This window comes from Ipomoea nil, unplaced genomic scaffold (assembly GCF_001879475.1).
Source record: "Ipomoea nil cultivar Tokyo-kokei standard unplaced genomic scaffold, Asagao_1.1 scaffold3169, whole genome shotgun sequence".
Taxonomy (NCBI): domain Eukaryota; kingdom Viridiplantae; phylum Streptophyta; class Magnoliopsida; order Solanales; family Convolvulaceae; genus Ipomoea; species Ipomoea nil.
In genome coordinates, this window is record NW_017619597.1 from 3,109,527 (window position 1) to 3,253,705 (window position 144,179).

The following is a 144,179-nucleotide window of genomic DNA, read 5'->3' on the forward strand; positions in this document are numbered from 1 at the left end:
GTGACGTTTCCCGGCCAACAGCTAGTGGCATGACCTCGTCGGAGAGAGACGAGATCAGGAGAGACAAGATCAGTTGATCTTGTTGGACCCATGCTGTATGCTCCGGATTGTCGACAGCCGAGCCAGTCGCGGTGACGCCGGAGGAGCCTGGCTGTGCCGCCGCTGGGAGGGTCGCCGTGGGCACACATGGCTGCCATCGATATATCCCAACAACCCTTGTCCGCGCAAAAATGGAACAATTTGAGTGCGCCAAAAAAGAAAATTGCGGTTGGTTAATTTGATAGATACGAAGTGGTGTGCGGCATTTAGGGAGTTCCCGGTTGTATGAGAAGGAGGGGTGGTGGTTACAGTACGTTCCGATGAGTTTGTCGACATGATACGGTGGTGGAGGAAAAAGAGGGAGGATGCCTAGCCTAACGCTAACTGATACCAGATGAACAAACTCAATTCTCATTCAATCAGGATAGAGACCTATAGGGAAGCTACCACTAAAAGCTCCTATACAATAGATTTAGACTAGTCAAATAAACAACAGTCATAGACAAATAAACTATATAATATATTATTACTAACACAAAGAAATTACTGAAATAAGAATTCAATTGTTTGGTTGGGTTTGAAATGGTAATGAATTATATATAAAAGCTAACATAAAATATATATTTTAAATAATTAGAATTAAAATGGTAAAATTTATAAATATCCAAGGTTAGCAACGATGGTTGTGCGAGTTTTGTGCGCCAGTAGCACATAGCATGCATGTTTAATCATTTTGAATTTTCTTTTCTTTTCTTCTATTTTTTTTTGCGTCTGTTTTGTACGCTTAGCTGAAAGCTAAAAAGCTGTTAGTAGCTAATTAATTTAAATTTAAATTTTTAATAAAATTAATTGTTGAATTAATTAATAAGTATAAGAAAACATAAAAGTATAAACTAAGCTATTAGAATTTTGATTAATGAAGGGTAAATGATGTCATTTTTTTAAATTAATTTAAAAAATAAAAGTTAAAAAGGTAGGAGCTTATTTTAAATACTACCTAAGTTGACAATTCAAAATAGACTAATATTTTAAACTCTCTATACTTTATCAAACAAAACTAATTTGTAACTTAAAATAATCTGTAAGTTCTCAACTAAATTGAGTCTTTCTCACATTTTATCTCCACTCTCTCTTGCACTTCATTAAAAAAAAAAAAAAAAAAAAAAAAAAAGGTGCTGATGTTGCTCTTAGTAAAATAATTTTTTGACACAATAGACGGTTTGCTCGAATTATGTTTGATCTTGAGAAAATTTTTATTTAAACATTAATTTGGGCATCATCATCATCATCTATGAAGGATTGTTGGTTGGTCTAGATAGTTTTATTTCTCCTGGTCTGTTTGAAAATTAGAAAAAAGGACTTCTGTCAAATATTTTTTGAAAAATGTGTCATTTTCTCAGAAAATATTTTTCGTTTTCGTGTTTGGTTGCACAGAAGAAAATTTTCTTGGTGTGTTTGGTTCATTTTCTATAAAATGAATAGAATTGTATAATTATACATTTTAAATATTTTATTTAGAATATAAAATATTTATAATAATAATATTAAAATAATATTATTTATAAAAAATTTAAGAAAAAACTAGTTTCTGGCGGAAACCAGACTTATTGTTTCCGTCGAAAATCTTGTTTTGAGTGTGGTGGAAAATGACTTCCGTCAAATTTTGATGAAAATCATTTTCCGTCAAAATGACTAGATTTTTTCCAGTCAATGGAATTTTTCCGTTGATTGAATTTTTCAATTGTATCCAAATATTGAGAATCCAAAAAATGATTTTCACAAATCATTTTTAGTTTCCAAACACAGCCAGGTTTCTCCCATGTTGCTTAATGGTTTTTTTTTCTTAATATTCTTCCAAAAGGTTGAACCTCAACCCTAAGTGCCCCCACATCCTGACGGACAGAACATTTGGGAGGATGTAAATCATGGTAACTCAACTCAACATGAATCTAGACCTTTGCTTACTGCGCATAAGGAACCTCTCACTTTAAAAGGTTGCTCCCACACTGCCGCTGGTGTTTTTTTTTTCTTAATATTTATTTTACGATGAAGGGTTTACAGAATTCAAGATACTACGAATTTAATTAGTAAGTGAAAAGTCACATAAAAAAAATTAGTCGATCAAATAATATGTAGTAGTCTATCAGGGTATCTCAATGTTAATAATATATTATTAATAGCTAAAATAGAACAATAAAAGTATAAAATGGAGGAAATTCGACAAAGATACAATGTATAAGCTTTCTACCAATAATATAGTTCTCTTGAATTAAAAGACTTTATGCTCAACCAACATAATTGTGGCTCTCTCAAATAGAAAATCACAGATTTGAAACTAAAGGAGGCATTGACTATTTGTGCTTCAATAGGCTAATAGAGTCAATAGTATTAAAAAAAAAAAAAAGTTCTCTTGAAAAAGATGTAGTGACCTACTCTATATGCGGTGCATTAGATGCTAGTTAATGTTCTTTGACATGCATGCTTAGCAAATTTGAGTTTTTTTTTTTAGTAGTGAGTTACTACATCGATCAAATCTCAATTAACTTTGTCTATAAAAGGTGAAATCTCTCTCTCTCTCTGCAAGGCTCCTATACTCCACAGTCCACACAACAGAATTATGAAAAATTTAAACCATAATTATTTAGCAGTCCATAGATAGAACGACCATCAGTTAACTAATTGATTAATGGGATGAAAATTCATTTCAACAAAGTTAACTTATCATTGACAAAAGTTCAAAATAAGATAGGATAAAAAAATAATGGAAAGGTCTAAAAAATCATATAATTGAGGATGATCCAACATAGGAAGTATGAAAAAGGTGGACCATATATCTTCTTGCCCTGACTGTGTGGCTTCACAAGCGCTGCCTATGTATATGTAACGTTACTAGGCCATATAGATAGCAGCAGCACAAAAAAGGCAAATATACATACAACTTCAGTACGTTCTCCATTTTAAATTATACTATACGTACATGCCTACCTACTCCATTAAAACGATACCACTTTCCACCAATATATATATACACACACACATATAATGTGAGAACATGACTACATGAGGACTAATGAGACTAATCTAGATCATTAAATCACAATGAAGCACAACTAAGATTAAAAGGAACATGCTCGCATGTGCAGCTCAACTGGTCATAAAGGTGAAAGTTTGAAAGAATGACCACGGATCGAGTCTCACCAGCGACAATGTGGGAGCAATCTCTCAAAGTGAGGGGGCTCCTTGTGCGCAGTGAGCAAAGGTATTAGAAATTGTGCATTGGGTTTCACGATGGACACGTCTCACCAACCTACGAATGCACAACTCTTGGGTTGCACAACCAGCACACCTGAATGAACAACCGTATTATCCAGACATGTATGCGTATACACCAACATCCAAATATAGGAAATATATTATACTCAAAAGAACGAACAAAAAAAATAAAAATAATGATTATTTTCTATGGATGAACACTCGATCGATTATGAAGAAATCGTGACTCCAAATCACAACGGTGATGATCCAAGAAAATAAAAAACAAATTTGATCAAGGATTACACGTCTTCACACTTAAAAAATAGAAAAAGACACTATTACCTTCACTTTAACAAAAAAAAAAAAAGAAGCAATCCATATCATCTTAGGAAATCAAATATGGGTCATCCAAATAAAAAAACAAATGTACAATATTAGTTATAACATTCTCACATTAAGGGTGCATTGATTCTCATTGTACTGAGACTAATCTTGTTCATACCGAGTAGGATCTCAAAAACGGACAAATCCCCTCTTCATAAGTTTTAAAATAGATGCATTTTTTAGAGTTGGAACCCGAAACATATGGTTAACCTTAAAGAGTCCTATGTAATGTCATCCCTACTATATATATATATATATATATATATATATATATATATATATATATATATATATATATATTTTGGTTCCTGTAAAGACAGGTCTTTCCGTGCGATCAGTGAGGCATACCATTAGGTATGCATAAATGCACCATACAGTGTTCGAGAATACACCATAATGAAATGCCAAAAAATGCACCACAAAAAAAAAAAAAAATACACCACACATAGTGATGTATTTTCGAACACTGTGTGGTACATTTATGCATACCTAATGGTGTATGCCGCACTGACCGCACGGAAAGACCTATTTTCACAGGAACCTGACCCTATATATATATATATATAGGGAAGGGATCAGGTGCATTTGTTGCTTCCCGTGCGGTTGTGCGGTTGATTAATGTGCGTGAGGTTTATACTTAATGTGCGTGAGTGTTGTGCTTACTGTGCCTGAGATTTGTACTTAATGTGCGTGATGTTAATATGCGTGAGTTTTGTACTTAATGTGCCTGAATATTGTGTTTAATGTGCGTGAGATTTGTGCTTAATGTGCGTGAGTATTTCAGAATTACGAGCTCAGAAGGAAGCAGAACAGAAACTCACGCACATTAACGCCCAAACTTCTTGTTACTTCTTCCTTCAATTTGGGCATGGATTCTGGATTATCAGCTACCTTCAGTGCAGTTGAATATTTATATAAATGATGCACTCACAATGAAATTTGCACAGCAGCATCATCATAATTCTTAACCACAATAGCCGCCTCCGCATCATCATCATCTGGGAGGGGCATCATCATCATCGGGGAGGGAGCAATGGCTACTGGGGATGGGGAAGAAGCTGAAATCCATATTTTCTGTTGCATTTTACACATTCACGCACATTAAGTACAAATCTCAGGCACATTAGACACAACACTCACGCACATTGAGTACAAATCTCACGCACATTAATAACCGCACGGGAACCTTTCAATATATATATATATATATATATATATATATATATATATATGAGTTAATACCATTTGAGGTCCTCCGAGTATAGTGGTTTTGCCATATTTAGTCTTAAACTTTCAAATTGACCATATGTGGTCCTTTGACTTTCAAATTTAACCATTTGTGGTCCAAGTTAACCACCCATGGTTCTTGAACTATTAAATTTTAACCAATCATGGTCCTTTCAAAAGGACTATAACTGGTTAAATATTGAAACTTGAAGGACCATGGGTGGTTAACTCGGACTACGAATGGTTAAATTTGAAAGTTGAAGGACCACAAATGGTCAATTTGAAAATTTAGGACTAAACGTAACAAAATCATTATACTCGGAGGACCTCAAACGGTATTAAACGTTATATCATCGGCTTGCATGTTTATAATTCATACGTGAACTAGGTAACTCTATTCTACCATCACAAAATACCCTAAACCCGATTAGGTGACGTTGAACTGGTGTTTTCTTAATATGACATTAAAATTAGGAAAAAGAGACATGTTTATGGTCCTTTCAAAAGGACTATAACTGGTTAAATATTGAAACTTGAAGGACCATGGGTGGTTAACTCGGACTACGAATGGTTAAATTTGAAAGTTGAAGGACCACAAATGGTCAATTTGAAAATTTAGGACTAAACGTAACAAAATCATTATACTCGGAGGACCTCAAACGGTATTAAACGTTATATCATCGGCTTGCATGTTTATAATTCATACGTGAACTAGGTAACTCTATTCTACCATCACAAAATACCCTAAACCCGATTAGGTGACGTTGAACTGGTGTTTTCTTAATATGACATTAAAATTAGGAAAAAGAGACATGTATGTTGAATGGAGGAAATGGAGCCAATCAAGTGTTATGCTAACACTACTCTATAATGAAGCTGTATGTATTTTAATTTATGTCTCTAACAAGGTGACATTGTGTTCTCTCCTAATCATTGGGCATGTCACTATTATTATTATTTAAAAAAAAAATCAATCTTTGATTAAAAAAAGAAGAAGAAGAAGAAGAAGAAGTTAAGCTAATAAATATTTTGATTTTTTTGAAAGTGGTGATTGAGGTGATGACAGATGATGTTGGAGATAATGAACCACAATCGATTTAATATTCCAAAAATAATATTTATATATACACACACAAGTATATAAAATATTATTGGATATTTACCCGATATATATATATATACACACACAAATATATATAAACGGATCCGAAGGTTATATATACATGTATATCTACAAAAAAGATATACCAATATATATTAACCAAAATTGAAACTAATAATCCTCGGATTATAAGTCCAATCCAACTAATATATCAAAAGAGAGAAAACGGATTTTTGCTTAAAAGCATAATCCAAACGAGAAAGAAGGAGAAGGAAGAAAGAAATGTACGAGTTAGGCGAGTGCCTTTCTTTCCTTAAAACCTTATTTGCCACCTCCCAAAAGTGCTAGGAGCGTTGTGGCCTAGGCTTCCCAGGATAAAACGTACAACGGTTCGACGTTTGAGCACCCAAACGAACGAACCCGGCGAACAAGAGCATGGGACGAACACAGCTACAAGAAGGGAGTAGGAGTAGAGATTTTGGAGCTGGGAAAATAGAATTTCAGTGTTGTGTGTGTTGTTTTCAGTCTGTGTAGAAACACTGCTGCTACACCCCTTCTTATATAGGAGGTGAGGAATCAATAGCATTTAGTTTAGCATTTAATCCACGATTTGTAACACCTGAAACAGCCACCATTATTGAGATTTAACTCAAAAATTCAAAAGGTGGAATTAATACAAGATTAATCCTGTAACAGTCCAGAACCAACAAATGGTCCGCGCTGTTTCAGCTCAGTTACTTTCGGGATGCACGAAAGTTCGTGCTTCACTGCACACGAGACTGAACTCTCGTGTTTGCTCACAACACGAGAGTCAAACGAGGTGTAGAACTCTCGTGTAACCTCATGACAACGCACGATTGATCAAGTCTTGATCTCGGGTGATCTCTTGTGGTGTGGCCATATAGTGTTGGAAAACTGTACAGAAATTGGCATAACTTAGCCCGCAAGGCCAGCCAATTTCCGGACGACATTCGTGCCCCCAGCCTTTTTCAATCTCGTCTAGTTGGAATTTGATTTGCACCCCCCCCCCCCCCGCGCGAGAGAGCCTCTATGCTATACAATTCTACAAGCTCTAAAAAAGCTCTTATATAAAAGGGGGGTGAAATCCTCTTTCCAAATCAATGTGGGACAAAGCTCACTTTTCCCTTACATTTTTCCAACTCAATGGGTCTACTTTGAGAATCAATATCTCATTCACCCATTATCCGTTTTGAGCGTATAATATATCAATCTCTTCGTCTCACTACGAAGAACCCGAATCCACTTTGACCCGACCCAAATCGGAAGTGAACCCCACTGATAATTGTACCACAAAATAGCCACTTAATGTGTCATTTTATGCCATTTTAATGCTATTTTTCCAACACATGATTCACATAACACAACATTACTAATTCAAATTTTGTCAGCATTTTTCTCTATGGAACTTGTCACATAGAGTCTTCATATTGTGATTATCTATCTTGTATGGTTATGAAATTTATTTAATGCACATTCTCATGTAGTGGTTGCGATAGTGAAAGTTGTTTAAAAGTGGTGGTTGTGGTCGAATGGAGTGAAGTGTGAGAAGGAATCCTCACACGGGATATCGTCTCAAGCTAAGGAGTCGACCAGAAATGAGTTAAATAGTAGGTGATTAAGCACATAAGCTTAGAGGGTTTGGAAGCTAGTTAAAGGGTAATTTGCAATAGATCACGGAACAACTATATGCAAAGTGAAATGGCAAAGCAATTAGCAATCAAAAGTAAAAACAAAAGACTTAGACTAGGCCACTCTTGAATAGATGTTATAGTGTGTCCTTAGTTAAATTAAAACTCATGTAATGCCTTGACAATGGAACTATAGAGTGTTGGTACCGTTGGTAGAAAACACAAATAATAATAAAAAATAAGATTATTATTTTCTGGAAAGAAGGGAAGAAAAGATGAAGAAAAGTGGCTAGTGTTTGGTGTTGGGTTTTTGCAAGAGTCAAGTGAGCACTCTTTCCTTAAAACCTTATTTGCCACCTCCCAAAGATGCTAGGAGCGTTGTGGCCTAGGCTTCCCAGGATAAAACTTGCTAATGATTCAATGTTTGAGCATTCAAACAAAGAATCCGGCGAGCAAGACGTGGTTATGAACACAGTATGGCTAAGAAGAGGAGTAGAAGCAGAATTTTGAGGCTGGAAAAACAATGTTTCGTGCAGTGTTCTTGCTGTTCTCACAGTGTGTAAAACTCTACTGCCCCTACCCTCTCTTATATAGGGTTGAAGGAGCCAATAGCCTTTATTATGGCAATTAAAAATGACATTAAAGCTGTCTTCCAACAGCTATAACAGCAGGCCACTACCTGGGAATTGAATTCAGAATTCAAAATTGGAATTAAAAGACAATTAATTCCGTAACAGATGAATTCAATCCAGTTTCGGCCCTTGCACCTCTCGTGGACTCTGTTGCACGAGAGTTGGGAATTGAATTCAGAATTCAAAATTGGAATTAATAGACAATTAATTCCGTAACAGATGAATTCAATCCAGTTTCGGCCCTTGCACCTCTTGTGGACTCTGTTGCACGAAAGTTGTGCTCTCGGTGCACCACTACACGAGAGTAGGTGGCGGCGCACACGAGCTCGGGCTTGAATCAAGCCTTTTTCAAGCTCTGCTAGTTGGAATTTGATTTGCACCCCCCCCCCCCCCCCCGCGCGAGAGAGCCTCTATGCTATACAATTCTACAAGCTTCAAAAGAGCTCTTGTATATAAGGAGGGAAAATCTTCATTCCAAAGCAATGTGGGACAAAAAGCTCACTTTTTCCCTTCATTTTCCAACTCAAATGGGTCTACTTTGAGAATCAATATCTCATTCACCCATTATCCGTTTTGAGCGTACAATATATCGATCTCTTCGTCTCACTACGAAGAATCCGAATCCACTTTAACCCGGCCCAAATCGGAAGTGGACCTCACTGATAATTGTACCACAAAATAGCCACTTAACATGCCATTTATGCCATTTTAAGCTATTTTTTCCAACATAGAGACACTACTAGGTGCCAATGCCAATTGTGTGGACATCAAATTCTCAATTAGTTTGCATCATATTCGCATGGTAATTGAAGCAATTAGTCAAAACACTTGGTGTTCATGTCTCTCTCCTAATCCATTTCTCAAAGCGAAGTTGGACTAGTGAGAGGTGTAACCATGGTGTTGCTCTATTCTCATAGGGGAAACACCTTATACAAGTACTTCTTGCAGAATTGTGGCCATAATCATACAAGAGTCAACAAAAACCACCAAGTTCACAATTAGAACCATCATCAAGTCATTACACTATCTCATAGCACAATTCAATAACATAACATCAATCACAAAAGAAGACTGAATTCAATCTCTAATTGAATCTAGCTGAGCATGGTTTGAAATGGAAGATATTTGCAATAACAATTGAAAGCAATAAAATGCAAAGAAAGTAACAAGAAAGACTAAGCTTTGATTAAGAGCTATGCAAGATGAAATATAAAAATTGAGATTAGAATTGATTACAAGCTACTGAATTGATCTTCAAATATTCAACAATGTAGATTGGTTACAAAAGATAGATTTTTGGGAAAGTTTTCTCTTTAAGAAATTAAAATTGTGGGGAGAGAGTAAAAAGTGAAAAGTTCCTTAAAAATAATAGCCTTTAATCTATTTATTACCTCAATTTGGGCCAAATATAACGATGAGCGCCGGCGACTTGCTCAAACTTATCCCTTCAACTTGCGCTATGCCTTTGTGCCTTCATCTCATGCTTTCTTGGCTCCTTTTCACCTACAAATTGCCTTTGTTCCTTGCCCAATCTCTTGCTTGTCCACTCTTCATTAACTAAAATCAAAATCAATGCAAATAGAAGTGATTTTCCTCTCAAATAAATTAAGATACACGTCAAATGCAATTAAATAAAGCACACCGCAAAATCAAATTATCACTTATTAAACCTCTCTACACTTAGATCTTGCCAGCCATTTCCTCAAGCAAGAACTAGATATCACCCTTAGGATATGGAACATCATACAACAATCACTTAAGAGGACCAAATGCAATGCAAGATCTCAACTACATGCGCTCACATTCCCCATGGATTTCATGAAGAGGAGGATTATGTACTAATAGAACCTCCCTAATTAGAACAAAACTACCAGAACACAAAGCTTAGTATCATTTATGAACTTTGGTACATTTACTTGATTAAGATACAAGGTTTCTACGAGGTGGCCTCACCCTCTTCTTTTTCCTCTCAAAGCATTAATAGCTTAGATTTTTTTTAGCTTTATAAAATTGTCTTTTTTTTTTTTTTTTTTTTGCATCCTTACAATTCTCATACATTTTTTCTAGGGAGAATGAGTCACACACTCACTAAAAACGAAACTCTCATTTTGTGGTATATCATACCAAAAAAAAAAAAAAAAAAAAAAAAAAATCAATGCTAGGTCATACCAATTTACAATCCACTAACCATTAAGTAATAGTATATAACATTTAAATCCGATTTTTTATAACATTAAGTTTAGTATTAGTATATAAAAGTTACATATTTAGAAACTAAATTAAGGGGTCTTTGGTTGGATAGAACACTTTTTTTTTTTTTTTTTTTTTTTTTGAAAATCGAACACTTTTCTTTAAATTTGAAGAAAATTTGAGATTTTCCCGTTTTAATTAAAAACTTTCTCCACACAGGAAAAAGTTTTTGCGCCACACTTTCTCACGCTTCCACTGAGGCTTGAACTCATAATCTTTTAAATAAAAGTCCAACCCGGGTACCATTAGACCACATAGTCCTGATGGAAAAAGTTTTCTTTAGTTTCAAGGAAAAAGTTTTCCAACACGGGGGAGTAATATTTTATTTTTCATGGAACTTGAAAACAAAAAGTAAGCTGACACAATTATTTTGCCCTTGTGATTCTTTTTTTTTTTTTTTTTTTTTTTTTTTTTTTGAAATACTTATGATTCTTTATAAGGTATTATCTGCTCTGTTCTATACTTTCTCAAACATTTTCATAACAAAAAATTTAAGCCCCCAATCATCCATTTGAAATGATAACCGGGATGCCATCACATTACATGGTAGTTGACATTCTTATTTTTATTATATCATTATTATTGTGTAGGTGCATATATGTCTTTGTACTTATTAATTATTATTCCTTACAAATTCCAAATTCTACCAAACAATAAAATCAATATTATCGCTAAATATTTTTTTTCCAATAACCAACAATAAAATCAATCTTCCTAGTAATTGTTTTTTCATAAAACTTCAATTTTATTTTTCTTAAATGTTTTGTGCGAATCATATTGGTCCTAAAACATTATAAAACACAAAATTTAAATTTAAAAATAAGTAAAAATTATTAGTAAAACTAAGTAAAGAAAAAAATATAATTTGAGAGATGAATAGTTAACCAGTCATATAAAATGAGTCATAATGAATTTTTAGAGTTTGGAGTTGTAAAATTTGATGGAGAAGATATATTTTATGGTTTAAAAAAAAAAAAGAAAAGAAGAGAAAGAAGGAATATGGAGAAGTGTGCAAAAGAAGGTAGGGGAGGGCCCAGACACAGATCCACACAAATACAGGGAAAGTGGGGCCCGGGGAGAGTGAGTGAAATGTGCGAGTCTGAATAATTGGGTACGGATATGCTGTGGGCTGTGGGTGTCATATCTAGAGCCCTGTGTTTGTCTTCACGTGGGCCCGGGTTGACTAAACTACATCCCCTCCTTTCTTGTCTCCCCCTCTTTTTTTTCTTTCTTATTTATTTATTTATAAACCTTATTACTTTTTATTTATTTATTTATTTTAATTAGCAATATTTTAAAAAGAAATAACCAAATATTGAAATGAGATAAATAAAAGACATTGTACACTTTGTTGGCATCTATTTGTAATCCTTATTAAAGTATCATGTTATTCTTAATGCTAAAAATTAGTCAATTAAAAAAAAAATCTTAATCCTTCTTGTCATGAATGGCATTTCTCATTTCATAGAGTGATTCCTTCATTAATGAAGTATTTCAAGCACTTATTTACCCACAACAAGCAAAAAACATCACACAACATTTGTTCCATCCACTGCAAACATGTGACATCTTGATTTTCCCTCCATTCTTTAGTCATTCCTTAGAGTCTAGCAAAAGAGTGGAAGCATAGTATTCCAACGCAATATCACCGTAATGACATTCACAATTGTTTTTGAATCAAGTTATACATCCACGTTTTTTTTTTAATTTTTAGAATAAGGTTCAAATTGGCCACTGAACGTAACCTGAAAATGCAATTAGGTCACTAAACGAAAAAAATGTGTAATTAGGCCACTGAACACTCCAAAAAGTGCAATTAGACCACTGACACTCTAACGGGGCGTTTGGTTGGAAGGAAGGAATTAGGGGGGAAAGGAATTGTAATTCGGTGGGAAAAAATAAAGTGGGAATTTAAATTACATTGTTTGGTAGGAAAAAATAGAGTGATGAGGAATTGAGAGGGAAGAAGTAAATAAATACTAAAATGCCCTTATATAATATTAATATAATAATGCTAATGAGGGTAAATTGATAATTTTTAATGAGATTGCAATTCCACAAAGCATGGAATTGCAATTCCTAGGGTGGAGGCATGAATTGTAATTCAGCAAAAGGAGGGAATTGCAATTCAGCGGAATTGCAATTCCCTCCAATCAAACAATGTAATTTCAGCTTTCATTGAATTTCAATTCTTTTACAACCAAACTACATTGTACCAAACAGGCCAGAAATGTATGCAATTTCACCATATGACAGGTTACCATCAATTTTAGCAGGTTACTTACTTACGTGGCAGCTGAGTTGGCATTTTTAATAAATTTTAAATAATTTTTAATAAATTTTAATAATAAATTTTAAAAATTTTGAAAAAATATAAAACGACCGGCCACCCCGTAGTTTTTTTTTTTTTAAATTATTATTAAAAATTATTTAAAAATTATTAAAAATGCCAACTCAGCTGCCATGTAAGCAGGTAACCTGCTAAAATTGATGGTAACCTGCTATCAGGTGAAATTGCATATTTTTGGAGTGCTCAATGGTCTAATTACACTTTTTTTTCATTCAGTGATTTAATTGTATTTTCAAGTTACGTTCAGTGGCCAATTTGAACCTTATTCCTTTATTTTTTTTAAATCAACGTCAAACGCCCTATCCTATTCAGACGTTATGCCATGGAACCGTGTTCACCATTCATGGTGAACACGGTTCTAACGGTGTTAGTACATCGTTATCTTCTTTTTTTTTTTTTTTTTTTTTAATTAATTGCGTGACTTTTCTTCTTTATTTTCACATTTTGCGGTTTCACTTTAATTTGAGGTGAACAAAGATTTCGGACATTCATAAATTATGAATTCATGCCTGCACATTCACTTTGGAACCATGCCTACACATTCCCGTCCGAAATCACGGACATTCATAAATTATGAATCCATGGCTGCACATTCACTTTTGAACCATGCCTACACATTCACTTTGGAACCATGAGATTATGAATTTTCTGTTATGAGATTATGAATTTTCAGTTATGAGATTATGAATTTTCTGTTATGCGATTATGAATTTTCTGTTATGAGATTATGAATTTTCATTACATTCATAATTTCGGACATTCATAAATTATGAATTCATGCCTGCACATTCACTTTGAAACCATGCCTACATATTCCCGTCCGAAATCACGGACATTCATAAATTATGAATCCATGGCTGCACATTCACTTTGGAACCATGCCTACACATTCACTTTGGAACCATGAGATTATGAATTTTCTGTTATAAGATTATGAATTTTCTGTTATGAGATTATGAATTTTCAGTCGTGAGATTATGAATTTTCTGTTATGCGATTATGAATTTTCTGTTATGAGATTATGAACTTTCATAAAATTCATAATCTCATAACAGAAAATTCATAATTTGATCAAACGCGCGCCGTTAACTCCACATCCGCGAATTTTTTTTTTTTTTTTTTGGCCTAAAAACGACGTCGTTTTGCCTTGTGTTCACCATTCTCGGTGAACACGATTCCATGGCATAATTTGCTCTATCCTATAGCTCCGCCGTGAAGTTATCTTTTAGCCCAATTTATGAAAATAGGAAGATAACGTGGAGTGATACCAATAACCATAGGGTAACAGTACAAAAAAATAAAAACAAGCAAACAAACAACTGATGATTGAATTATATGTAATAAGCATAGAGAGAGAGCATTAAGTTTTTTTTTTTTTTTTTTTTTTTTTTTGGATCGAGAGGACGGGATAGACCTGGGGGAGACGCGAGACGCTAATTGGCCTCCCTAACTCTACGAGCACTCGTAACACGGGCAATGTCATGAAGGTACGCCTCTTCACTTATAATGGGACAAGAGCTAAACGCTGAGCAGGCATCATTCTGCAAAGCACCAAACTGAGCTAACGCATCTGCAACCTGATTTTGCTCCCTAAAGACAGCACAAATGGAGATTCTCCAGTTTTAGAGAGAGCATTAAGTTATAAGTAGATAGAGGAGTATGGGAGTTTGATAGAAATATTAAGGCTCTGTTTGGCAGAGCTTATTTAGGAACTTATAGCTTATTTTAAGCTACTAATAAGTTATAAGTTCTATTTGGTAATGTTTCCAAAATAAGCTTCGTATCTTAAAATAAGAGCTTATTTTGGAACTCCAGGTAGCGTTTCAAAATAAGCTAGGAGCTTCCTAAATTTTTTTTCTCATTTTTTTCCTTATTATTTTAAAGAAATGCCATCCTTTTACCTTCCCAATTGAAATTATTTTCTCTTCTCCTTTATCCGCAACTTTCACCACAATTATTATTATTATTATTATTATTATTATTATTATTATTATTATTATTATTAGATGAAGGGGGTTCGCAACAATATTGCTACTTCATTATGGGATGCTAGATCATGATAATGCTAATAATTTTATTTCAAAATGTTAATTTTTTTTAAATGACAAAATGTTAAATTTTAATATGTAAACAAACTAATTTAAATTTTATGAAGATATCCTTTTTTTTTTTTTTGTCTTTTTACATTTATCAACTTATCAAAAAGCTAATTTTACCAAATACTTTCGAGCATAACAGCTAGCTTAACAGCTCTTCAGTTTTCAGCTCTTAGCTTATAACTTTTCATCTTTCAGCTTCTTTTAAGATTTCGGCTACCTTTTCAGCTAGGTTTGCCAAACATAGCCTAAGGCTCGAGCTTATAGCTTATTTTAAACTCTTAATAAGCTATAAGCTCTGTTTGGTAATGTTTTAAATATAAGCTCGTAGCTTAAAGTATGAGCTTATTTTTAAACGCTATCTTAGATAGCGTTTCAAAATAAGCTAGTAGCTTCCTAATTTTTTTTCCATCTTTGTCCTTATTATTTTAAATAAATGACATTCTTTTAACTTTCCCCATTAAAATCCTTTTCTCTTCTCCTTTATCCGCAACTTTCACCGCAATTATTATTATTATTATTATTATTATTATTATTATTATTATTATTGTTGTTGTTGTTGTTGTTGTTGTTGTTGTTATTAGTAGTAGTAGTAGTAGTAGTAGTAGTAGATTCGCAACAATATTGCTATTTCATTATGGAATGCTAGATCATGATTATGTTAATAATTTTATTTTATAATGTTAATTTTAAAAAAAATAAAATGTTAAATTTTAATATGTAAACAAACTAATTTAAATTTTATTAAGATGTTCTTTTTTGTCTTTTTACATTTATCAGCTTATCAAAAAGCTAATTTTATCAAACACTTTCAAGCATAACAGCTAGCCTAACAGCTTATAACTTTTCAGCTCCTAACTTATAACTTTTTAGCTTTCAGCTCTCTTTAAACTTTTAGCTACCTTTTCAGTTAGGTTTGCCAAACATAGTCTAAATGATATTGTATACAAAAGCAATGTAAATGTATTTCATACTAAAAAAAAAGTTGGCTCCACATTCCCTATTAAGAGATGTAAAACTTCAATTACAGTGATATTGTTGAATTTAAGGTGTACTAAATAATCACCATTTAAGTACAAGATTTCAAAAAGTAGGGAATCTTTCAATTCATCCTAGTCTACCAAACATTATATTGTTACAATCTCTGGAAGTAGTGTTGAGATCTAGTTGAGACAGACTTTAGTTTAGTTTTTAGTGGATGGGAGTTTGGCATACTTAGGCCGTCAAAGTGAAGAATGAAAAAGACTAAACTGGGGAGAGATGAGATGAGAGTATGGCAGATAGGATGGAGACATGGCAGCACAATTTGAGGTGGTTTAATTTGTATTGAAGAAGGAGTGATCTGATCTTAGTCAGTCAGTGTCAAACACATGCACAATTGGGAGAGTTGATGTTACATACTTTGGATGGGCAAAGTCAAAAGTTGTGGCAAAAAAGGGTTTTTTTTTTTTTTTTTTTTTTTTTAATTAGGTGGCCAGGAAATATGCTGGTCTCCAACCCACAATTCAGTCAATCAAATTCTTACCAGCAGGCCACTATCAATTATTTACTACTTGGCAGCATAATATCTCTTTCAAAATTCAACAACATTGAATTGAATTGAATCTCAGATCAAGTGATGGGGTAGTGGGTATATAAGTATATATATATTTTTTTCTTTGGCTCTAAGTTTAGACTCAATTCCATTCAAATTCCTTTGAAACTTTGGATCTTGTCAACTCAGAATTATTATTAGATATGATTTGTGGAACTATTTGATCACATGCATGGATATTGACTCTCACCAAATACTTGCTTTATGTGCCAACAATTTTATTATCCTCGAATATATCAATCAACAATTAAGTTGCTATTACATACTAATATATATACATACAAGATATTTATGTATACCAAAAAAAAAATCCAAAATAATTTAATGTACTGATGAAGATAGAATCGATCTTTTGTAATGGTATGATTCATGTAACGCAGAGTTAATTCCATTTTTGGTCCTAGACTTATTGGGGTGTCGACAGTTTTCATCCTCCATAATAAAAATTGCCAATTTATAGCCACACTTATTGGTCGTTGGACAATTTTAATCCTCCGTCAATGAAGCCGTCTGTTGACCGTGAAATAGAAGGGTAAAGCTGTCTTTTTATGTGTTCTTCTTCTAATCGTATTAGTCAATGCTCGTTTTACCCTTCATTTTCATAAGAAGATCAATCTGCTGAATCAATTGGTGTTCAAGCGAAACAATAAACTACACCACTCTATTTTTTCAAGAATCAAGAACAAGAACCAGATGGCCTAAACCAGTGTTGCTTAATAAACTGAATCCCTTTAGCTTAGCAGAAAAAACAATAAACTACAGCAGACTCCGAGATCGCAGCCCACCGCCATCAAAGCCCTCGCCTCCATCGCCTCCTACGCCGCGCCGTCACTCTCCTCCGAGACGCCGGCATTCTCCCTCCTCCATGACTCCGAGATCGCAACCCAAATCTCCGACTTCCTCCGCCAGCCGACTCCAACACCGGCGACAACAACCTCTGCCGCTGGCTCTACGACACCTTCCACTCCTCCGAGCCCGATCTCCACCTCGTTGTCCTCCACCTCCACAAGCCCCTAGCCGGCTTCGAAGCCATCCTGTTAGTCCTTTCAACCAGTCTTCTTCTTCAGACTTTATTTTGAGATAGAATTCATCAATTCATACCTTACAATTTGAGGATATAATCTTCTAAAATTCCCAATCGATTCACAGCTACTTACAATAGTACAATACTTGACAACTTGTTGAGCTAATCTGCTTAGGATTTCTTTGATTAATCTGTTTTCCCTTCATTTCCTCTCAACGGAGATGTGGTGGTGGCGGCAACGCTTTCCTCTCTTTTAGATATCTGCACAGAGGCGCAAGGCGTGGGCACTTCGCAAATCTCTGTTGCCTCCCCCCCCCCCCCCTGGTGTCCACTTCGCAAACCAAAAATTGCTTTCCATCCACCATTGCTTGACTTTGCAGCCGAACCCTCCAACCTGCAATTCCCCTTCTAAAGTAGGCCTAGAATCTAGAGAGAATCGCAAGAGAACACTTCTATGATTCAGAGATCCAACCTGCAATTCCCCTTCTAGACGTAGCACCGATTGTAGCTCCGCCCTAAGAAATTCCAGAGGCACTGCAATTCGCACGATCGGACGATTCTTTGACCGATCACAAACATATGGCTGATCGCAATCCAATCTGGGTTGTTGGGGTCTACGAACTGCTGAGATCTTCGAGGTCATCATCGATTACCGCCTTCATCGCCACTGAGATCTTCGAGGTCATCGCTAAACCCTTTTGGACGAGCGTCCCGACGATTTCATTTGAACAGCCCATCGAACGACTAGGAACAGATGGTTGCGTCGTCGTCTTTGCCTTTGCTTCGATTCCACTCTCGCTTCTCAACCTCTTCATCAGTGATCGATTCCACTCTCGCTTCTCAACCTCTTCATCAGTGAGCGACCAACAAAACAACGTCTTTTAGGCATATGATTAAAAGAATAAGTTGAATTGACAGAAATACCCCTCATTTAGACGGTCAACAGACGGCTTCATTGACGGAGGACTAAAATTGTCCAAGGACCAATAAGTGTGGCTACAAATTGACAATTTTTATTATGGAGGATGAAAACTGTCGACACCCCAATAAGTCTAGGACCAAAAATGGAATTAACTCTGTAACGCATGAATAACGATTTAGATGAATTCACGAGTAAGTCTTTCGTTTTGAGTGATTAGGATATGTTTTTTACCGTTAGGACATGCGCACTAGTGAAATAATTAATATACTTACTTAGAAAAATCGTATCTTTCAATCACTTATAAGTGGTTGAAACTCTAGGGTTTCCAATTAGAAATGACATTTTCAACTTCAATTCATTGCAAATATGAAAAATTATGGTCAGTGTCACTAATCATCCGTCAAAAGTGATGTAAACTTAATTATTTAAATATTAAATGTCGGTCTTGGTTTCTAGTAAAAGATTTTTGCTTGGAAGTTGAAACCTGTTGAAATTTTCATCGACTAAGAGTGGAGAAATAATGTTTTAAACAAAAAATTACAAAGTTTTTTGGACACCAATCAAATTCAATCGGAAATACCAATAACCATTTATGGTGGTAAAAAAATGCCCTAGAATTTTGCCTTTTAAAATGTGAGTTTTTCACTGATATGTGTGAAGAATTCGACTAGAAAGGTGTTGAGAATAATCAAATTTATGATTTTTAGATATAAGAAATATGTTGACCAAACTTTTTCATCATAACTGCGGGAGGGGGGGGGGGGGGGTGTGCTAATATGCGTATTTGAATGTTGTAGTTTCTTCTTTAGGACCCAAAAATAAAAAATTAAAACAAGTGCAGGAATAAATGTGTGCGGCTATTTTGGTACGACAATGACTTAACTAGTTGAGCCTTCACGTCCTTTTCCACTACCAGAATAAAGAGACTGAAAAAAATTATACAACTGCTAGATTGTCATATACCCAAAACAAAAATGAAGAAAAATGAAAAATTAAATTACAACTTTAATGCCCACAATGCTGACTAACAAATTAAAAGTTTTATGCTTTGAAATGAGATCGAATGGGTGAAACATGATTTTTATACTTAAAAATCATGAGTTCAATTATTACGAACACACTGTGATCTTTCGAAAAAGCCCATTACTCTGAAAACTCGTAGACACTTGCCCGCTTTATAACCTTAACATGCAAAGGGCCACAATAAGATAAATTAACATAAGTTGTCAATAGTTGATCACCTCAAACTAAAAAGGTCAAAATGTACATGATGTTAGTTTTGTTTACGTGTATAGTATATATTATTATGAATTTAATTTAATGAGCTTCAAATTACACATAATATATAAGTAACATATTCTGATGTGATAATGTGAAATCATTGTACGAATTATTAAAAAAAACACACACACACACACATATAAATATTTATTAATTAACCTAAAAAGTAAGCATGGTGTAAAATATTGTAACATAACATTATTGTAATAATCATGCATTCATTTGGACCTTAACAAGTTCATACAATAAATAATCATAACAGCTTTCAATCATCTTCTATATCATGAATGAGCTTAACTCGCATGGATTTAGTTCAATAGTTCACTAATCAGTATTTGGGAGAAGATATCAAAATTCAAACCTCGACCACAACATTGTGGAGATTATATTCATAAAGTAGATTAGTGGACAGATCCTTACCACAACAGTGTGGAGATTATGTTCAAAGTAGACTAGTGGACAGATCCCTTCCTCTGTCTGCTCGTGATTTATATCCTCCCAAATGTGCTGTCAGGTCAAGCTGAATCTTTTGGGGAAGCTTAATAAGTTTAGATTTCCAAAGTATTTAAGATTCTATAATTTAGAATGTGTTTATTTGAGAAATAAAAAATTAGGGAAAATGAAAAATAAAGAATTCATCAACTAATACATATTTTTTAAAAGATTTAAAAAGCATACAAAGTAACAAAACTGTAAGCAATATATTAGGAGCTATTGGTTCATGTGTTTTAAATGATACTATTGGATTCAAATCTTATTACTTTTTTTTTCATATAAAAAAAAAAAACTACTTTTTTGTGTCTTAAAGTTTGATTCAAGTTACAAATTTATTTATTGGAATGAAAAATGTAAAAATAAATAAATAAATAAATAAAAAGTTGCTGCCACACACATATTGATTCCGGTTTTGAATCTCATTCACTACCAAATGAAAAGTTATTTTTTAAATACTAAAATTCGCTCCAATTAACAAATATTTAATTCTTTTTTTTTTTTTTTTGAAAACCATAAAATATTTGATTCTAATTCATTATGATTCCGATATTTCGACCAGTGACCTTACTATGTAGCAAAGTAGCATAAGATTATTGCCTTCATCTTTCTCCCTATATAGGGAGAGGAAGAAATGTTTGTTTGTATAGAAAGGTAATGATGATTGAAGATACACCCACCATTTTTACCATTGTCATGTATAGACAATTAGTGTCATTTTGTCTTTATTTATTTATTTATTTATTTATTTATTTATTGTGCATATAGTACAAAGTAATTTATTTCTGCTTGCTATTATTTACTATTGTTTTAGTTTTTAGCTAATTCTTATGATATTGACATGCATTTACTCATTTACTGTTTCCTGCCAAACTTGTTAAACTCAACATTAAGATTTAAGAATTCAAAGCAACATATGATATGTCCAAACTTTATATTATACGGAGTAATTCACTACTGAAAATTATGGAATTTCCGACCACCTGAAAGTGATATTAAATCAAGTCAAAAGTCTTGTTCCGATCATTTTTGGTATTCGGAAAAACCTTTGTTGCTATTTCAGACCACTTTTTACTTTTAACTAGATTTAAGATCACTTTCAGGTGGTCGGAAATTTCATAATTTCCAGTAGTGATTAATTATAAACATTGACTGAAAAAGGCGAAAATCGCAACATTTCAATAAATAAATAACTAAATAGGACCTCAATTTAATTATTGTACGTAATAGATCGGCAATTACGGAGTAATTAATAACTTCTTTAATTTAAGGTTGTCAGTATAGTAACTGTTTTATTTTTAAAGTGCGCTTTGAGTAAAATCCATTTTGTAACCTTAGCCATTAAATTAATGAATATAATAAGTAAGTTATGTTCTTAGCCAGTAAAGGATTACAAGAAAATACTGACTCAAATTAAGAATGTCAATAGACAGCTTTTACAGATAGTCAAATTTAAAATTTTTAGATTTACTAAATTAAGTAGGTATACGACGAGACTAGAGTTACCGTAAATTACCAACTACTTAATTAAATAAGTGGCAGAAGTGTGCACTCAAAAAGCTTGACAAGGACCACGTACTGTGCATATAGCAGACCATCCAAAGCGTCAAACTTATGCTATCTTCTTACTTAGTGACGTCGTCGTCGTTCTATGTATGCTTTTGTACTAACAATTTGGTTACACGAGTTTCTTGAAATCACATATTTTAACATTTTTGTAACACTGGCTAGTTTGTAGTCTCAATCAGTTATCTCCATTTGTGACGTTGATTTCTATATATATGTTTTATGTGATTAATTCGTGATGAAGTATTGTAAATTGATTAGTTAATTAACGTGCATTGAATTTATATAATGGCTTTTAAAATTTATTACTCTGTATAATATAGTCACAATCTTTATTAATCGAGTAAAAATGTAATGATGAAGTTAATGGGGGTCATTACTCCTCTCCTCCATCCCATCCTCACCCCATGGGCAGATCCAGAGCAAGAAGTACAATTAGCAAGTTTTAAACTATAGATCTCTAAGAATAACAATGTGCCACTACCAGCTAATTAAGCTACATTAATTTTTAGTAATTTGCATATATATTATTTATTTCTAACCAAACAGTTAGTACACACCAAAGGTGGGCTAATTGACAATTTATTTTATTTTATTTAAACTTAGGTGGTCACACATTTGCCGGATTAATCCTAAGCCCACAGAACTCCTCCCCTAAAGTCAGTGTAAATGTCGTAAATCGTGAGTCGTGCAATCAATTCACATTGTTAGACTCTAATTTGCACAAAGAATCCAATCAATATATTTCATTATCTTGTGCCTTATTAGCTTTTTTTTTTTTTTTTTTTATTTTATTAATATTCTAGTAAAATTTGAAATTTACCTTTAGTCTTGAATTCAGAAATTTTCTTATATATTCTTGGAAGAGAGAACCATTGATGTGAGCTTAATTGTACATGTTTCTCGTGTTAGTTTGAATCTATTTTTGAATTTAAGTTCATTCAATCGTTACTCTTAATGCTTATTCCTTTGCTTTCTCATGAAATGGTTTCATGCTTGTTTTGAATGTTTTACGGTGTTTGTTAGTGTTGGAACCATTGTAGGTTAATTGCAAAGGAAAGGGGAGGTCTTAAAGCATGTTTGGAGTCAATACAGAGTTGGAGTGCTGAAACAGAGGATTCGACACATCGAGAATCAAACTCGACGCATCCAAAATTTTCAGTAGCCGAGCTATCGAAGTCACAGAAGACTCGACGCGTCGAGAAGTTTCAGCCGAGGAATCTGAGAATCGACGCCCAACTCGACGCTTCGAGTCACTTCTTGACACGTCGAGAAAATCCAATAGGTTTCGGCTTGGGACGGTAAAAGACTCGATGCGTCAAGAATTCTGGGCACTATTTTGGAAAGTGGCGCGGAAATTTCCTAATCTATTCCTTTCGAGCTTCCACTATAAAAAACGCATCTCACCTCAACCCTAGATCATTAAGGTGCGTTTTGGAGACCAAAAAAAAAAAAAAAAAGAGGATATCAAGAGTTACAAGTCATCTTTGGAGTAGAAGAAAAGCTAAGAAGATTCGGGATAATTTCTTTACCTTTTCTTTCACTTTTTTTGTTGCTTGTAAACTCTTTTATATTATTGCTATGAATATTTTAGCCATTCTTGGCTAAATCCCCTTAGAGATTTCTGGGTAAAGTGTTTATGAGCCTATGTGCCTAGTCCTCAATAATATCTATATTTGGGGTTTATAACTTGTGTTCTATTTTGTTGATGCTTGTAATTAGTGGTCATAATTACTCGTTTCATAGCTATATTTATGTCTTAATGGGAGTTAGGGTATAATTAAGAGCACCACAATTGCACCTTGGGAGATAACATATTTGTTAAGGAAGTTAACTCTTAACTTTTGCACATTGGGAGATGGATATTAGTTGAGAATTTGTTATGAATGCTTGTTCTTACATTGTTGAGTGTTTATATCACGGGAATAAATATTCACTTGTATTGTTTTAGGTTGGAGATTACGGGAGTAACTCTTTCCCTTGCACTCTCACACTTGTTTAAACCCAGATTTAATATTGCACTTTAGATTGACACTAAATGATTAAACTCTTATTCCTAGGAATCTCACACTCTCTCTATTGTTTTCACAAACCTGCTACATTATTCTTTAAATTAGTTTTATAATTAATCAATCATTCATGATTTTTGTTAGAATTAGTTTCACGAGAATAAATTACTAACTAGTGTTTGATACGTCCTGCTTCACTGTGAATCGATAACACGATACTCTAAGTAATTATTTGTTTGAGAAATATATTGCAATCAACCATCTTAGCTAATATGTCATTGGTATTTGTTAGGGTTGAATATGTTAATTGAAAAGAATGCAAGTAAAAATCATAGAAATGGGTGAAATGAAAAGAAAGGTGAAAAAAAAAAAAGGTGAAAATATATATTGGGATTGGAGGGATGGGGGGAATGGCTATCACTTTCAAGTTCGCAGCGATTAGACAGAAAAAGCATAATTAGGGTCCAATAAAAGTAGTGTTTGGGGGAAAGTGATTCACCGGCCACACTTTATAACTTACCTCTTTGATTATTTTAGTATGATTAATATGCCACACAAAGCATCTTTTACTGCTTAATGCTGCTTCTTAATCACCTCCCCTTTTACCACCTATCTCTCAACTTTAATTAACATACTTGAATCCCATGCAACTTTTACTGGTTTTCCCAGTTATCATCATGAATATGTTGAAATTTTTTTGGTGACATTATTACTATTGTTAGGTAAAGTACAAACGTAGTGGCAAGTTGGAGAGACTAAAACAACTGGTAATAAAACGTCAAATTATTTATTTAGTAGAATTAAATGGGTTAATTAATTTTCATTGGAATGTTTGGATATGACGACATGTCGTACATTATATTTATCAAGAACATAATAAAGTAGTCAATCATTTTTACAAGAATCTTAATATTGTATGAACGCGATTAAAATTGTTGGATGAGCCTTTGGCAATTTGGTTTCTGAGTATGGTGATTATATTGCTAGACGTTATGGGGTTATCCCCTCCTTGCTCATAAAAAAAATATACTACGTATAATACTATTACACGAGCAATATATTTCACGTGAAATGTGAATAAATTCTAGTCATAAATGTAATGGTTAAAAAACAATTAGAAATAAGGGGGAAAGGAGAAAAATGGTTAGGTCAATTTTATAAACATTACAAACTCGACAAGTTTGTAATATTTCTAAAATAATTTAAATTTTATAAAATGGACGGTTCAAATTAGTTCACACTTCTCACAACAAGTCTTATTTATATTTGATTTGGTCTTGATTTTGTACGCGTGTATACATATATATATATATATATATATATATATATATATATATATATATATATATATATAGAGAGAGAGAGAGAGAGAGGGGTTCAAATAAGAACTTTTGTTAACATTTGAACTTATGTACCATTGTGCACCGTCGATCTTACTTGATTTTGTGGTTTATAATGATTTTGACTTTGTAAAAATACATCACTGCACCATTGCACCACTACACCAGTCCTCAAATATCTACTGTCAAATCTCACATCTTAAGAGTGTATAAGAGTTCAGTTCACGCCTAAACAGTGGTATATATATATATATATATATATATATATATATATATATATATATGAGATCATATGAATACCAACCTCCTCATGAGTCCATGAGAACTAATCTCGTCCACTAAAATAATAGACCACGTGTGTGCATATTAAGCATTAAGATGTGTGCATATTAACCATGTCCCTATGTTGTACAAAATAAATGCTTAATATGCACAAGTGTGTTTTTAATCTCATCCATATATTTTTTAATAGATGAGATTGATTCTCATAAACTCATTGGGAGGTTGGTTCTCATAGGAACCTCACCCGAATATATATTGGAATGTGAGATCGAAAGAATTATTTATGGTGAGATTGTGAGTGATAAAGAGTAAAATACAATACCTATATTACGAGTTGGGTTGTAATGAATAACTTGATTTTGGTGATTATAAGTTTTAATTTCTATAAGCCCGAGTTTATGTAAAGTTACATAATTTTGATATACAAACCAGTCATTTAAACATATCTAATACTTATATTTGGACATGAATCTTTACTTTATAAACAAAACCAATCTATTTGGTACACAACTTTTTTGAAATATTTATTCATATCTTTGAGTGAATCAGGAAATGATTGTGTGTGTTTATTGTATACATAGAGGCATGCATTGTGTGAATAATTGAAATTGAAGCAATTGGATGTCCAACTCACCCTACATGACATGACTGATGTTTTTGTATGAAACTGTGATATGGTGTTTGGGAAATTGGAAATTAAGGGCAGGGGGGAATGAAGAAGAAGATGATGAATTACAATTCCCCTAGGAGGGGAATTGTAATTCAGCATTTGGAGGGAATTGCAATTCCCTCCAACCAAACGGCGTAATTGTGGTTTCCGTGAAATTGCAATTCAACTACACTTAATTTACCTCCAACTAAACAGCCCGTGAATATTTAGGGGAAGCTAAGGGGGAGTCAAGTTCTATTCTTGAAAAAAGCATACTCCGAATCATGCTACTTAAGACAAAACTGGATTTTCAACACTGTTTTGATTGATGTCTTTGAATTTAACCATCTTTTTTTTTTTTTAATATATGACAATTTTTTTACGACATTTTATTAATTGGCTTGATAACCCTAAGTTCAAAATTCGACAGGCCTTCATATGCTGATTTATCTAACTCCTTGCGGTCTTTAGCACGTCTTGAATGAATTTCGTTTAAACAAGTCAAAATCCTTGCACCTGAATAGTTAAGTCTCAATTGAGTTTCGCTCGGGACAACTCTTTCAATCTCATATTTAAACGAATCAAAACCTTTATTCCCACCTAAAAAAAAAAAAAGTTCTCGTTATGACAACACTATATATTTTAAGAGGATGGGCTCTTGTTCATCCCCATCAACATCACACAATTGGCTATATATGAATTGAAACAAATCTATCACTATTATTATTATTGTGCAAATCTTGCTCCCCATCAGATCATACTTAGCACCCAATACCACCAAAACCCCAAACATCAGATTTCCATCTTTTTCACTTTTCTCCCCATTGCTCATCGGTCCACAACACAACTAACCTAGATTCATGTATATATAATATATTAACCGTACCAAAAACACCAAACCCAGAATCCAAGTTTGCGTGCGCTGCAATAACAGATCGAAACGTAATAATCTACATATCATATCCGATCCAAGGACCAATCTAATCATCCCAACTAAGAATACTTTAATTTGTTGAAGTGTTTGGTCCCAATGTTTTGCGGTAGCCTCCACACACTTCCATTCATGACAACAAAGTGATGTTTGCCATTATATAAGCAACCTGGGATTTTCCAAACCATTTTATTTTATGTAGGAATAAGGGTCAAATAGGCCATCGAACTGCACACAATACAACAATTAGGCCACTGAACCTAAAAAACCAACAATTAGGTCCCTAAACTAATCAATTTCAAACAATTCTTTCCATTGGAAGGTTTCCAACAGGTCATCTCCCAAATTAATAATTTTTTTAAAAAAATTAAAAATTAATTATTTTTAAATTTAAAAAAAAAAAAAAAAAAAAAAAAAAAACTGGAATCCTGCCGGAGACGGTCGTCTCCGGCAGGAACTAGTTTTTTTTTTTTTTTTTTTTTTTTTTTTTTTTAAATAATTAATTTTTAAAATTTAAAATTTAAAAAATAATTAATTTGAAAGGATGACCTGTTGACCTGTTGGAAACCTTCAAATTGGAAGAATTGTTTGAATTTGATTAGTTCAGGGACCTAATTGTTGGTTTTTAAAGTTCAGTGGCCTAATTGTTTTATTGTGTGCAGTTCGATGGCCTATTTGACCCTTATTCCTTTTATGTATATAATCTTCACAAACCCATTACTTAATTGCCCAAAAAGATAGAAGCAATATTTAATTGATTTGAAGGCATTTCTTTTACTGAGGAATGCAGAACATGTGAAATGATTAGAGGCAGGTTTGTTGCAACTTTGGAGAGCAGTGTAAGCAACATAGGCCCAGACAAATGAACCGGCCTAGCTATGGTCTATAGTTTTTTTTTTTTTTTTTTTTCTTTTTTTTTTTTTTTTTTTTTTTTTAAAGAAACTCTGGATATAATGTTCTAGTGGTCTAGTGGTTGAGAGTGTTACACTTTAGACTTAAATAATCGTACTTTATATAATTCGTGCACCACGACAATGGTCTAGTGGTTGAGAGTATTACACTTTAGACTTAAATAATCGTACTTTATATAATTCGTGCACCACGACAATGGTCTAGTGGTTGAGAGTATTACACTTTAGACTTACTTCTAGTAATAAGATAAAAGATTGGAAATCCAACCATAAACAATTTAAAGTTGGACTGATGTTGGGGCTGAACTTTTTGTGTAAAAATATACACTCGAGTATGGACCCTAACACTAAAAAGACTCAATTTATCTCCTCGTTAACATAGAGGCAAATTATAAAGTTTAAGATATAATTTGACGAAGTTAAAAAATCTAAATTATCTAATAAAATTTATTCAAAATATTATATAGTACTCATCATTGTAATAGTGATTATAATTTCTTTCATTATTTAAAAGATAAAAATAAAAATAAAATATTCAAAGTGGCCCGTGCCCCGTTGCCGTCCATATCGCAAGTAAATCCTTCATTACTGACCCGTTGGACAGTACATCTTTTTGTCACCTAGCTTCCATATTGAGGGGCCTCCATATCATTGCCACCATTCTTAAAAAGAAAATATAGGGATAATTTTCAAAGAAATTACTGTTCTAAAAATTTTAAATAATTTCTGTCTTGAGTTATATGGGCGTTTGACAATTAACATAATGAATTGTGTTAAATGATGAATTAATTGTTTTGTTTTAACTGAAAACGTGTAAAACGACTTAGAAAAGTACAAATATTTTGTTTTATTTACTTATTTATTCTTAAAACTTTTTATAACAAAGATATACATTTTATAATAATTTAATTATAATTACTCAGTATTATATAAATAAAAATTAATAGTGTAAATTAGTGGACAAAATAGTTTTCTAAACTATATAAATATACTCTACTCATCCCATAGTTACTATTTTTAGTGTCACTAGCAATTATATACGGACTACTGAGAATCTAAGATTAATCTTGTTCATGCGGGTTTTAAGATAGTGATTAAGAGGGAAGAGACTCGCGCTATATCACCTACACCTCCATGGGTAATATCTCATTAAACTTATTATACTTTGTTAGATAGAGTCCAAATATCCCGTCGTCAAAATGTTATGCTGACTGTTATACTCAAACATAAGGAAATGAAGTTATAAATTTGTTACTAGGTATAAATTTTGACATAGTAATAAGTATTTAGTCCTATATTTACAACTAGCTTTAATTAATTATGTAGTGGTAAGCCGTCAATCCTGTTTTTTTTTTTTTTTTTTTTTTTTAAGAATATAATGTTATAAAGTACGATTATTTAAGACACCATATTCTTATCTTGTTCAAACTTATATTGATTAAAAATTTAGGTAACATGATGGTATGTATGCATTAAGAGATATTGGACATTAATTAATATTATCATGCACTGACTTTTTTTTCTTTTGGGTTTACCTTAAAAAATGCAAACTTGACTGGTGCAGTAGACAGTGCATATATACTAGAAGTAGAACTATCATCTAACTGGATTTGGCAGATCTGGAAATTGAGTTTCAGATGAGAGAAGGCCGGTCGTAGGTTGATTGTACGATGTTATTAGAACAGAACATTTCTGGAGTGACCAATGTTTTTGGATTGGTCAAAACATGTGTGCTTTTAACGTTTATGAGCCAGCAAACATACACTACTGACCATACCACTCACATGAAGAGTAGAGGAGGATTAGGCTGCCTAATTTCATGGAATCATTCTCGGACTTGATCGAACCAGGTCGCAAATTAGTGCCTCATATTTGCAGTTTCATTGACAGATCCAGAGACCTCGTCAAGTGAAGTAACTTGAATTCAAAAGGAATGATAATGTATATAAAACGAATTTTACACTAATAACAAATTATTTATGTCGTAAAAAGAATTGATAAATTTATGGAGTTGTTAAACTAGTCCAATGATTCAAATAGTAGGTTTGATGGATCGAATCCACGAGATTATTTTAAAGTAGTATCTCGACAAGAAATATTTATAAAATTTTTCAATTAGGTTCACATTATGTTACATAAATCAAATTAGACCAATCTATGCTTGTCACATTGCAAAACTAGCCCGGTGAGCTATATGGCACTAGCTATTGATCATTAATATAAATAGAACTATCCACATGTCTCCCAAATTATATTGCATCTTTTACTTACTTATTATCATGGTAAATTGATTGGAGATGTCCGACCATCCTTAGTTTACCAAGTTCCTGATCGCTTTATACTTGACCAATTATATGAAACTCTTATTCTCCATAATGTTAGGTAGGATAAAAACATACCCTTAACCTCCATAGTTATTGCGTGGACCGTGATCCACACAGCTGTGTGGACCACGGTCCAAAAATGACGTCGTTTCGCGTAATTTTTTTTTTTTACACGACCCACTGCAATATATATTTTTATAATGTATAATGTACATTATTCTAACTCATAAAGTACATTATCTTATCTCAGAAGTTTCATTATTCTAACACATAATGTACATTATTCTAACATATAAAGTACATTATTTTAACACATAAAGTACATTATTCTAATTCATAAAATTCAACAATATCATTTTGGACTGTGGTCCAGATAATAATTTGCCATCGAAGTTACGCTATCAAATATTAAACTGAAGGATGAACAAAGTCTAATCCCACTAAACATGCTGTAAGAGTCCATTAGAGAGTTGGGCTCTTCTACTACTGTTGGTTTGGACTTCTGATCTTTCAAATGCCTGCAACAATAATATTTAAACCCAAAATAATAACAATGCACCAAGACACGCATAGCATTATACGCCCCACGCCTCTCAAAACGACGTCATTTTGGTAAGTTATGTAGGGAGTTGACGTGATTATGTGTATTTGTTTATAAATTATGTGTATTTGTTTATATAATTATGTACATTTTTTATACAATCATGTACATCTTTTTTATACAATTATGTATATCCAAATCAGAAAATTTATGTGTATTATGTTAAGAATTGATGTTTATTATGTTAAAAATTTATGTATATTATGTGTTATGTTAGATTATATGTATTATCTTTAAAAAAAAAATATGTGTATTTTGTTATACAATTATGTATATTCATGTATACAATTATCTGTATTCTAGTATAAAATTATGTACATTTTTGAACATAAATTCTTTTTAAAAGAAAATTAACCGCCAACACAGGGTAGCGAAAATTTAAAAAAAAAAAAAAAAAAAAAAAAAAAAAACTGAAACGACGTTGTTTTGCATCAGGGCGCACAATGCAATGCGCACCCTGGTGCAGGATATAAATTGCCAAAAAATAATAATAATAATAATAATTCTCTTACTTCCCTAGGCCTGGGGTTGTGGATCTTGATAAAGTCCAAGTTGGAAACATTCTTTGCTGTTCAATATAAATCAAGTGTTAAGTGTTGATATAGAATCAAAAAAAAGAAGAAGAAAAAAAGAATAAGGAGAAAACAAATCAAAACCATGCCCCTAGGAAAGGGACGTAGCAGCAGAAGATCAGGCACCTCAACCCCTGTGGTCACAACAGTAGCCTTTGTAGCATTGTGTGTTCTGGCAGTTTGGTTGCTTGCCTCCACTCCGGTTGCTCCTCCTAAATCCACCACTAAACCCGCCACCTCCTCTACCGTCATCAACCTCCCTAGGGCCACCGTTTCTGATGCTGCAATAAAACCCACTGCTACGCCTTTTGAGGACCTGCATGGGGACCTCCCAGAAGAGGGCGCATCATCAGACATTTCAAATGATTCCCAGACTACAACAACAACTGAGGATGATTCTTCTGCAAAAGAAACGGCGGATCAAGAAAGTGCTAGTGTTAAGAATCAAGAATCATCGCTGCTGCATGGGAAGGAGGAGCAAGAGAAGCAGAAAGAACCCGACATTCAAGTGTCTGAGGAAAGTATAATAACTCAACAACAAAAAGAGATTGAAACAGTTAAACAAAATGCAGAATTAGCAGGCAGCAAAGATGATGTTTCTGCAGCGGAGAAAAGGGAAGAAAGCAGTGATACTCAGAAAGGTGGCAATGAAGATAATCTCAAGGGTGCCAATGAAGAGACGAAGGTTCAAGATTCACAACTCAAGATCCAAGAAATTTCAGAGGAGAACAAGAATTTGATATCAGATGAAGATCAACAGAAACGGCTGGAGCATCATCAGCAACAGGAAGACGATCACATACAACAAAAGCAACCCCAAAACGAGATTGCCCAGACAACCACGGATCCGAATAAGATTATCCAGACAACCAGGGATCCGAATAAGGCCTGGGTGACGACAAGGGATCCGAATAAGGCCTGGTTGACAACACAAGCTGATCAATCTGTGAACCAGAAAGAGAGGAAGGAAGGAGCAGTTGATCAAGAAATCACTATCACGGGGCAATGGCAGCTGTGCAATGTAACAGCAGGTGCAGATTACATACCTTGTTTGGACAATGAGAAAGCATTAGCAAAGATAAGAGGCAGGCAGCATTTTGAGCATCGCGAAAGGCATTGCCCCACAGATCCTCCTGTCTGCCTTGTGCCCATGCCAGTAGGGTACAAGAAATCAATTCAATGGCCTCAAAGCAGGGATAAGGCATGACGCACCATATTCTGTGACTGTCAATTATAGATATATATATATATGTAGGATTGATATTCAATCTTTTCTTTGTGCAGATATGGTATCCCAATGTGCCTCACACATTATTGGCAGAGGTGAAGGGGCACCAAAATTGGGTTAAAGTTTCCGGAGAATTCATTACTTTTCCAGGTGGTGGAACTCAGTTTATCCATGGAGCATTGCATTACATTGATTTTATCCAAAAAGTAAGCTTACCCATCTCTTAACCCGACTAGAAGTCCAAAACAATTGATAAAGTTGCTATATTAACAGGCAAAATTAAGATGCTTTCAGTTTTTTATCCAAAACTTCTTTTGCTACAATGAAAAAGTAACAAAAGTTAAGAAAAAAAGATTACCATATAGTAACATCCACAGGCTACTTCTGCTTTTGTCATATGGCTGGTTGTAGGCAGTTCCTGGTATTGCATGGGGAAAGCATACTCGAGTAGTGTTGGATGTAGGATGTGGAGTTGCTAGCTTCGGAGGCTATATATTCGAGAGAGATGTTATCACAATGTCCTTTGCACCTAAAGACGAACACGAGGCTCAAGTTCAATTTGCACTTGAAAGGGGAATACCTGCAATATCTGCTGTTATGGGAACTCAGCGCCTCCCATTTCCTAGCGGAGTCTTTGATGCTGTACACTGCGCACGCTGCAGAGTCCCTTGGCACATAGAAGGTTTCTCTGTTGTGTGCTTTTAGACTTTGTCTTAGCCCCCTCCACACAAGACAGCTTGCTAACTAGTTGAATCTGAAATTAAGGTGGGAATCTTCTTCTGGAACTGAATCGAGTGCTTCGTCCAGGAGGCCACTTTATCTGGTCTGCAACTCCCGTGTACCAGAAGCTTGAAGAAGATGTGCAGATATGGAGAGGTAGGAGGAGGAGGACTTCAATCTTTCCTTTCCTTTCCTTGACTCTCTGTCCAGCAAAATTGATTGATATATGCAGGTCTGTCACCTCTTTCTTCCCAGAAATGACTGCTCTAACAGTGTCCATGTGTTGGGAGCTAGTAACCATCAAGAAAGACAAATTGAACTCCATCGGAGCTGCTATCTATCATAAACCAGACACAAACGGCTGCTATGAACAAAGAAAACGCAAGAAACCTCCCATGTGTAATAAGGATGATGATCCTAGTGCAGCATGGTAAGCTCCCAATGAAAAGAAAAAACAAGTATTAATTGCATCTGAAACTGCACCATGAACAAGTTAGGACACTGCAACAAAAGTCATTGTTTTGGTGCAGAAAATTCTAATACTTGACTTCATTTTTCAGGTATGTGCCCTTGGAACCATGCATGCATAGAGTCCCAAGTGACGAAAAGGAGAGAGGATCAAAATGGCCTGAAGAATGGCCGGCCCGACTTCACACCCCTCCATATTGGCTTGACAGAGCTAAGAAGGGAATATATGGACGGCCAGCACCAGATGACTTTGAATCTGATTATAAGCACTGGAAAAACGTGGTGAGAAAGACATATTTGAGTGGTTTGGGCATCAGATGGTATGATGTGAGAAACATCATGGACATGAGAGCAGTTTATGGAGGGTAAACGCTACATTAGAGATACATTTCCACTCACGTTAAACAGTAACAATGATGATGCCAAACAGGTAATCAATGTACTGAAAGAATATTAATGGCTACTTACAGGTTTGCAGCAGCACTAAAGGACCTTAAAGTGTGGGTGATGAATGTGGTGAACGTAGATTCCCCAGATACACTTCCCATCATTTATGAGCGTGGCCTTTTCGGCATGTACCATGACTGGTGTGAATCCTTCAGTACATATCCAAGAACATATGACCTCCTGCACGCTGATCACCTCTTCTCCAGGCTAAAAAAGAGGTAGGGTAGGTACAAACAATTGAAAACCACATCATCATTGTATCAGATTGTAAATCAAGTTTATTATCTGCAGGTGTGACATTAGAGGGGTGATAGTGGAGGTTGACAGAATAGTTCGACCTGGAGGTAAACTGATAGTTCAAGATGAGGCAGGCATTGTTAGGGAAATAGAAGACTTACTGAAATCACTGCATTGGGAGGTTCGGATGACCTTCTCTCAGAACCAAGATGGGATGCTCAGTGCCCAGAAGACGTTCTGGCGGCCGGAAACTTACGAAGCCGCCATCTGATTGCAAGGAGACAGCCTGTTGTACAGCCTTTCTTCATAGCTTACGTCATCTCATCGGACATATTTACCAAATCAAAATTGCTTCAATAGGAAGTGCTGATTGCTTTGACAGCTTCCTTAATTGTAGTATTCTCAAAGGTTTATATTCAATACAAATTAGAAAAATGCACCATCTTTAATGACCATTAACTCAGCTAAGTTGATCGGATAGTTTCAGTCAATTTATAGATTTTGAGAGACAAAAATTTCGTTCTTTCTTAGAGCAGGTAATTTTTTATTCAATTCATGTTGTTAATTGAAATTGAAATGCATAGAATACAAATTGCAACTAAATCCCAGGAGCTTGAAAAAGAGATTATAATATTCTTTCAGGAAGAGAAATCAAACTACGCAACAATCTAATGAAACCTATGAGAAATGCCCAGAAGCTGGGAAACAGATGTGTTTTCAAGAATAATAAATTAGTTGTCTAAATAACAAATACTTGAAGAAGGTTTAAGAATCTGGAGTGGTCTTGTAAAGCTTGTTGTACTCCTCCAGCTCGTCGTAGTATAGATCCCAAACGCACCTAACGCATCCGCTGCCGCAGCAATCGTCCGGCAACGGCTTCTCTGGCGGCGGAGGAATGGATTCCATTGGCTTTTCCGGTTTCTTCTCAGCCTCCTCTTTCTTATGATTGGTTGCCGAATCTGCGGTGATTTTGCTTTTCGCTTCGTCCGCCATCGCGTTCTTCAAGGCTACAACGCTTTTGTTGCAGAATAGGTTTGGATGATGGAATCTGATGCGTCGAAGAGTCAGATCTCTTATAGGCATGGCCGGTACAGCTGCGCCTCGAACATGATGTGGCACTTGTCGGCGGCGATTGGTCGTGGGTGGCTGCGGTTGGTGCTGCGGCGTTACGGGATGAAGAAATTGGAGATGCAGATGATGCACGCCCAATTCCATATAACCAATCCTCCGCCCATCTACAATGGCGTCTACGCGGGCTTTCTGACCAGTCGCCTGTGGACCAACTTTCGGAGGAAATCCAATAAAAAATCATCCACTTACACACTTACACGTGTCGACGTGCCAAAAACTTTTTTCATATATTCATACGTACTTAAAAATAAATAATACAAAAATTTTACAATCTTATACATAATACAGTGTTGCAAAAATCGCACGCCTAGGCACCGATTAGGTGCTAGGCGGCCCCCGACCGCCGCAAGAAAGATCGGAATCGATATCCTTCGCGACCGCCTAGCCAGCCAAATCGCCGATTTTTTTTATTTTTTTTTTTTAGAATTTTGGGTTTAAAACTTTGTCGGAGCACAACTTTTGACTCGATTGTACGTTTTGAACAATTTTTTTTTTAAATAGTGTATTTTTTCGAGTTCTACCCACCATAAATGATCAAAGACGATTTGGCCCACTAATTTCTCAAAAAAAAATACTTCTTTAGCTCTTAGTTTTAGTTTTTTTATGTATTTAGATGATTTAAACAATCTTTTGAACAATTTTACAACCACTTATGTAAATAGTTTTTAAGAAATAACTATGGAACCTTATGTTTTATTAATGAATTTTGATAATTTTTAATTTTTAATTTTTTTAATTAAAAATAAAAATAAAAAATAAAAAATCGACGCCTAGGCGCCTAACGTGTTTTGCAACATTGCATAATACAATCAATATTGTTCGGCTAACAAGATAAAATTTTGTTATATCAGCTTTGCAAAGCTCAAAATGTCTCAAACAATGAGACAAGTAGTAATATGTAAGTAATGCATTATTGTAGCACAAGGACATAAAGAATAACTAACTTCTGTTTGCACATGCAACAGCTTCTTCATGCAAACTGCTATAAAATGAGCTCAACTTAGTTATAGCAAGTGCATTTCCAAAGAGCGATGCTCTCGTGGATTTTGTAATGTCCACTTCAACATAATCGCCTACTTTGGGATTCCGCTTCCCATTATTGTCAACGTTGTCTGGGATAGGTAGGTTAGTGAAGGAAACCCGGTGGCCTCTATCGCTCTTGCCAATGAGCTCTGTGTCGGGAGCTCTTCTATTGGGGCCTTCAACTAACACAAGTTGGACAGTGCCAACTTTGGAGTCGTAGCACTGACCTGTACTCTCCCGGAAAGTTTCAATGAGTTCTGTGAGCCTTCTCTGCTTTACATCATCAGGAACATCGTCCACGTATTTTCTATGGGCATGTGTTTTCTCCCTCATGCTGTAGGCAAACATATATGCCATGTCATAGCCAACCGCCTTTATGAGGCTAACTGTGTCTCTGTGTTCCTCCTCTGTCTCTCCACAAAACCCTGTGCAAAGAAGGTAAAAGTAAAAGCAAAATTAGAAATTGTCAGAGCCTTACACTGGGTTTCAAAAGGAAATGGAGGTGAATGAAGACACACAAGGAGATCAATGAAGGTACATCCTATGCATGAAGAGCTTTGGGCAATTATGACAATGTAACACCTCCACCAAGAAGACCATACATATCTTGTGTTTTAAGTGAAAATCTTACCACATATGAAAAGCAATGTTGTGCAAAAATCTTACCACATATGAAATCACTGCTTATGCCCATGTCAGGAATAATATCCCTTATCTTTTGCACAAGATCTAGGTATGCTTCACGGGTATATCCCCGTCGCATCCTTTCAAGTACTATGCTGTTCCCCGATTGTGCCGGCAAATGAATGCTCTTGCAGATATTGTATCTATCTCGCATAACATACAGTAACTCATCTGGAAAATCTTTTGGGTGTGGAGACGTGTATCTAAACCGCATCTCAGGGAACTCTACTGCAAGTCTATCCAGAAGATCAGCAAAACGTAAACCAACATATTTTACTTTACATGTGCTGGAAAATCCTTCACTAAGCTTCCAGTTGGGTCCCAGTTCAACCTCCTCTTCAATCCCAGATGTGTCATTATAGCTATTTACATTTTGACCAAGAAGTGTTACCTCTTTTACACCTTCTTTCCAAAGCTCTCCAACTTCTTTCACAATTGATTCCACAGGACGAGATCGCTCTCTACCTCTCGTGAAAGGTACAATACAAAATGAGCACATATTATTGCAACCTCTCATGACAGAGACAAAAGCACTGATCGAATTTTTAGAAATGCGCACAGGAGTAATATCAGCATAAGTTTCTTCAAGTGAAAGGAGAGTGTTGATCCCCTTCTGACCATAATCAACCTCTTCTAACAGTCGAGGCAGATCCCTATAAGCATCAGGTCCACAAACTACATCAACCATCTTTTCTGCATCTAATATTTTGTCCTTCAACCTCTCAGCCATACAACCCAGAACAACTATTTTTGGAGGATGCAAGGACTGTGACCTTCCAATGGAAACATTCCTCTTCCACTGCCTCTTCAGAAACCAAAAATAGTTAAGCCTCTGCCAAACCTTTTGCTCTGCATTGTCCCTTATAGCACAAGTATTTATAAATATAATCTCCGCATTCTCTGGAATATCCACAACTTCACCATATCCAGCTTTCTTCATTATAGATAAAACTATCTCCATATCGTTTACATTCATTTGGCAGCCATAAGTTTCATGGAATATCCGACCTCTTGGAAGAGCTTCTGATGTTGTCTCAGGACTGAGAAAGGAAACAAAAATTGGTAGTTTGAGTTGTAATTGCATTGGAATCTTATTTAGAATAAAGACAGAGTTCTTAACTATTCACACCAATTTGGAAGCCAAACAAAAACATAATTTTCACAACATTATACTTGGAAATATTGATGATAGTTTTGGGTGGTTCTCTCTTCAGTTTTCAACACAAACTATCTATTGCTAACTTTGAACTACAAACAGTACTTTCTATAATGATTTACTTTTAACATCTATTCTCACAATCTCACTTGCAAGGAGCTGATTTCTCAAGACAAAGATCAAATACTAGGATAACAGGTTAGTAAATTTGGCAGAAGAAATGAATTATGCTGCTAATACTGAACACATACTATCAGAATGAAATAGCTTAAGTTTCTGAAGTAACGTGATTTCCCAATGGCTTCCAAATTATTATGCATTATAAATAGAAGCTAAGTAACAGTAAAATTCGTATTCTGAAATAACAAAAGAAGGTGAGAAAGGAGACAACTTACTCCCCTTGAATATCGGAAGCATGGATAGTATCAGTGACGGCGGTGGGGGCGGCTTTGGGAATGAAGTGGTGGAGGCTCGGGATTTGCTCCCTGTTAGGAAGAGAAGACCGAGAGTGACATTGAGAGAAGCTTCTGGAGAATTCTAGAGAGAGCGCCGAGCTCCTTGCGGGCGGCGGCGGGTAAAGCCAGTAGACGGCGGAGGATTGAGCACGGAGGGGCTTGGAGAAAAAGAGCCTGAACTTGAAGGATGAGGAGCATCGTTTCGGCAGCCTGATGCGCAGGCTGCAGTGCGGCTGGCTCAGTATTAGCGAGAGAGAAGACGCCATTAGAGATAGAGAGGAGGTTTCGGGCTTCCCGGCACCGCCGGAGTATGTGTGGAGATATCGGTTTGTGGATGTGGCTTTGTTCAAGGGCCCGAAGTTACTTATTTGGGCTTCTGTAGTTATTTGGAAAATTGGACCGGGTAAATTTTACTTTTTGGATTCAATATTTTAAATTATGGTAAATTTAATTTTTTTTTATATACAAAATAAAATACGCAGTATTAAAATTTTATCTATATTTATTCCGAAATTCGCCAAGAACTTTGTGATCTAATGACAGATTGTAAGTTTGAACCTTTTTGTATAGACTAGTAGATTGAGAAAATAGTTATGAACACATACTAGAGTATAACATAATCAATAGTAGTAGTTATTATGAAAATATACTACATTAAATTTACAAAAATAACAGCCATTTTTGAAATATTCTTTACATATTTGTAAATTTCTCATCACCGAATATGTTTACAAACGAATGTGTTTGGTAAATAACTATTTTAGCTAATTAAATTAGGAAGAGGATTGGGGATGGAAAAATAACTTTAATATGGGGTCATCCATGATTACCTGATGACCCAGATCCAACCGTACAAACTAATATGCCCCAGGAATTGGCTGGTTCAAAAGTGGTGGGTTTGATTGACCAGGACACTGGAACATGGGATCCTCATATACTCAGGGACTTGTTTACGGATGATGATGCGAGGCGAATAAACCGGATACCTATATGCCCGGATTACCCAGATATGTGGTATTAGCAGGGAGACCCCAATGGAAATTACACGGTAAAAGGGGGATACAGGCTTGTTGTTGGAAATTATGAGCACAGGGATGGGGTTTTTTGTGATTGGCTACGTATGTGGAAGATGAAAGTGCCGCCCCGATGGAAATTATTTTTGTGGAAAGCTTTAAGTGATATTCTCCCCACCACAACTAATCTAATTACGAAAAGAGTGGAAGTTGATCCAATGTGTTCTATGTGCACTAATTATCCTGAGTGTACAATGCATGCTCTAGAATTTTGTGTCTTCTCGCAGGCAGTGTGGCGAGAATCTGCATTACCTATTATGCATGTTATGGACTTATGGCTGATTCCTTTGAGACATGGTTTCTTGAGATTATGAAAATACTCACCCCAAATCAATTTGTTATGGCAGGTGCGATTCTCTATTATATATGGCGGGCGAGGAACCAAGCAGTATGGGAACATGTTTTACCATTGCCCAAGCGGGTTTTGAGTGCTGCATCAGCTGCGTGGCAGGCATGGTCCGCGATTCACGGAGGAATGCCGGCGGCCACACCCACTGTTGCTACTGTTGCCGATCAAGGCGGGCTGCCGAAGGTTTTTGTCGACGCCGGTCATCATGCGGATGGAAGGGCAACGGCGGGAGCTATAGTGCTCTCAAACGAAGGAGAATTTATGGCATGTTTCAATATGCAGCTACCAGATTGTCTATCCCCGTTAATGGCAGAGGCGTTAGCATGTAAAGAGGCACTATCATGGTTGAAGGACAAAGGAATACTCTCAGTACAACTACATACTGATTGCCGCAATTTACAACACCATTTAACATCACAAGCCACACGGATGCGATCATATATTGGCTATATTATTGATGGATGCAGGACTATTATGTCAACCTTTAATTTATGCTCTGTTGTTTTCATTCCTAGATTAGAAAATCTTATGGCGCATTCTTTAGCGTCACATGCTTTTACTCAGACTTATTCGATGTATTGGGATTCAATCCCACCAGACTATATTGCAGCCTATCTCTAATATAATCACCTTTATGGGTGGCCTTTAAAAAAAAATTAGTAGATTTGACTAGTTGATAGCTAATTGGATTAGTATATTTGACTAGTTGATAGCATTAGCTGATTGTAAAAAAAATATTTGGTAAATTAACTATTAACTCATAACTAATTCATACAAAATGACTTTATCAAAAAACTGATCGATAAACATTTTTTTAAATTTTAGTGTTTTGGATCAATAAACTGTTACCAAAAACTTAACTAATTAAAATTCATATTGATTATTTAACCAAGTCAAACAACTAATAATGATCAAACAAGCCTGATTGATAAGCTAATTATTTTACCAAACAGGGCTATATCTCCCCTCCAATCTTCCCATCTTAAAGTGACATTATCTCATTGGATTATAGGAATGGAAGACGAGAGAAGAAAAAACATTTCCGATAACAAAATTCCAAAGTTAAGGTTTACATTATTTCCTCAAGGCATCTATAATTTTCCCGTAGAGTTCCAGCCGTGCAAAGTATACAACCCTAACGCTAAAAAAAATGGTCAGAAGAATACCAGGAGAATAAGGTTAATTATCTAATCTCTCCTTGCTAATTTCAGCATATTCAGAACATTTTCATAAACTATGAAGGTCACTGAAGCAGCAGGTACATTTTTCAGCAGGTTTGCTGTGATACCCCGGTAGAAACCTCGTACCCCCTCAAACCTGTCATCCAAACAAAAAATTCACTATTTTGTCACAAGAAGAAACTTTCAGAAGCTATAACATAGCCTGATGAAACATCCTAGTACAGAATGACAAGCTAGCACTAGTCTGTTACTCATTTGATAAAAGTTTGCATTTTGCACTATGGGATCTGCAAAATTGTAAATAGTGATTCGCTGCTACTATGAAGACCTTCAAGGCCATTGTTAACACTGCGCTAGTTCAATTCGCACATACCGGAGCTGATGATTATTTGCAAGATATTTAACTACGAAGCAGAATATAGAGTTTAATGCTGATGATAATAATTCAAGGGTGATAATGCAAAAATGCTGATTCACTATTTTGTCACAAGAAGAAACTTTCAGAAGCTATAACATAGCCTGATGAAACATCCTAGTACAGAATGACAAGCTAGCACTACTCTGTTACTCATTTGATAAAAGTTTGCATTTTGCACTATGGGATCTGCAAAATTGTAAATAGTGATTCCCTGCTACTATGAAGACCTTCAAGGCCATTGTTAACACTGCGCTAGTTCAATTTGCACATACCGGAGCTGATGATTATTTGCAAGATATTTAACTACGAAGCAGAATATAGAGTTTAATGCTGATGATAATAATTCAAGGGTGATAGCACATAAAACTTTAAAGTCTTTAAATCTTCCTCACCTTGCCGATTCCTTAACAACATGCCAGCTATCTACATATCTTGGTATTCCGGCAGTACTTGGTCGTTGCTGCAGAGGTACAGCGGTTTAGCTACTAAAGAAAAAGATGGACTAGAAGACCTAGAGAAAGGGTAGCATAACTATGTAATATTTTGCTAGTCTCAACCAAAAGAAGTAGTGTACCTGCAGACGAGCTCGTATGACCTTAAAATGTGCCACCCAACCACATTTATTGCAAAATATGGAAATAGAAAGTGGTCAATCAATAGACAATATTTAAAAAGTAATATATTACATTTAAAACAGAAGGGACTAAAAGGCAAAGGTTATAATTACAAAACTAGGTTTTTACCAATACATACCTGAAATGGGTATGTCAAAAGAATGGCAGCTAGTTTAGAAGAAGCTCCTAATATTGCATAATCAAAGGAATCCTATACAGAAAAATACAACAGAACCATAGATTAGAGCTTATGTTTCTCATAGACATTTATAGGCAGACAACCTATTCTAAATCTCAGAAAGAAAGGGCAAAACTAAACACCGATGTTGTTTTCCATGACAAAACATCCAATTTCATAAGCTAGTCAAAGAAATGATATTTAGCCAATCAAAGATTTTCCCTTACTAATGCATATTAATAGGAATAAAAGATATGCATATAGTAGCAATTCTACATCCAAAGAAACAAACAGGGATAACTTTTCAGACACACCAAGTTGTCAACAGTGCCAGATGTTCTTTCATTTTCATCAGACCTCCAGTTTACCACAACCTTACGAAGTTCCTCATATGCAGTGAACTGAATAGCACCATGGGTTACCTGCTGAAGCAAACCAGAAAGGTTTGTGAATGAAGAGGATATATCTACATTTATGTTCTAGACTGTTCACACAAAATCTGTAATAATTTCAACCATAACTTTTAGCTTTCTCATAAACACTAATGTAAAAGTAGGTCAAAACTTAAAGCAAATGTGAAGAACATAGGGGCATATCTATGGCAATGAATAAACAACAAATAGCAAAAGAAAGAAATTTCTAACCAGAAAGAGACCTGGCACAAGGCCCTTGTAAAGTGCCCTCCACCCTTCTTCTTTCATTATGGTTATTAAAGCATCTGAAATTACCAACGGAGAACAATGAACTAATAGAAGGGAGATACCAACATATATTTATACATATGTCTGTACCTCAGGGCATATGAGAGAGAGAGTTCATTTAAATAAAGGTTTTATGAAATCCTATTAATTTGTTAACTAAGAGTAGAGCCGTCAAAACGGACTTAGCCCGCCGGGTAAGCCCGCCCCGCCCCGCGAAAAGGGCGGGGCGGGCTTTGATATTCTCAACCCATATTTTGGCGGGCTTTTTTACCCGACCCGTCCAACCCGCGGGCTTTGGCGGGGGCCCGCCAAGCCCGCCAACTGTTTAATAATAAAATTATTATAATATATAAATACTATAATATATATATATATATATATATATATATATATATATAAAATATAGTAATTGAGTTTTTGGTTACAGTGAACTGTAACCAAAACAAAATATATTCATATACTCATTTTGTTTTGGTTACAGTTCACTGTAACCAAAAAAAAATTTAATTAATATATATATATATATATATATATATATATATATATAAAATCAAGTTTAAAAAAATTATTACATAGTATAAAAGATTCGTTATTGATTTATAGATTAACACATTATGTATTTGATTATTTGTTAATTATTTTTGTATTTAAAAAAATTAAAAATGCATTAACATATGTTTAAACTATCCAAATTATTTTAATATACACTTATTATATTTTTTACATTAATATAATTTTTATTTAATATTAAAATTTTTAAGATTTGGTGGGCCCCCGCCAAGGCCTGCGGGCTTAAGGCGGGGCGGGGCGGGCCGACCTCCCCTAGGCCCGTATTTTGGCGGGCTTTTTAGCCCGCCCCCGCCATATGGCGGGCCTTGGCGGGCCCCGCCCCGCCGGCCCGTTTCGACAGCTCTAACTAAGAGTCTAAATTCTAAAACCTTCCATTAATAACATCTGCTGAGTCAAAATATAGTGCAAGAATACTAAATCATACCCTGTAGCCCCACCATCTTATGTTATAGATTACCTCATTACCATCCACTAAAACATCAACCAAGTGTGAATATGATGCAAGAATACCAAATTATAAGCCTTGGAATCCATTGTATTTTACAGTCTCGCTTATGTACTTTTTATTTTACAAGCAAGGCTTGTGTTAATGGGCACCAAGCCACCAAGGTGATGCTACTTGTTCTTATGTATTCTTTTAATTTTACCAAAACTATTATGGAGTATTAATTTCATTATCCAAATGTTTGGATTAAAAGTTCATGTATAAGTCACATAGAGAAAAAATCATATTATTATTTATTAATATTATAACAAAGTTTAATTTAACGCCTATCATTCAGCCATACAGGTGAGTGTGTTAGTGTGTATGACAATTTGGGACATCCAAGAAAAAAAAAATATAACAAAATAGGGTGGACCCAGATAGTAGCAATTAGAAATCAGATATACATGGTAATAGGAACACCTTCACAGAGTAGAAAAGGCTAAATCATGGTAAACATAAAACAAACCATGAAACCCAGAGTAAGGACGACTCTGATGCAGAGGAGACTGCAGTTGCAATCTTGTCTTCACAAGCCAGATAGGATTGGTGCAAAAGCATACCTGTAAAGTCAACAGAGTAATACTCTAAAAATGATTGAAATTGCATATTGAGGACATCAACCAAAGACTGCCCAATACATTGAGATAACAATCAATTAACCAGCAGTATCAATTACAGAACTAAATCTCTGCAGGGCAAGTAGGTAACCCTTTTACTACCCCAGGCAGACAAAAAAACTGCAAAACTGTAGTATGACACCAATTTATGATATATGATGCTTGCCTAATCTCCTCTTCCTCCTCCCTCTTTCTTTCTCTTGATAAGCACATTATTAACATAGAAAACAATGACTTCCACAAAATTTCCCCAAATCAAAGTATCAAGTTCATTACTAACCAAAGCTCCTGCTTCTGCAGCTGAAGCAAGATGAAGGCCTGGGGTCAACTCCTTCCTGTCTTTCATATATCTTTGCTTTGCTTTGCTATAGCTATAAAAGAGATGATCCATTGATCAGTTATGTTAACTGTCCATGATAAGCAGCCTAACTAGCTGTCTTTCCTGAAACAACACTTGAGGCAAGCACGTGGAATACTAGCTATTTAAAGTACAAGAGCATGCTAATAACTTGAAGATAATTTAGTGATTGTAAGGATTTTACAGTAAAGAGAAAATCTACAACTGGTTTCCATGTTAGAGTAGATGCTGGGAGTACATGATTAGACAGAATAACTGCCCAGACTAATAAAGACCATTTAAGGTGAACTGAATTGCACAAGCTTGCTAGTATAAGTTCAAAAATATGAACTACATAATCTTAAAATGGTGCCAAATACTTTTATTTACGCACATGCATATACAATGACGAAGTTCATAAAAAGGTGTTCCAAATGTACATTGTTTTGTCCAAGGAGTTGTGGCATTTAGAATCTTCAAACATTTTAAATTTGTGAGGAGACTGCCTAAGATAGAACTTACAAGTAGAAATATAAGCTCCATGAAATAGTTGACCCAAGAACAGCGGGGTAAAAACCTGCATAAAGCCCTCTTATGCCCTGTAGCAAAATCGAATAAGTAACAAAGGTGTAACATCAAAATGCAAAGAAGTATGCACAGGACATAGAGGAAATTATTCCTTTAGCACAAAGTTGATAGTGATAGCAATAAAGTATTAGAAAGGAATTCACCAAATCATATAATGTGTTCCTGAAGCAAGTATACTTCTACGCCTAAACTCAATAATCAATGACAACCGCTTGCTCACTGTTGCAAACAAAGGACCTCAAACACCTTCGTACAAGTCTAAGGCATTGAAAAGGAAAAACAAAGATTCAACTCATCAAACTCTCTGTATCAACTATTCTCATTCCTAAACTTGACATCTTTCACAATTTCCTAATGTATTTTGCACATTTGTTGCATAATTAAATAATTAATACTGACCCTGCATACTAATTGCAAATATTAAATTTAATTAATCTTTTTAGCAGAAAGCAGCCAACCTCCAAGCGAGTGATGGTATATAGAGCATGAGGAGTGTTCCTGTATGCGGGAAGGATCGATGTTCGCCCGTCGTTTACTGTGATTCCATTTCACTCGGATCAAACTCAAAAATGTACAATACGAGCTCATATAATTATGCAAGATATAAATTGATGAATATGTATACAAGGAAAGAGATGCAGAATGAATCATACCTTGGAACCTGGTACGGACGACATCAAGGGGATGAGAAAATGTGGCGGTGGCGAGCCCCGCGACGGCGCCGGCTGTGGCGTTCTCCCACTGCCAGTCAACCGACCGCAAAGCAGGCATTTTTGAATTAGTAGTATGCTCCGTCAGCAGCTTTCCCCATTAACTCTATCAAGTTTCGAATCAAAATTGACGAGAAGAAGACGTCTACGACATCGTATCAAGCTACCAATTAAACCAGCACGCAACGATTTATGGATTTACTCTATAATTTCATCGTTATCAGAGATTATTATTAATAATTTATTTCACTAATTTTCAGGATTTTTCAAGGAAAAAATTATTACTCTGTTATTATTTTTCATTAATGATGATTATAATACTGCAAACTGCAAAGTACCTGGTTTATATATGCAAAAAAAGAAACAAGAAGAAACAAAATAAGCTAAATTAATCACTTTTTTTTTAACCAGCTAAATTGATCACTTTGTAATCATCAAAACAAAATTTCTTAAATCTTAACATTCTCCTTTTTGTAATTTTAATGAAGGATAGAGACGGTGAGATCCATCTTTTGAAAACATGCTATAAGATATAAACTAATTGGTGACATGTTAATTTGTGTTTAGGCATTTTTGAATATAGAAATTGCAACCAAATTTTATTTGTTGACATGATGAGTAAGGATGACTACAATTTGATTTGAATTGAATCGGACACTGTAATAACCGATCCAAAATTAGAACCGTAGGGACAATTCCAATTATGATTTAGAATCAAAAACCAAAAGGTTTCGATTTTGGTTTCGGTTCTGGTTCGAGACTAGTCAGTTCCGATTCCGAACTAGAAAAATAAATAAATAAAAAATTATTATTATTGAATTTGGATTATTTTAAAAATAGAAAACAGAATTTACTAAAAAAAAAAAAATCAAATCGGAACCTTTCTAAAAGGTTATGGTTTCGGTTTATCATTTTCTAAAACTATGAATCCGCGGTTTGGAATTGAATCCAAAGCATGGTTATATCTAGTGACGAGGGATTATACGAGACCCTAGCTGACAATTGAACATAAAGAGGTAAAAGTCAATAGATTGTTTTCACTATGAACCAAACATAAAAAAATTGTAATTTTAGATGGGATTGCTCTTAGGCCATCTCCAACCCATAACACCAAATTTTATTTCTTATAAATTAAGAATTTATATTATCTTTAAATATTTTAATATAAAATATAATATAATTATAATGCAAATATTATATTAATTTTGTTTAAAGTAATTTTAGATTTAATTTACTTTAATTTTATTAAATTTATGTTTTATATAGTTTCATTTTTAATTATTCAATGTTGAATATTAGTCTTGTTTTAAGTGTGTTGATGGAATTTTCCAAATGATATAATTTATCTTTAATAATATAAAATTTATAAATAAAAACAAAGTGAGTTTGTGAATAAAAAACAACACCAATTTGGTGTGAGATGAACAGTGCAGTGCCAAATTTGGTGTTGCACGGTTCATCTCACACCAAATATTTGGTGGGATGCCGTGTCTTTTGGAGTTCATTTGTTCTATTTTTTTACCATTTTAGTGATTTGGTGTGTCCCTTAGAGATGGTCTTTAATGCCCTATTTTGATAGTGTATTTTGCTGCAACAAATATTCTTTGAAATTAAATGAATTTCAACACCTTCCCATCATGCACAAAATAGTTGTACCCTATAGTTCCTGGTGCAAGATGAGGGATACAGATAGACAGGAATGCTTAAAAAGAAGATGAAAATTGATAAATACACAAATTTTTGTGTTGTTCACAAAGAAGATTTGGTCATATCAGTAATGGTTGATCTTCCTGCAATTCTTCCGGATTTCTCCACTGAAGCCAGTAAGAGGAGAGATGTTTCCCATCTTAACCATGGACTTGGCAAAGTGCTGGAAGAAAAGCTCACTGTTCTCAGCATAAGCTTTCACCAATTGCAGTGATGCTGCACTCTTGGTCACCAGAACCTGGTCAGAGTTCAGCAGCCCTTTGTATGCCAACAAGTTCTTGAAGTAGGAATTGTCAAATCTTGTGGGGGTGACAAAATCCAGGTGGAACAGGGTTTGGTCTCCCCCAGATTTTGGGCACCTTGTGCGCAGCTCAGCAGCATATGATTGGTCCAGGGTGTAGTCTGGCAAGCTGTTTCCTGTTTGGTTGTATAGCCTCTGCCTGAAGCTTACACACCTTGCATTCCCAATTGTGTGACTCCCTGCACAACAATTTGTATACGTTAGGTTCGGTTTTCGTTTTTGAGTGATGGAGATTGACTGGCTCAAACAAAAAAGACTGAGGGGGTCGATCTTGAATTGTAACCTTACTGTTACTGAGTCAACAACCTGATTAACTGGGTTGGGTTATTAATTACCTCTTTAACTTCCGTTTCTAGTAACAGTTGATGAAAATTTAGTTAATATTATTACCAGATAATGCAACAAGATCAACAAGATCAAGGCCTTGAAGTTTGAATTTTGTGAGGATGGTTTGGAATGTGTTGTTTGGAGCTGGAATGTTGTTGTTAGAGCCACTCAAGCTGTTCCCTCTGGAGTCTCTCCTGCCTAATGGAACCTCCCAGTTTGGTCCACCAGCCTATTTAAACAACCAAAAATACGCGATCACCTTGTAGGCCAGTGACATAACTACGAGAGTCTTTATAAGGGATCTCGAGATTGTTACCAGAACCGTGGAATCCCGGGCAGCAAGTGCTAGGATGTCAGCACAAGAAACAGTGTGAGGGCATTCCGCCTCCAGTGCCGCTTTAATCTCATCAATGACTTCAAATCCACGAGCAGAGTTTCTGTTCGGGTTAGATCTCTTCTCACTGCTTATGCTCCCACTGCTGTCCAGCAGTATAGATGCATCACACCCCTGCGTTACATAAATGTGCAGTCTAACTATTAGCTTAGATTTTTAGTTAAAACGGAACCTGTCAAGAATAACTGGCTCGCACACGTGAGGGGGCTCATTGAACATATAAAGAGGACATGCTTCAATTTGGCAGACAATGAAAGCTGAGAAGTGTGCATGTGACAGGTAAACCGACACAAGAACTAGTAAGTTTAGTACCTTGACAAAGCAATCGTGGAAATGGAGCCTCAACAAAGAAGCGGCCATTCGGGGCTCTTTAGCGACAGCCTTGGCAACGACGGACTCAACAATTTCTTGTGCCCTTGGGCACGACCGGTCGTAAAATTGAGGATATAGATAACCACCATAGCTCTTGCTGCACAGACACAATTGTGCAGAGTAAAGCAAGGCAATGGCCATGAAGAAACAGCTGACAAACTTAGCCATTGTTAAAGCTGTTGTGCTGAGGATTAGTGTGTTTGATGGAAATGAGAGATGGGTTGAGACAGTATATATAGAGTTGAATTAGAAGAGGGCCTACACAGAATAAATGAATAATGGAGTTGGTAGCGGTTTTAGTTATGGTAAAGTAGCTTTCCAAATTCCAATCATAATGTTAACATATTGTTTTCAGTTTCCATGCTGATTGCTAGATTCTCCATTCACTGTAAAGTATAACAATTATATATGTTATTACTATTCCCAAAATGTTGAATCCCAACCCGACAAAGTATATGGGAGGATGTAAATCTCCCCTTATACTCCCTCACTTTGAGAGGTTGCTCCCGCACTAGACTCGATCACGGGTCATTATTTTTAAACTGGAAAATCTCCTTCCATTGCCTCTGAGCAACGCACTCGGTCAGGCATACCAGCCCGACCGCCTTTGCGAGACAGGCAGCCTAGCCTACACACCCTACCCCGGCAAGGGGTCTGGTTACTGTCCCTCCAACTTACTGGATAACGCAGTCACTCTGCAGACTCCGAGTATTAGAGCATAATCCTGACTGGGTACCCTAGACGGGATATCTATCAATATTAATTAGACATGGGATATTGTATTATCATAATCAAATTAGTGGAAGTGGAGTTTGGTTGGATCAACCACATTTTGTTATTGCTTTGTGTTTAAGCTACTGCTGGAAATGGACAAACATGCAGGTTTGCAGATAAGAAGAAGTAGAAACAAAAATAGTATTCTAGGGGTAGAAATCACATGCTTTGTTGACAAAGGATTCATATTGTAGTAAATATAAGTATGTTTAAATTACTAACTTTAAGATGCCAACGTGGAAAGTTAGTATTTTTTTTTATATAACTACAAATTTACTAGACAGTTAACTACCACTTCACATAGAAACCAATTCTGTCAAATAATATTATAAATTTTTTCAACCAGTCAACCAGGACTACACATGAAAATTAATCTTATCGAATAGAGTCACTGATTTTTTTTAACCAATTAACTAGAACTACATAGGGATAACTAATACTGTGAGATAAGATCTCAAAGAGTGACAAAGTTACCAAAATAAATAAATAAACTTTAAATTGCCTCCAAAAGTTAAAAGCTTATTTTGGCAAACTTAAATATTAATAAGTTAAAGTTTATTTATAATTGCTTCGGAAAGGGTGATCCGAATGGGTGGAGCATGATTTTCGTACTTTGAAGATTACGAGTTTGATTCTTGTCAACATCTTCTTGATCAAGTCAGTTGCATGTGATATTAGTAGCTGTTGGTTTTCCTCGTCCCAAAAAAAAAATCCCATATAGCAGTTATACCAGATACTCCGTATCCGTATAATACACCTAAACCACAGTTTGTGACAATAAATAATAATTATTAAATTGGGTGCATGCCTGTTATTTAGCCGTGGCATGTACAGAAATCACATTAGATTAGAGTGGATCGGATAACAGAATATTAGGTGAATCTTATTGGTCGTCCAATGAATATATAGATCAAATACGGATAGGGGTAGGAGAACTGCTCCTCTAATTACACAAGAAAAGCACAACCTTTGTCTTCACGCTTCATCTGATGATTCAAAATTCCCAGAATGTTTTTTAGGACAACAACCATGCACGTCGTTACGCGATTGACGCGGCTTTAACTATATATGCTGTTGAATTTGAAGTTCTGTCACTTTTGATTGCTTAATGTTCACACAAATGGCTTCTGGGTAATTCCGTGTTTGCGTCAACTCTGCAGATTTCTGGATATGCTAAGTTGACTATAGCCATGCACAAAGGTTGAACCATTCTTACAGTATAGTTTTAGCTTTTTTATGATGACAAAAAACATGCAACGACTATTCAAGGTATGTACTAAAATATACATCACTTGGTTTGTTTTTTTTGCACAATATTTAAGAAGCTAAGTAGGAGAGAGACGAGGGAAAAAGAAGAAGAAAAAAAATTGAAAAAGCTGACGCCTAAAAAGAAAAAGACAAACATAACACGAGTGCACACGCCCCTCTGGGCGTTTGTTGTGCAAGCATAGCTACTGTTGTTTTCTGATGTGCCTCTCTCTTAGTGGGCCCCACAAAAAACTTCACTTGCAAGGCATACCCAAATTTCTCTCTCTTAACTTCTCTTTCCTCCACATAATAAAAGACCCCGCAAAAAAACAAGCCATAGATGGGGATGGCCTAAGTAAATACTGCATTGTGACCTTAGCCAGCAAAGGACGATCACAAGGGGTAAATCAAACTCAAAGCAATAAAATCAGTAGGCTACTCCTATTGAGAGTCGAACGTGAAACCTTGTGGTTATTAAGCCAACAATCCAACAAATTTTGTTGGGGTTGTCCCATATAATTTTAGCTTTTGCCTTGGTGTAATTTGACTCTTGGGTGTGAAATCTAATGTATGTGTCAAGATTCTTTGAAACTGGGAAGAGTAAAAGTGCATTGACCAGAGTTTAAACCCCTTTCCACACATGAATGGTTTGGAACACTGCAATCTTGTAAGTCACAAAAAGATTAGGCTCGATTCATTCTTCCCAAACTTCACATTGTGACCAACTAAGCTGCCCATGCGGGCTATTAGGCTCGATTCAAATTGACCCGTATGTTGTTCCAGTAGTTGTCCAGGTTCCTCGAGCAGCAGGACATGAAACTTGGTTCACAAGAGGACCGTTGGCATCCTCTGGTCCTCTGTATCTGTGGTATCCTCCACTCAACTGCACAGTTTTGAGTTCAAGAATTGAGTACTGCAATAAAACGTGCATATATGCTAGAGGTGGTCACGGGGCGATTCAGGACCAAACCAGCTTGAGCTAGGCCCGGGAAATGGGCACCTCTAGACTGCATGTTCTGTTAATATACATGAAGATGCAGAATGAGATTTGCGAGAAAGAGTGTTAGTTTACTTACGCTTTCCAGACATGTAGATAAAATCGTCATTCCAGGCAAGGCATCGCGTCCATACTGCACACAATGTATAAATAACTAAAAAAGTGCACAAAAAGGATATCCAAATACCAAATTAATGCAAAAGTTATAAGCTTTAGGAAGGAGTGTTTTATGGCAGAAATGTGTAACATAACCAACCTGATTCTGAACTCGCGTCTTGTAAATAAACCCTCCACAGCAGCATAGCGTCGAGGAAACAATGAACCTTAAGCAATATAGACAATAAAACATTCACTCAAACGTTTCATGTATTCAGATATACTGTGTTATAGAAGAGTTTAAGTAGACTGGAGATCTCCACATACACGCAAGATATCACTCCAAATGTTGCCCATCCCCTCGAAGCATCTCCGCTTTCACTCTCACTACTTTCTGCATAAACACCAGATCGAGATAGAGCAAGTTAGATGGAAAAAAATCCACTTTACTCTTAGTTATCGTTTTGCTGTATTACGTTTGAGGATGCCCCGAGATACAGTCTGAAGCATCAACCTATGAGGATTGATAAGATCTTAGAGGCCACGGGATTACAGACATCTTTACTCCACGAAATGGATAGGATGAATAGTGTGAAGTAGCTTACCACACATTTTTGAAAGGGTAAATTGAACGGGGTCGTAGTTTGTTATTGGAATGGTAACCTCTACTTCATATGGGGTATCACGAGCAGTTTCACCTGAAGACGAAGATCAGAAATTTAGGTTATTTTCCTTTATGGAAACCAGCAAAGAAAAATGCCATGCAACCACACATACACAAAAAGAGAGGAAAAAAAATAGCAATTATATATAGGTCATTATACATCTCCAGTCGATGGCTAAGATTGTTGGAGACAAAGTCGTTGGTGATACTCCATTTGCTGTGGATTCTGACAACGTAACCTTTAAACCTTGCTCTGGATACACCTGGAAGATGGGGTGGGACGAACCATAACTTCGTAAACAAATACCATTAAAAAAACATAGGAAATATATATGTAGAATGCAAACTCAATTACCTTAACCGATGCTTTTTGCACTAAATTGGAAAGTGAGGCAACTGCAGTCGCATAAAGGTCTACATGAGTTTGTTCAGTGCTGAAGCTGAAAAGTTCGTAAATAATTATCAATTGGGACTAATATATATATATATGTTAAAACAGGTTATTTAGATAAAGAGGTTATATTGACATACCTGAATTCCTTGTAAGCTTTTTCAAACCCGAATTGAGTCATGCCATTGCGTACCTATAAGTTCAATAATATAAGCAGGGAACGAACAACTTTGAAGTATCATCTCGAGAAAAAAAAAATTAAAATTCCTTACAATTTCCCATGTTCTTGGTAAAAAACCAACTGTGAAACCTTCAAATACTCGCTCACGCGGTTCCTCACATGGAATGGCAAGTTCTACCACAACTCTAGTCCAAAAGGAAAGAATAGCAACATAACTCGAGAATATGAAAGGTTCAAGTTTAACTTTGGCTAAAAACCATTTATAATAAGATACGAAAAAAATGGCATGGCTACTAGCACTTTGATGTTTAGAATACCTGCAGGTAGACTCATAAGAGACGCTGCATACACATCCAACTCCACCTGTATTTCGCAAAGCAAAGACGTGACAAGAATAGCATTCTGGCAAAGATAAAAAAAAAAAAAAAAAAAAAAGACGACAAGAATTGAAGGGATACTCATATTGCAAAACTTACCTTTGCATTGTGTATTTGTGCAGTTTCCGCATATGATGTTCACCTCAAGAAAACATCATATGATTACAAAGAGTAAGCGGGAATCCATAAGAAAACGAGAGAGAGAGAAAGCCAGAGAGACAGAGAATACCTGAGCTGTACGGCCCATCTTATCAAAAGTCATCTCGCAATTCAACAAGTCGCCATTGAAATATTCCTAGGTACATACAACCATACAATATGACGAGAAAATAAAATACAATAGTACAGTAGTCACCAAAGAAGCATTGTGGCTTACTTGCACAAAGCTGACATTTCCCGATCCAGCAACGAAATAGTTGAACTTATCATATCTACCAAAATCCACATACCCCTGCGGTTTTGTAAATTTGAAATTAAACTAAATGCAACTGAGACTTTCAGACTTATATAGCTAGAAAGAATCTCTGGACCTTAAGAAGCACATAGTAAGTGAAAAGAAGATTTAAACTTTTCCCACACATTCTTCAAAAACAATTCAAGAAAAGAAATACGAATATCCAATTAGTAATTAAAGTAAATGAGATTAGAGAATGTATAGCACCTTTTGAGATCTAGATTGCACGTCTTTACAAAACCGTACCACAGTGTCAGTATTCTACATTAAGACCACCATCAGTATATACACTTCATTAATTTATAGTCTTTGATCATACAGTTTTGCATTCTAATATAGCTTTGATGACCAGGAACAAGTAGTTCTCGTATACTGGACAAAGTAATTAATTACCACTCCATCGTATTCAAAAGGGCGTCCAATCCATCTACTCTGTGAAGCATCTAAGGAAGAACAATAATGCTCAATGGGTATTGCAAATACAAGTACCAGGTTACGATCTACCATTCAAGAGGCAATAACACAATTAAGAAGATATCAACTATAACTTGGTATTTTGATCTCTAACATTGCTTCCGTTGTTATGTTAGCTAATAGCTATAGCCCCTAGGCCCTACTCATGTGGTGCTGGACTTGGCCCTTTACTGGTCTCCACTCAACAATCTCCCTAGCCACGGACTTGGCCCTTACTGGCCTCTGTCCTACAATCTCTCCCCCAGCACTAGCTAGTCTTAATTGCTCTTGCCTAGCTAGTTGAAAACGCAACTTTATTTCCTTTTACTGTCACACGTTTTTGAAAGACGGGTGCCGGATTACTGGCTTCCGCCCAACAATTATCCTAGCCAGACTTGGCCCTTATTGGCCTCCGCCCAACATGTTAGATTATATTTATATATAATAGACATGACATAGGATACAAAATCATAAAGATAACTGGAATTGTCAAGAACATAGCAGCCTGTAGTTGGCACAACAACAGAAGCAGCTCCGAGCGGTCGCAACAGAAGAGCTGCAAACTCATAAATTAGATCAAAATCGGAGGCAGGAGAGCAAACTACAGACCAAATGCTGCTCTACAGGAATCAGGAGGTACCTGCAACTATCGAAATTATCATATGGGACATTGAAAAATGAAATAATCTGGTACGAACAAAAACAATTATCTCCCACTACAAACTGCCTCTGTTTCCTAGTACAAGTGCAGAACTACGCATATATGAGGAAACGGAAATGTTTTCTTTGGCAGCGGAAACATCAATGAGAAATGGTGAACTGGACGACAAGAACAAGAAGAAGAAGAAGAAGAAGAAGAAAAATGTAGCAGAATTGGTTCAGCGGTCAGCTGGTCATGCACTATGGTCTACGGGCTATGGAGGACTGAGCTCTCGGCTGAATTGAACCGTAATACATAAATATGTAAATACTTTTCTCTCTTGAATTGCCTTGTCCTGCACTTCCAGTGGAGCAGACCGCGACTCTAATAGGTGACTCAAGACTCAAGACTCAAGATTACCGGGAATCAACGGTAACAACCAGCTCTGAGCGAAAAAGACGGCAAATTATTATGTGGATCATGGTCCACATAATTTATGTGTACCATAAATATTAGGTGCATTTTTAATATATTAAAAGTACATTATTTTTATACTAAAAGTATATTATTTTTGTACTAATATATATTATATAAAATAATAACATAATGTACTTTTAATATATTAAAAATGTACTTTTAGAAAATGCATAAATAATGTACCCTTAATATATAAAAAATGTAAAAAGACATGGTGAATAATGTCAAATTATACTGTCCATTATCCATGCAATAATGATGGGTGGATAATGAATAGAGTAAATACTCAAAATAGTCCCTCGACTATAGCTAAATTCACAAATTGGTCCTCGACTTTTAATTTCAACCAATTAAGTCTTTAAATTTGTAATTTTAACATAATTTGGTCCTCCGTCTATTTGACCATGATCTTTGAGGATATACATGTAATTTCATGTGCAAGCTCAAGAGAACGCTCTTGGAGGTGATGATGCCATTTCGGAGGGGGAAATGCTTTTCCGCTTACTGCTTGGGGATCACGAGCCAGTTCATTTTGCCGACGTCGCTTGGAGTCATGGCTTTCTCAAAGAACCACTCCAGGGACTTCGCCGATCTGTCTATCAAAAGCTATAATTTCTCCCACATGGGGTGCAGCACCGGCCTGATCTCGATTGATCTTGCACGTGACCTCCTGTATTGCACCCCAACTCTAACGCCCTGGTGGTTAGCAAGGAGATTATTATGTCCAACTATTACAAAGGATCGGAGAGAGCTATGCTCCTCCCTAACTGCCTCTTCAGAATGGGCGACGCCGCGATTCTTGTGTCCAACAAGAAGCGCGATTCGAGTCAGGCTAAGTACCAACTCATGCACGTTGTTCGCACGCACAAGGGTGTCGACGACAAAGCCAACCGCTGCGTTTACAAGCAAGAAGATCCGCAAGGGAAAGTCACAATCAACCTCTCAAAAGACCTAATGGTGATCGCCGGCAAAGTCCTCGAATCCAACATAACCACAATCGCCCTGCTCGTTCTCCCGGCGTCGGAGTAGCTCCTCTTCCTCTTCACCCTAATCGCCCAGAAAATCTTCAATCCCAAATGAAAACCCTACATTCCTGACTTCAAACAGGCCTTCGAACACTTCTGCATTTACGCCGGCGGTCGCACCGTCATCGACGATCTCCAGAAGAACTTGCATCTCTCGTCGGGGCACGTGGAGGCTTCCAAGATGACGTTGCACCGGTTCGGAAACACCTCATCTTCTTCGCTCTGAAACGAGCTCAACTACATTGAATCCAAAGGGAGGATGAAGAAAGGCGACAGGATTTGGAAAATTACTTTCGACAGTGCGGTCTAGAAATGCAACCGGAACCTAAAAAATCGATAATGGATCATGAAATTACATATATATCCTCAAAAATCACAGTCAACAAACGGTCAAATAGACATGGGACCAAATCGTGTTAAAATTGTAAAATTAAAGACTTAATTGGTTAAAATTGAAAGTTGATGACCAATTTATAAATTTAACTATAGTCGAGAAACCATTTTAAGGATTTACTCTAATGGATATAAACCAAATGTGTTGTGGTCCAAGTAGATTGACCCAAATTAAATTATTGGGCTCAACCCATTAAGGCAGCGAGTCAAGTCCAATAGCCAACATTGGCAAATTATTCGGTCCACACAGGTTTGTGAACTACAATCCAAAATAATATCGTTGAATATTATGAGTAAAAATAATGTACATTATGTATTAGAATAATGTACATTATGTGTTAAATAATATATATTACATGTTAGAATAATAAAATTTGTATGATAATATAATGTACATTATGTTTTAGAATAATGTACATTATGAGTTATAAAAATGTATATTGCATCTGGTCGCATGAAAAAAATTACACAAAATGTATGTTGCATCCTGCTATTCCTTCTCCTGGATGCCAATACAAGACACAAAGTGCTGCAAGTTTTTGAGCCATTTCTCGTTGATTTAGTAGAGCTCAGAGCCAACAGAGGAAGATCAAAGCTAGGAGATCAGATTGCAAAGTTTCTCTTGCAAGACTACGCCAAGATTAAGGTTGGGAAATCGAGACAACTAAAAAGGAAATTAAACCAGGAAATTTAACATTTTAAATTGAAATTAAATCAGGAAAGTTAACATTTTAAATTGAAATTTATCCAGAAAATTTCGCATTTTCTAGAAGAGGCTTGAGAGTTGAAGGTGTGAAGAAGAAAATGAGATGAATTAATGTCTGAAGGGGAATTTAGGTAGAGGAGAGTAGTGGTTTCCATGCTGAAGAAAGAAGGGAACCAGAAATTCTGGACAGGGAAAGTTGCAGAAGCGGCGGTGATGTACAAGAAAGCTATGGATTTGTGTCCATTGAAGTTGAGAAAAGAGATGGTCGTTCTTCATAGTAACAAAGCTCAGTGTTTCTTGATCCAAGGAGAAGCAGAATCCGCTTTTAGTAACACAACGAGATCTCTGTGCATATGTTACGTACTCAAATTTAGTACGCAACTGAAGAAACCTTTCGAGCAGGCTTCTGACTCCTAACCGTATTCGAGTCACGGCAAACTCCAATTTCACACTTCGAGCGTGTGTGGGCTCCAAGAAGAATAAATTAGAATAGTAGAATAATAATATATTTCCTCTGAATGGTTCCCCGTATTCATATACAATGGACCTATTTATACTAAATTACTAACACATATAATAATTAAGTTACTACAATTATTCTAACTATACAAGGTAATAATATATTCTAATATACATAATTTCCTTATACTAATATTTAGTCAATTATCCTCTAATTACATATATTCATTCTTTGTAGACCATCCCCTAATTAAACCATTAATTATTTCTTTCCTTTGTTGCGTATCACTCTCCACCCCTTCAAAAAACACCTTGTCCTCAAGGTGTAGAGAGGAATAGAATAAACACATATTTGTTGAAGCAGTCCATGCAACTTTGGACGGGGGCTAGTTGACAAAATAAATTGAAATGGTTCATGAGCTTGATCGTGACACATAAATGGTCTCCTCCCCTTTTGACTTGCACCGTCTAAAAATATCTCTTGCTCTCCAACATTGAGTTCCAATTCTAAGGTAGTAGGACTCACAAGTCTTGTCTCAAGATAATCCTCAAGAGACTCTAAGTTGTTGAAATTGTGAATGTTGCTTTCATCATGAGTAGTTGGGAGATCTGTTGCTATTGATGATTTTTAGACTCTGGGTTACTTGGTTCTTCTTGAGAAATTGGATTAGAATAATTAGGAGTGTGGCATTCCAAAGTATCATCTTGGTCTGTCTGTAATTCTCCACACATAGCCATCAACAGCTCCAAATTAGGATATTTAATGTCTAAGACACAACAGTTATCGTAAATATTTTGGCCATGAAGAGCTTGTTTGGCCATGAATGCATCTAAGACAAAATCAAACCATACCAAAGCTTGGAAGGTGTAACTTTCATCCTTCAAAATATGAATATATTGTACAGATCCTTTTGTAGAAAAGATCGAATACAATACAAAATCATCAATTGAATACCATACATGGTGTACAGAAACCAATAAGCACCGGTGAGTAATATTTTCCATAAAAAATAATTCTCTACTTTTTTTTTTTGTATTTTTTTCTTTTCTCTCGTTTTTTTTTTTTTTGAATTTTCAAAAGGGTGCTATAAAAAATGAGATAAAAACAAAAAATAAAATAAAATAACAAAAGGATATGAGATACTCTCACCAATACTCTCAATGAAAGCACCAATTGTTACGTGATGCATCCACAAATCCTCTCAACGAGAGCACCAATGTTACGTACTCAAATTTAGTACGCAACTGAAGAAACCTTTCGAGCAGGCTTCTGGCTCCTAACCGTATTCGAGTCACGGCAAACTCCAATTTCACACTTCGAGCGTGTGTGGGCTCCAAGAAGAATAGACTAGAATAGTAGAATAACAATATATTTCCTCTGAATGGTTCCCCGTATTCATATACAATGGACCTATTTATACTAAATTACTAACACATATAATAATTAAGTTACTACAATTATTCTAACTATACAAGGTAATAATATATTCTAATATACATAATTTCCTTATACTAATATTTAGTCAATTATCCTCTAATTACATATATTCATTCCTTGTAGACCATCCCCTAATTAAACCACCAATTATTTCTTTCCTTTGTTGCGTATCAGCATATCAGGGCAAGCGAATCCCCACCTTTTCGCATAACATAGAAAGACCATGTTGCTCTTGTTATTAAACAAAATCAAGTCAATTAATCTTTTTACCGATCATTTAACCGACATTTGGGTCAGAGTGACAAAAAATGAATAGTTAATGTATTAAATTGACAATTTTAAAATTTATGTACTGTAATCAACAAAACTTCATTAGTCATAGGACTAAATTTGAAATTTTATCTATTTTAAATTTAAATTGTATTCTGTAACAATTAATAATGCAATAGGTGATATGTAATCGTGCAATACATTGTTACGTATTAGCCATTGCACTTATAGTTTTGAGTGCACATACATTATATATTAACAATTACATTTATAATTATTACGTGATATACGATCACAATTTTCACGAAAAACATACTTCTCACTTAAATGTGCTTACAAACACACATACACACACATATATATATAAACTTGAATGAGCCTAAGTTCAAATTCAATTGGACTTTTTTGCATCCCTAATGCAAACTATGTCCCTGTGTGAACGTATATGAATTCCTTATTAGTAGTCATGATTAGGGGTGGACATAATTCGGTGAAAATCAGTTAATCAACTAAATCGACAAAATTCAGTTATCTATTTTTAACAAAAATATTTCTATTTGATTAATGATTTTAAATTTGGTTACGGTTAATCCAATTTGAAAGTGTAGGTTAACCAAATTACATGTGTATTTATATTTTAAATTTTTTTTATAATTCAAAAATAATACTATTATATTAGTTTTTTATTTTTTTCAAAACAGATCATTTATATAGTACATGACTATTTTGTGGTATGAAATTATAAATTTACAAATTTTATATATATATATATATATATATATATATATATATATATTAAATTGGACTAAAATATTTCGGTAATGGTTAAATTGAAAAATTAAAATTCAATTATCTTAATTTGAAAATAGAAATTTTAGTTCAATTAATAATTAAAACATTTATAATGATTATTTTAGTTCGAGTATTAACTAAATTAACAGAATGAACACAATACCATCTACTTGGATTATTTTGGAGTGTTTGGCAATTAGTATTAGTATTAGAGTTTACATAAAATTTGCACTTGAATTTGCTGAAATTCTCCATTTCCCGCTCCATAGCAAGATTTGGAAGCTGATTTGAGTTATTCAGTATGTAATGGCTTCAATCATCCGAAAGCTGCTTATACCCAGGACGACGATACCCATACCCAAACGCTACGACCTAAGAAGTCCAGAAGCCGAGCCGGAGAGGCCATTCATCCCGTTTTCAAAGCTTCAAGAGCGGAAGCTCTTGGAAACCCATTTAGTTTCGCTTCTGGATGTGTGCAACAGTTTGTTCCAGATCAAGCAAGTCCACGCGCACGTCATCCGGCGAGGTGTAGAGCAGTGCTGCTATGTTCTTACTAAGCTCATTCGCACACTCGCCAAAATCGATGTCCCCGTGGAGCCCTACCCGCGCATGGTGTTTGACAGGGTGGGAGACCGGAACCCCTTTCTGTGGACCGCCATCATTCGCGGCTACGCCATGCAAGGGCCGTTTGGAGAGTCGGTGAGGCTGTACGGGTTGATGAGGAGGGAAGGGTTTTCGCCCGTTTCGTTCACGTTCACGGCGTTGTTGAAGGCTTGTAGTGATAGGTTTGAGGTGGATTTAGGGCGGCAAATTCATGGACAGTGTGTGAGGATTGGTGGGCTCTGTTGTGATTTGTATCTGGGGAATACTTTGATTGATATGTACGTGAAATGTGGGTGGGTAGAATGTGGGAGAAAGGTGTTCGATGAAATGCCTCTGAGAGATGTTATCTCGTGGACGTCGTTGATCTTTGCTTATGCCAAGAGTGGGGATATGGAAGACGCAGTGGAGCTGTTTGAGAAAATGCCTTTTAAGGATATGGTGGCGTGGACCACAGTGGTCACTGGTTTAGCTCAAAATGGGAAACCCATGGAAGCCATAGAGTTCTTCCGTAGGATGCAGAATGCTGGTGTGCAGACAGATGAAGTGATATTGTCTGGAGTTATATCAGCTTGTGCGCAATTGGGTTCCAGTAAGCACGCAGATTGGGTGAGAGGTGTTGCTGAGAGATCAGGATTCGGGCCTGCTGATCATGTCGTAGTCGGCTCAGCATTGATTGATATGTACTCCAAATGTGGAAGCGTGGAGGATGCCTACGATGTGTTCGAGAAAATGCGCGAGAAGAATGTGTTCTCATATAGCTCCATGATTCTTGGGTTTGCTATGCACGGCCATGCAAATTCTGCACTAAACTTGTTTGAACAGATGCTGAGAACAAACGTAAAGCCAAACGATGTAACTTTTCTTGGCGTCTTGTTAGCTTGCAGCTATTCAGGCTTGGTAGAACAAGCAAAACGGTACTTTGATTTGATGGAGAAAAAGTATGGCATTGAACCAGCTGTAAATCACTATTCTTGCATGGTGGATGTTCTTGGCAGGGCTGGGGAACTAGAGCAAGCCCTTGAACTCATCAGGAACATGCCGATAAAGCCGAATGGTGGTGTCTGGGGAGCCCTGTTAGGAGCTTGCCGCATCCATGGCAACCCAGATGTTGCAGAGGTTGCAGCAAACCATCTGTTTGAGCTTGAACCAGATGGTATTGGGAACTATGTCTTGCTCTCCAACATATATGCTTCTGCAGGGAGGTGGGAGGATGTGTTGAGGGTGAGGAAGATGATAAGATCAAGATCACTGAAAAAGAACCCTTCAAGAAGCTGGATTGAAGGGAAAGATGGCGCGATTCATGAGTTCTATGCAGGGGATTCGACCCACCCGATGTCTGGTTCGATTAAAGAAGCTGTGATGGATCTTATTGAGCAACTCAGGCTGCGGTGTGGATATGAACCAAACCTGAGCTGTGTGCCTTACGATTTGAACGATGAGGATAAGAAGAGGATTCTGATGATGCATAGTGAGAAGCTTGCCTTGGCGTATGGGCTGCTGGCTACTGATGCTGATTCTGCCATTAAAATCATGAAGAATCTGAGAATATGTGAAGACTGTCATTCGTTCATGTGCGGTGCCTCTGGTGTGAGTGGCAGGGAGATTATCATCAGGGATAATAACAGGTTCCACCATTTTCGTAATGGGGTGTGCTCTTGTGCCAACTTTTGGTGATGCTTCAATTCAAAGGAAACCAACCCATTTTTGGATTTTATTAGGTTTTATCAATTCAATTAAATGAGTTAACTCGAGATCCTCCGAATGTAGTAAATTTGTCACGTTTAATCTTAAATTGTTAAATTGATTATCTGTAATCTTTCGACTTGCAAATTTAATCATTCATGGTCCAAGTTAACCACCTACAATCTTTTAACTTTCAAAATTTAACCAACCTGGTCCTCTTGAAAGGGCCATGATTAGTTAAAATTTAATAGTTGAAGGACCATGGCTGATTAACTTGACCACGGATATTAATAATTTAAAAGTCGAAATATCGTAATTAATTTGAAAGTGTAGGACTAAACGTAACAAAATCATTATACTCGAAGACCTCAAATAGTTCAACTCTCAATTAAATTATAAGTAGCAATCCTTTCTTGTCTGATACAACCTAATTTACACATCAAAACAACCATGTAACCATGTTGTTTGGGCGATTCACAATTTACCTCAGTTAAAACTGTTGGGAATAACATTCAAGAGGTGAATGGGCGGTCAGAATTATTCTTGTGGACAAGAATTAATCTAGTGCGTTAGTGGGCACATCTGAACGCAACTTGCGTTCCCTCTCCTCTTTTTTCTCTTTTTTTTTTTGTGGCTGGTACAGGGGAGACAGGTATTCTCACTACTATAAATACCTGTCTTCCCAGACCTATTTCTTTACACTTGAAAAAAAACTCTCAAGCTCTATAAATACTCTGAGTACGTATCTCTATAAGTGCAACTGAGTTACGTGAGTACTTCTGTGTGAGCCAGTCGAAAGCTCCCGGGTTAAGACCGCTCAGTCTCCGGATATAAGCTTTTAGGGCAGTGTCTTGCACACGTCACAGAAACTATCCTAAACATATCCCAGCCTATATCAATCGTAATCCATATAAACCTACGACATTTTTATAAAAACCACAACAATTAAAAGCTTATATATAAAATGAAGATGTCGTCCCTCCTTTCCAAGCCCGCCACTGAACTCTCGAAGATCGAGCCGTTGAACGGTATAAATTACCGAAGGTGGGCTGTGAAGATGATGGTGCATTTCGAGACGCACGAGGTTGACTACGTGCTCACCAGCTGTCCTTTCGGTCAAACCACTGCAGCAACGACTCCAACAACACCAACACCAGTCGGAGATGAGATCGAGATTGCTTCGACCGAAGACACAATTCCAGATCTGGTGACACCAGATCCAAAGACGTCTGCGCCCGCAAAATCGTCTGCAACAAGTCAAGACGTTCGAAACAAGTTCGAACGTGATAATAAAATGGTAAGAGGCATACTGCTTCAATACATGTCTGATTCTCTTCTGGATATTTATGCACCTCACAAGTCCGCGAAGGCAATCTGGGATTTGCTACAAAAGAAATACGGGTCAGATGATGCAGGCCGGAAAAAGTATGCTGTTGCAAGTTGGTTAAACTACAAAATGGTTGACGGTAAGCCTATTATTGATCAAGTTCATGAGTTCGAAAATTTAATTGGGGATTTAATAACCGAAGGGATTCCGGTAAGCGACACATTGCAAACTTATGCTTTGGTTGAAAAATTACCTGAATCGTGGTCTGAATTTCAAAATAAAATGAAACATGAACCAAAGTTAAGTACATGGGAAGAAATGGTGAATCACATAAACATCGAAGAGGCGTTTCGCCTAAGACAAAGGTCAGTTTCCTCTCCTGAAAATTTAAAGGCTAACGTTATAGAAACAAGTGACAGGTCAAAAAGTGCAAACAATGGTAAAAATAAAGGTTGGCAGAAAGGCATGAAAGCAAACAACTCTAAAAACTTCAAGGCGAACAGAAACCAAAAATCAGGGAAAGGAGGTGGCTGTTATGTCTGCAGCAAACATGGCCATCGTGCAGCGCAGTGCTACCACAAGAAATGTGGATTTGATCAAAAAGGGAACCAAGGAGGACCAAAAAGCCAAGCAAATGTGGTGGAAGATTCTGAAGTTGTAGCAGCCGTTATAACACTAGAAGCCAACGTTATAGAAGACTCCGAAGAATGGATCGTGGACACTGGAGCGTCACGCCATTTCTGTTCAAACAAGAGTCTTTTCAAGAATTTTCAAGCAATTGCTCGAGAGCAAGGTGAACAAGTTTTTATGGGCAATGATAGCGTGGCCGAGGTAAGAGGTAGTGGTACCATAGAAATAAAACTATGTTCAGGAAAAAAATTGTTTTTAAACAATGTAATGTATGTTCCCTCTCTGCGAAGGAACTTAGTCTCGGGGCCTTTATTAGTGAGGGCCGGGATTAAGTTAGTGTTTGAATCTGACAGAATGATAATGACTCGTAGGGGGGATTATCTGGGGAAAGGTTACATGCGTGGGGGGCTTTTTGTGTTACCTTTCATTTCAAACAAAAACAATGCAATCAACATGAATAATGTGGCCAGTGGCACTGGCAGTTCTGCTTATATTGCTGTTTCGTTTGACATGTGGCATGCTAGATTAGGACACATTGGTGTTAAATGCATGAATAGACTAAAGAACATGAAAACTTGCTAGCTAATGTAACAAATGACACTATAACATAATGTGAGACTTGTGCTGAAGCAAAGTTCATTAAGAAACCGTTTACTTTAGTTAAGCATAAAACAACATGTGCTTTAGAGTTAATTCATTCTGACTTAGCAGACTTTAGAAACACGGAATCTAAAGGTGGAAAAAGGTATTACATATCCTTTATTGATGATTTTACTCGCTTTTTTAAAATATATCTGCTAAGAACTAAGGATGAAGCCGAAGATAAATTTGTTATTTTCAAAAATGAAGTTGAAAATCAACTAAGTATGAAAATAAAAAGATTGCGTTCAGATAGGGGGGGTGAATATGAATCTGCATCCTTTAAGTCGTTATGTGAAAAACATGGAATTATCCATGAAGTGACTGCCCCTTACACCCCTCAACAGAATGGCGTAGCCGAGAGAAAAAACCGAACTCTCAAAGAAATGATAAACGCCTTTTTGTTAAGTTCGGGAGCTCCCAATACACTTTGGGGAGAAGCCGCGCTTACAGCGAATCATATCCTTAATAGAATACCCCACAAGGGGTACGATAACACACCTTATGAGATGTGGAAAGGATACTCCCCAAATCTGAAATACTTCAGAGTGTGGGGGTGCCTAGCGAAAGTTGGGCTTCCCTCGTTCAAAAGACCTAACCTTGGGTCTAAGACTGTGGATGCAGTCTTTGTTGGGTATGCAGAAAAGAGTGCAGCCTACCGGTTCATGCTATTAGAAAATCGGTCCATATGTGAAGCCAGGGAAGCTGAGTTCTTTGAAACCATCTTCCCCTTGAAAACCCCTAATAGGACCGAATCGCTTTCGGTTCCATACTCACAAATTGAGAGTGAGCCTGAACAACTCAGGAGAAGCAAGAGACAACGCACTGAAACTACCTTTGGTTCAGACTTTATAACATATATATCTGAGCTAGAAGACTTAAATGAACTTTCTGAGCAGTTCGTGTGTCAACTAGTCTTAGAGGACGAACCAAAGACTTTCGATGCGGCTATGCGCTCAGTTGATGCGGTGTTCTGGAAAGAAGCCGTTCAAAGTGAACTAGACTCAATAAAGTCTAATCGCACGTGGGAAATAGTAGAAATTCCCAAAGGGGCCAAGCCTATTGGGTGCAAGTGGATATTCAAAAGAAAACTTAGACCCGATGGGTCAATAGAAAGATTTAAAGCGAGGTTAGTAGCCAAAGGCTATAGACAGAAGTTTGGGGAAGACTACTTCTGTACTTACTCGCCTGTGACAAAAATAGCAACAATAAGAGTGTTATTTGCATTAGCCGCAGCACACAAGTGGACAGTCCATCAAATGGATGTCAAAACGGCCTTCCTAAATGGAGACCTAGAGGAAGAAATCTACATGGACCAACCTCCTGGGTGTGTAGAACCCGGACAAGAAGGGAAGGTCTGTAGACTAGTGAAGTCCCTATATGGGCTAAAACAAGCTCCAAAACAGTGGTATGAAAAATTTTACAAAACACTGTTGGATCTGGGTTACGCAGTAAACAGATTAGATGCTTGTCTATACTCAAAAGAAGTTGAGTCAAGCATAGTACTCATCTGCATCTATGTAGATGACATGCTAATCTTTAGTCCTAATGTTGAAGCAATAATAGAGACCAAAAGGTCTCTTTCTGAAAGATTTGACATGAAGGACTTGGGGAAGGCGGATGTGATACTTGGAGTGAAAGTCATTCAAAGTGAAAATGACTACAAGTTGTCACAAAGCCACTATACAGAAAAACTGTTAAGGAAGTTTGACAGTTATGAAGTGACCCCGGCTCCAACTCCGTATGATTCTAGTGTCAAACTGAAAAAACACACTGGAGCAGGAGTGGCGCAAGAGGACTATGCGAAATTAATAGGGAGTCTGATGTTCCTAATGAACTATACCAGACCCGACATCGCTCTTGCAGTCAACAGACTCAGTCGGTACACTCATAATCCAAGTGAGGTCCACTGGCATGCATTAAAACGTGTACTACGTTATCTGAGAGGCACCATCGAGTGGGGCCTGCAGTACACTGGTTTTCCAAATATCTTAGAGGGATATTGCGATGCAAACTGGGTCAATGACAGTGGTGATGTAAGCTCCACCAGTGGGTATGTATTTACCATGGGCGGAGCAGCTGTGTCGTGGAAATCCACGAAACAATCATGCATAGCCAGATCAACAATGGAGGCTGAGTTCATAGCTCTTGATCTGGCTGGGCAAGAAGCTGAATGGCTGAGAAACCTACTGGCAGACGTGCCGTTGTGGGGGAATTCTGCTCCATCAGTGCCCATTCATTGTGACTCACAAACTGCCATATGTGTAGCAAAAAATAGTTCCTACAATGGAAAAAGAAGACACATAAGAGTCAGACACGAGTCTGTAAGGCAGTTAATTGTGAACGGAGTACTCACATTAGAGTATGTGAAGTCCGAGAGGAATATTGCAGATCCTCTAACAAAAGGACTGAATCGGAAAGCTATCCTTGATACGTCAAAGGAAATGGGCTTAAAATGAGAGGTAAAGAATTCAAGGTGGACACCACTGTAGTGGTCAAACGAAGCCATGAAAAGACTTACGTAAGAAAGTTGAAGGGTATGCTAAAGTACTGATATGTGAACCAGAGTTCAAAACTACCCACTTCTCAAAGAGTTCAAGACTTAGTTCACTCCTGAGAGGTAAGTTACTCAGGTCACTACGTGCCAGTTCAAGGTTACACACTGGCATTAAGGTCAGTCTAGGTGGTATACTCAAACGCCCTGTTACCACACCCCTTGAATGTGTGGGGGATTGTTGGGAATAACATTCAAGAGGTGAATGGGCGGTCAGAATTATTCTTGTGGACAAGAATTAATCTAGTGCGTTAGTGGGCACATCTGAACGCAACTTGCGTTCCCTCTCCCCTTTTTTCTCTTTTTTTTTTGTGGCTGGTACAGGGGAGACAGGTATTCTCACTACTATAAATACCTGTCTTCCCAGACCTATTTCTTTACACTTGAAAAAAAGCTCTCAAGCTCTATAAATACTCTGAGTACGTATCTCTATAAGTGCAACTGAGTTACGTGAGTACTTCTGTGTGAGCCAGTCGAAAGCTCCCGGGTTAAGACCGCTCAGTCTCCGGATATAAGCTTTTAGGGCAGTGTCCTGCACACGTCACAGAAACTATCCTAAACATATCCCAGCCTATATCAATCGTAGTCCATATAAACCTACGGCATTTTTATAAAAACCACAACAAAAACTACATTTTCTAACAACTTTTAAATTAAAATTCTAAAACTATTTTTAGGTTGAAAATTTAGAAGCTTAATCAAAATTCTACCTCTTCTAACAACTTTTAACTTTTGAGATAATCGTAAAATATGCCTGATAGACTAAATTCATTCTAATGTAAAAAAGATGATGATAAACTAATGAATGAAGATGATAGGAACTCCAGAATTGGTTTCAAAGAGCCTTTAGTATTGAATATTATAAAGAGAGAGAGAGAGAGAGAGTAAAGGGGTGTGGCTAAGTCGTCATTACTGTATTTGTTTTGAGAGGATTACTGCATTTGTATGCACAAATATATGAAGAAGAAGATACCGATTGGCCTGAGGTAGCCTTTTCTTATTAGGCCCTATTTGGTAAAATGGCTGTTAACTGATAGCTGTTAGCTGATTGTGTTAATTTGAGGGTATAAATAGTCGATAACATTAACTGATTGTAAAAAAGTGTTTGGAAATTAGCTGTTAGTTTATAGCTGTTTGGTATAATTTCTTTTCTCAAAAAGCTAATTGAAAAAGTTGTTTGGAGTAACTTTTTGAATTTTAGCATTTTGGAGTTGCAAAAAGCTAATTAACAAAACATTTATATTGATATTTTAACTAAATCAAACAATTAATAGTGGTCAAATACGTCAAAATTGGCCTATAGGCCAATTTTTTTACCAAACAGTGACATTGATATTTTAACTAAATCAAACAATTAATAGTGGTCACATAAGTCCGCAAATTATGCCGTGGAAACGTGTTCACCATGCTTGGTGAACACGCTTCCAAACGACGTCGTTTTTGGCGTCTTTTTAAAAAAAAAAAAAAAAAAAACACTGTTCTATTAACGGCGTTAGGAAGGCAATTCTGATCCGACAACTCTTTGCGTTTGATTCTTTCCTATTCGCAATTCTCTGAAGGCAGTTGTGATCCGACATTCGCGTTTCTTTCCTATTCGCGATGGAGGAGACGACGGTTCGAGGAGAAGATTCCACCGATATGATTTCTGCGATTCCAGGTTGCGTTCGATTTTATGCGTTTGATTTCGTTTGATTTATGAGATCATGAATTGTTGAATGTTTAGTTATTTTTATTGGTATTTGTTCAGTATATATGCAGTTTGAATGTTCATAATGTTGTAATTGTGTATTAGTACCATGTCTCTGTTATGAATTTTACAATATGAGATTATGTATTTTCTGTTACGCAATTATGAATTTTGATACTCTGTTCATGCATGTGATATGAATATTCATAATGTAATAGTACTATGTTCATAACATATTAACTGGTATGTTACACTGTTTGCATATACTCAGTGAATGAAGACTTTGTTGGTGATTCAATAAGCAATGAGCAAGCAGACTTAAACATTGACATTGATGGCTCGTCTTCAAGTCCAGGTTCTTTTTATTAGTTTTGTGTATCATGAATGTTGTTTCTGATAGGTGTAGGTACTGATTCATGGTGATTATATGCAAATTGAATGTTGTGATTGGTATTAATACTCTGTTATGAATTTACATTTTGAGGTTATGAATTTTCCGTTATGTTATTATGAATTTTCTATATGAGATTATGAATTTTTTATATGAGATTATGAATTTTATGTTATGAGTTTATGTGTATCTGTTATTGATGGAGAATATGTTCTTCTTATGTAGAGCATGGCTGGATTTATTCGGCATTCCCCGTACCCCCTCTACGTAAATGAAGAATATATTTCTATCAAATCTGTAATGAACTGCAAATGCATATTTTAGTAGTTGGTATAGGTGTGGTTATATTTTTGTTGCAATTGCAGTTGATGAAGACTTGGTTGGTGTTGTAGTAAGCAATGTTGACGAAGCTTTTGAGTTATATAATGGATATGCATACAGAGTTGGTTTTAGTGTGAGGAAAGGCCAACAACGTTATAAGGCATCTACTAAGTCAATTCAGATGAAGAGGTTCTTCTGTGCTAAGACTGGGTATAAGCAGAAACCAAACAGTGGTGTTAAGCTTTATTCAACGATTGATATGAGGACTGGCTGTGGTGCATTTGTTCAGTTTGATGTGGGGGGTGATGGGATGTGGACAGTTACAAAACATTTGAAAGAGCACAATCATGAGTTATGTTCATTTGGCAAGAGTCATCTGCTCCGGTCGCATAGAAGAGTGGGAAACAATCAGCTTGAATATTTAAAAGACATGAAGAATAGTGGTGTTGCATTGGCGGATGGTATGAGGTTTTTGAAACATCAGTCAGGGGGTTCTTCATTGGTTGGCTTTACCAACCGCGATGCTTACAATTCGATGGCTTCTGTGAGTTTGAAGTGTTTGGATGGAACTGATTCCAATTCTTTGATTGAAATATTCAGGAGGAGGCAATCTAATGAGGCTGATTTCTTTTTTGATTTCGAAGTTGATTTGGATGGAAGATTGTGTAGTTTTTTTTTGGAGGGATGGTCAAATGAGAAGGGATTATGAGGTGTTTGGTGATCTGTTAGTGCATGACACAACATATCGCACTAACAAATATGATATGATTTGTGGTCCTTTTGTAGGGATGAACCATCATTGCATGAATGTAATGTTTGGATGTGGTTTTTTGATGAATGAGAGGATAGAGTCATTTGCGTGGTTGTTTAGAGTGTTTTTAAGATCCATGGATGGCAAGTGTCCACAGACTATCATGACGGACCAATGTTCAGCTATGGCTGCTGGCATTTCCATGGTGTTTCCTACATCACGCCACCGTCTTTGCATATGGCATATTGGTGAGAATTCGAAGAAGCATATCAAGGCATTAAGGAATCATAAGGATTTTCTGGATATGTTCAATTGTGTGTTGAAATACACCGAGACTGAAGCGGAGTTTGAAGTTTACTGGACAAGGTATGTTATTATGAATTTACATTATATAATTCTGAATTTTCTGTTATGTCATTATGTATTTTCTGTTATGTCATTATGTATTTTCTGTTATATGATTTATGAATTTTCTAATATGAGATTATGAATTCACAGTTATACAATTCTGGATTTTATGTTATGTCATTATGTATTTTCTGTTATATGATTTATGAACTGTGTAATATGAGATTATGAATGCAAGTATACAATTATGTATTTTCTGTTATGTCATTATGTATTTTCTGTTATATGATTATGAACTTTCTAATATGAGATTATGAATTTTCAGAATATGATTAGTAAACATGTGTTTTAACTTTTTTCAGGATGGTTACAAAATATAATTGTCATAAGAATACATGGCTAGAGAAGCTTTATGACTGTAGGGAGAAGTGGTGTCCAGCGTTCAACAAGGATTATTTCTCCGGGGGTATTTTATCTTCGCAAAGGAGTGAAAGCACAAATCATTCAATTTCTAGGAGGTTGTCCAAGACTGCTGGTTTATGTGATTTTTATTCATCCTTTGTGAGTGTTATTTCTGAATGGAGAAGTAAGGAAAATGGTGAGGATTTCCGGTGTTCTCAAGGAGTACCCGCCATGATGATGGATCATGTGAAACTACTTTCACATGCTAGAGAGGTTTATACAATTGAGATATATTTTTTGTTCGAGGAACAATTTATGAAAGGTAGCTCTTGTTATCAAGAAATGGTGTTGAATGATGGTTGTAAGTGCAAGTATCACGTGTGGCGACCAGACATAGATATCATAAGGCATGAAGTAACTTTCAAGCCAATCAATTTGGATATATGCTGTAGTTGCAAACTGTTTTCAGAATTGGGAATACTTTGTTGCCACTGCTTACGTATACTTCATGTGCACTGTGTTTCCAGTATTCCCGATAAATACATTCTAAAAAGATGGACTAAAAAGGCTGTTGAGGGTAGAAATGTGGACATTGCATCCGTGTTTTATAATGGTGGTGTCCCTTCTTCAATTTGGGCTGTTGAGATTAGTAGGAAATTTCAAAGGCTTATTGTTTGTAGCCAAGATAACAGTGTTGCTAGACAATTCTGTGATGAAGCTGTTGAGAATGCAAGGAAAAACATTGAAGCTGAGATTGGGGATGTGAATACTGAGGAGGGTGCTGTGTCTTCGTCAAGTGGTATTGTCCAAGACCCTTCAAGCCGGAGGAGTAAAGGTGTGAGAAATAAAAGGAGTAGTAGTGTTATTGAGAAGAAGTACAATGCAGCAAGGGGGAGAAAGAGTGCTGCAAACAAGCTTGCTTCAATTACAAAGGGCTCTGTCCAATCATTGGTCTTGGAAAATATTTCAGAGATTGCTCGTGATGGATATCTTGTACATCCAAGCACTGGGGGTTCACAGTTTGTTCATTTTAATAAGAATGTAGACCACGATGTAGCTATAGATTGAGATTGTGTTAATAGAACTTCATATGTTTAGCAGTGTTGTAATGAATACTATGCAAAATACTATGTGTCAGTTTATGAATTTTCATTCATGTGATTATGCATTTTCCTTTGTGTCATTATGGATTTTCCTTTATGTCATTATGAACTTACAGTATGTACTTACGAATCTTATGATATTAGATTGTGAATTATGTGTCAGATTATGAATTTTCCTTTACCAGTTTATGAACTTTCCTTTATGTGATTATGAATTTTCCTCTATGTGATTATGAATTTACAGTATGTACTTATGAATTTTATGCTATTTAGAGTTTACGAGAATTATGTCTCAGATTATGAATCTTCCTTTATGTGATTATGAATTTTCCTTTATGTGATTATGAATTTTCCTATATGTGATTATGAATTTACAGTATGTGCTTATGAATTTTATGCTATTTAGATTTTATGAGAATTATGTGTCAGATTATGAATTTATTTGATTATGAATGTTTACTTTATGTGATTATGAATTTTCCTTGTTGTCATTATGAATGTTATTTTAATGTTATGTAATAATGAATTTTCAGTTATAGCTAACACGTATACATTCATAATCGCATAATAGAAAGTTCACAATTGCATAATAGAAAATTCATAATATGGTAGTTGAAAATTCATAAATCTACATGATTCATATGTAATCTGAATTAAGAGTAATAGATTGTATATTCACAGGTGCAAAATATCGGTGCACATTACAAAATGAGAGATTCTCAATCTAGGGTACCAACAGTCAAGATTTCAAAATGAAGTATTGACAAAATTAATGCTTCATGTTCACAACATATTCAAACACCAAAAAGCGGTATAGTTTCATTTCTTCTTTGAGAGATCCTTTGCTGCCTTTATAACTCGCAATCTTTCAGTGTTCCTACCCCATGTGATAATGTTTGACGTGTATTTAGCTCTAAGTTCCCAAAGGAAGTCAGCCTTCAAAAAAAAAAAAAAAAAAGATGTTAAAAAACAAAAAAAAAAAAAAAAGAAAAGAAAAAAAGGAAATCTAAGTTGAAATTAATATATCTTATACTCTTACATTTACACGGGTGCCTATCTTGAATCCACTGTCCCAATCTTGAACATTCCCCTTGTACGACTCCATGTGTCGCATGACATATATGCCACAGTCAATCACATTGTCAAGCTCCTTCCAAGGAATGGCCAAGTGTGATACAGGAAGATTTTGTATCTTACGGAGTAGGGGTGATTTTTCTGCAGTCAAGTATTCTCTCAAAGCAGTCATCTGGGCAAAAATGAAACTAGTGTGATAATGATTCATAGGAAATGTATAACAAATGTTTGGAAGGTCAAGTTTAAGGTTAAGTTACCAGTAGACTAGGGCAATCTTCATACTTGTCAGCTTCAGTAACACCCTTAGGCAGCATCTTGTTGTCTATGATTTCAACACTTTTTGAGATGGTGTTGATGCAGACAATGAAGTAGTGTTCGTGTCGAAGCACGGGGAAAAATATCTAACATCAAAAGAAAAAGTAGTTAGAATAGAGAAGAAATATGCCATTAATGAATAAATGTTGAACGTGGGTAATTATAAATTACCAAATCAGCATCATTGACGTCAAGATTTCCAAATTTGGAAATTTCATACTGTAAGCGCTCATTGAAATTCTCCTTCCGCTTTTGAAGCGGAAGATTCTTCATCCACTGTTCACTTGGGTCAAGTTGAAGCTAAGGGGAAAAAAATACGTATCAATGATAAGTTGTGCAATATGTAATGGCGGTCATACATAGTTTATAATATCATAACATAAAATCCATAATATTACAAAGAAAATACATAACTACAGAACAGAAAATTCATAATATCAAAATTGTAATTTCATAAGTCACAATAGAAAATTCATAATGTCATATGGGAAAATTCATAATCTCACACAAAAAATACATAATCTCACATCAGAAAGTTCATAATATCAAAAATGTAACTTCATAAACTCACAATAGAAAATTCATAATCTCATATGAGAAAATTCATAATCACACACAGAAAATACATATTTACATGACATAAAATACAGAATGTAAAAATTGTTGGTTTTAACTTACATGTACCAACGTGCTAAAATAGATGCACTTTGGCTTCCCCAATGCCCGTTTTGTGTTGAGGAGTGTAAGCCTCAACGCCCATACATCGATGAATGTGCTAAAAATTTCACCGCTGCGTATGGTGTGGAAATCTCCTCTTGTCATTGAGAAATCATCAAAGCTAAACAGAGTTTCACTACATCAACAAAAAAGTTTTGATAAATACATAAATGAATTAATACATGGTTATCAATGTGAAATATTCATGAAAATAAAAAGTTTTTTAAATGGTTAGATTCAAACATACTCAATTGGATGATTTGTAGAAGCATCCATGAAGGCGTAGTCTGATACGGCCCTCTCGGTGACACTAGCATTATGGTCAGACGGTACATTCTTTGTTCAGAAAGGTGACCTCAAATTTAGCGGGATGTTTTTGTATTTTCGGATTGGTCTCTTTCGTATGGTGACATCCTCGACATCAGATTCACTGTCCAGAAATGCACTGTAAACACATGAAGCTAGTTAATATCATCATAATTGCACAATCTCAGTTCAGAAAATTCATAACTGCAGTACAGAAAATTCATAAATACAGAACAGAAAATACATAATTGCATATCAGAAAGTTCATAATATCAAAACTGTAATTTCATACTCATAATAGAAAACTCATAATCTCATATGCGAAAATTAATAATATTTCAGAAGAAAAGTCATAATATAATATAAGAAAGTTCATAACACAATTTCATATTCTAATGAGTTTACCTATCAATATCATCGAGGGTAGCAGGAAGTGTAGCAGCAGGCGTAGAAGTATCAACAGCACCAGGTACATATCTGGCAAATGGAACCTTAATCAATGGAGCTATTTCTCGTCTTTCAGAACTTGATGTAGCAGTGGTAGCAGCATGTGTTTCAGAAGATGAAGCAGCAGGGGTAGCAGCAGTGGTAGGAACATGTGTAGCAGCAGGGGAAAAAACAAGCGTAGCACCATGAGTAGCAGCAGGGGTTGCAGCAGGGGTAGCGGTAGGAGTAGCAGAGAGTGTAGCAGCATCAGTAGCACCAGGAGTGTCATTCACAATGTTCTGAACAAGGGCATCCAATTGATCTTCATCCAATGCGCCCTGCTCCTGTGGTTCGTCAACCAATGGCGCCGGGGTATAAGGAATCCCTAAATCAAACGAGGGAGGGTCAAACTCCATTTGCCGAGTGGTCTTTTGGAAGGCTTCAACCAAGGCATCAACGGCCTTTGTGAAAGACTCTTGGCCAAAGAAGATGTCGTCAAGTTGAGAGGAGGTTGGAGTTGGTGGTCTTTCTATCGTGCTTGCTACGCCAATCATGGTAGAAATCCCAGAAAATGCAGCCTTCATAACATCCACAGGGGCGTTTTGTTTTCCAACTTCAACCATAGCCTCACCGAATTCCAAGACATCAGCAGCAAGGCGTTGTAGAACTTGCGTGACCCTGTCAACACTGGATGGTGGCACAGAGATGGTTGGGACTGGTTGGGCTGAAGTAGAAGCAATACAGTCAGCAGTAGGCTTTGCAATACGAGGGATAACTTTCCCTTTACCATATCCGCCCGACCTTTTTCTCAGCAGAAACCCTTTGTCGTGCAAGTTTATTTGTCCATGCAGTAATGCTTGGATATGTTCTTTGAACCCTCATTCCTTTGAACTGGACCCGATCAAAGTAGAATAGCTACAATGTTCAAGAAAAAGTTAAAATAAAAAAGTTATAATCATAATTCCATAACTATAAATTCATAATATCCTAACACAAAATTCATAATTACATTACAGAAAATTCATAATACCATAATAGAAAATTCATAATCCATATGAACACTATATTCAACTATCATATTATGGATTTTATGTTATGCAATTATGAACTTTCTATTATGAGATTCATTATTGCATAACATTAAAAGAACATTCATAATGACAACAAGGAAAATTCATAATTACATAAAGGAACATTCATAATCAAATAAAGGAAAAATCATAATATGACACATATAATTCTCATAAAATATAAATAGCATAAAATTCATAAGTACATACTGTAAATTCATAATCACATAGAGGAAAATTCATAAGCACATAAAGGAAAATTCATATGCTGATAAAGGAAAATTCATAATCTGACACATATAATTCTCATAAAATCCAAACAGCATAAAATTCATAAGTACATACTTTAAATTCATAATCACATAGAGGAAGATGCATAATGACATAAAGGAAAATTCATAATCATATAGAGGAAAATTCTTAGAGGAAAATTCATAATCACATAGAGGAAAATTCATAATCTGACACATATAATTCTCATAAAATCCAAACAGCATAAAATTCATAAGTACATACTTTAAATTCATAATCACATAGAGGAAGATGCATAATGACATAAAGGAAAATTCATAATCATATAGAGGAAAATTCATAATCACATAGAGGAAAATTCATAATCTGACACATATAATTCACAATCTGAATATCATAAGATTCATAAGTGGAACTAGAACTTACCAATATGAAAGTCATTGGTCCAGTAAAGAAGCTACTACTTTTCTTCTTGTACTGCTCGATGGATTTGATCAGAGAGTTGTAGGTGTAGCTACACCAGTTGTACTCCTTTATCTCATCAACATTAATCAAGGAGTTGAGGATTCTGTTGTTGCAGTAGCGTGTCTGAAATCCCCGCATCATGCACGAAACAGTTAAGACCATGAAGTCTCTCTTAAATTCATCTCCATAATCTCCCCTTTGAACTATGACATCTCCCATCTTGGTAGTGATTGGGGAACCAAGATTAATATTCCATCTTTGCCTCCAGCTTTGCAAGAGAGCCCTGTACTCCGGTGTCCCCTGTTCATCATATTTTGGGGCCTCAACAACCTTCTTTTTTCCTCTTGGAATGCCAAGAGTGTACTCAATGTCCTCTTCTTCAACAGTGAGCTTGTCGTTCTCCAGTTTGAAATGTGTTTGGAAAAGCTCAAAGTTGTTTAGCAAATACTGGACTAATTGTGACTCATTTGCACACAATTGAAGGTCCAACAGGGCTCCGAAACCAATATCACGGACAGATTGTTTTTGTTCTGGCTTTAGCTGTTGTACAAGCCTGAACATGGTCTTTGGTCCCATCCGTGTGCTGAAGTAGGAAGTAGAACTCCCTTCTGCACGATCACCTCCAATGGCTGTTTTGCCCCTATGTCTATCATTTATCTGCTTTGATCTCTTTTCTCTAATCACTTCTTGCTCGAGCAGGTCATCAGACTGCTGCTGGGATGGTTGAGCAGCTTGTGAGTCAAGTACAGCCCTTGTTGTTCGTTTTCTCTTGTTTTTTGTCGTAGTTTCGACTGCAGTGTTTTGTTCAGCTGTTGTCTGTGAGGGTTGTGATGGTTCTGTAGCTTGAGAGCTCAAGAGTGCCTTTGTTTGTGAGCGTGTTCTCTTTCGTTGAGCAGTGTCCATTGCTTTTATTAAAAACGTTAGAAAGCAAGTAACTCATATACAACATATAATATAGATTGATGGAAAATATATTCCTAATTTCAGTAGAGGGGGGATGGGAGTGCCGAATAAATCCAGCCATGCTCTACCGAAAAGAATACATTGTCCATCAATAACAGTCACACATAATTCATAATATAGTAACATAAAATTCATAATATCACAAAGAAAATTCATAACCTCAGAACAGAAAATTCATATCCTTAGAACAGAAAATTCATAACTGTAATACAGAAAATTCATAAATACAGAATAGAAAATTCACAACTGACATTGTAGAATTCATAATCTCATATGAGAAAATTCATAATCTCATATTGTCCATCAATAACAGTCACATATAATTCATAATATAGTAACATAAAATTCATAATATCACAAGGGAAATTCATAACCTCAGAACAGAAAATTCATAATCACAGAACAGAAAATCCATAACTACAGAACATAAAATTCACAACTCACAATACAGAATTCATAATCTCCTATGAGAAAATTCATAATCTCTCACAGAAAATACATAAGCACATGTCAAAAAGTTCATAACATCAATAACAGTCACACATCAGATATACATTCATAAGCTCATAACATTACATTCAAAACCCCATTTTAAAATTTCAAAATATGTACACAGAATACAAAAACCCTAAATCATAAACACACCATGTACAAAATACCTGTAAGACAAGTGAAGCAACGTTGAGAATGAGCGATGGAGAGGCTGTCTCCTTTGATAGCTACGGGAAAACGCGAAGTTTTGTTCGAGAGATGCGAGAACGAGAAATGCGAGAGCAGAGAGGAATGGCTGTGGAGCAGAGAGTTTGAGAGTGATCGAAGGAAATGGCTGTGGAAGACGAAGTGAGAGAAGAGAGCTCGAGAGTGGAGTTCAGAGAGCAGAGTGATGGAGGTTGCGTGGAGAGGAAGTGAAATGGTGTAGTGGGAACTGCAAACGCTATTGGCGCGTTTAATTTTAAAAAAAAAAAAATAATGTGAGTGGTGGGAGTTAACGGTGCCACTTACGGGCACCGTTAGTCCCACTCACTCAAAACGGCGTCGTATGGAACCGTGTTCACCAACCATGGTGAACACGGTTCCATGGCATAACAACTGACATAAGTCAAAATTGGCCTATAGGCTAATTTTTTACCAAACAGGGCCTAAGTGTTCTCAAGCATAATAGAAAATGACATCCTCTAGAGTTATAGAGAGTGTTCCATGATTTTTCGATTTTTAAATTGTTATCATTCCTGATCTAGAGATTTGATTTTACTAATCAAGGAATTGAATTTACTCACGATCTGGGATCAAAATATTTTAGCATGATTTAAAAGATCAAATTTTATTGATCTAGAGATTGAGTTTCTCCAATCGAGAGATTGGATGAATTTTTAGTGAGATATAGTGATCAAGTCTTACCAATTAAGAGATTGGATTTATTCACGGTCCAAGGACCTCTATTGATCTTATCGATCATAAATGGGAACACTTCTCCCCATGCCCTTTTCTCGGGCTAATCTATTGTAGTTAGTTTGAGCCTGGTCAAACCTTGACCTAGATTACCTAGTTTTACAATCGTTCTTATTAGCTGATCGTGTTTGGTTAATTTTGATTATCCACATTAATCATTATGATGCGTTTTGAAAACCAAAATCATCTAAATAGGGTGTTTTCTCCCTTTTTATGCTCGGTTTACGAAGCGAGAGTCCCACGTGGAGGGACACTTGGAGACTCGAAAGTCTAACGATAACGAGACCGGGAAGGTTATTATACTCGGGGAGTGTGTTACGGTGTGTTATGATCACCAAGTGCATTACATTCAGGAAGTGCATTGTGATCGGGAAATGCATTAGTGAGTTTCATAGACTAATGGGGTTGCCCTATAACTCTACCGATGGCCCCCCACTCCCTGTGTTGCGAGAATCGTCAGCACAAGGGAGTAGATATAATGGCCTCCTGAGCTCATTTTCAATTTTGATTGCGGTCGAAAAGTGACCATATCGGGTTCACGGTGCTAGTGTTCAGGACGTCAATCTGACCATACTTATAGTATAGGTGTGCGATTTGCCTAACTTATAGGACTGAGGATTTAAGAGGTCTGAATTTACCGATCAAGAGATCGGATCTTGACACGAGGAAGAGATTGAAGCTACCGATCAAGTGATCAAATTTTTAACATGATCTAGTGATCAATTTTTATCAGTCTCATCTCTTGCCTGAGACCTTGCTATTATTCACTGTTGTTCTTCAATCTTGTAGAGAGAGAGAGAGAGAGTAGAGGAGTGTGGCTAAGTTGTCATTATTATATTTGTATGCACGAATATATGAAGAAGAAGAGACCGTAGCCTTTTCTTATTTAGTGTTCTCAAGTAGAAGAGAGAATGGCCTCCTCTTCGGAGTTGTAGATAGTGTTTCATCTTCTAGAGAGGGAGTAGAGGAGAGGAAAAGAAGTCCCCTTCCCCTTCCCCCTCCCCCCTCTTTGTGTGCGTGTCATGGTCTTTATATAGGCAATAATTTCAATCAATGTCCTTCAATTACTAATCAAAGTTCAATTAGTTCTTAAATTTAAAAAAATTTGTATTAAACACTTCATCTCTTCACTTTTATGCAATTTAACTAATAACTTCTTAAAATTGTACAATTAACTTATTTTACAGGTGAACTCAAGATAATAGCAAGTAAAATTTAAAAAAAAAATAAAACTAAAAAAAGATTACCAACATATCCTCAAAGGAGAAGCTGACAATTTGACATTTTGTCATGTTGAACGGAAAAGTCATGGTAGGCTTTGTCCAACTAGATGGAGAAGTTATGGCAGACTTCTTTGTCCAATTGGACAAAGAAACCAGGTCAGGCCAGTTTCTCTGTTTGGTTTGACGGAAAAAATCAACTCAGAAAGTAGACATGCTTCACTATTCGGTGGACGGGAAAGCCTTTAGAAAGGTTTTTAATTTTTTTATCTAATTAAAAAATATATTTTAATTTTAATTAATTTTTAAAATTAAAAAAATTATTGGGTGTAATTAATTAAATTAATTGTATAAAAATAAAAAGTTAAAATGTCTAACTAACTCTCATATTTATTATGAGTTAATACCAGTCAAGGTCCCTTGAATATAGTGGTTCTGCCACCTATGGTCCTAAACTTTTAAATCAACATTTCGTGGTCCTCCAAGTTTAAAAAATGACCTGCAATAGTCCTGCCGTTACTATTTTCCGTTTGAGCCGTGAAATGCAGGGGCATTATGGACCTTTCACAACTTTCATAATTTTCAAGCTTTGACTTCGCCGGTGAGACAGGGTCCAGTTTCAACTTGGACGCCTTCGCACCTCCATTGTCGCCGTCTCATCGCTGGTTTCTGACTCTCCACTGTTGCGATACGAAATCCCGTGTCTCATTGTCGGTTTCTGACTCTCCGTCGCCGGCGATTTTGCCTACGGTGCCGAACTCCTCGTCGACAACTCCCTTTTCTGTTGTTGGTGAGATTCCAAAACAGTCTTTCATTTTTCTATTCCTTTCTTTTTCTCTGATTTCTTCTTTTTGTTTTGTTTTGGTAATAATTTCAGCTTCGAAGAGGAAGAGACCAAGGCAGGTTTCGGAGAATAGTGTTCAAGCAGCTGGGCATGACAGTGGGATGATAGTGTTCAAGCTAGAGAGGGAGCGCCCTGCATTTTCTGTGAGTGGAGATTATCTGTTTTATGTTAAAGACCGGTTCCTTCGTATCTATGAGTATTCAACTCAGAAAGACACACAGTTGATACCAATTCGTAGGCCTGGTTCAAACAGCTTAAATCAAGGTCCCTGAACCCTGTCATACAGTGCTACTGAAAATGCTGTCTTAATATGTTCAGATATGGATGGTGGTTCTTATGAACTATATGTTGTGCCCAAAGACAGTTATGGGAGAGGTGATACAGTTCAAGATGCAAAGAGAGGAAGTGGAGGATCAGCAGTGTTTATTGCTGGACAGAGGTTTGCGGTGCTTGAGAAGAGTACCAATCAAGTTCTAGTCAAGAATCTCAAAAATGAAATTGTCAAGAAAAGTATTCTTCCAATTGCTAAAGATGCAATATTTTATGCTGGGACTGGAAATGTACTGTGCTGGGCAGAGGACATGGTTGTGATATTTGTCTTAAGAGTGGAGCCTGGGATGACAATGGAGTTTTCATATATACAACACTGACCCACATTAAGTATTGCCTTCCTAATGGGGATAGTGGAATTATCAAGACCTTGGATATCCAAGTATATATTACTAAAATCTATGGGAACACCATTTTTTGCTTGGACAGAGATGGGAAAAACCGTCCCATTTTCAAGCCCGTCATCGGCTTCTTCTTCCCCAAATTTCAAGGAAACACCAGTTCAAAATGGTGGTGGCTCTTTGTTATATGGTTTGGGCAGTTCAATCAATTCACAATCAAATCCAACGGTGGAGCCGATGAAGGTGGAATTGAAAATCAAGCCGCCGGCAACGGAGCAAGCGCCGGAAAGTGGAGATTTGGTCGGAAAGGAGGAGGAGGTGGTTGTGAGCTCCCCGAAGAAGGAATCACCTCTTTCTGCTTCTTTGGAGGACTCGAAAGCGATGACTGCATAACAAGCAAATTAATGGGCACAACTCGTTGGTAACTAAGGCCTAAGGTAATTGAACTGCCGTAGGGAGTCTACAAGACTTTTCGTTAACTCCACAGTTCTTCCCTGCAACCGCTCACCACCGTTTCCCTCCTTCAAAGCCACCTACCTAGCCGCTGCGCCTCCAAAAGCTCCCCACCTCCCAACCCCAACTTCTTCCTCTTAATTCCCTAAATCCCCTTCAAATCGCTCTCGATAGCCTCTCAATTTCTTCAATTGCCATCAATTTGGGTGAGAAAATTGTGAAAGGTCTATAATACCCTCGTATTTCACCGCTCAAACGGAAAACACTAACAGCAAGATTATTGCTAGTCATTTTTGAAACTTGAAGAACCACAAAAGATTGGTTTGAAAGTTTAGGACTATAGCTGGCGGAACCACTGTACTCGAGAGACCTTGGTTAGTATTAACTCTATTTATTATTTAACCTTTATCCTTAAAATTTTAGAATTACTTTTAGAATTATTCTAGAAGCTTAATCAATTGCATAAAAATAAAAAGTTAATATGTTAACTAGCTAGAAAGTTAATTGCACTAGAAGGTTAATTGCACATAAACTTATAATTAAAATATTTAACTTTAATTATGTTTTTTTTTTTGAATGTACTTTAATTATGTTCTTATCCCTCAACTTAAAAATTCTAGAACTACTAATTAGATAGGATATCTGATCTCCTTCGAGGACTTAAGTTTTAGAAACTTAATTACTCCCCCGTTCCGAATTATGTGTCTTACTTTACATTTACACAGATTTTTAGGAAGCAATGAAAAGAATACTAGTTTTTCAATTTTACCCCCAACATGCCATGTGATGATTTGACCCTTCTATCACTTTATACTCAAATTACTTGTACTACATAGTACAAAGTACAATAAATTAACTCAAAATATGAAATGCACATAAGGGCAAAATTGAAAAAATAGAATGATAGTAGTGTTTAATTTAGGAAAGTGGACAACATTTTGAAACAAACTAAAAAGAAAAGTAAGACAGGTAAAATGGGACGGAGTAATTAATTAGACTGATAAGACCATTTGTAATTTACCTTTCTCCAACAATTTAAGTAGAATACTTCTACCAACGACTTTTTTGGGTTAAAGCTTTAGAAACTTAATTAAACTACTTGGACCATTTGTAATTTACCTTTCTCCAACAACTTAGACAGAGTACTTCCTCCAACTGCTCTTGAGTTGAGAAAAAATCAAAATTTTAAGAACTTAAGTAAGTTAAATAAATGATTTACAATTTACCTTTCTCCATAACTCTTAAAAATGATTTCTGAAATTATTTGACATAAATTTAAAAAATAAAATAAAGACACATTAAAAGCAATACAGTAAACACAAAAAACATCATATTATTCTCCTTCAATATAATACATCCTCAGAAGTGATATGGTGGAGTAGCAAGTAAATATGGCCATACCACCGTGCTTACAACGACGGGACACCCCCACATACAAAATACAAGATTAACATTATTATTATTATATATATTTCCTATTTCCTATACCATTAAAGACGGGACAACCTTAGCTTATTTATTATAATATTGTATATATGAGGATGGAATATCTGATCTGATCGGAAATTAAGGGTCTTAATTGGTTTAATGATGGCCGCCGGGGAGCTTCTCCTTAATCTTGTCCATAATACCCTTCTTCTCGTGATGCTCTTCTCCTCCATAGCCAGTAGTGGTGGTGGTGGATTGGGACTGGTAATAATCTTGATCCTTATGACCACCGCCCGGCAGTTTCTCCTTTATCTTCTCCTTCATCCCCTTCTTCCTCCTTCCGCCATGCCCGTCATCCTCCGACTGCATTCACATTCATATTCATATAATTCACTCACAACTCAAATAATATATAGGCCCTCTTTGGTAAAAAATTTTAGCTTATTTGACAACTATTAATTGTTTGATTTAGTTAAAATATCAATATAAATGTTTGGTTAATTAACTTTTTGCAACTTCAAAAGGCTACTCCAAGCAACTTTTTCAATTAGCTTTAGAGAAAAAAAATTATACCAAACAGCTATCAGCTATCAGCTAACAGCTAATTTAGATAACACTTTTCTACAATCAGCTAATGTTATTAACTATTTATACTTTTTAATTAACACAATCGCTAACAACTAACAGCTATTTTACCAAATAGGGCCATAATATAATATAGATGAAAAGTTACTTACAGAGCTAGAGCTTCCACTCCCAGAGCGGCGGAGGATGCCGCCGATAGTACCATGGTGCTCCTTTCCGGCGGTTTCATGTGGCCTGTAGTGCTCCCCGCCGCCTATGCCGATGCCAGTGGTACCGTAAGCGGCCGTGCCAGTGGTACCACCGTAAGTGCCGCCTGTCGGCCCAGTGGCTGCGGTGGTGTTTGCGTACTGTCCCAAGGAGCCACCGGTGCCGCCGTGGTGGACAGGGTTGCCGTACTCATCAGTTTGGCTGCGGACGGGGTTTCCCCACACGTCTTTGTCACCGACGGGATTCCCCCACTCGTCAGTCTGGCGCACGGGGTTGCCGTACTCGTCCGTCGTCCGGCGGCCTCCGCCGCTGCCGTAGTGATGTTGATCTCCATACTGAGCCATTTCAATTCTCGCGCAATATATATATGTATCTCTTCAATTCAAAAAAGCTGATAGATATTCTGATAACATGCAACTGTGATTAATTACTTGAATTGGATTTGTGCAGATTGTGATTATATATATAGCAGGAGGCAGGAGGAGAGAAGTGATAATGATGAAGCTAAGGATGGGCAGAAGATTAAGTTGCAGATGAAGATTGCAAATGCATGTGAAACTGGAATTGAGTATATGGCTTACACGTGGAACGTACATTCTAGCTTTGCAATTTAATATCACTTCCAAGCTTATACATTAACGTGGGTGCAGTATTCAGTCGACGAGTGTGTCTGTCGGCTTTCAGATAAGATTATGGTCAAAAAATAAACAAAATCTTAAATTTAATAAAAATATATATATCAACCATGATCGTCGAATGAAAGTATATTATAATTAAAATAATACTTTAATGTTATTATAATGAAATTAATGTGAGTGAAAAATGAAACTAAAAACAGAGTACATTATTGTCAAATGAAACTGTAGTATAATAAAATAATATTTTAGTATTACTATAACGAAATTAGTGTGCGTGAAAAATGATATAAAATCAGGAACTATACAATAATATATATTGTCAAATGACTTAAGTGCAATTAAAATAATATTTCAACATTACTATAATTAAACTAGTGTATGGAAAATAAAACAAAAAAATAGAGCTCAAACAATAATATATAGTATCAAATGAATTATAGTATAATTAAAATGATACATCAATATTGTTATAATGAAACTAGTGTGAAGGAAAAAATAAAACTAAAAAATATAGTAATATTGTCAAATAAAACTGAAGTACAATTAAAATAATACATACTTCATAGTCCACCCTACTACATAGACCATGATCCACAGCAAAATTGGCCTAAAATTAAATGGCATGCATGAGAGTGGGAGTCCTATGATGTTGTGCAATTGTTATATTATGAACCAAAATTTACCATATGTACGATAGAGCAGGATTAATACTTACAATTAATATATGTACTGGATTATTTATAAGTAAATAAATTCAAAATACATGCATAATATGTTAATTTAATTGTTGGTACATAATATAAAATATTATTTTGGACCAGGTTCACAATGCAAAGCAGATCCTGGACAATGATCTAATTTGCAGGGCCGGCCCTATATATTATCCCTATGGTTACACATACAAGGTCGGCCCAACAACAATTTGGATCTGTTATCTGGTATTGCAAACCATGCATAGATTATATATGCATATTGCTCTGATTCTCTTCTGGAGTCTGGACATGAGACCAGATGGGACTGCAAGCCTGCAAACCTAAAAATGACAATACTATGTTTGTTGGAGCTTGGTAAAAGTGACAAATTTATATCGTACACCAGGACGCGCATTGCATTGATGCAAAACGACGTCGTTTCACATAATTGTATAAAAAAAATACACATAATTGAATAAACAAATTCACATACTCCCTACCGCACCTCCCAAAACGACATTGTTTTGGGAGGCGCGGGACACACAGTGTTCTATGCGTCGTGGTGCAGGGTATAACGATTGGGAGAATGGCTAGTTATAAATATGCAAAGTGTACATATATTTACTGTGTGCATGAATGATCACTGTATTATTATATATAAATATATATATTTTGGTGAGAAGAAAAAGGTAGAGAAGAGATGGAAGGGCATAGCACGAAAGGAAGAGGCGATGAGGATAGCCAAGGAGATTGCCTGCTCCATATATGCATGCTCAATTCAACTAACCATTCATATGCATTGAATTGAATACAATGGTGCAGGCAAGTCATCCTTGGCTACCAAAACGACACTTCATCCCCATGTAATGCCTCTCTTCTTTCTTGCTATATATCTATATATGTATATATGTTCTCCAATAATTTCCCCCGCCCTCTATTTATACTAGCTTTTCAAGAATAACTTTCTGCGCATTGCTCTTTATCGATCATATTCTAGAGATATAGATTTCCTAGCTAGCTTTCACTTTAATAATCTTCCATTTCAAAAAGCATAATATATATATATATATATAATTCCGTACACCATTATTATTAACATACATGGTCAGGACGACAAAGACGTGTTGCTTTAGGATGGCATCGTTTTTTGTGAATCTATCTCCCATAAAAAATACATTCACATGTAATGTAACAGTACCTGATAGATATGCAGGGCAAAGTATATATGGATTCATGGATATGTATAGTATTTCACACTTTACGGCAGCCAATACATAATAAAAGCAAGAATGAATATGATTATATGAATATGATCGTACTATGTAGCCTGTAATCATCCATGATTGTCAAGGACGTGGAAAACACACCTACCGCATGCTTAATTGCTTTAATTTATTTTTGTCCTTTCAGGGAGACAGGATTTCAACCACTCAGAGAAATGCCCTGTTTTATTTGTTCTTGTCGATTCAACACTAAAATTAAAATTTTTAGTTATTTCAATTATTAATCAAAAACTAACCAAAAATTAGAGTACATACCTGTGGCTGTGGAAGGAAGGCTATATATCTATCTGTGGGCAAATGCATCTTTGGTGGATTGATATTCGGATTCCAATCCTTTGCCCCAGTGTGTGTGATATCTGAGAAAAAGGAAGAAAGAAGAATGATATCTATCAAAGGAATCATTGACTTACCGAAAAAGGGATAGTACCATTACACTTCCACTGTCTTTCCTTTCAACGTTGAGCCTCATCACCATTATCAACTTTTTCAGTACACAATTATAATAATTCACCTCAGAATATTAACACGCGGCTGCTTTATATCCTGTCTTCTAGTACATTGTCAATGCCCTTTCACCTAATCTTCCTTCACCACTAAAACAAGCAATGGTGCTACCCACTTTTTACAGCAAAAGTTTTACAGTATATAATTCACGTGTCTAAAATCTGGTTAGAAACAGCAAAACAAACATGAAAGCAACCAATACAATCACGAAAAATATATACATGTTTCCCTGTTCCTGTTCCTGTTCCTAATTCACAACTTATTCTCAGCCCCCTGTAATTTTGAAGTTATGCTTCAACCATGAACTAAAGATGGAATCCACTGCACAACCCTTTATGACTGAGTCTGGTGATTGGGCACTACTAGATTTGATTTTATTAAAAGATACTGCAAACTTATTACCCCATAACACTTGGACAATGCACTAATTAATTACTATGAGAAAAAAACAACAACTATACAGTAACATCTAGCAAGGCAAACATACTCTCCCACTATCAAAAGTTACAATCAAATTCATTGCAGTTATGTCAAGAACTAATCTTACATATGTAACAAAGTTCATACACATTGGATGTCAGAATTTCTCATTGACATATTTAATAGCTACTGCCTCCAAAATTCATAAAAGTTTATATGAGCTAAGCATTTGGCTAGCAAACTCACAAGGTCACCACACGGTTTATAATCTTTGAGACCACTTGGATCAGATTGTTTACACTTCATGGTATTTTGGATACAGAATCACATGGGATCCATAAATTAAAGATAAACTCATGTTTTCAGGGATGACACAGAAAACCCCTGTGAGAAATTATGCGACTGTGGATATGTTATATGTGCAGTCTTCAAACTTGCAATCAGTTCTTTTATTTGAGATGGCAACAGGTAAACCTCTTGAGCTTGCTTCTTTGTTACCCATTCTTCTATGCTCCTGCATAAAATTCACACCTTAAGAAAATACATTTGAGAGAACAAGTTATACCCTACATGATCACATCTCAAACTCTTTGTATGTTTGGACTGGTCAATAAGTCTCCAGTCAGGTCAAAAAAGGGAAAAGGTGTTCAGAACTAATATTAAAACATGTGGCACATATATTTTGTGATTAAATGCTGTAACGAAGGATATGATCCATATACAATGCCTGCCAAAGCCCATCACATGTACAAAAATATACATGACCTTAAATTCAGTGTTTGTATTTTCTTGATCAGATCAGTTAGCCTTCAAGCAGTTGTTCTCAATGGCCTAAAATTTTGATAATCAAATATATTTCGTTAGGATACATAGTTAACAAGCAACCAATTGTTCCATTTTTAAAAAGATAAAGAGTCTCTTGGATAGATAAACTTTCCACATCATTTTTATGAACTGCTTGTCTCTCCCGTATAACACAAGATTTGAATAAACCATTATATTTTGAATCTTTCTTAGATACTACCTGCTGAAACTATCTTATGAAACTGCTTTTTTGTCCTTCTATTAGGAAGTGGAATGCAAAAGGCCTTGTGAGGTCCCAACATTCAACTTTCCATAACCACACCTGAAACTCTCCCCGATCCAGATGTAAAAGAAAAAGGGGGTAGGGATGGTATAAGGTAAATATGCACACAAATACACACATGTATAAATTAAACATCTGGTTTTGTAAGATATGATAGTTGAAAGGCACACCTAGTTTCAAGCTGCACATCATTGTTGTTAGCAGAAAATAACACCTTGATCACAGGATACACATTAATCTTGGGAGCTGGTTCTAAGGCATGCAAACAAAATCCAGCATAGCTCCATGCATTTGGGTTCAAGAGAACAATTTGTAGGGAATGACATTTGTTATGCAGATCTCTAACCACAGTCCTAAATGATAGTTCATCCTTTGCACTTTCAAGCAACTGACTTGTGAACATCCTCTCAAAGCTATAATTCCTGTACTTGGAACTTATTAGTTAGTGTATTCTTCTCAAACGAATAAGGAAAGAAAGATGAATGAAGGTAAAGCACAAAGCTTAAGTAAGTAGCTAACCTAAATAAATCATAAGCTCCATTGGCAGGAAAAGAAGTTGAAATGTAGAATTTATAGAGACGAACTCCACCATCCAGAGGTACACGATCATTATGGCTAGGATATGCACCAAGAAGACATGAACATTTGGGACAAAAATATTCAATCCATTCAATATCTTTTGAAAGATTGGAGGGTCTTGCCATGAAAGCATCTCCAAGAAAACCATTCAGAAATATTTTTTGATTCACAGGGAGTTCCAAATCCACAACAGATTCATGCTGCCCCAAAAGATATTCACATGGATCAAGAGCGCAACAATTTACAAAGTGGCTCTTGTTAGTTCCCTGCACTTCTTTGCAAATATTTTCGAAGCAGACATTTTTCTGTTGATCATTCTCATTACCAAGCATGGATTTATTCAAATAACTGATGTCGTCTGATTTCAGTTCAGAATCATATTTCTTGAGTTTGTTCCTTTCAGGGAGTTCACACTCCAGAAGGTCATCTGTGCTTATAATAACAGATGTTGTACTCAATAGACACAAGCCTGCTGTACAATAATAAGATTTCGCATAATTCATTACCAGCTTTTCACTTACACCCCCAAATGAGCAACAACATGTCCCAAACCAATTGTCTGCAACTTCTCTCCAGTTAGCTGATGGCATCTCTTTGAAAACTCTGCATAAAAGTTATAGAGCAACAATATGAAGTCATTTGCAGTTATGTACCTAAACAAGTATACAATAAAGAGTAATGACCATCTAAGAACCAAATCCGTAAGCCTAACGGCTCAGTTCAAAGTTCCAAAAGCCCTAAATTTAATTATTTGCTCATGCAAAGTCTGTTGAACCATATTTTATTCATCACCACTGATTGGAAACAATTTGAACTCTCTAACCCTTATGCACCTAGTACACCAATAATCCAATATAGACATAGTCAAATTATGCAACAAGTCACATTGTTTAGTTTATTATAATATAATAATGTCTTTCTGAATAATTCATTTTCTTGAAAAGAATGCCATAAAAAATTCGAAAATATGTATAATAAAATGTGTTTGAAAAAGAAACATTTTGGCTCTTTATAACGAAATTCATTAAGGGTCTGTTTGGAAACTCGGAAAATGATTTCTGGAAATCATTTTCCGGGTTTTTGGTGTTTGGAAAGGCTGAAAATGGAATGGTCAAAGGAAAATGAAGTTGAGTCAACGGAAAATGAGGGCAAAATTCCGGAAAATGACTTCCCCTTTTTTTTTTGGGGGGGGGGGGGGGGGGGGGGGGGGGAAGTCATTTTCCATTTTCACGCTACTTCGCAAGAACACTCCAGACTTCACTTTGCCTCCTCCTTCAACATTCATCAGAGAAAACTCCACCAACACCTCCTCCTCCAACAATCCTACGACCACAAAAGCTTCACCAACACTTAAAAAGCAAGAGGTATGTTTCATCCTTTTCCAGTTTGAATTTTTTTTTTCTCCAAATTTCATAGATCTAGAGTGTAGTATTCTTCACTAGTTGTGGTGTTCTTCACTGGTTTCCTCAGCCGGAAACCAGAAACCAGTTCTCTGGTTTCCCCAGAAACCAAGTTCACTGGTTTCCGCAGAAACCAGTGAATTGGTTTCGCACCAGTTCACTAGTTTCCGCAGAAACCAGTGAACTGGTATGCTTGTTGTGTAAATTTTATGCTTGTTGTGTAAATTTTATTGGTATTAATGCGGTGAATTGGAGTTTTGTGGACAGAATTTTATTGGTAAATTTTATGCTGTTCATTTTCTGGAAAATGAACCAAACACCAAAAGACAGTTTTCCATTGTGCAGCCAAACACAGGAAATGAAAATGTTTTCTGGAAAATGAGTCATTTTCCAGAAGTCATTTTCCTGCTTTCCAAACGGACCCTAAGAGGAATTGACAAAGTAGGATTCTGCATCTCAAGAAAAGTACTAGATGCAAAGACTACCTCATCAGGTATGGTCTTGGAATAGAAGGCATTCACAACCTTTCCAGGATTCAATCCATGACCAAAGGGTCAACATGATAAGTACTTGATCACCACTAAACCCCAATTTTTTGGAGTCAAAATCTCAAAATAATCAACCTTCTCAAAATATATACCACACATCTTTTCATTTTGATGGAGCAGAAGATTTATGGGTAAGTGTGACTTAGATTACATACCACATGTGACCATTTAATATGGGAATATAAAGAATGTATGTCTAATTGTCTATTTGTCATTGCCTGAGCATGTCTATGTGTGAACAGAGAGAGAGAGAGAGAGAGAGAGGTCCTGCCTGATACCCCTGGTCAACTTTGTTGTGCAATTTCTGCAGTAAAAGTTCACTTCCCCAGCAGCAGACAATCGTTGTAAATCTAAGGTTCAAAATGATTTATAGTCAGGATAACACAAAAATGAAGCACAATAAACTTTTTTGTGTTAGGAAATCTAAATTTCTAATTGCATTGAGTAAACCAGCAAGTGCTTTAATTAAACTGAATAACATCTTAATATGATAGAACTATCACTTATGAGATTTAGCCAAAACGCTCAACACTTTAAGGCCCTCATGTTACATTTTGCAGGAAGACATTCAATGGTTAGGAAATGCAAAGCAGAAGTCTTTCTTAAATAAGCATGCTACTTAAAGTTCATACAAGTAAACCCAAAAAAACTGAGAATATTTACTTGATAAGCTCAGTATCTTCAGATAAGATAGTTCCTTCTTCCATTTTTTACCACTTACTTTTGGTGGTGGGGTTGGGTGGGACTGACAAAAAGCATGCCAAAGATTTGTGTTTTGTCATCCTTTATTAAGGCATGCCTCTGAGCTCAACATGAGAAAACAACCCGCCAAAGGCTTATCAATGCACCAAACATCCACTTCATACAAATGATTGGATAACATTAAATATAGGAATGTTTACAGTTGTGTATAAGGATGATAGCAAAAACACAAAAGACAGGAAACAAAATTGTATAAACATTCATAGCAGCTAATGTATTAAAAAAAAAAAAAAAAGTTCACTTTGATCATCCCAAAAAATCACATTTTCAAAACAATGGTGATGATTAAAAAAATAAAATGCATTCATAATATACTTACCAGTGGCTGCAGAGAGTTCATTTACCCCATCCGACGCCAAACTTTCACTATTGCATTCTTCTATTTCAAGTGAGCTCAGTATACTATCAAAATTGGAACCGAGTGGATGATCAACGGGAAGAAGAAGAGCGAGCTTAACTTCAATATGATCGTCGAGAGTTCTCGAGTGAACAGGAGACTCGAAATCGACCACAACCCTAGGAATAGGTACTCGAAGTGAGGTCTCGACTTGACACTCGGTTTCAAAGAAGCTTACAGTGAGCAGAGAGTGCTCGAAGACTGCGTCGACGCGAAGGTGGGCGCAATGAGCTGCGGGTTTGATGTTCGGGTTGAAGAGGTATAATCGGAGGATTGGGACGTGAGACTGAGCTTCCCATGTGAATCTCCATTCGCTAGGGTTTTCGGTGGCGCGAAGACGAGGCTCAGATGAACACATCGTTTCCTGATAGTTTGATCGTTTTCTGATTTGGCGGTAATTTTAACAGTCTTAATGGGCCGCATGACCCGGTCTGGTGTAAAGTTTAATTAGGCCTGTGTTGGTTAATAGGGGCAAGGACCAAATTCAAAGAACGGGATAGGAATGTGGCAAATTATGCTATGCGCACGGCGCTAAAACGGCGTCGTTTTTCGTGAAAACGACGCTGTTTTAATTAAAAAAAAAATTGTTCGAAACGCCGTTAACGGCGTTAACAGCATATTCGTTATGAAATTATGAATATACAGTTATGACATTATGAATGTACAGTTATAGAATTATGAATGTATAGTTATGGAATTATGAACTTACAATTATGAACATAGAGCTTCGAAAATTATGAATGTTCGGTATGGAATTATGAATATACAGTATGGAATTATGAATGTACAGTTATGGAATTATGAATGTACAGTTATGGAATTATGAATGTACAGTTATGAAATTATGAACATAGAACTCTGACATTATGAACTTACAATTATGAACATAGAGCTTCGAAAATTATGAATTTACAGTTATTGAATTATGAATGTACAGTTATAGAATTATGAATGTACAGTTATAGAATTATGAATGTACAGTTATGGAATTATGAATGTACAGTTATGAAATTATGAACACAAAGCTGTGAATATATGCTCCTATAACGAAGCGATCTGAAATTATTTTTTTTTTTTTTTTAAAAAGGAGGGAAGATAACGGTGCCTGACGGCACCGTTACCGTGCCCATGATGCACGCTGGGCACGAGCCCACAGCATAACTATTGTAGGAATGTGGAGTTGTATCAATTCTCCATCGGGGACAGACACTACAGTGTATCTAAACCGACACTGTCAAAACGACGTCGTTTTATTTAATGAACAGAAATATAATCTTTGGTAAAAATAACTTTGTTCTTCAGTTTCATTTTGTATACACTACAGTTTCAGTTCAACATAACTACAGTTTCATTTCGATATAATTACAGTTTCATTCAATATTTATATACTCAAATATGTGAAAATGTTATTTTATTTTATTTTATATACACTATAATTTCATTAAAACACAACTACATGATCATTTGAATATAATTACAGCTTCATTGTACAATATACACTCAAATATGTGAAATGTTATTCAGTTTCATTTTATATATACTGTAGTTTCATTTCACCACAACTACAGTATCATTTTGATATAACTGTAGTTTCATTTGATAATATAAAAATAATACGTGAGCCAGTATCGGTTTAGACACACTGTAGTGTCTGACGCGCGGTGCATAATCGATTATGCACCGCGGTGCACGATATAACGACTCCTAGGGGTGAGCATGGATTGATTTTTGATTATTTAACTGAAATTTTAACCGAATCTTCATAATCGATCGATCAGCCTTCATAATCGATATAACTGAAGTTGACGATTTTGTCAGTTAAATATAACCAATTTTTTTAGTAGAATAGCTAAATTATTTTTATTTATTTGACTACTGCTAAAAGACTAAATTATTAAAAGAATAAAACAATATCTTAGTATTTATAATCAATTAAAATTAATGTCCTCAAGTACAATAACAGTTTAGTGAGATATAAATGAAATATATTTATACATTATATGGTTAACAAATGCCATACAATCCAACAAGTGATTAAAATTAATATGATAGACTATGGTCTTGCAAAATGTAAATGTGATTAATTTTTTTTTTTTTTTTTTTTTTTTTTTTTTAGATTAATCTTCGATTTTTTTTTTCTTTAAAAAATTGATAACTGACTGAAAAACCAAAATAACTGTTTTTTTCTTAACCTTAATAACTGAAACCGAAATATCGGGTGGTTTGATTTTTGATTGTAAGCTTTTTGATCGGTCTTTTTTTTTTTTTTTTTTTTTTTTTTTTTTTCACCCCTAGATACACTCCCCCCACCACATTCCATCATCGGTATTTAATTAAAGACTTAATACTAGATTAATATTTGAATTTGATTTTTAAATTAAAACTTTTTAAATTTTTTACTTAAATATCGAAACTACTAATTTGATTGGAGACGGGGATTCTCCGTCCTTAAAAATTCTCCACGGGAATAGAGATGAGACGGGGAGTGAAATGGGTTGTAGGTACTATGATCTCTTAATGTTAGCATAATGTAACTCTGTTCATCAGTACTTAAACTCATAAGAGAGTGTTTTGCCACTTTAAAAGAGTGACAAAATCATTCCTTTTTGTGAATATACTTTCCAGTTTTAATGTCCAAAGACCATTTCTAATCTAACTGCTACTGAACCGAGACCAAGTAACTTGAATCATGTACATTTCAATGTGGTCATTAATTTGAAGTGAAAATTACTCATTAATAACATGTTAGAGATTGATCTGTCATTACAAAAACTATGAATTACAACAGAAGGTTCTCAGACATTCATTGACACAATGCATAGATTTTTTTTATTTTTTTTTAAAAAAGAAAAGAACAAGCACTAAGATAAACAGAATCATCCAATGATGCATTCAAAGTCCTAAACTTGGTGAGATTGATAAGAGAATCCTCTTCTGCTCCTCATATATCCTGCAGGCTTCTTCTTATTCATCTTCTTGAATTAAAAGAATTAGTAAAATGCGTCTGCGTAAGCAGCTTCGGGATGGTAATAAAGCATCTCTCTCAGCATCAACTCTCTAATCACGGGTTCTCCAATGCTCTCATCAATGTCGAGATTTAGAGGAAAGCGGGCAGGCAGGTTATGAAGCGGATCGTAAAGGTCTGAAAGGTAAGGGTGATGGAGAGCTTCTGTAACTGTGATTCGTTTCGATGGATCAAAAACAAGCATCTGCTGCAACAAGTCTAACGCCAAAGGATCGGCCTGGGGGAACAGAGAAGAGAAGTGGATTCCTCGGGAGAATGGGAGGGATCGAACGAATTTCTTGGCCTTCGAGTTGTCTATAAACTGGAGATGAGCTTCGGGTTGGGAACCAAGAACATTGATGATGAGTTTAAGCTGGTTGAGGCACTCGGACCCTTGAAAGAGGGGTTTCCTGCCAAGAAGCTCACCAAATATGCACCCAACAGACCACACATCAATCGAGGTTCCATAGTTATCACACGAAAGAAGTAGCTCTGGTGCTCGATACCAACGAGTGACTACATATTCAGTCATGAACTGTCCATTATCCCGGCTCGTTCTAGCTAGCCCAAAATCACATATCTTCAGCTCGCAATTGGCATTGACGAGGAGATTCCCCGGCTTCAAGTCCCGGTGCAGAATGTTAGCCGAGTGGAGATAGTTCAAACCTCGAAGCAGCTGATTTCACAATACATACAAAACAACATTAGAAGATTCATAGGAACAGATTCTAAACAAAATCTTGAAGCAGTAGATTCATATATCAAGAACACTATAGATAGTATATGTACCTGGAAAAGAAAATACTTGCAGTGATCATTGGAGAGGGGCTGAGACGACTTGATGATATGATTCAGATCGGTATCCATCAACTCGTAAACCAAATAAACATCATTGAAACTTCTCCTATGAACGGGCATCATAACATCCTTCAAGGCGATCACATTCTCGTGCCTAATGTGACGAAGAAGCTGCAACTCCCTTAGAGTCCTCAGGGCTTCAGTTCTATTGGAGAACACATCATTGATCTTCTTGATTGCCACTTTCTCATTACTCTCCCTGTTCACCGACGAACAGACAACCCCGTACGCCCCTCTACCTATGGGCTTGATCGGAATGTACTTAGTATCCACTTCAAACACTGTTTGCCACATTCTGTAATAATGCTTTCCCGGCGCCCAAATTCCGTTCGGTGGCTCCGCCGCCGTCGCCATTCCGCCTGCAATTTTCCGTCACAAATTCCCAATCAATCCTAACTAACCGTAATTCACAGATAACCCTAACTAATTAAGATGGGATTGCGAAAAGGAAAGAGAATAGAAGTAAAATTATTCGCTCACAATAATAAATAACAGAGTAAAGGGGCTAGGAATCGATGCTTACTTTCCGGCAATTCGATCTCGGGCGATCTTCTGTTCTTTCCCTTTTTCAGTCTCCCCCGAATGTGCACTTTCCTTTATCTTCAATCTTCCCACAACTTCTGCAAGACTGCGACTTTATCCACTCAAAAGGATTCTTATCTCTGAACAAGTAAAGCCCAGATTTATTCTTTAACCCTCACAGAAATTCTTCTATTTTTATTGGAAAAGTCAGTTGAAATTTCTCCGGTGATACATAGATACATTATACATGCATATGCATCAACCATACGGGGTGGGGTGGATATAGAAACAGAAAGAGACAACTAACCAAAAAGAAAGAAAGAAAGAAAGAAAGAAAGAAAGAAAGAAAGAAAGAAATTGGGTTTGGAAAGATAAAGATTATCGATCTCCAAGAACACGACAACCCTAGTGTCTGTTTTTCTCACCACTCCGGAAAATCTGTTGGATTTGCGTCAAATTATTCATCTGCTGTCGTACGCTGATTCATGCATGGAACAGTAACTTACAGCTATGATTATAATTCGATTATTACTAAAATTAGTTGTATTTAATTAAATCCGGAGGGGATTTTTCGGATGAGCTTTGAATTTTGAAGCCGACAGGCGAGTGGGGTGGGGCTGGGGCACAGCGGTGTAAGTAACGTGGAAGCCGTGGGCGAGAAGAGAGTGAGATCACGGCTCGGCTTAATTACGTTGTTAAGGATGCTTGTTAATTAATCTGTTGTTGATTAGTTGAGGAATATGCTGTTAGGTTTTGGAAGATTCGTGTGGTTTAATTAGTTAGCGTTGTGTATAATCAACCTCGCGAGGTGGTGGAGAGAGGAGGGGGGGGGGGGGAGAGAGAGAGAGAGTCAGTTGGAAGTTGGAAGGGAAGATGAGACATTCCGTAATGGGATACTGTTGCCGACGGCTGACGGCGCCTTAACGGAACGGCGAGGCCACGTGGAGAGGGACGCATAGGCCGGCGGCGATCTATTGATAAAGCGGCTGCGTGGGGCCCCCACTTTTTCCCTATATTTTCGTTTTCCTTTTACTTGTCCGGTTTTCCCGATTTTTATTATTATTATTTTATTTTATTTTCTCAAAGCAAAAAACATACCATTACAAGTTCATGAATTATATATTGGCGTGTTTATTGATCGAAACAAATGTATTCATGTGAATCTTGTGTTTTTCAAATGGAAACATATTTTTTTTCCTAAAAAAAAAAAAAAAAAGTCCCTCACAAATTATAAAGAATAAGTTGAAAAAATATTGATGGAGTTCACCAATATTTTCTAGGCATTTTATATATATAAATAGGTATCGAGTATGGATGCTTCAGTACAATCAAAACTCATGGTTGGTATTATTTTTTGTTGTTCTGAGCTCAATTAACTACTAGCCAAAAATGTCTTATTCGAGCTTTAAGGCATCGGCCGATCGAGAACTCAAAAATATCATATCTGTTATCACCCCCATGTCAAAAATGGTCAAACGAAAACTAATATGCGTGCTAATTAGATTGAGGTCAGATAGTAGAAATTTTTATGTTTTTTGTTTCATATTTTTGTTGTCCTTGTATATAAATAAATTAAAATTACTATATAGCATGAATGAATACTATCCAATACCTCCAAGAAAGTTTTAGTATTCACAGAATAAATTTATTAATTATTGCTTCGGTATTTAATATATAATTTATAATTATATTTACAAATTACAATTTAAGGTTCAAATATATTATTCCAATAAAAAAATCTAAACTAATAATCAGTTAAATTAATAAAAATCTAAAATTTAATTTGAATATTAGTTAGAATTATCTTAATACTTTTTGCCATTATCAATCAATAATATAATAGTCCAATATAGATAATGAAACATATAGGGGTCGTTTACTAACTTGGAAAAATGGAGGATTTTCTGGAAAAATTGAAAATTGGAGAAGTGGAAAAAGGAAAATTGAAAAACTTGTTTACTAAATTTATGTCTCCAATTTTAATCTCTATCTCCATTCTTCCACTTCCTATACAATTTTGGAGAAAGGAAAATAGATGTTCTCCAAATGGAGGGATGGACACGCGTGAATAGTGCTAAAGATGAGGTCTTGGTATCGAATCCTGCGCTTAGCATTATTTGCACGTTCGTTGTTTTAACCTCAAAGCTAGGCAGCTAGCTTCTTTTTTTCGTTCCCTGTGCGTGCCCTTATTATTATTATTATTACTAATTATTATTATTATTATTATTATTAATTGCTACTTGCTAATTACTATTATTATTATTATAAATTTATTCTTCTTATTATTATTACTATTATTATTATTATTATTATTATTATTATTATTATTATCTTTTTTTTTTTCCTTTTTCCCTTTTCCTCCTCCTTATGTACACAAATTTGTTGTTGTTATTATTAAATTATTATCATTATTACTATTATTATTATTAAATTATTATTATTATCATTATTATTATTATTATTGTTGTTGTTGTTGTTGTTGTTGTTGTTATCATTATTATCTTTGTTGTAGAAATGTACAAATGTTATATGGGATTATTGTTTTTAATAAAATCAAAAATTAGAAATATGAAAAATTAGAGGAACAGAGAAATGGAAAATTGGAGGAATGGAGAAGGAAAACTGGAGAAATAGAAAACTGGAAATGGAAAAACAGAGAAATGAAGTAAACGACCCCATAAATTTTGATGAGTTAATTAAACAACTTAGCTTTTTTAAAAGTGAATCTTGTTTGAGTTAATTAAGCAAACTTTGTATGATTTAAGTTGGATTATTAATTTATTATAATATAATGTTTCAAAAAGTCAATTAAGTAATATGGTAAGTTTGTAACCTTCTATAAAAATATGCCATGATGGACCGGTGAGAATTATCATTTTGTGGAGTGCTAAACAATCAACATCACACTAATACCATCCTTTATTCCTTTAAAATCATTCATGTACATAACTAGCATGCATGTATATGAGATTCCATGGGTTTGGTGTGGTTGGTAAGCTGACACTCCACCACCGACTAACTCTAAGCCAAATTTTCATTAAAAAAGATAAAATTCTGTTACAAGAAAATAACAAAATACCTACAAAATTAATAACATATTAAATATTTACAACTTAAATATTTATATATAGATGGCATAAATGTTAGTCTGATATCAATTGTTAGATCAAAGGCTTAATATCACCACATACAAAAGTTGTATTTAGTAGTAAATGTATAACTTTATTTCCTTATGTTTACGTAGTAGCTAGTTAACACCATGCTTTAATGATAAAATGTTGGACTAGACTCTCTAAGCCACCGTATGACATTATGGGAATTTGTTGATAAGTTAATACATACATATTTTTTTGTAAATAAATTTGATTTTTTATAGTGTCATGCAAATTTGCTATATACCAAATTGTCAGGTTAACCATAAATTTCACTAGACTTGTTCATTTGTTTTGTTTTTGAAAATGAAAATAAGTTCTATATATTGTAATCATGTTTTTCGAAATAGTACTATTTCTCTCAATATGATCAATATTACGGAGTATATTGCAATGTTAAAACACTATATTAAATTATAAAATATACTCCGTATTAATAAAATTGAGAAATATAAGATTTTTTCCATAAAAATATTTGTGACAATTTCATTAAATTATAATTAATAAAATATGAAATATAATTAAAGAAATAAAATTATAAAATTAACAAAACATGGATATTTATAATTTTTTTTAAATATACACACATAAACATTTTAATTTCTAAATATAATTTTTTAAGTATAAATCTATCAATATAAATTATAATTAATAAAATTATATTATAGGATTTTCCAATATATACATATTAATAAATATTATGTGTATATACAATATATTATACAATCATATAAGGATATGCGTCCGATTAGAGTTTATATTTATTCATACAAAATTTAGAATTTACATTTTTTTTTATCGATTTCTAAGTACAATTCTCTTAGTTATTATTATTCATATTTTTAGAATTATAATATATATGAAATAAAATTTGGATTAAATCAACTTAATTATATGAATTTTTCCTATAAATTTATCCAAATATGTACATGCATGATTAGAGATTATATTAACCATAAAAAATTTAAATTTTGTATGTTATGAAAATAGATATTTGACCAAATATATAAAAGTCCAACTATATTATTATATTATACATTTTAACATCTTTTTAATTTTTCTATTTTAATTTTAAATTCATAATAATAAAAAAAATTGCGGTGCAACGCACGGGTAAAACACTATATTTTAAAAAAATACAATTTGATAAATATCATAAATTAATTAGTAAAATATCATTTATGTTTATAATAATTAAAAAAAAAAATCAAATATGGGAACCAATAATTTCAAAATGAAATTAATATACAGTTACAAATAATTATAGCATGATTACATTTACTTTTCCTCCCAAATGCTCTGTCGGGCCGGGGTGTGGGGGGCCCTTAGAGTTCGGATTCAGCCTTTTTGGAAGAATGATTACATTTACTTTAATTATTTTTAATTTCCTTAATGATATGACTTTTCTTTATCAATTTTTTATGGGAGACTAGGGAGTATTTGGGTTGCTGGATTTTTTTTTTAAAATACTTACTAATAAAAAATAATTTTAAAATTTTGTAACCCCTCATAACATGTGTAAATCTTATATTTTTGAAAATACAATTTGATAAATATCATAAATTAATTAGTACAATATCATTTCTGTTTATAAATTATAATAATTAAAAAAATCAATAGATTTACTTTAATTTCCTTAAAGAAATGACTTTTCTTTATCAATTTTTTATGGAGGCTGATGGAGTGTTAGGATTGCTGAAAATATTTTAAAATAAAAATACATACTAATAAAAAATAATTTAAAAATATTTTTAACCCCTCATAACATGTGTAAATGTTATATATATATATATATATATATATATATATATATATATATTAAATACAATTTGATAAATATCATAATTTATGTTTATAATAGTTAAAGAAAAAAAAAATAATTCAAAGATATGAACCAACGATTTCAAAATGAAATTAATATATAGTTATAAATAAATATAACATGATTAGATTTACTTTAATTAGTTTTAATTTTATTAATGAAATGACTTTTATTTTTTAATTTTTTATTAGAGACTACGAGAGTGTTTGGGTTGCTGGAAAATATTTTAAAAATAAAAATACTTACTAATAAAAAATAATTTTAAAATATTTTTTAATCCCTAAACATGAGAAAATTTTATATTTAAAAAAATAAAGTTTGATAAATATCATAAATTAATTATTGCAATATCATTTATGTTTACAACAAGAATAATTAAAGAAAAAATAAATAATTCAAATATATGAACCAATGATTTCAAAATGAAATTAATATACAGTTACAAATAAATATAGCATGATTACATTTATTTTAATTAGTTTTAATTTTCTTAGTGAAATGACTTTAATAAAAGTAAAATTTTCATTTACAACATTCCAGCCCAAATTAATATGAATATTAATTAATTAGTAAAAAAATTAATAAATCTTAATTGGTAACAAAATTTTATATGAAAATTAACTAATATCTAATGAATTGTTACCACGGATTAAAGTTAATATGTACATAAAAATAGAAAATAGTTTCCAAATTTTGAGAATAATTAAATTATTATAATGGTGGAAACAATGGATACAAATTATGTGTAACAAATGAGAAAATTCGTTTGAAACTCTGCGTAATTTTATAAATAAATAATAACTTATTAATTATTATTTACACCAATTTATACTATTAATAAAAGTAAAATCATCATCTTCAACATTCCCGCACAAATTAATATGAATATTAATTAATTGGTAAAAAAATTAATAAAGCTTAATTGGTAACAAATTTTATATGAAAATTAAATACTATCTAATGAATTTTTATCACAAATTAAAGTTAATATGTATTTAAAAATGGAAAATGGTTATCGAATTTTGAGAATAATTAAACCATTATAATTGTGAGAATAACGGAAACAAATTTTGCGTAATAAATAAGAAAATCTATTTGAAATTCTATGTAATTTTATAATGAAATAATAAATAAATTATTAATTATTATTTACAACAATCTATATTTATACTATTAATAAAAGTAAAATCTTCAATTAAAATGTCTTTCACCCTTCTGATACGAGATTGTCCTTCAAGTTCTAGTGAAAACAATTCACGTTGATGCTCGCATATGCCATGACTATCAACAAAAGTCAGGGTCAAACACTAACTCACGTTGAGTTATTACTGAAGAAACTAGTCTTTAATCACGGTTAATTGTATGTGACTTTTTCCCGAGTCACCCATCGTGATGGTCTGATGGTTTTAACTCTAGATGATGATGGATAAAATTGCGTTACTACTACCAATATCGTCTACAAAGAGATTTTCAATAGTGTATAATTCAAGCCATTGATATTATGTTTTTTTATATACAAATATGACAAAATTGCTATATATCTATATAGAAAATATATCTTCCGTATAAATAATTTCTATAACTGAGTTGCTAGCTAGACAACGAGCTAATTAGCTCAATTAATACAAATTCTAAAGATTGATATATAAAATCTCTAAAGTTGCAACACCGAATGCGTATATCTACACGTTAGCTATTAATTTGGCAATTATTTACTCGAATTCAAGCATTGATAACATCAGAAAATATAATCGGTGCAACTCAATTCTTCAATTATATTATATATTCGATGTTATAATTTATACAATTGTATATCGATCTAAATATTTTTAAAATATTATAATAAATTCATTTCGTGCAACGCACGGACGCAAATAGTAGTTCATAAAAAAACAAACACATGCATATGCCGATATGCGGATTGGATGGTAATTAACACATAATAAACAATTATTGTTTTTGTCTCTATATATTTGATCGAATTCTCCCCAATATCCGTGTAGTGTCATAGGTTTGATACTAGAAAATGTTGTAGGCATGGACAGAGCTACTATGGGGACAGTGGAGATAGTTGCCCCTACTTTTCGTACCTCACTCTTTTATATTTTATATTTTTTTTATCAGAACAGAGGGAGAAACTCAGGAAATCAAAGACATATGGGAACTATCGCTCCCAGCTTGTCATGCCTAATGACATCACTTAGTTCTGAAAGAGCAGAATAGAGAATACGAAGGCCAATTTGGTGAGCGAGGGCCGTCATGGCCAGCCTACCCCTCCTTTATATATATATATATATATATATATATATATATATATATATATATATATATATATATATATTTATTGAAAGGTTCCCGTGCGGTTGTGCGGTTATTAATGTGCGTGAGATTTGTACTCAATGTGCGTGAGTGTTGTGTCTAATGTGCCTGAGATTTGTACTTAATGTGCGTGAATGTGTAAAATGCAGCAGAAATATAGATTTCAGCTTCTTCCCATCCCCAGTAGCCATTGCTCCCTCCCCGATGATGATGATGCCCCTCCCCGATGATGATGATGCGGAGGGGAGCTATTGTGGTTAAGGATTATGGGAATAATAAAACAGAAATCCACACTTAGCTACTGTGCAAATTTTACTGTGAGTGCGTCATTTATATAAACATTCAACTGCACTGAAGGTAGCGGATAATCCAGAATCCATGGCCAAATTGAAGGAAGAAGTAACAAGAAGCTTGGGCATTAATGTGCGTGAGTTTCTGTTCTGCTTCCTTCTGAGCTCGTAATTCTGAAATACTCACGCACATTAAACACAAATCTCACGCACATTAAACACAATACTCAGGCACATTAAGTACAAAACTCACGCATATTAACATGACGCACATTAAGTACAAATCTCAGGCACATTAAGCACAACACTCACGCACATTAATCAACCGCACAACCACACGGAAATCAACAAATGCACCTGATCCCTTCCCTATATATATATATATATATATATATATATATATATATATATATATATATATATATATACTAGTCTTTTCTATGCGCGATGCGCAAAAATATATGCCCAATATTTATATTTTTAAAAATAACTAACAAATTTTTACTAATTATAATCTAAGTGAAATAAAATTTATTTATTATATTAATTTAATATATAATTAATATATAATGTTTTACAAATATTGTTATAATTAAAGAATATAAGAAAAGATGTGGTAGATGCAAGTGTATGGTAAAAGTAATGTAAAAGATAACGGAAGTTATAACGGGGTAAGGATATTTTTGTCCAAAAAATTGTATAGTACAACTCTAAAAGCACAATGTACAAAATGTTTAGCATTAAAAACATGGACATAAATGAGGGGTATAACTTTGATCAAGACTTATTATGTTTTTAGATATATATATATATATATATATATATATATATATATATATATATCATTAAATGATATATAAAATTTATATTTGTGTTTAAAATATTAATAATTTGAGGAGCTTAGTTGGTTAACTTCAAATTTGATACTAAAAAATTGGAATAAGGTTCAAATTGGCCACTGAACGTAACATTAAAATGCAATTAGGCCACTGAACGAAAAAAAATATTAGGCCACTGAACACTCTAAATGTATGTAATTTCACCTGATATCAGGTTACCTGCTTATGTAACAGCTGAGTTAGCATTTTTAATAATTTTTAATAAATTTAATTTAAAAAAAAAAAACAATAGGCGGCCACCCCCCTCTTCCTACGTCTCCGTTGGAGACGAAGGAAGGAGAAGGGGGTGGTCGTCGTCGTTTTATTTTATTTATTTATTTATTTTTCAATTTTTTAAATATATTAGGGTATAAAATATTAAATATATACTATTATTGAAAAGCTAACAGTTAATTGCCAAACAAGAACATTGCGAGATAGTTTCTCACTTCAATTTGTTGTGTGATTTGAATAGTTTTTTGTCAATAAATCCCCCAAGTAATTAATATGATTGACTTAATTATAATTTTTATTTTTTATAAAATATATTATGTATATATATATATATATATATATATATATATATATATATATATACAGCTAATTTTTTCAAATATCTTTTTACCAATTGTTGATATAATTCGCTGGTCAAATTCGCTAATATAATCCGCTAATCGCTAATTGCTGATTGTTAAATAAGGACATTGTGATAATTTTCTAAAAGAGAAGGGCATTCAGCACCAGATGACAGCTAGATACACTCCACAACAAAATGGAGTGGCTGAGAGGAAGAATAGATCTATCATGGATATGGTGAGGTCCATGTTGAAATCCAAGAATCTGCATAAACCTTTTTGGGCAGAAGTTGTTGCTTGTGCTGTCTATGTGTTGAATAGATGTCCAACTAAAAGTGTCCGTGATAAGACACCCGAAGAAGCTTGGAGTGGGAGAAAACCCTCTATCAAATATCTCAAGGTTTTTGGATATTTGACATATGCACATGTGCCGGATCCGTTGAGAAAGAAGTTGGATGATAAAGGTGAGAAGTGCATATTCATTGGTTATAGTGACGCTTCAAAGTTTTATAAACTATACAATCCTGAAACTAAAAAGGTTGTTATAAGTCGTGATGTCACTTTTGATGAATATGGTGCCTGGGATTGGTTAGCTAAAGATGAAAGTTCAGTTGTTATTCCTGCTGTTGAAAATATTGTTGAAGAGCAACCGATTCCAGATAATGTCCAGTCTCCTTCACAGCCAGAGTCGTCAGTTCGACAATCTCAGCGCGAGCACCACTTACCAGCTCGCTTGCAAGATTATGTTTTGGGTCATGATAATGACCTGTCTGATGAAGAGATTATTCAACTTGCTCTCTTTGCAGATTGTGATCCTTTAACTTTTGAGGAGGCTGTTACAGAAACTCATTGGCTTAAGGCGATGGATGAGGAGATACGTGCCATTGAAAAGAATGGTACCTGAGAGTTAACAGATTTACCTCTTGGGAAGAAGCCAATTGGAGTAAAGTGGGTTTACAGAACGAAATACAAGTCAGTATATCCAACTTGAAGATGGAGACATTTCTTAAATTGAAGAAGGAAATTGGGATAACCAATATATCCAACTTGGTTTAAAGGAGACAATGTTATAATAATATTATTATTATAATTGTTAAACCAAGTAATTAATAATAAGTTAGTTTGTTAACAAACAATTGAAGTGTGGTAGTGGGTCTGCAAAACATGGAGCATGGATTAGCATTACATGGAGCATTAATCCTAATTTTTAGCTTTATTTGTGGTTATCCTTTAGGGGGCGTTTGGTTCACGGAATCTTGGATTACCCCAGGTAATAGGATTACCTCCAGGAAGGTAATGTGAGATGTTGGGAATGTAAGATTACCTTGTGTGTTTGGTTTGGATAGTGTAATATAATATTATCTTGTTTGGTTCAAGGTTATATTTTAGGTTATATGGATCAATTTACAATAATATCCTCAATAATATATATATATATATATATATATATATATATATATATATGTATGTATGTATGTATGTATAATGTGTGTATTTATTTATATGTATGAATGTAATCAATGCTTAAATATTAAAAAAATTAAATATATAAATATACACATATATATTTGATTATATAAACATATATTAATTTCATTATTATTATTATTATTATTATTATTATTATTATTATTATTATTATTATTATTATTATTATTATTATTATTAGTTAACAAGGGCAAAGTTGGAATAATGCAAGGTAATCTAAGATTACCTAAAAAATTGGGGGTAATCACATTACCGCCACATTAGCTTTCAGGTAATATAACATTACCAGGTAATCTTATAACTTGAATCAAACATGGTAATATAACATTACCAGACTCAGATTACCTAGGTAATCTAAGATGACCTGAACCAAACGCCCCCTTAGTATAAATAGGTTGCTATTGTTCATTCATTAATCATCAAGTAAAACATTTTATTCATTCCTCTCTCTCTCTTCTCAATATATATAAATATAATATATAGATATATTATATTTAATATATATTATAGATATATTATACTATATTTAATATATATTATATTAAATATATTATATTTAATATATCTTACAATATTTCATATTTTGTCATAAATATTTTTATATGTTCACCCCATTTTGTCATAAATATTTTCACATGTTCACCCCATTCATATATATTTTTGACTCAAACTCTAACTATCGTGTAATCTATTAAAAACATTCTATTGTAATTTATAATGTATTTTATATGTTAACCTTATTAGGACGGTTTGATACGGAGCGACCGCCGTGTTCTCAGCGCACCTGACAAGGCTTTATTTATTTATTTATTTTAAATCAATTTTCTATTATTATTTTTTTTTTCTCTCCCCTCCTACATTCTCTTTCCTAATCACTCTTACATTATCCCCTCATTCTCCCCAATTGATGTGGATGCTCTAAGGTCCATTGTACTTCATTGTTGTAATCCGGTCCGTTATTATTATTTTCAAACCCATCAAGCCTTCTTGTATATATATCAATTACTCCGTAATTTATTCGTCAAATTCAATACCTTAATACATCCAAACCCATCAATATTAAAACTAAAACTCAATTAAAATCCCAAACGATATAACTTGGGTATTCAGCTAAGGGTGTGTTTGGAAACTTGAAAAATGAGTTCTGGAAATCATTTTTCAAGTTTTCATTGTTTGGATGTGTCTGGAAAATCAAATTAACGGAAATCATTTTTCATTGACTTTGAAAAATAGGCTTGTTTTGGAGGAAAATGACTTCCCTTTTTTTTTTTTGGGAGGAAGTCATTTTCCAACTTTTACACCAACATCATCAACACCATACCACCACCACCTCACTACCACCATCACCACCACTACTGTCGCCGCCACCACCACACCACCACCAACACCATACCACCGCAACCACTACCACCACCAACACCATCAACACCATACCACCACCACCACCGCTGCCACCACCACCACCACCATACCACCGCAACCATCGTCGCTACCACCACCATCACACCACCACCTCTACCACCATCGCCGCCGCCGCCACCACCAGCATACCACCGCAACCACCGTCGCCGCCACCACTACCGTACCACCGCAACCACCGTCACCGCCGCCACCACTACCATACCACCGCAACCACCACTACTATACCACCGCAACCACCGTCGCCGCCACCACCACCACCATACCACTGCAACCACCGCCACCACCACCACACCACCACCATCACACCACTGCCGCCGCCAACACGACCATACCACCGCCGCCACCACCACCACATACCACCGCAACCACCGTCACCGCCACCACACCATTACCACCGCCACCACTGCCACTACCGTCATACCACCACCAGTTATTATTATTATTATTATTATTATTATTATTATTATTATTATTATTATTATTATTATATAACAAATAACACCACTACTACTACACCACCACCACCACCATAATATTTTTGATATATTATTAGTTATTTTTTATTATATTTAAAATTATTATTATATTATTATATATTATTATACATGTTGTAATATTCTAAATAAAATAATTAAAATGTTTAATTATACAATTCTACTCATTTTTCTGAAAATGAACCAAACACACAAAAACAGTTTTCCAGAATTCAACCAAACACTGGAAAAGAAAATATTTTCCAGAAAATGACTCATTTTCCAGAAAACATTTTCCATAAGTCATTTTCCTGCTTTTCATAATGCGTGGATTAGTATACATAATGTGTTAATGGGGTGTTTGGTAAATAGATGTTAGCTAATTGGATTAGTGAGTTTGATTATTTGATAACATTGACTGATTGTATAAAAATGTTTGGTAAAATAATTGATAGTTATCATATGCAAAATGACTTTCTTAAAAAGTTAATTGATTTTGAATTTTAGCATTTTGAAGCAATAAACTGTTACAAAAAGCTAATTAATTAACCACACACTTACATTCAAAAAAAAAAAAATTAACCACACACTTAAGCCATGTTTGATAAAATAATTAGCTTATGAGTCAATTTTGTCTTATTTGATCAGTATTAATTGTTTGACTTGGTTAAAAAATCAATATAAATATTTGATTAATTAGCTTTTTGAAAAAAAAAAGAAATTATGCCAAACAGCTATCAGCTAACAGCTAATTTACCAAACACCTTTCTACAATCAGCTAATGTTATCAATTAATTATATCCTCTGATTAACCCAATCAACTAACAACCATTTATGAAATATGATTTTATATTAATTATTTAACAAAATCAAACAATTAATAGTGGTCAAACAAACCAAAATTAAGTGATACACTAATTAACTATTTTACCAAACAAGTTAAATGTGATGTTCATGGGTAGTGACTTAGTACATAACATGGCACTGTATGTCTGTATGCATATCAGGCTGCTGGCCGGCATGGGTTGACCTATACTACCTAGAAAGCAATCCCCAGATTAATGATTTTGATCATTGCATTATTCAAGGGATCGAATCATTATTGTTGCATATGTCGTATGTGTGTATGTATATATATTATATAGGGAAAATGGCACTTTTTCCCCTTATGTTATATACTTATAGCACTTTTTCCCCCTCAATTATTTATGTAAGCACATTAGCCCCTTCAATTATTTTAAAAGTGGTGGTTTTCCCCCCTAATATATTAAATTGACATTTCTACCCTTAAAGTAAACATTTTATTTATTTTACTTCTCCAACAAATTATTGCGTATATGTAGCTATTACTACGGTTCGGTTCGAACTGAACCAGACACTATAGCAATCGAATTAAAAGTTTTCAGTTATGATTCAGATCTAGAACCCAATATTTGGATTTCAATTTATTAAATTTAAGAATAAAAAAAAAATTGGATCATGAACCGGCGGTTCCGGATCCCGTTCGCGATTTTGAACTGTCTATATTTTAAAATTTTGTTTTTTTATTTTAAAATAGTTTAAATTCAACAATAAATGTATTTTATTTTTTCAGTTCGGAACATGAACCGGCCATTCCAGTTCGCGATTTTAATAAACTCTAAATATCGCGTTTTGATTATAAATTGTAATTGGAATATTTTGGTTTGGTAATCTGGTTTGAACCAAATTATAGTAATAATTTATTGGAGAATAAAAATAAATGAAATATTTATTTTAAGGGTAAATATGTCCATTTAACATTTCAGGGGGAAAAAGAGCCACTTAAATAATTGAGGGTGAAAAAATGCTATAAGTATATAACATAGGGGGAAAAAGTGCCATTTTCCCTATTATATAATAAGGTTTTCATTTCATGTGTATTTTAAAAGTCGATCGAACCCCATAAACGTAATGCGCCCAACTTGGATTCCATTTCCTCCGGCCTACAACACCAAGTGGATTAGACAGACTGGGATTGATCAATATATTTCACTTTCTAGAGAAAACAAACGTTTTTTTATTGACAAATTAAAGACAAATATAAATAAACTTTAAAAAAAAAAAAAAGTTAACATTTCGGATATTTCTAGGACATCTCAATAATTGAGGTTTTTATTTTTAGTGTGACGAAAAGACTACTCATTAGAGTGAATCTGTATTACATCCTCAATTTTTGAGTTGAAGTGTCAATTGCATCTAATAAGAGAAGATTAATAGTCATTTGGAGGTTGAATCAACTGTGTAGTCTCCCAATCATATGTTGTCAGCTCCAAGTTTGCCATAAAATCAACACATTTGTCATCTTCCCTCAAAATATGGGTGATCTTCAAAGTCTAAGTCTGTGATAGAATTTCCTTACAATTCAACCATTAATAGAGTTGCGGCATCTTGTCTAGACGTGATATTTTCCTTGATGATATTCACCACAACTTCGAAATACAACTCAACTTCAATGGTCTTAAAGCTTTAATTAATTCTAATTAACTTAAGTCCATTTTAGACTTCAAAATTTCACTGTAAAATTATTTGTTGAGTCTAATCTTAAAGGTAAAATCAATAATTCATTTAATTTACCTTTAGGATCCCATGCTCCAATACCTTTTATTTTTTTTTGGGATTAATTTGGAATGAGTTAATTAAAAATTTGAGATTTTTTTTTTGGAAGTGGGAATTTAATTGGGATTTAGATCAGATATACTATGTTTGGTCTGAAACAGTGAAAATTTTGTCATGAATTATTATTAGTCGAGTGAAAATTTTGTATGCATTTTTTGACATTATTCATACGACTATATATCCATAGAAGGGTTAAAATAATATTCCCTATGTATTATTGGAAAACATATTGGTATCAGAGAGACAGAATGCAGAGTTATAGAGTTTTTTGCACTTTTAGTCCCACGACTATAGTGACACTGACAGAATTGATCCACGACTTTTGAACCTTGCAATTTTAGTCCACGACTATTGATTTTTTTGCAAAAATGGTCCTTCCGGCCACTTTTCCGTCAAAGTCAAAATTTCACCGGAAAAAAAAATTCTCTATTTTTAGTCGGGTTAAAATTGACATTTTACTTATCTCAAAAAATTAAAAGAAAAAAATTGATATTTGACTACATACAATATTACTGGGCTACATACTACTGCCCGAGGCAGCGGAGTACATGTACCACTCCAATGCTGCTGCCGGATAACCCAACTAGCCCGGGGAACGCCACGGCCGCTCCGCCGCTTACTGACAGTCCTGCCTACTCCAGGAACTCCGCCGCCTGGGGCAGTAGTATGTAACCCAGTAATATTGTATGTAGTCAAATATCAATTTTTTTCTTTTAATTTTTTGAGATAAGTAAAATGTCAATTTTAACCCGGCTAAAAATGGAGAATTTTTTTTTTCCGGTGAAATTTTGACGGAAAAGTGGCCGGAATGACCATTTTTGCAAAAAGATCAATAATCGTGGACTAAAATTGCAAGGTTCAAAAGTCGTGGATCAATTCTGCCAGTGCCACTATAGTCGTGGGACTAAAAGTGCAAAAAACTCCAGAGTTATATTATTGTGTTTTGTCCAATTATTAGTACAAAAAACTAAATTGCTTTAAAAAGAAAAAAAGATAATAATTGGAATAAGGCCAAAAGATAGGGGACAAACTTGCCCATAACCTTCGTCTAGCATTAATATTCCCTCCCCTTTTTCATCTCACGAGTGCTTTAATGGTTCTAATTAGGGCTGACGCCTTTTCCCCCCATTCAATAATAAAAACAAAAATAATTGTCTTCTTTTATTATTATTTTTTTGAGTGATGAAAAAATTCGCTAGAGACATTATATAACGGGCTTAATTGAGAGAATAATGGTTAGAATCAAACTCATAATTTTTAAGTACGGAAATCATATTTCACATATTCGACTTCTTTTATTAATAAATAGAATAAAATGACATAATATAACAGACCTTAGATGGAATTAGTATGTAATGTTATAATTGTGACGTACTTTTATAATTTTTGACATAGTAATACGTGCTTGTGCTTCATCATGATCAAATGAACATTTATTAATAGTTCAGTGACTAGCTTTTTAATGTCAAGAGTGTTATAAGGGTTTTATAATTTTGACTCAATTTTGTAATACAATAATAACACATAGTTCATTAACAATAATGTTTAGAGCATTCTCTTTAGTTTTGATTTTAGTATTAGTTTTTGCATGTCAATTAGTGACCCAGGTAGGAAAGAGAAGAAGAAAAAAGAGGGGAAAAATAAAAGGAAAAAGCAAATATAACACTAAAAAAAGAAATAAATAAATAAAAACAAAGCAGTTAGTGTGCCAGTCCAGTCGGCGTGTGCACTGCATACACCCGGTTGGCGCTGTATGTGCGTCAAACTCGTAGCATTGCGCCTCTCTTCTATATATATTGTTTCTCTCTTCTACAGGATCCACAAAAAACCAAGTTATTCAATCGTTATACCGTGCACCAGGACGCACAATGCATTCTGCGCCTTGACCAAAACGACGTCGTTTTCATTGTTCAGATTTTATGTGTATTATGTTAAGAGATTATGCGTATTATGTTATGAGTTTATGTGTATTATGTATTATGTGTATTATGTTATGAGTTTATATGTATTCTGTTAAGAGTTTATGTGTATTATGCATTATGTAAGATTATGTGTATTTTGTTATGAGTTAATGTATATTATGTATTATGTTAGATTATGTGTATTCTGTTATGAGTTTACGTGTATTATGTATTATGTTACTGATAGTACTAATTCCCGCTCGTATAGGATGTAATGTACTATATGTATACATGTGTGTATGAAATGTGTAGAATTGCAAGGCATAATTTGCCCAAGTTATTGCTGGGCAACCCAATCCTTCTCTTTCCACTATTCTCTTTCTTCCACATGGGAAAAAAGACTGTAAAAATTATTGGGGATGCTCTTAGGATTCTACATAAACAACACATTAAATGTTAGTTTTTAAAGAAATTGATTAATTCAAACTATTTTTTTATAATTATTAATTCAAACTATAATTCCAATCTTTTACTCATTTTATCTTAGATTAGCTAGATACATATTTAATTGGATATTGTATTTTATCGCATATATAATTAGAATAATAACATAATTTTAAAAAGAAATTATATAATACTATACACATTCTGTAGAACAAGATTAATTCATTTAAATTTCAATTGGATCTCTCATATTATTCAATATTCATGTTTGGGCTATATATGTGTGTCCGATAGGATTATTATGTATATATAGGAATAGACCACAAGCTAGATTATATATATTTTGATATATTGTATCTTGATAGCTAGCTAGGGTTTCTTTTCTTTTTTTAATGTCGGATTCACATACATTATATGCATATCCTATATATTAGCCCTAGGTTTATAATATCAATAAAGTATAGAAGTCGGAGAAATCCTTGTGGCTAAGAATTACTCCGTATTATTACATCATTACATGAAAAAAAAAAAACGAAAAAAAAAAGAAAAAAAAAAGCATTACAAGGATATAATAATATATAAGGTATGATGATCTTCTCCAAATGGAAATTTTAATGACATCATTTTTACATCATTACACAATAAGATATATAATATTCCCCGGCCCTTTTGTCTCTGCTTCAATTCCATCTTCACTTTCCATACATCCATCATTGAAACGGCTTGCTAGTAATTATTACTACATATATGGGAGCCAAGTTGTATATATATAGGTTGACAGAGGTTAATTAAATTAAAAGACAAAGTTTAATATTTTATTATTTATTAAGGTGGATTATATTTGAAACGTAACATTCACAATTATACAAGTATAAATAAATATAATTATGTGTTCGCTATTAAGTATAACCAAGCTAGCTTAGCTTAGCATTATGTATGTCATTTAAGGTAGGTTTAAAACATAATTAATGTTAACTATTATACAAGTATAAGAAAAATATAATTATGTATTCACTATTATGTATAGCTAATTAGTTGACCATTCTGCCGTCCCAGCAGGTAGATCGTATTTGATATAGAGTGTTGACCACTACACAAGTATAAGTATAATTAAGTTTAGCATTATGTGGGGTAGATCTAAGTATAAGGAAATGTACGTAATTGTGCATTCGCTATTAGGTATAACCAAGTTCGACATTCTGCTGTTCAGGACAGATTTAAAATGTAATATTAACTACTATATATACAAGTATAAGAAAATATAATTGTACATTCTTTATTAGGCATAACCAAGTTTAGAAGTTAGAGCGACAAAGTTATAGGGATGAATGAATGGAAGTACAAAGACGTGTGAGAAGTAAGTCTAGTGTGGGCGGTTCCACACCTTCCCTCTTTATCTTTCATGAGTACAATAGTTTTAAATTGGCATAAAAGAACAAGCAAAGCTAGCTAGCTTAGAAAGCTACTTAGACCATGTACTTGTACTGCTGCTATATTTCAGACCTCAGAAGGTATATTTTGGCCTCATTTCCAGTATATATATACATACACATAAAGGTAGCTTTCTCCAACAAGGGCCAACAGTTGCAGTGATCACAATTTCCCAAATATATATATATATATATATATATATATATCTATCATCGTCGGTGCTTATATATGGAGTCTTCAAATCTTTATCATCATCAGCTTCAAGAACAGTGTTTTGGCTATGGACTGTCGTCCCTACTTGACTGGAATCCAATCGTATCCATGTAAGAACCTCTCTCTCTAGCATTCATATATATATATATATATATATATATATATATATATAGGAAGATGTTTTCTTGATTATGGCCTTGTTTGACAATTAGTGGTTAGTTGTTAGCAAATTGTGTTAGCAGATAGAGTATAACATATTGGGTTAGCGGGTTCAATATGATGAATAAGCTAGCTCTATCATCAACGTAATCGTTTAGTTTTAATTTAGGGTTTGGAGAGCTAGTAATATGTGATGCATTTTGATTGTGATGGTCGATATGTATGCAGCGATGAAGATGATGAGTACTATAAGCCACATTTGGATGGATTAATGTTTCCTGTGTTGTCGCCGTCGTCTTCGGCGGCGGCGGATGCAATTCCGGCAGCAATAGAGCAGCAGTACTATCATCAACATGAAAACTACTCCGACCAGACAGGAATAAGCATGTCGTCGTCGCAGTTCTCCTGCAATATCATCCCGGTCAACTCGGACTATGTCGTCAAACGCGAGCAACATAACTCATTTGACCTAAACCACAATGTTTTTCTCGGCCGCCAAATTCCTGCGGCCGCTAGGTTTGGAAGTATGAATAATTCTTCTAATAATTCTCCGCCGCGGCCGCCTTCACTGGTTTCTTCAATCTCCGCCGCCTACACAGACGACGGTGGTGGCATCATTAGGTGTAGCCAGTTTCCCGGCAACAACAACACTACCTCGTATTTCGGCTTCGGTAACATCCATGAAGCAATTCATAGCCCATCCAGCAGCTCCAACAAAGTATGTTTTCATCAAACTACTACTTTTTCTTCAATTATTGTTAATTTGCCCACAAAGCAAAATTCGTCGCCCTAGGATCTCACACCTCGATCCAACATAATAGTAGATGAGTAAATCATGGTGACTTAGTAGTCTATTAGTCTTGCACCTCAGTCCGATAAGATAGTGGAAGAGTATATTATAGTGATTCAGCAATTGTTAACAGAGTTGGAGTGCATTGGTACTGTGTCGTTTCTCATAATCTACCAACCAGTAACCAAGTGAATTTAATTTTAAACTGTAATTAGGTTTCAAAGGCAAAGAGGGTATCGGGGGCGGCAATGGCATCTCATCAACAATCTAAGAAGCCACGAACCGGATCACAACGATCTTCATGTCCAGTGCTCAAGGTAATCTTCATCACATATATATTCCAACATTAAAGAAAAGAGTTAATACCATCTGAGATACTCTGAGTATAGTGGTTTTATCATGTTTAGTCTTAAATTTTCAAATTGACCCTATGTGGTCCTTCAATTCGACTTTCAAACTTAACCATTTGTGGTCCAAGTTATCCACCCATGGTCCTTCAACTATTAAATTTTAACCAACCATGGTCCTTTCATGAGGATCGCTACTGGTTAAGTTTCGAAACTTGAAGGACCATGAGTGGTTAACTTGGACTACGAATGGTTAAATTTGAAAGTCGAAGGACCACAAATGATCAATTTGAAAGTTTAGGACTAAACGTGACAAAACCACTATACTCGGAGGACCTCAGATGGTATTAACTCTTCAAGAAAACCAAACCTCCGAAATGCAACATTATATTTTGCATAGAATAATACGGAGTATATGTGTGTGGTTGTAAATTAAATGATTATTAATAAGCAGGTGAGGAAAGAAAAACTTGGAGACAGGATAGCAGGTCTACAGAGATTAGTGGCACCTTTTGGCAAGGTATACTATTTTTTAATGCTAAATCACTTTCCACTACACACACTAACAGAGCACGCCATACCCAGCCATCACTGATTATTCAAACTTTTTTTTTTTTTTTTAATGGGGAACATACATGCAGACAGATACAGCCTCCGTGCTGACAGAAGCCATTGGCTACATCCACTTCCTTCATGACCAGATCCAGGTACACTCTCTCACCTGTTTCGTATCCTACTAGAAATCTAACTATATATCAACTTAGATTTTTAGTTAATATGAAACAACACATGCTTCAATTTGGTATCAAAGTCATTAATAAAATTATGCTTCACTTAATTGTTGATGTGCATAATATTTGTTGCAGGCATTGAACTTGCCGTACATGAAATCATCTGGAGATGACAGCCACCACCCTCACCGGACAAGTCGAGTGAGTATTATAAGCAGAATATATGTAATTAGAACATTAAAGTTACATTTAATACAGAGTTTGTTAAAACGTTTATTTAAAATGTTTAGGTAGTACAGGCACTGAACATGAAGAATGAAGAAGGCAAGACAACATTGGATCTGAAAAGTAGAGGATTATGTCTTGTACCATTATCTCTTACATCCTACATCTCTTCTTGCCAAATGCCAATGAATATATATGGCCACAACTAATTATCCATGGATTTGGACAAACTTAATTTGTATTTATAAATATGCATTATTCTGTTGAAAATAAAAATAAAAATTTACTAGTTTGAAGTGTACAACATCTCCTGCATGATGATCAGTCTTTCCTAAGCTCCATTTCTTCGAGTCGAACACCATCAAGATTCAATACGACTATCTCCAGCCTATCGCCCTGCAGTGCAACGACACAATACAGGTCAAGAAACACGAAAACAAACACTGCATTAATGGAGAAAGCTCAAACATGAAAGGAACTTACAGTGTAAATATCCCTTTCTGTGGCTGATGCAAAGCATGTTTTCACCAAATCAATAGCTTCTAACTCCGAGAGTGGAGTAATGGAATCCTGATCAGGCCAGGCAATGAAATCTTTGTTAGGAACCAATGAAAAAATTCTCCCTCGTTTCTAACCGAATATAATGTAGATAATCACAGCAGATTACAGACCTGGGCAGGCACCAAAAGCGGGCTAGGAGACTTTAACTGGTTGTCCAACAAAGGCATAATCAAGGTAGCACCTGAGCCTTGAGAGCTATACCCAACCCTCTCATAGTTGCCAACAGCATCATATGTAAAAACACACCCCTTGCCTGAAATATTATAAGGTAATTAAACACAATTAAAAGTCTAGGTCTCCCGGTACCCCAATCAAGTTAGTCAGACTATTGACGACTTAGCAACCACAATGTTACAAGTTAGCTGGTTTTACGTCCTTGTGGTCCTTTGAAGAATGTAATGTCTTACCTTCATCATCAAGGCCACCGACAACATTGAAAGAGTAGTAGGGGAAAAATCGCTTGTAGTATAAGGTGTTTGCAAGGAACTGAGCCATTGCAGCACAGCTCATCTGTTTATTGTGCTGATGTTGATAAATCTAGTTTTCAAGAACAAATAGAATGATCATATTATTTCAAGTTCTATGCTTAAAACAGCACAAGATAATCTAACCATGGGTAGATGTAAAACATATGGCATCATAATACAGCCTATGGAAAATCCTCTAGCAATTAAATGAGTCAACTCTCAACTTAGAGTAAATTAAATACCAATTCTAGCTACGCCTATGACAGTTTTAATCCACAAGTTTAATGACTCACAAATGTTTGGATGACTATCATTTTGATGCCAATTTTGATCATTCCAATCACCGGTCCAACTCAAACATTCCGGAATCTCAAAATTTTAAGGTTATTTTCGTCCATCCAAGTATGCTAGGCCCTTTGGTTATCTATCTGCAGACTTTTTCCTCACTTTCTTTGGTTTGGATGGACGAAAATAACCTTAAAATTTTGAGATTCCGGAACGTTTGAGTTAGACCGGAGTAATTAAAATTGGCATTAAAATGATAGTCATCAATAAAAATTTTCGGCCATTAAACTTGTGGATCAAAACTGTCACTACACTAATAGTCTTGGGACAAAAATTGGTATTTACTTTTTTAAAAGGGAAAATGCATTTTTAATCCCTCAATTGTTCTTTGCTGGTCGTTTTAACCCCTAATTGTTTACCGTTGCAATATACATCGTACCCCTAACTCTTCAAAAAAGTTAAGAGTAACACATAGAGCAACAAATTAAAACTATTCAACTCTATTAAAGTTTTACTTAGTATATAATTATGTTTAAATCTTATTATCATTATTCTTTATAACTTTATTAGTTTTGGTAATTCATTTGCAAAAGCAAAATAGAGAACTGGCAACTTTCTTCTCTAAATTTTTATTCTTCAATTGTCGTACATCGTCCATATCTTTCAAAACTATTAAAATCAAGTTTTTTATTTTACAAATGAAATATTGAAACTAAAAAAATTATAATTAAATAAAAAAAATTAAAACTACTAAAATATCCCTGTACTAAGTAAAACTGTAATAGTGTTTAATAATTTTATTGCTTCCATGTTAAAAATGCAATTTTTTAACGGAATGTCAGATTACCTTAGGGAATGTTAGATTGCTAGGAATGTTAGATTACTGGGAATGTTAGATTCCTGTGTTTGGTTAAAATTGGGGTATGTAATATAATCATGTTTGATTTAGGGTTATCTGTTATTCACACACTATAATATCGTTAACATATTTTCATATATTTTAATAAATTTAAAAATTAAAATAAATAAATAAGATAACGGTATCATATATAATTACATGATTTTAAAATATTAACTAAAATATTGAACTTGAGAAACAAAATTATTTTATATGCTAACCTAACATAATAAAAATAAAAAATATATAATTACAAAAATAATTATATATATATGTGTGTGTGTGTGTAATAAACTAACATAACCAAGGTTATCTTATATAACCTTAGGGGGGCGTTTGGTTCAGGTCATCTTTGATTACCTAGTAATGTTATATTACTTTGTTTGGTTCAAGTTATGAGATTACCTGGTAATGTTATATTACCTGAAAGCTGATGTGGCGGTAATGTTTCAAGGTAATGTGATTACCCCCATTTTTTTTAGGTAATCTTAGATTACCTTGAATTATTCCAACTTTGCCCTTGTTAACTAATCCTTATCCTTATAATAATAATAATAATAATAATAATAATAATAATAATAATAATAATAATAATATTATTATTATTATTATTATACATGCGTATATTTATATATTTTGTTTTTTAATATTTGAACATTGATATACATTCATACATATAAATAAATAAAATAAATACACGCACATAAATAATATATATATATATATATATATATATATATATTATTGAGGACATTATTGTAAATTGATTCATATAACCTAAAATATAACCCTTAACCAAACACGGTAATATTATATTCCACAATTTAAACCAAACACATAAGGTAATCTTACATTCCGGTAATCTCACATTACCTTCCTGAAGGTAATCTTATTACCTGGGGTAATCCAAGATTTCGTCAACCAAACGCCCCCTAGAAATTTAAGGGAATCACATTCCCTTCAAAATCCTATGTGGAGGGAATGTGACATTCTTAGAGAATGTTAGATTCCCTGAGATAATGTGAACCAAACATAGGAATGTGAGCTTAGGGGTATATATTGCAACATTAAACCCTTAGGGGGCGTTTGGTTCAGGTTATATTATATAACCAAGGGAATGTGACATTCCTGAGCTTACATTCCTATGTTTGGTTCATTTTCTCTGAGGGAATATAACATTCCCAGGGAATGCAACATTCCCTCCACATAGGATTTTGAAGGGAATGTGATTCCCTTCATTTTGTTAGGTAATGTAAGATAACCTCGCATATTTATGAATTTTGTCATTTTAATTCCAATTATTTAAAGATATATATTTTATGTTAGCTTATTATTATTATTATTATTATTATTATTATTATTATTATTATTGTTGTTGTTGTTGTTGTTGTTGTTGTTGTTGTTGTTGTTGTAAGTATATTATATATTTTTTATTACGTTATGTTAGCATATAAAATAATTTTGTTTCTCAAGTTCAAAATTTTAGTTAATATTTCAAAATCATGTAATTATATATGATACCGTTATCTTATTTATTTAATTTAATTATTAAATTTATTAAAATATATGAAAAATATGTTAAGGATACATACATACATACATACATACATATATATATATATATATATATATATATATATATATATATAAAAGATAACCCTAAACCAAACATGATTATATTACATACCTCAATTTTAACCAAACACAGGAATCTAACATTCCCAGCAATCTAACATTCCCAGCAATCTAATATTCCCTAAGGTAATCTAACATTCCGTGAACCAAACGGCCCCTTATAGGGACTAAACCAGAAATGATTGATTGACTAAAAATACATTTTTCCCTTTTCAAAATATATAGCGACAAACAACACAAAAAGAGGCAAATATAAAACCCTGCACAAAGTAAAGTGTAACTCATGGAACTGGAGAGCTGAAATTGTGATTTTGAGAAATGAAAATGTGAGAGCATCTTACCAAATGCCTGGATGCTAAAAGCTTTTGCAAAGCTCTCACATCAGCCTGAAACCCTGAGGATGCCATCACACATTTATCCGCTCTGCACAAGTTTGCATATAGAAGGAGAATGAATGGAAACTATGACTAACAAAAGAACAAATTCCTTCATATTTTTCAATATGCCAAAACAGAACAAGAGAAGAACAAAGAGGGAAACTTACAGCTTCATAATTTTGGAGTAATCGCGAGTAAGAATATTGTAGCCACCGGACATCCGAGTGTCGGCTGCGACCACGCAGTAATCTGCACCAGCTACGGCAACACAGGTCCTGCCAATTTTTTTTTTTTATTATTTAAAAAGTGAATGCAAGTATTGCACCGAAAATTGGAAAAAGAAGCAAAAAGAACAGATGAAAAAAAAGGCAATGGTTACCCGCCATTGTTTTCATAAGGATCCCACTGTGCTTGCTGTTTCGTCATGGTGATATGATCACAGAGACACAGAGAGAGAGAGATAGATTTATAGACTTGCAGTACAATACTGAAAACCGAAGGAAAGAAGAAACTCAAGAAACAGAGTTTCGTCTTCCCCAAGTCGGGTCTTCTGGATGTAAGCGGCATAGTTTTGGTAAAAAAATGAAAGCGTGTGCCCGTGTCAATTAAGAAAAAAATACTTTATGTTAACGGGCGTTTACCTTCAAAATTTCTATGGCTCTAATGACAAACTAGCTGAAAAAGATATAAGCTAGGAACTGAAAGCTGTGGAGTTAAAAATTGAAAAGTTATTAAACTAATTGTTATGATTGAAAGTGTTTGATAAAATTAACTTTTGATAATCTGATAAATGTAAAAATGATTAAAAATTAAAATTTTAAAATAAAACTATTAGCATAATCATGATCTAGCATTTCATAATGAAGTTGCAATATTGTTGCAAATCTCATAATAATAATAATAATAATAATAATAATAATAATAATAATAATAATAATAATAATAATAATAATAATATTTGCGGTGAAAGATACGGATAAAGGCGAAGAAAAATGGTTTTAATTGGGAAGGGTAAATTATGTTATTTCTATAAAATAATAAGGATAAATATGGAAAAAAATTAGGAAGCTAGGAGCCTATTTTGAAACGCTACCTAAAGTAGTGTTCCAAAATAAGCTCTTATTTTAAGCTAGGAGCTTATTTTAGGAACATTACCAAACAGAGCTTATAACTTAGTAGCTTAAAATTAGCTATATGCTCCTAAATAAGCTCTGCCAAAACAGAGCCTATGTTCATAATTTTTGAACTCCATATTCACAATTATTGAAATCTATATTCACAATTACAGAACTCTATGTTTATAATTTTTGAACTCTAAAAGTCTATGTTCATAATTACTGAATTCTATATTCATAATTTTTGAACTCCATATTCACAATTATTGAACTTTATATTCACAATTATAAAATTCTATGTTCATAATTTTTGAACTCTATATTCATAATTCTTGAACTCTATATTCATAATTCTTGAACTCTATATTCATAATTCTTGAACTCTATGTTCACAACTGCATAACTCTATATTCACAGTTACGTAATAGCATATTCATAATTTTTTTATATTGCTGAGTTGTTTTGACAATTTTTTTTTAAAAGTCTGATTGGCGGAGAAAAACGGTGCCACTAACAGCACCGTTACTCTAAAATTACCAAACGGCGTCATATTGAAACCGTGTCCACTTTGCAAGGTGGACACAGTTGCACAGCATAACAATTTGATGTAAGCAACGTGGGCCTTCAGACCAACTTTGATAGCCGATAACCTAAGGCCCATTTTAGTCTGGACTAATAACTAATTTTTGGGCCTGGTCATCTCAACCATTTAGTATTTTAATAGGAGTGTTTATTGCATGAACCATGATTCATATAAACGAATAAAAAAATTATTTGTGTACATAAAACACATTATTTAAGTATTGAAAATATATTATTTTATATATTATCAAATAATGTATATTCAATACACAAATAATGTACTTTTAGTATATTAAAATATACCTTGTATTCAAGAAAATTACATTTAAGTACTGAAAGTATATTATTTTTTATAATGTTCAATACACAAATAATGTACTTTTAGTATATTAAAAATTTACTTTTTTATGGTTCACAAATTAATGTGTGGACTATGGTCAACATAATAATTTGTCATTTAATAGCATGTCTTAGATCTTGAGTGCATGGGTGGTTAGTAGCCAAAGGCCTTGTGATCGAGTGGCGTAGCTGTGACCCTTCAAATGAGAGGTTTCAAGTTCAAACCCCGGTGTGGGGCATGAGTCTTGCTGCTTCAACAGGTTGAGAAAGTATGTATGCACAGAACTACATTAAAATAGTGTCAACAGTATTCAAAAAAAAAACTAATTGTTATATTGTGGACCAAATCCACCATATACATAGTGAATATTATATTATATGCCATAAATAAATGTTCATTTTTAATATATTAAAAGTTCATTATTTGTGTACTAAAGACTCATTATGAATATTCGATACACAAATAATGAACATTCACTATATTAACATTTCGTGTATTAAAAACGAACATTTAATAAATTAAAAAGAGTTAATTCTATTTTAGGTCTTATATTAGTCCTTTTTTTTCATAACATCACATGTTGGTTCTAGTATTATTGTGTCATGACCATTTTTTGTCCTTCATCAACAAACCTATTTAAATGATGCTAAATATGAGGGTATTTTGATCTTTTTATACAAAGTGGGGTGACCCTCTATATTTTTATTTTATACTAGTATTTTCGCCCGTACGATGCACAGAATGAATTTGTTAAAATATTTTAAGAATATTTGGATCGATATATAATTATATAAATTACGGCATAATTCACGGCTAGAGTCCCTTGTCTTCTTCAATGGCATTCGCGCCTCCGCAACCTGAGTCTCTGCAGTAGTGGAATGACACATAAGTCACCAAAAAATGAATTAACACTTAGAACTGAATAGACTGAAATATCCTCATATTTAATGCTATTTAAACAAGTTTGTTGATGGAGGACACAAAATGTTAATGTCACAATAATACTACGACCAATAGTGAATATTCTAAAAAAAAAAAAACTAAAAAACTAAAAATTGAATGTTACTTATAAATTTAGGACCAAAAATGAAATTAACTCTATTAAAAATGTACCTTATTTTAGTGGTACTGAAAGTTGCATAAAAGTGGTAATGGGATGGAGTATGAGACTATATCCTCATACAGGATATCGTTCTCAATGAACGGAGCAAAATGGAGTTTAATAGTTAGTGGTTAAACACAAGAGCGTGTAGTGTTTGAAAACTAATTAGGATTAATAGATTAATTAGATTAATGGGAAAATAGTTAAATCAAAGAAATGAGCATACTTTTTTAGTTTCAGTATTTCATTTGTAAAATAATAAACTTGATTTTAATAGGTTCAGAAGATATGATCGATGTACCACAATTGAAGAATATAAAAATTAGTAATTGTGTTTTATGTGTCTTGTGTTATGAAATGTTATACTTATGAACACAAATTATGTATCTAAATCAAATTTGGAAAAATAAATAACTTACATATGTTTCTTGTTTTGTGATTTTTTGTGTTAATTAGGTTATGAATTCTGTACCTTACGATTATGAATTCTATACCCAAGGTCTATAATACTATGTGAACTCTGATCCATGGTATAATTTGCAATCAAACTCATCACTAAAGCAAACATATCAAATCATGTACATCATCCTCTAGAAGTTACACTATACACATACCACGCATATAGAGTTCTGAGAGAAAAACCAGCCATAACATACCAGAAGACACCATTTTATCGAATTCAATTCGTTGCATCATCTAATCTCACTCGTGGCATGTTTGATCAATAACCCAAAACTATACTAATAAACTTGTAGGGGCCAATATTAAAACCATAAGCTAAGCTCGCATGTACCTCTGAGATTCACAAGTATTGTGAAGCCAGAAATGGACCATCTGATGATGAAAAGACAACATAAGATGTTAGATGGTCAATAAAGTTAGTTGTGTTTCAAGAAAAAAAAAAATCCACATGACCAATTTGATTGGTTCGTTGAGATTTATCCATTCACAATCTTATTGAGTCGGTGTGGGCATGTGGCATATTTCTTATGAATAGCAAGTACCGATTCTCCTCTTACTTAATATAAGCGATTTGAGACTTATCACTGACTATTTTGTTGGACTGAGATCTGGATCGTGGCAGCGAGGAAATTTCGCTGCTGCGGACAATTAAAAAAAAAAAAAGATGGGATGTACTTATGTCTGATCCAAAAGTTTTCTCCACGAATGAACAGCGCCTTGTCCGTTTGTGTTCGTCGAGATATAATCAGTGGGTTATGCCATAATTTCCGGCCAGCGACTTATAGTGCCCCACTGGGCCTAACCAATTTCGGCTTTAGACAGTCACAATTGTGTCCACTCCGGCCACATCGTTACTGCAGTAGCAGTTTGCAGAAAACCAAGTTTAGCAATGGCGTTTAATTTGTTTGGTAACATGATGAACGACGTGGTTCTGTTTTGCTCTTTCTTTTTGGTGATGAATTATTCGGAGTATGTGTTGACAAAAACGCCTTGTGGTCATTTTAGGTTTCAGTCCACATGGATGACAACCTTATCTCTTCAGATGCAACCCCACTCGTCCGTTTCCTACATGCCTACATTGACCGATACACCACATAGGGCCTAGCTGTGTATTACGTAGTTTTACATTATATCTGTGGGTCATCTTTGAACTAATATAATAATATATAATTGATGATTTTAGGATTAACCCCGTTGAATAAACTTAAATGTATAAAGATTAAGTAACAAGAATATTATCAATGATATTATAGTTGAGTAGCACGAAGTGACTTTCCCATATGAGAAGTCATGGATTTGAATTTTAGTAGGAATGATATTGATTCTTTATATATATATATATATATATATATATATATATATATATATATATATATATATAAAGTTCAATTTTAAATCGACTATCCAATCGCTAATATCACCCGGTTCACCCCCAACAATAATATAACCAAATATAAAGTTATAAACTTTCTTTGCTTTCCCCTCGCTTAAATTATTATTTATTTATGAATAAATATGGTGTGAGATCGTCTTATTGTGAGATGGGTAAATTTTTAAAAAAATTTAATACATAATGTTTTGTATACGTGCATGGAAGAATATTACATTTAATTAAAAAATATTACATATTTCATATGAGATGGTCTCACACAAAAGTTACTTTTTATTTATAATGGTACAAGTTATGAGTTGTTTGATACCTGAGAAAGGCTCTTAAGGAGTTGTTTTCAATTCATTCCACAGTCGACACATGGTGACCGGATAAAGAGCATGTTCCAAGGCATGCGCCCGAAAGAGAATTAGGTTAAATTTAGTATTTATTTCAATCAATTCAATATTAGTTTTGAGTCAGTTGTTCAATACGTAGAAAAGGCCCCTTAGCAGTTGTTCTCAATTCGCCTCTTAGCCCACACACGGTGATAAGGCAAATTATACGTTAGACCGCGACTGACAGTGCATTATGGTCTAGATATTAAATATGCATTACAGTTTAATTTAAACACAATTATATTATTATTTTGATATAATTATTAAACACAACTATATTATTATTTTGATATAATTACAATTTTACTGGATAATAAATACTCAAATATGTAAAATTATTATTCAGTTTCATTTTGTATACACTACAGTTTCATTTCAACACAACTACAGTTTTATTTCAATTCAATTGCAGTTTCAGTTGATAATATAATAAAAATAATACGTGAGACAGTGTCATTAGATACACTATAGTGTATGCCGTTTTGGACCATGGTCCACAGTATAATTGAATAGATAGCACATTAATTTCAGCAATTATACTGTGGACGACGGTCCACAAAGCTTTGTGGATTATGGTCCAAAACGGCAGACATTATAGTGTATCTAAACTAGGGTTGCAAAACTTGGCCGCCTAGGCGCTAGGCGGCACCGAGCCTTGTCGTTTTGGCCTAAAGGCGGCGGGCCTAGGCAGCCAAACTCGGCCGAGTCGACCGATTTCGTCCGATTTTGACCGATTTCGTCCGATTTTGTTCGATTTTGACCGATGTCGTTTTTCATTAATTATTGATTTTAATATTATTATGACGTTATGACTTATAAATTATCATTATTTTATTTATTTAGATATGTTATTTGATTGAATGTTGAAAACAAGCTCATTAAAATTGTCAAACTAAAATTGTCAAACTACAAGTCTGTCACTATTTTTTTTAAATTTTTTTTGTGCCCGCCTAGCGCCGCCTAGATTCCGCCTAGGCACTGCCCGGCCACCCGACTAGCGCCTAGCGCCTATTGCAACCATGATCTAAACTGACACTGTTTCACGTACTATTTTTATTATATTATCATATGAAACTGCAATTGAATTGAAATGAAACTGTAGTTGTGTTGAAATGAAACTGCAGTGTATACAAAATGAAACTGAATAACAATTTCACATATTTGAGTGTAAATTATCCAGCGAAACTGTAGTTATATCAAAATGATACTGTAGTTGTGTTGAAATAAAACTGTAGTGCATATTTGATGCCTGGACCACAATGCATTATGGACCGCGGTCCACAATAAAATTTTGCCATTAATTTAAGGAGTGCGTCGAAAGAGAATCGGGTTAAAATTCCAGAACCAAAACACTTATCACACAACACACAATTAATCGAATTGCTTCTAATGTGATTAAACTAAAACAATCCACATCAAATTAAACTGCTGCTTTTACTATGATTTGAACTCATGACAAATCAGGATGTTTCAAAGACAGTAAAAACACACCGGACACCAGTGTATGGGAATTCAAGAAACATTGAAACAACACCATTAATGTGCAAATCTATAATTAATTACACTATTGTTGCAGACAGACCAGACGGAGATGGAGGAGAAATTAAAGAAGCTGCAAAGAGAAGCTAATTAATCAAAAAAGGTAGTCGTAGGTGATGATGATGTTGGCCTGGACAGATCGATCAATTAAGGATGTTATTGCAGCAGGCCAGGTTGCTGATGAGCTCCATGTCTCTGGTGCCGTCAATTTTGCTTTCTTAATTTGTGGTTTCAATTGCAGATATGCCATCATCCCTCTTTGTGCGGTTTACATAATTAAGCTCCATCAAATCATATTTAATTATAATATATGGTCAACACTAACGCAGCTCGTCCATGGTTGGATACTTAATTGGATGCTGCTGCTTCAATATGCTTTCTAAAAAAAGATTGATTAATCTAATCTTCAATGTCCCACCATCTCCGTCTTCACTGAAGTTACTTTCCTCGCCTCTAAGAACCCCACACTCTATCTCGATAAAATTGTGGAGAACTAATAAAATTAGAATGATTCAGCCGTTTTTTAAGTGGGAGAATCCGCACCCTAGTACCCACAAAAAGCCCGTCATATTTAGTGAAGTTCTCACACTCTAGTTACCCGATAAGTTATTACTGTTAAGTACTAATTGATGAGCTTCCCATACGACATCTTTGTCCTGAAGTCCTGATATAGTGAAAACCATAAATAATCACAAAATGTGTCTCAACGATTTACATATATGTTATCTTTATATACCTTCACACTGTTACTGATACTCAAACTACAAAATAAAGCTCTTAACTTTTTTTAGATTAATTAATTGATTGAATTGTGTCAAGAAAACGAATATACCATCCATGGTAGATGCATATATACATAATTGTGTGATGGCAGCAGGTCCACCACACTTTGATCCCTAGTTTATAGCCACTTATCCATGGCTATTATCATTATATATAAAAAAAAAAAAATCTTTATTTTCTTTTTCCAAAAGGTTTGGGTATTTGATTAGGCCCCAATAAGGAAGGCAAGTAGGCTAGACTGATTTGACTGATCTTCCAAAACCCCCCACCCCCACCCAGCCACAACATATATGCACTATCTAAGCCAATTACAGCTTCAATATCATGTCTTTTCTCTTATCCTAATTTGGTCCACACTGTGTAGTGTGTACCAAGATAGACTTCCAGTAGTCCCCAACGACAACAAAGTCCTGCTGTAGATGATAATGTCGTACCACATTCGGTGTCTGTCTTAACTTGCCTTACGTGTACAAATCATTTTTAATTTCTTTAATAGCCAAATTTGTATACTTACCATTATATTATTAGGTGAGGCAGAGGAGGATTGTGTGTATCGCTGATCAGGTGTCAAGACTTCTTTCTTATCCTTAGTTACATGAGCGGAGTAAAAAAATTCATGTTAGGGACCATAACTGTAATATATATATATATATATATATATATATATATATATATATATATATATATATATATATATATATATATATATAGAGTGAAAGGTTCCCTTGCGGTTGAATGCGCGCTTCCCGTGTGGATGTGCGGTGGATTAATGTGCGCGAGATTTATACTCAATGTGCGTGAGTGTTGTGCTTAATGTGCCTGAGATTTGTACTTAATGTGCGTGAATGTGTAAAATGCAGCCGAAAATATTGATGTCAGCTTCTTCTCCATCCCCAGTAGCCATTTGCCCCCTCCCTGATGATGATGATGCGGAGGCGAGCTATGGAGGTTAAGAATTATGGGAATAATACAACAGAAATCCACACTTTGCTACTGTGCAAATTTTACTGTGTGTGCGTTATTTATATAAACATTCAACTGCATTGAACGTAGCTGATAACCCAGAATCCATGGCTAAATTGAAGGAAGAAGTAACAAGAAGCTTGGGCGTTAATGTGCGTGAGTTTCTGTTCTGTTTCCTTCTGAGCTCGTAATTCTGAAATACGCACGCACATTAAGCACAAATCTCGCACACATTAAACACAATACTCAGGCACATTAAGTACAAAACTCACGCATATTAACATGACGCACATTAAGTACAAATCTCAGGCACATTAATCCACCGCACATCCGCACGGAAAGCAACAAATGCACCTGATCCCTTCCCTATATATATATATATATATATATATATATATATATATATATATATATATATATATACACGGCAAGCCCCCTACTATACCCACCCACGTACCTCCGCCCGTGCTTAGTTAAGTAGTAGGTACCAAATCTTCATCATATTATATGTCCTCGACCAAGTTATTGATGTCAAGATCAGATAAAAAAGAAAAAAAAAAAAAAAAAAAAAAAAAAAAAAAAACTAGATCAAAAAACGTTGCAAATGGTTCGTGTTGTCTATCCTCGACAAACATCCACAAGCCAAATTATTTGAATTTCCACCGCTATTTGAATTTAACACACTTATAATCACCTGATTTATTTTCAATGACCAATAATGTAAGGAGAAAGGACATGTTCTCTTATTTTTCTAACAAGAACTATAAATCAAGCTAAGCATATTTTACTGCATTTTTTAATAGGCGTATTTATTCTCACGAGAAAATTTTTTTGGGCATGTTTGGTTATTGACGGATCCGTCGATTTTGGCGTTTTGACGGTCAAAACGCCAAAACCAATGTTTGGTTAATAGCGGTTTGGAGCAGCAGATTGCTCAAAACCGCTGATTTTAGAAACGCTACATATAGCAGCGTTTCTCTTTGGTGTTTTGGGCTTGCCCTTATTACCCTAATTATTAAAAAAAAAATTTATTTGTTCTTTATAAAATGAGAAGCCTCCCCTTTTAATGAGGGAGCTCAACGCCTTTTTATTTATTTATTTATTTATTTTCGATGTGGGATCAGATTTGATCCGACATCACGTTTATTTTTTTAATTTTGATTATTATTATTTTTATTATTATTATTGTTATTATTATTATTATTATTATTATTATTATTATTATTATTATTATTATTATTATTATTATTATTATTTTGGTCATTTTACATGTTAATCGTTAATCTAAACAGCTAATTTTACTAAATATCTTTTTACAAACCGCTGATACAATCTGATGGTCAAACCCGCTAATATACTCTGCTATTTGTTAACTGCTAACATAATTCGCTACCGCTAACCGCTAATAGGGATGGCAACGGGGCGGGGCGGGGGCGGGGAGTATACTCCCCATCCCCGTCCCCGCGACCCCGACCCCATCCCCGTCCCCGTCCCCGTCCCCGGCGGGGAATTAAAAAAATTCTCTGTCTCCGTCCCTGCGGGGAATTTGGCGGGGACGAGGAATCCCCATCCCCAGTCAACCCAAAATCAATGTGTGAAAGTAATACAATTTTTTAAAATAAAAAATTAAAAAATTGAAATCCATAGTCAATATATTCTAATAATCTAATTAGTCCAATATATACACATTCAATATTCACAATGCATGCAATGTAATCAATATTGAATATATTCCAAATTTCAATTCATCCAATATATACATAGTGTTTGAATAGTTAAATAATATTGAGTGTGTTTTAAATTTTAATTTTAAAATCTAATAAAGTTAATTAACTAAATAACTAATAATCTAATTCCTAATTCTAAATATAATATATATATTTTTTTTAATTTTCGGGGACGGGGCGGGGCGGGGAGGGGTATCCCCGTCCCCGTCCCCGTCCTCGGCGGGGAATTTAAAAAGTTCCCTGTCCCCATCCCCGTCCCCAATCCCCGAAATTTTTCCCCGTCCCGTCCCCATTCCCTACGGGGACGGGGCACATTGCCATCCCTAACCACTAATTGCCGATTGTCAAACAAGCCCTGTATATATATAGCATGTGCTTTTGTTTTATATTGGACTAACTCCAATAAAACCAACAAGTACATATATACTATGCTTTGTAATACGGGAACGGGATCCCCAACGGGGACGGGGCACATTGTCATCCCTAACCACTAACCGCCGATTGTCAAACAAGCCCTGTATATATATAGCATGTGCTTTTGTTTTATATTGGACTAACTCCAATAAAACCAACAAGTACATATACACTATGCTTTGTAATATCCATGTATGTATATCAACCCAATATTCACATGACAATATTGTGAACAACTAACAGTGAAACTTATTAGTACGACATGATATTAGCCGGAAAAATAAAAGATAGTTGTATAATTGTACATACAACGGCGGATTGAAAGCTAGCCGGGCAGGAAAGACGGAAAGTAGAATCTTTGGGAGGGAGAAGAAGAGAGAAATTATGGGTTAGAAGTAGTGGTATCTTTAGTTGGTCACTTCACCCAAAGAAAGAGAAACCCTGTCCTTCTCAACAATCATTCTCCCCTCTACCAATAGTGCTCAAAGTTGACAAAATGACCACAACACAATTTTAAAGCATCACTCAACTCTCCCACAACCCATCACGCCTATATACCAACACTATTATTATATTGTACATTTGTACTATACCTACAATAGTATACAATTCTGTATAAACTAACGCATTTTCTATACGATCTTTAAAGGGAAGGTTGTGGTTGAATTTTTGAAAGATACGATAATCTACTATGCAATAAAAACACATTTGACTACTTATAGTGGATGGGGTGCGGTAGGTCACAATGGTTGTTATTGATAGTGATGATTGATGTAGTACTTGAGATAAATGACTATATATTGATGACAAAAAAAAAAAATAAATAAAATGAAGAAAAAAAAAGTGATGTTGGATGTGGGTTTTTTTTTTTTTTTTTTTTTTTTTTTGAGTACTACTGAATATGTTACAGCTGTTCATATCTACTTTCTCACAGTCTTCACTAGAACTAGAAAAGTCACTTCATGTCACTAGACCACAAGTTCATTGGAATAATTTGGTTGAGTTAAAAATAGTCCAAACCTCTATATATAAAACCAATTAAACGCTTGATTGGAAGTTGGAACAAACACTGATATATATGATCAGAACCCAAAAGTGATTCCATTCTAGCTTACCTTAGCTCCAGCCAATGGCCTCAAAATCCCATAAAAACTCCACTACCGCCACCGCCGCCGCCGCCATGGACGTCGAGAAAATATTCCACATGAATGGAGGAGTTGGGCACACCAGCTATTCCAAGAACTCTTCCCTGCAAGTAACTCCATCTTCATTATTCCTCTCTGATCTCTTAATTATCTGCTGAGTTTTACATTACGATCATGAACAATTCTGCATAATTATTAGTTAATGGAATCTTAATTGTGTTTTTTGAGGGGTGCAGAAGAAGGGATCCGACAAGGTGAAGCACGTGACTCTAGAGAGCATAGAACAAGTGTATGTATCGACGAATCCCAGTAAGCTTGGGGCATAGCCGACCTAGGATGTTCCTCGGGGCCCAACACCTTGTCCAACATTAAAGAGATAGTGGAAACCGTGGGGCGAACCAGCCGCGACCTTCTCCTGCCGGAGCCGGAGTTCCGGGTGTACCTCAACGATCTCCCCACCAACGACTTCAACGCCATCTTCCAGGCCTTGCCGGACTTCTACTGCGATCTGAGAAAGGAACGCAACCACGCCGGCGCCGGCGCCGGCCCCTCAATCTACGTCGCCGCTTACCCTGGCACCTTTTATGGAAGAATTTTCCCAGACAATTCCTTGCACTTTATTTATTCCTCTTACAGCTTGCACTGGCTCTCCAAGGTTTGTTACTTCAATTCATTTCTTTTTTTAAATTATTTTAATTTATTTCTTCCACATCCCAACATAAACATATATGCTTCTATTGATATGACATATACACGTGTCGCTTTATTTCCGGCCTTAAAATCATACTTGAGTTACAGGGTCAGATTTCATTACAAGTATATCTGTTTTGTTAAAATCCATATCATACATGAATTACAGTGTCAAATTTCGTTACAAGTAATACTATCCTATGTTTGGTTATGCTAAATTGGTAATGATCATGTAGGTATAGAAATTATATCATTTCCCAAAGTTAGATATATATGCTTTATCTATGATTTAAAACTTTAGTGTTTTAAATTTTGGTGGTGCATATATATATATACAACCGTACATGTATAGGTTCCACCAGGACTGTATGATGCACAGGGTGAGCCAATAAACAAAGGAAGCATATACATAACTGAGAGGAGCCCCCCAGAAGTGTCCAAAGCATATGTTGACCAGTTTAATGTGGATTTTTCATTGTTCCTTCGTTTGAGGTCTGAGGAGCTAATAGTTGGAGGGAAAATGGTGTTGATTTTTCTGGGAAGGGAAACCCCTCTTCATATTGATAGAGGGAATTCTTTCTTCTGGGAACTTCTCACCCAGTCATTCTCCACTTTAATATCCCAGGTAACTCCACATCTTCATATATATATAATTCTTGAGTGATAGATAAGGAAATTAAACCCTGTCTGCCTTGTAATCCTAGTCGATCGGTTTTTACATCATCTGATCTGATCTGTTTTGTGTTTAGGGTGATGTGGAGGAGAAGAAGCTGGACTCGTACGATGTTCATTTCTATGCAGCATCAAAGGAGGATGTAGAAGAGGCAGTGAAGAGGGAGGGGTCGTTTGTGTTGGAGAGGCTAGAGATGTTCGAGATAGAGAAGGAAGTGGATGGTGGGAAGACGATGATGAGCTATGGGAGGAGAGTTGCCATGGCAGTGAGGGCAATTCAAGAATCGATGATGACACACCATTTTGGAGGGGCAATAGTAGAGAGGTTGTTTGAGGAGTATGGAAGATTGGTGGATCAAGAAATGGCAAAACAAGAGATTCGACCCATCACGTTTGGGGTTGTACTTACAAGAATTTGATCATTAATTATGTTAGGACTACTATAGATTGGCATGCTCAAACTTTAGTCATGCTAGCTTGATGGTACTACGTATGTAGCTAGGTAGGTCGAATGGCAATGTTGTTGGTGACTAGTATAGGCTGCTAAACGCTAAACTTTCTTTGCTCCCTACTTCAACATTACAACTTATGTAAAAAAAAAAAAATTGTCTCTCGTGATGTGAAGTTGGTTCTTATTATGAATGAATATCTTCTTTTTTTAGTAGTGAAGGGTTGGGTTTTTACTGTTAAGTATATCCGGTTGGGTTTTTACTGTTAAGTATATCCGCATGAAAGTTCTTTGGAATAGGGTTGGGGTTCAGACTTTTGAAAGAATGAAAGTTCTTTGGAAATTAAAAACAAAAATAATTTTTTAATGTAAATTATGCCGTGGAAACGTGTCCACCTTGCAAGGTGGACATGATTCCATATTCATAATTTCTGTACTGTAAATTCATAATTATAGAGATATATGTTCATACTTTTATAAATATATGTTCATAATTATAAAGCTATATGTTCATAATTTTCGATGTTAATATTCTCAATTGTTGAACTCTGTTTTTACAAATCACAGAATTATATGTTCATAATTTGATAACTATACAGTTTATAAATTATGTATCTACAGTACAAAAATTTTGAATCTGCAGTATAGAAATTATGAATCTACTGTATAGAAATTATAAATCTAATGTATTTAAACTATGAATCTACGGTTTAGAAATTATGAATCTAAAGTATAAATTTTATAAATCCACACCATAAAAATTATGAATATGAAACCGTACCCACTTTGATGGGCACGATTCCACAGCATAACGTTCCATTTTTTTTTAGACGTGGCCTATTAAAGTTTTAATGGAAAATTAACTTAATAGAAAATATTCATTCTAGTCCAAAAAAAAAAAAAAAAAAAGAGACACATTAACACTCAATTTCTCCACCACCTATCTAGTTATTATTCAATAAAAATCTTATTCGGGCCAAATTAAACCAATAATTCAAATGATTAAAATACATATAATTTTTATATTCATCTTTTTTTTTTTAATTTAGACTTATTACATTTATTAATGACCAATTAAAATATCGATTGAGTTAAGTTGAACCAAACAAAAAAGGAAAATATTTGGTGGACTCTGATTTTATCAATCATTATTGTATGCACCATAAATAAAAAAAAATACATTATTTGAGTACTGAAAATAAATATAATTATTTTGTATACTATGAAAATAATGTACTTTTAGTATATTAAAAATGTACATTATTTTTAAGAAAAGTACATTATTTGAATACTAAAAATATATTATTTTGTATAATGTACATTCAGTATATAAATAATATACTTTTAGTATATTAAACATATATTTTTTATAGTTCACACAGCACTATGTGGACCATGGTCCACATAATAATTTGCCTCATTTTATACTTCCAACTTTTACAGCATGTTTGGTTCACGGAATGAATTTTGAGGTAATAGGAATGCTATTCCATAAGGAATAGAATAGGCAAGGAATAGAATAGGATTTGTATTCTATTGTTTGGTTCGCGGAAGGAATAGACTTTAGGAATTATATTACAGTGTTTGGTTGATTTAAGGAATAGAAATGAAATATGTTTTAAAAGACATAAATACCCTTATAAATATATGTGATGGTGGTGATGGTGACGGTGGTGGTGGCGGTGGTGGTGGTGGTGCTGGGGTGGTAGTGGTGGTGGTGGTGGCGGTGGCAGTGGTGGGGGGGGCGGCGGCGGCGATGGCGGTGGTGGTGATGGTGGTGGTGGCGGTGGCGGTGGTGGTAGTGGTGGTGGGGGCGGCGGCGGTGGTGGGGGCGGCGGCGGAGATGGTTGTGGTGGTGGTGGTGGCGGCGGCGGAGATGGTGGTGGTGGTGGTGGTGGCGGCGGCGGTGATGGTGGTGGTGGTGGCGATGGCGGTGATGGTGGTGGTGGCGGCGACGACGATGGTGGTGGTGGCGGCGGCGGTAATGGTGGTGGCGGCGACGACGGTGGTGAAATAGGATAAATTTATATATATGATAAAAAAAATTAGGTTAAAGAAAGGGGTAAAAAAGGAAATAGATTCTAAAATCTATTCCTGAGCGTTCAGTAATAGGCTAATACCAGGGGGGGCCTAGTAATAGCTATTACCTTATTTGAGGTAATAGGCTATTACCAGGAATATTATTCCTGGTAATAGAAATGGTTACCAAACAACGGAATAGGCCTATTGCTGGGAATGCTATGCCATTCCCGGCCTATTCCGTGAACCAAACGGGCCATTATTGTCTCTCACAAGTTCTTGATGTACACTTTTCTCTAGACATGATGAAAATAACCTATCATTGTTTGCCACATCAAGCGGAAAGGGATAGAATTTGAGAGTATGTATAATAGAACTCAACAAAATAAAATAAAATAAACACTATTGTTTTTCAAGTTCCTTAGTCCAGAGTTATTACATTTATCAATATCTAATTAAATATAAGTTGGACCGAACCAAGTCAAACTATAAAAATCTTGACTTGATCTAGTCCACATCCCAATTTTTTTCTTCACTTTCCTTAGTTCAGAATTGTTATATTTATTACTTATATATTCATTTTATTATAATACTTGATGGGGTGAGAACCCCGGCCCAAGAAAAGAGGCCCAGAAAGAATGCATGGGCCGAGTCCAGGACTCGGCCCAGGTCCAAAGAGGGAGGCCCAGTTCAGAGACCGGAAGGACGGCCCAATACCAAACGGGGACGAGGAGTCGGCCCAGGCCCGACCTAGGAGAGGACTCGGTCCAGAGAGCCATTGAGGGAGCCTTCAACACAGTTAAGACAAGGAGCCGTTGAGGCATTAAAGGCCGGGCTCGGTCCGCCAGTTACTAGCCAAAGAGAGCCGTTGGCAGAATTCGTAACGTCGCCCAACGGCTCGGCGCATTGAATGTAATCTTTAAGTCGGCCATCATAAGCCTTTAAGTCAGTAGAGGATGAGCCACTATAAAGAGGGCTCCTCCACCCTTGTATGAGGCAGATTCAAGAACCCAGAGAGGGAATAGACAAGTACTACTAAGCATCATATTTTACTAAGACTCAAACCCTTTTGGGAAAGGTGTATCCTCCAGCTTAAGGTTGTGTTGGACCTCCTTGGGCCCGAAAACCCAAAAACCATCACTGGCGCCGTCTGTGGGGAACGAAACAAAGAGTCACGTGTCCTCTTGGGTGAGGCGAGTCCGAGAAACAATAGTTGAATCAGGCCAACTCCAGACATGGCTGGAAGCGGGGAACAGTCGAGCCGTCAAGACAACGGACGAGAGGCCGACTTGAGAAACCAGCTGAATAGAAGAAATGCCCGAAGCCATGAAAACAAGACGACACCGCCGCCGACGCCGCTGAGAAACCCGCAATTACCTCAAGTGCAGCTCACCCCGGAGCAGTTGCGTGCAATCGGACGCGCCTGCGCGGAAGCGAGCCTAGGAGTGAGAGAACAGTCCATCACTCGCCAGTTGCAACGCGAGTTGCAAGCGCCTCAGAGGCCAGACAATCGGCAATTAAGCCGACGGGCAGAAAGCCAACCGGTGCAATCCGTTCATTCCCGGCTGGGTCCCAGCGTCGGACGTCGGTCGGCAAGGGAGCGATTAGGCCGAAAGGAGCCCAGTCGTGCCCCATTAGTCGCCCGCGACCGACAAGCTGCACGAGAGAAGAGCCGAACCAAAAGAGCCAGGACTGAGACTCGTCGTGTGGAGCAACCTCCCCGCAACCCCGTCCCACCGGCTGAATCTGAGGTCGGTGAAAGCACGGAATCCACGGGAAATCGCACCCGGGAGAGGATCGAAGTGGCTAACCTAGTACAGGAGGTACGAAGCCTGAAAGAGCGGATGGAAGGAAAAACCAAATCCCCAGGATGTACGTTGCTGACCGCCTTACCCTTCTCAGACGAGGTTATGGCCTTTAAGATACCGAACGACTTTAAGTTCCCGGAGCAAGCCACATTCGACGGATCAGGCGACCCGCGAGAACATCTATTGAGTTACCAAGCTAAGATGCAAGTCCTAGGAGTGCGGGATCCGGTCATGTGCCGTGCCTTCTTACCTACGCTGAAGGGGCCCGCCCAAAGATGGCTTGTAAGTCAGCCCCCAGGGTCGATCCACAGCTTTGAAGAACTGGCAGACCGCTTCATGAGCCACTATGCCGCTAACATCAAGCCACAGAAGGATCTGACGCACTTAGGCGACATCCATCAGGATGAAGGCGAGTCCTTGAAAGCCTATCTTGCTCGCTGGCAGAAGGAGATCCAGTCGATAGAAGAGGTGGAGGACCAAACAGCGCTCACCTTCTTCATTGAATCTTTGCGATCTGGACAGCTGTATCGAGATCTAAGGGACAACCGCCCGGCGACATACGCGGAGGCTGTCCAGATGGCCAATAAGAGGGCCAACACAGAGCAGGCCATGAAGCATAAACGGCAGCGCGAGGTCGGTGGGTCCGCCAGCGGAAAAAGGACGCGGGTGGAAACGAGAGAAAGGCGTTCGGATGCCGCCCGGCGACCCGAGGTCAGGCGACCGTATGACCGACCCGTCGTTCACACCTATCGACCGGTTCCAGAGCGACCAGTCCGCGAAGTACAGGCGGTCGCCCCGCCTCCGCCTCCGCCGAGGGACGACCGAGCAGCGGACGAGGATACGGGTAAGACTTCTAAATATTGTCGCTATCACAAATCTTATACTCACAGCACAGAAGAATGCTACTATCTAAAGAAGATTATGGAGGGGATCATCCAGCAAGGGACACCGCCCCCTAACCAATGGAAGCGAGGGTCGACCGGCCGAGGAGGTGAGGGACCCGTCGCCGACTCAGAAAACAGCCGAGGCAAGCAGCCGGCTTCCGAAGAGGACGAAGCCCAATGGCGTCAGAAGCCGGTCATTAACATGATAGTCGGTGGGCCAGAAGGCGGCGATTCCGCGAACACCCGAAAAGCCTGGGCTCGGCAGCTATATGTCGGAACAGTCTATGGTCGAGAAGAGAGCTCCAAAAAGATATGCCGGGAGCCCATCGTGTTCACCGATAAAGACCTGCCAGCCGGGGAAACCCCGCATCGAGACGCGTTGGTCATCGCCATGGACATCAACGGTGTGGTCGTTCGCCGAATCCTGGTCGACACCGGGAGCAGCGTCAACGTACTGTACCTGGAGACCTTTACCAAGATGGGGCTGACCCGAGAACAGCTCAGGCCCGTGAACACCCCTCTCGCCGGTTTCACCGGGGACTCGGTGGAGGCGGAAGGGTCCATCACTCTTCCTGTGGAAATCGGCAGCTATCCGAACGTGCAGCAGTTGAGCATGAAGTTCATCGTGGTCGATCTAGCCTGCTCACACAACGCCATACTCGGCCGCCCGGGTTTGGAAGACCTCGGGGCTCTGATCTCAATCGAACATTTGTGCCTGAAATTCCGCACGCCGAACGGAATAGGAACGGTGCGTTGTGACCGCAAGGTCGCCCGCGACTGCTATCTGCAGGCATGTAGAGGTATGGGCAAGCGTGGGATGCAGGTCCATGA

General features: G+C 35.3%; 11 protein-coding genes, 1 long non-coding RNA gene and 1 pseudogene across 14 annotated transcripts; 4 read left to right on the forward strand and 9 right to left on the reverse strand.

Annotated features, from left to right (window-relative positions):
- Positions 1 to 31,867: 31,867 nt before the first annotated feature.
- LOC109167548 (probable methyltransferase PMT27) lies at positions 31,868 to 35,091 on the forward strand (the record flags this gene model as incomplete). Its single annotated transcript, XM_019316571.1, has 8 exons — positions 31,868 to 32,683; positions 32,767 to 32,916; positions 33,122 to 33,392; positions 33,476 to 33,586; positions 33,686 to 33,860; positions 33,991 to 34,263; positions 34,369 to 34,563; positions 34,637 to 35,091. Coding segments are annotated over 8 exons (2,208 nt in total), but the record flags the coding sequence as incomplete, so codon positions are not given.
- A 1,444-nt stretch (positions 35,092 to 36,535) lies between these two features.
- On the reverse strand, positions 36,536 to 39,387 carry LOC109167580 (CDK5RAP1-like protein). The gene is made up of 3 exons (XM_019316619.1): positions 38,972 to 39,387; positions 37,403 to 38,460; positions 36,536 to 37,161 (listed from the first exon to the last, which is right to left on the reverse strand). Exons 1-3 carry the CDS (start codon positions 39,295 to 39,297, stop codon positions 36,653 to 36,655), a joined length of 1,893 nt encoding a protein of 630 aa, XP_019172164.1. The 5' UTR covers positions 39,298 to 39,387; the 3' UTR covers positions 36,536 to 36,652.
- A 2,090-nt stretch (positions 39,388 to 41,477) lies between these two features.
- Positions 41,478 to 47,132, reverse strand: LOC109167586 (folate transporter 1, chloroplastic). 2 transcript variants are annotated; one of them, XM_019316626.1, is made up of 11 exons: positions 46,798 to 47,132; positions 46,603 to 46,679; positions 46,079 to 46,155; positions 45,500 to 45,590; positions 45,069 to 45,162; positions 43,489 to 43,562; positions 43,159 to 43,266; positions 42,806 to 42,877; positions 42,627 to 42,647; positions 42,445 to 42,512; positions 41,478 to 41,770 (listed from the first exon to the last, which is right to left on the reverse strand). In XM_019316626.1, the coding sequence occupies exons 1-11, from the start codon at positions 46,913 to 46,915 to the stop codon at positions 41,641 to 41,643; spliced, it is 930 nt and encodes a 309-aa protein (XP_019172171.1). In that variant the 5' UTR covers positions 46,916 to 47,132; the 3' UTR covers positions 41,478 to 41,640. The 2 variants fall into 2 exon arrangements, with proteins under 2 accessions (XP_019172171.1, XP_019172170.1); XM_019316625.1 differs by having other exon boundaries at positions 43,159 to 43,269.
- Positions 47,133 to 48,440: 1,308 nt separating this feature from the next.
- LOC109167585 (peroxidase 72) lies at positions 48,441 to 50,306 on the reverse strand. The gene is made up of 4 exons (XM_019316624.1): positions 49,896 to 50,306; positions 49,506 to 49,697; positions 49,253 to 49,418; positions 48,441 to 49,041 (listed from the first exon to the last, which is right to left on the reverse strand). Exons 1-4 carry the CDS (start codon positions 50,121 to 50,123, stop codon positions 48,626 to 48,628), a joined length of 1,002 nt encoding a protein of 333 aa, XP_019172169.1. The 5' UTR covers positions 50,124 to 50,306; the 3' UTR covers positions 48,441 to 48,625.
- Positions 50,307 to 51,504: 1,198 nt separating this feature from the next.
- On the reverse strand, positions 51,505 to 72,430 carry LOC109167588. Its single transcript, XR_002051876.1, has 3 exons — positions 72,420 to 72,430; positions 67,505 to 67,507; positions 51,505 to 51,989 (listed from the first exon to the last, which is right to left on the reverse strand). It is a non-coding gene; the product is annotated as an uncharacterized LOC109167588 (long non-coding RNA).
- On the reverse strand, positions 52,478 to 56,574 carry LOC109167582. Of its 2 annotated transcripts, none has more exons than XM_019316622.1 (18): positions 56,231 to 56,574; positions 56,055 to 56,146; positions 55,531 to 55,569; positions 55,345 to 55,398; positions 55,060 to 55,134; positions 54,913 to 54,978; positions 54,783 to 54,825; positions 54,624 to 54,669; positions 54,398 to 54,491; positions 54,266 to 54,318; positions 54,090 to 54,168; positions 53,895 to 53,997; positions 53,676 to 53,768; positions 53,398 to 53,464; positions 53,231 to 53,297; positions 53,054 to 53,107; positions 52,725 to 52,860; positions 52,478 to 52,663 (listed from the first exon to the last, which is right to left on the reverse strand). In XM_019316622.1, exons 1-17 carry the CDS (start codon positions 56,259 to 56,261, stop codon positions 52,735 to 52,737), a joined length of 1,182 nt encoding a protein of 393 aa, XP_019172167.1. In that variant the 5' UTR covers positions 56,262 to 56,574; the 3' UTR covers positions 52,478 to 52,663; positions 52,725 to 52,734. The 2 variants fall into 2 exon arrangements, with proteins under 2 accessions (XP_019172167.1, XP_019172166.1); XM_019316621.1 differs by having other exon boundaries at positions 54,090 to 54,174.
- LOC109167579 (pentatricopeptide repeat-containing protein At5g44230) lies at positions 61,966 to 64,197 on the forward strand. Its single transcript, XM_019316618.1, has one exon. The coding sequence runs from the start codon at positions 62,097 to 62,099 to the stop codon at positions 64,065 to 64,067; it is 1,971 nt and encodes a 656-aa protein (XP_019172163.1). The 5' UTR covers positions 61,966 to 62,096; the 3' UTR covers positions 64,068 to 64,197.
- Positions 72,431 to 85,767: 13,337 nt separating the features above from the next.
- LOC109167587 (late embryogenesis abundant protein-like) lies at positions 85,768 to 87,111 on the reverse strand. Its single transcript, XM_019316627.1, has 2 exons — positions 86,620 to 87,111; positions 85,768 to 86,245 (listed from the first exon to the last, which is right to left on the reverse strand). The coding sequence occupies exons 1-2, from the start codon at positions 87,016 to 87,018 to the stop codon at positions 86,039 to 86,041; spliced, it is 606 nt and encodes a 201-aa protein (XP_019172172.1). The 5' UTR covers positions 87,019 to 87,111; the 3' UTR covers positions 85,768 to 86,038.
- Positions 87,112 to 90,323: 3,212 nt separating this feature from the next.
- Positions 90,324 to 95,370, reverse strand: LOC109167581. The gene is made up of 6 exons (XM_019316620.1): positions 94,907 to 95,370; positions 94,097 to 94,175; positions 91,818 to 92,480; positions 91,469 to 91,720; positions 90,565 to 90,725; positions 90,324 to 90,500 (listed from the first exon to the last, which is right to left on the reverse strand). Exons 1-5 carry the CDS (start codon positions 95,340 to 95,342, stop codon positions 90,566 to 90,568), a joined length of 1,590 nt encoding a protein of 529 aa, XP_019172165.1. The 5' UTR covers positions 95,343 to 95,370; the 3' UTR covers positions 90,324 to 90,500; position 90,565.
- Positions 95,371 to 97,688: 2,318 nt separating this feature from the next.
- On the reverse strand, positions 97,689 to 100,003 carry LOC109167583 (mitogen-activated protein kinase 7-like). The gene is made up of 3 exons (XM_019316623.1): positions 99,370 to 100,003; positions 98,778 to 99,205; positions 97,689 to 98,664 (listed from the first exon to the last, which is right to left on the reverse strand). The coding sequence occupies exons 2-3, from the start codon at positions 99,198 to 99,200 to the stop codon at positions 97,975 to 97,977; spliced, it is 1,113 nt and encodes a 370-aa protein (XP_019172168.1). The 5' UTR covers positions 99,201 to 99,205; positions 99,370 to 100,003; the 3' UTR covers positions 97,689 to 97,974.
- An 18,150-nt stretch (positions 100,004 to 118,153) lies between these two features.
- LOC109167739 (transcription factor bHLH68-like) lies at positions 118,154 to 120,941 on the forward strand. The gene is made up of 7 exons (XM_019316862.1): positions 118,154 to 118,523; positions 118,801 to 119,290; positions 119,578 to 119,679; positions 120,164 to 120,229; positions 120,351 to 120,416; positions 120,576 to 120,641; positions 120,731 to 120,941. Exons 1-7 carry the CDS (start codon positions 118,429 to 118,431, stop codon positions 120,872 to 120,874), a joined length of 1,029 nt encoding a protein of 342 aa, XP_019172407.1. The 5' UTR covers positions 118,154 to 118,428; the 3' UTR covers positions 120,875 to 120,941.
- On the reverse strand, positions 120,920 to 125,368 carry LOC109167740 (proteasome subunit beta type-1-like). Its single transcript, XM_019316863.1, has 7 exons — positions 125,268 to 125,368; positions 125,056 to 125,163; positions 124,853 to 124,934; positions 121,634 to 121,763; positions 121,337 to 121,479; positions 121,149 to 121,235; positions 120,920 to 121,061 (listed from the first exon to the last, which is right to left on the reverse strand). Exons 1-7 carry the CDS (start codon positions 125,312 to 125,314, stop codon positions 120,987 to 120,989), a joined length of 672 nt encoding a protein of 223 aa, XP_019172408.1. The 5' UTR covers positions 125,315 to 125,368; the 3' UTR covers positions 120,920 to 120,986.
- Positions 125,369 to 136,727: 11,359 nt separating this feature from the next.
- On the forward strand, positions 136,728 to 138,835 carry LOC109167737 (annotated as a pseudogene).
- Positions 138,836 to 144,179: the final 5,344 nt, after the last annotated feature.

Coding starts and splice junctions, on each gene's coding strand:
- LOC109167583 (XM_019316623.1), bottom strand. CDS start 99,200: ATGGCGACGGCGGCGGAGCCACCGAACGGAATTTGGGCGCCGGGAAAG. Junction 98,665..98,777: donor GCAAGTATTTTCTTTTCCAG/GTACATATACTA, acceptor TTGTGAAATCAG/CTGCTTCGAGGTTTGAACTA.
- LOC109167740 (XM_019316863.1), bottom strand. CDS start 125,314: ATGACGAAACAGCAAGCACAGTGGGATCCTTATGAAAACAATGGCGG. Junction 125,164..125,267: donor CCTTATGAAAACAATGGCGG/GTAACCATTGCC, acceptor AAAAATTGGCAG/GACCTGTGTTGCCGTAGCTG. Junction 121,236..121,336: donor CGCTTTTGGTGCCTGCCCAG/GTCTGTAATCTG, acceptor TGGCCTGATCAG/GATTCCATTACTCCACTCTC.
- LOC109167739 (XM_019316862.1), top strand. CDS start 118,429: ATGGAGTCTTCAAATCTTTATCATCATCAGCTTCAAGAACAGTGTTTT. Junction 119,680..120,163: donor CTTCATGTCCAGTGCTCAAG/GTAATCTTCATC, acceptor ATTAATAAGCAG/GTGAGGAAAGAAAAACTTGG. Junction 120,230..120,350: donor TAGTGGCACCTTTTGGCAAG/GTATACTATTTT, acceptor ACATACATGCAG/ACAGATACAGCCTCCGTGCT.
- LOC109167582 (XM_019316621.1), bottom strand. CDS start 56,261: ATGTCCCATATGATAATTTCGATAGTTGCAG. Junction 54,826..54,912: donor AGATGGGCCGTACAGCTCAG/GTATTCTCTGTC, acceptor TGTTTTCTTGAG/GTGAACATCATATGCGGAAA. Junction 53,108..53,230: donor AGACGCGAGTTCAGAATCAG/GTTGGTTATGTT, acceptor CATTGTGTGCAG/TATGGACGCGATGCCTTGCC.
- LOC109167586 (XM_019316625.1), bottom strand. CDS start 46,915: ATGCCTGCTTTGCGGTCGGTTGACTGGCAGTGGGAGAACGCCACAGCC. Junction 46,680..46,797: donor CGTCCGTACCAGGTTCCAAG/GTATGATTCATT, acceptor ATGGAATCACAG/TAAACGACGGGCGAACATCG. Junction 42,513..42,626: donor TCATACGAGCTCGTCTGCAG/GTACACTACTTC, acceptor GTACCTCTGCAG/CAACGACCAAGTACTGCCGG.
- LOC109167580 (XM_019316619.1), bottom strand. CDS start 39,297: ATGGCGTCTTCTCTCTCGCTAATACTGAGCCAGCCGCACTGCAGCCTG. Junction 38,461..38,971: donor GCTTCCGATATTCAAGGGGA/GTAAGTTGTCTC, acceptor TTCCTTTCTCAG/TCCTGAGACAACATCAGAAG. Junction 37,162..37,402: donor AAGCAGTGATTTCATATGTG/GTAAGATTTTTG, acceptor TTCTTTGCACAG/GGTTTTGTGGAGAGACAGAG.
- LOC109167585 (XM_019316624.1), bottom strand. CDS start 50,123: ATGGCTAAGTTTGTCAGCTGTTTCTTCATGGCCATTGCCTTGCTTTAC. Junction 49,698..49,895: donor TCCACGATTGCTTTGTCAAG/GTACTAAACTTA, acceptor TATGTAACGCAG/GGGTGTGATGCATCTATACT. Junction 49,042..49,252: donor TGATCTTGTTGCATTATCTG/GTAATAATATTA, acceptor ATTGTTGTGCAG/GGAGTCACACAATTGGGAAT.
- LOC109167579 (XM_019316618.1), top strand. CDS start 62,097: ATGGCTTCAATCATCCGAAAGCTGCTTATACCCAGGACGACGATACCC.
- LOC109167581 (XM_019316620.1), bottom strand. CDS start 95,342: ATGTGTTCATCTGAGCCTCGTCTTCGCGCCACCGAAAACCCTAGCGAA. Junction 91,721..91,817: donor GGAGCTTATGATTTATTTAG/GTTAGCTACTTA, acceptor TTCCAAGTACAG/GAATTATAGCTTTGAGAGGA. Junction 90,726..91,468: donor GATGTGCAGCTTGAAACTAG/GTGTGCCTTTCA, acceptor AATTTTATGCAG/GAGCATAGAAGAATGGGTAA.
- LOC109167587 (XM_019316627.1), bottom strand. CDS start 87,018: ATGGCTCAGTATGGAGATCAACATCACTACGGCAGCGGCGGAGGCCGC. Junction 86,246..86,619: donor GGAGTGGAAGCTCTAGCTCT/GTAAGTAACTTT, acceptor ATGTGAATGCAG/TCGGAGGATGACGGGCATGG.